At 45.1% G+C, this 143759-nt stretch overlaps 2 protein-coding genes and 1 long non-coding RNA gene across 6 annotated transcripts; all 3 read left to right on the top strand.

Annotated features, from left to right (window-relative positions):
- The first annotated feature begins 2388 nt into the window (after window positions 1–2388).
- Window positions 2389–25764, top strand: HEATR6 (HEAT repeat containing 6). Its single transcript, XM_074974946.1, has 20 exons — window positions 2389–2637; window positions 5204–5311; window positions 5766–5906; window positions 7725–7840; window positions 9392–9506; window positions 9852–9953; window positions 10516–10653; window positions 11850–12145; window positions 12557–12734; window positions 14149–14355; window positions 14946–15045; window positions 15259–15611; window positions 16351–16473; window positions 17107–17193; window positions 18377–18511; window positions 19881–20003; window positions 21446–21570; window positions 22983–23079; window positions 23693–23897; window positions 24667–25764. The coding sequence occupies exons 1-20, from the start codon at window positions 2389–2391 to the stop codon at window positions 25215–25217; spliced, it is 3549 nt and encodes a 1182-aa protein (XP_074831047.1). The 3' UTR covers window positions 25218–25764.
- A 29346-nt stretch (window positions 25765–55110) lies between these two features.
- Window positions 55111–79559, top strand: LOC142000566 (uncharacterized). The gene is made up of 3 exons (XR_012642274.1): window positions 55111–55323; window positions 57455–57560; window positions 79413–79559. It is a non-coding gene; the product is annotated as an uncharacterized LOC142000566 (long non-coding RNA).
- Window positions 79560–82149: 2590 nt separating this feature from the next.
- Window positions 82150–143211, top strand: HNF1B (HNF1 homeobox B). 4 transcript variants are annotated; one of them, XM_074974950.1, is made up of 10 exons: window positions 82150–82158; window positions 82370–82683; window positions 96332–96531; window positions 101765–102029; window positions 103572–103810; window positions 125123–125286; window positions 129850–129982; window positions 130618–130809; window positions 133534–133652; window positions 140357–143209. In XM_074974950.1, exons 2-10 carry the CDS (start codon window positions 82436–82438, stop codon window positions 140375–140377), a joined length of 1581 nt encoding a protein of 526 aa, XP_074831051.1. In that variant the 5' UTR covers window positions 82150–82158; window positions 82370–82435; the 3' UTR covers window positions 140378–143209. The 4 variants fall into 4 exon arrangements, with proteins under 4 accessions (XP_074831051.1, XP_074831049.1, XP_074831048.1 ...); XM_074974948.1 differs by lacking the exon at window positions 82150–82158 and having other exon boundaries at window positions 82327–82683; window positions 130618–130825; window positions 140357–143211; XM_074974947.1 differs by lacking the exon at window positions 82150–82158 and having other exon boundaries at window positions 82327–82683; window positions 140357–143210.
- The last annotated feature ends 548 nt before the right edge of the window (window positions 143212–143759 follow it).

Raw genomic sequence — 143759 nt, 5'->3', positions numbered from 1 at the left:
AGAATCCAGGGCTCCTTAGTCCCAGTCCAATGCTCTAGCCACTGGGATACACTGCCTATGGAGGAAGACTTCATCGTTTTAGATTTATTTTAAGGCAGTTTTTCAAGTCTCCATCTATTTCCTTTCTTCAACCCTTCGTCTGTCTTGTCTATTCAGATTGTAAGCTCTTTGGGGCCCTCTTACTCTGGGTAGAAACCTCCAATGATGGGGATTCCACAACCTCCCTGAGAAGTCTATTCCTTATAGGTAGAAAGTTTTTCGTAATATCTAACCTAAACCTCCCTTGCTGCAGATTAAGCCAATTTCTTCTTGTCCTACTTTTCAATGGACATGAAGATCAGTTGACCACTGCTCTCTTTATAACAGCCCGTAACATATCTGAAGACTGTTATCAGGTCCTCCCTACGTTTTCTTTACTCAAGACTACACATGCCCAGTTTTTTTAACCTTTCCTCATAGGTCAGTTTTCTAAACCTTTTGTCATTTTTTGTTGCTATCCTCTGGACTCTCTCCAATTTGTCCACTTCTTTCCTAAAGTGGGTGCCCAGAACTGGACACAGTACTCCAGCAGGGGCCTTACTAGTGCCAAGGAGAGTGGGACAGTGACCTCCCATGTCTTTCATACAACACTCCTGTAATACACCCCCCAATGATATTAACCTCTTTTGCAGCTGCACCACATTTCTGCCTCATGTTCAATTTATGATCCACTATAACCCCCAGGTCCTTTTCTGCAGTATTACTGCGTAGTGAGTTACTTCCCATTTTGTATTTGTGCATTTAAGTTTTCCTTCCTATATAATAAACAAACGAATAAAATAAGAACAAATATTTTTTGACTGTGTGTTTCAATGAGGAATATAAACTCTTCCGAGCAAAAAACTGTGAGCTGTGTAAGGGAAGGAGTTGTGCATTCATATGTGTGAGGAGCTCCTTGCCGGCTCAGGGCCTGCATTTGTACATGGATGACTTTATTAGAGGTCTGGGATTTTATTCCTTGTTTCAGTCATTGGATTTCCAATCAAATAGAGATCTATCTGCTGTATTAGTTGGGCAGTGTGTTCTCAGCCCAGCCAGATTGGAGGGGAGTGTCCCAAAACTTTTTTCTGCACTAACATTGGGACACAGTACAGAAAAGAAAAGGAGTACTTGTGGCACCTTAGAGACTAACCAATTTATCTGAGCATAAGCTTTCGTGAGCTACAGCTCACTTCATCGGATGCTCATGAAAGCTTATGCTCAAATAAATTGGTTAGTCTCTAAGGTGCCACAAGTACTCCTTTTCTTTTTGCGAATACAGACTAACACGGCTGTTACTCTGAAACTTGTCATAGTACAGAAAAGGTTGAGACCGCCTGAGTTAGGGACCAATCCCCTGCTGTGTGCCCAGAGCGGGGGGTTCTGTTGAACAAAATTATGGGTGCCCCAAATCTTAATAATCACAGATGACAGGCCCCCCAAATTGCAGGCACCCTAAGTGGTAGGTACACATGTAGAGCTGGGGTTGACCTCCATCGGCCATATGTCCAGTGGGGGGAGTGATGGGGGCTGCAGCCCATGGGTAGGGCGACCATACATCCTGTTTGGCTGGCACAATCTCTTTTTTAAGCCCCATCTCAGCCGTCGCGACTCTTTTGATCAGTTGGCAAGAGCAATCGGGACAAATGCCCACTTTTGTCAAAAAAGTGGGGGACGGAAGAACATGTGTGTGTGTAAGCGGCAATGCCAGCCTTGGGCATGGGGGGAAGGCAGGGCTTGGGCGAGTAGCAACAACCGTCCCTGCCTTTAGGAAATGTGGTCATCCTATCTAGTATGTGCGTCGCTGCTCGGCCAAGCCCTGCCTGCCCCCCGCACGGGGAAGGGGGCTTGGGAGAGCAGCTTGGGCCAGTCCTGGGGTGGGAGGAAGAGCTTGGGCCAGCCCTGCAGAGAAAGATGGTCATCCAACCCATGGGGTGCAATTGAGCTAGGGCGTATGATTGGGGCTGGGGAACATGGAGACCCTCGGGGGCATTGGAGCTGCGGGCTGGGCCCCTGGGTGGAATGGAGCTGGGAGATGATGGGGACTGGGCCCCTGGGAGCTGGGGGACCAGAGGAGCTGCGCCCTTAGGTGCAATGGTGATGGGGCCCCTGGGGGGCCAGAGAGCTGGAGGGCGATTAGGTGCACAGGAGCTGGGGGGTGATGGGGGCTGGGCCCCTGGGGCCCAAAGGAGCTGCGCCCTTAGGTGCAATGGTGATGGGGCCCCTGGGGGGCCAGAGAGCCGGGGGGGGGTGATGGGGACTGGGCCCCTGGAGCTCAAGGGAGCTGGGGGCTGATGGGGGCCCACAGTCACCCCGACCCGGAAGTGCTACCCGGTTGCCATAGCGCTGACGCCGGCCCGGCCGGGGAAGATGGCGGCGGTGGCGGCGGGGCCTGCGGAGGAGGCAGCGCGCCCCGAGCCCGAGCCCGAGCCCGAGCCCAGCGGCTCCATCCGGCGCTACCTGGCCCGGCTCGGCGCGCTGCGGCCCCGGCTCGGCCCGGCCCGGGAGGGCGAGGGCGGGAGCGGCCGCCGCACCGAGCTGCACCTGCTGTTCGACCAGCTCATCTCCGAGAACTGCGGCCCGGGGGCGCCGGGGCCCGCGGGGGCGCCGAGCCCGCAGGTAGCGGGGGGCCGAGCCCGCCACGGGTCCCGACCGGGCTGGGGAATGAGGCCGCCCCGGGGGGCGGGGACCCCGAGAACAGGGGGTGCCTGGCTCGCGGGGACGGGGGATCGGCCGGGGGAATGGGGCGGGGTGGGAATAAGCCCGGGGGGGGGGGCAGGATGGGACCCAGGGGCGTGTGGGGTGGCAGCTGTGGGGCAGGGGCCGCAGGGTTGGCAGCCTGAGTGTGGAGGAAAGGAAGCGGGGTGGGCATGGTGAAGCCCTGTCCCCGAATACCCGGCCGCCTCACCAGCTGCCAGGCTGCACCTGAGGCAGGTGCTCCCTTGCCACCGCCATTCCCCCTCCCCCCAGGTTTGCTCCCCACGTGTCGCCACCTGCCCCCAGAGACTGATCATGATTTAAACCGTATCACGGAGGGGGATGAGTGTTGCCCCCGTTGAGCGTAATGGTTCGGTGCAGGCCTGTTCGCAGCCCACCCGTAGGATGGAAACGTTGAGAAGGGCCACGTCGAGGCTAGAAAGTTGTACCTCTTTCCTACTCTAACGGTGTAGGTAGCGGTACAACCCCTAGTCCGGACGCACTTCTGTCAGGATAGTTGTGCTTTATGCCAGTATAGCTATTCCCATGTGGGAAGGGGACTAACTATACTGGCATAAGTCGCCTTTATACCAGTATGGCTATGTCTAGCGCTTTTACTAACTAGCATAACTGTTTAGGTTTTAAAAACATCCCCTAACCAACACAGTTATATCGGTACAACTTTCAAGTGTTAACCAGGTCATTTTGGCAATCCACTGTTGAACTAGTTTCCTTGCTGGTGCAGCCCCATAAGCTTACCGAAACACCAGTCAGGAAATTGTAACGTTAACATTAACCTTAACTCTGCTCCTGTGCTGCAATTCACTTATAGGTCAGGTGCCCTTTGCCCACTTCCTGGTGTTATAACCATGTTAACTCTGCCTGTTTCCCCGCATCTACTCTCTTCATATGGCTAATAGATCTACTAGCTTATCTATAGGTCATGACACTCTGGAGCTGGCCAAAATTTGGAATTTCCGGTTCATGGGAAATTTTATCATGTTGAAGTTTGGTTTCAGACACAACCCAACTTTTTTCAAAATTTCCCAAGAACCAGAAGTTCCAAAATACATTGTTTCTGAAAGGAAGTAAGTTTCCTGGATCCCCAGCAGTCCCTCTGTGAAATTGACATCATTCATATCAGTTTCACAGTCTCCCCCCTCCTCCCGCCCCTTTAGCAAGCTCTGGGACAGCTTGGCCATAACCACTCCCCCAGGACTGGGGATCCCAGGGCTTCCAACCTCCTGGGCAAGTTGGCTCCCTGGGCTGCCTGAATCCCATAGCCTGGGAAGCCAGCTGCCCTGAGAGTTGGGCATCCCCAGGAGCCCAGCTGAGTAGTAGGAATCCTGGAAGTCCTGAGAGCCCCAGCTTGAGTTTAGCCTCTCAAGCTCCCTACTGTAATGTCAGAAGCCTAGACCATGAGGTTCTGTCTACACAGCAGCTGGGAGGGCACTTTCAAGTGTGTGTAGACAGACAGCTAACCCAAGCCATCCTGACCATGCTGCTGTTTTTAGCATGCTAGCTCAAGTCTGTCTATCCTCCCACCTGCCACATAGACATACTCTGAGAGTCACGGCTTTTAGGAGTGCCATGCTTCCCGCTCCTGCAGCAGGGAGCCTGGAAGCCAGGCTGAGTTGTAGTAGTCATGTGCAGTGGGGTAGGGTCAGTGGTAGCAGACATCTCTGGTTTATATGCCGTGGGTACGAGAAGATGATGGACATAATTAAGATGGTTGTTAGCACTTTCTTTGACCATTTCCTGTCTCTGCAGCATTTAGATTCTCAATTACTGCACAACATCTTAGTAATTGTTTTGTAGGGGGAACACATTAACTATGCAAAAATGAAGATAATTTATTGGGGGTACATTGTATATAGCATGCTACTTTGACATTGAAGCAGTGACAATCTTCAGTTACCATTAGTCTTCCTATTTGTTTTTCACAGCAGTTGCCCAGCTTTTCTTTTAATTTTGGGAAGTGCTTAGGATAATCTTCTCCTTTCACCCTAATATTTTACACATTGCTCCTTTTTTCTTTCCTCTGTTCCTTGGTTTCCTACCTCCTCTTTTTTCTTTGGTCTGTATTGTATGTTATGCCTTAGTCTTTAAATATTATTTCTCTCAGTGCTGGTTTCTTAAGTGATATTTTAGCGGCAGATCCAGCACATGGATGCCTGTGTCATATGGACAGTCAGTGGGACAGTCTACTCACTAGGTGCTCTGTTGACTTCAGTTGGGCTCCACACAGAATCATAAGACTGGAAAGGACCTCGAAAAGTCATCTAGTCCAGTCCCCTGCACTCATGAACGGCCTAATATTATCTAGACCATGGATCCAGGTGTTCTGCCCATGCAAATCCATTTGCACAATTGAGACCTTAGCTGATGGGATGGTCTCTACTCTGAAGCCACAATTTTGTATTGGGTCAATGATAAATAATCATTAAGGCTTCTGGCTCTTTTTTCTTTAACAAATTTTTTTTTCCAGGATGTTTGTGCTCTACTTGTTCAAGCCTGTCAACTGGTTCATCTCAATCAGGAACATCTTGTCAACAAAGTTTGTCAGCTCATTCATCATTTACTTAACAGATTCCAGGTATGGAAAATTTGATGGTTCTGTTCCTACCCTTCCAAGCACATGGATGTGGGCCAAAAGGGCTCTCGTCTCCATGAGGCAGAACCAATAAAGAGGATCTAATATGAACGTGCTTGGATTTTCACCTTCCTATTCATCCTACCATTCTTCTGGTCTACAGTCCTAGCTTGGCTATGCGTGGCTAAAGGGTTGCTGATGTAAGAACTACATGTGCTGACCCTCTCACAGGAGACGGAAAAGCTTGTGTATTATGCCTTCAGTCTTGGGGAAAACAAGATCCCACGGCCATTTCCTAAATGTAGGCTGTTTCTGTAGCAGCATGAATTTCTAACAGCCAAATCAGTTGGGTCACTACCCAGCTAGAGGAATGTTACCCTGACTTGAACAATGTGCAATATAATAAGGATGCCTTTCGGAAGCTCTTTTTTAATTCTGTGTTTTTATATGATGACAGGTAGTGGTTGATGAACAGAATCTGGATTTTCTTCTATCCTATTCCATCTCTGCTCTCAAACAGTGCAGCTCTTGGACACACACTGAAATTCTGCAAGCCTTAGCAGCTCTTCTTTACAACAATGGACCAAATTGTCAGAAGGTAGGTTGAAAGCTGTGCTGAATTTATTGCTAAGAGAAAGTGATCTCCAAAGCCTCAGATCCCTAGACTCCCTTCCCGTATCTTTCCTCCAAAAGAAAAGAAAAATGTCATATTCCCAGACACGCATACTCTCAACATTAACTCCATCTTAACATAGTGTCAGTAATTGAAGGGTAAAATGCATTACAGGGATGTTGTAATAATTCTATAATCAAGCATTACAAATCCATGAAATTCAAAGTTAAGGTTACACTGAAGAAAAATCCAAACATATTAAGGTAAGAAATGCACAGTTAAGGCACCAAATAACTTTAACTTTGCCCTATAGTGAGGCTGTACGATAGCCATAGTGTTGTTTTACTGTTTGTTGTTCCAGATTAGATTAAACTGTTTTAATATACTTTACTTTAGATTTTTTTTCCATATTTTTTCCACTTTTAGCATCATTATAGGGCAAAGTAACCCCAGAGCACACGAGCCAATTAATCTGCTTGTACAGCTGCTTTGCATCGCCAGATCAGCACAAAGCAGCTACAGCACACTGGTGAATGTGGACCTTAATTTGCAGTTGACTTATTGGTTTAAAGGGTTGTGTTGATGAGACCAGTGCTGTGTGAAGACTGGCCAGCCCATGGTGTCCCCATCTCAGCCAGATGGAGAGGTGACCTAGACAGAATTGCCCTGCTGTAGCATGTGCCCTGCCTCCCTGTGAGAGCCTATTTCCTGCTATAAGGGCAGATTCCATCACAGGAGTGGGCTTTGGATTATGCGCCACTGCAGGGTGTTAAGCATGTTCCCTTGGGGCTCCGTGCGCTCAGCGGGAACCTGAGGTTCACGCAGCAGAAGGATCAAACCCTCATTGTAGAATGGAGCTGAAATAGCAGTGCCATGAGAGCCTTTCAAGCACAGATGCCAGAGTTAGCATGAAGCTATGGGCTCTTTAAAGAGCAGTGACAGCTGCACCAAGTGGCCTACCACTGTGAACTCCTGACACACATACAGTCTCCCTGACACCACTGACTCATTACAACCAATAGAATTTTTGCTTGCAAATTAGGTGTAGAAGAAAGGTATTAATGGGTTGAGTTATCTGTGATGTCACAATGATACCTCTTAAGAGTTCCTGAGCTGTTGACTTGAACCCGTCTGAAGTCTGTATAACAATAGCAATTAGATACAACAATCGTTAATAACTTGGCTTAATTACAACCTAGTGTCTTCAAATATAGTCTCTGTACAAGGTATTAATTAACTTTAATTATTTGCAAAATGTGAAGTGTCTGAGTTCCATTGTTAAGATCTTCTGGGGCAGAGAAAAGACTGACACAGACAGTACATTTCTTAATACATTTTTAAATTAATTTTACTTTATAAACTAGTTAATGGATTTACTTTTAAATGCTCAGAAAATTCATTCTATACCCAAAGAGCAAGTGCTGTAAATTTGGGAAAGGTGTGCTATATTTTTCATACAAAACAAGGAGGTTGCATTTCTGCTTAAGTACAAAATGGAACTCAGTCTTAACTATAGGGTCATGACCAATGCCTCCACAATAATGAATGACAACTTTGCAAGTGAACATCATGTCTAATCAGAGGATATGTAAATCCTAGTTCTGTTTGAATATCAGTCAAACCTATTCTGTAGTTGGTATATCTATATCTAGCTATAAGAATTACGGAGTAGCTTGATTTATATCATATTGACTGTAGATCTGTTGTTCTGAAGTAAAAAGGGAATTTGCCAATTGATTTGCATTCACCAGACCTGACTGTGTATCTTGTTGGCCCATAGTGACTGTTAATGGTTTATTTTAGTATCTCCCGGATTTGCTGGGGAAGAGTGGACTCTTGGTACAGTTCAGTGATCTTGCTCAGCCTGATGTGGAACTCAGGAGGGCAGCAGTACACAGCATGGCAAATCTATGTCTCAGGTATTAAATCAAGTCTTTTCAGTGATTTTTATGGGTGCTTTAAAAGATGGGCATCTGGAAATGCTGACAGCCAGCCTGTTCAGTCCACCTGCTAAGCACAGTAAAGGCAAGATCAATGCAATGGTTTCAGGGCTATATAAATAGGTCCCATTGCCTTGAACAGTCCCATTGATTAATGGGACTTTGCCTTTTGATGAAAGCCAAAAGGAGAAGATTTTTTTCCATGACAGCTTTGTTTTGTGTTGCATCCTGGAAGTTATAAACATGACTTGTGTGTGAAAGTTAAAACTGCAGTGCTCCTAGCCATTGTCATACTCATTTGGGGAAAACCAGGAATTCTCAGATTTCCAAAACTAAAATTATTTCTTAAGACATTTAATTTAAGGGAGCGGGGGGGAAAGGCAGGTATGTTGTGCTACTACCTGGTCTATGCAGGCAGTAGTCAGTTGGTTGATGTGGTGGTGGTTAATGTTTATGAAACAATTGATTACATCTTGCATTGGGATTATCTGTTGCAGTGGAATGTTTGGTCTATGAATGATTTGTTATAAGATTCCAAGAATTAATAAGTTGATGCCAGAGCAAGATCTCATTACTTCTGAAAACCTTCACTAAACTATTCAAATACAGAGGGAAGCTGTTTCTTGTTTGTCTATGACAATCAGTCTACGCGAGCAGGAGTTTGGAGCTGCTCTAAAGAGCTTTGCAATTATGAAGGAAGGTTTGATGTCCCACAGAATGGGACCCTTAAAAAGGAAGAGTCTACCGAGGTCCTGGATGAGGTCACTTAAATATGAGCAAAGTGCAGCATCTGGCGCTTTTGAATGTGATTTTCTAATTGGATTCTACTGTCAGGAAAATCACTTGCAGTATTTGAGCCTTATTGTGAACATTATCAAACTTGCACACCGGTGACTTGAGGTAATTAAACATATGGGCACCAGCTGCTTAGGGATCCAGCACAAAGAAAGTTGTTTAATGAGTCTAGAGCCACTGCAGTAATGCTCGTGTTATGATAAGATGATATGCAGGTAGCACAGATTGAAGTGGTGTAGTGATTGCCTTCTTTATATTCATTAGTAAAGATGGGTGGCTATTTAAATTAAAAAAAGGTAAACTTGTCACTGCATTAAGGCAGTCTATGTTTTTGTGAAAATGAAGGAAAATGTAAAAGCCTTTCATTAAATCACCTGTGCACCCGTATATGAGGACATTCCCAGAAGAATAGTGACACTGCTCCCATTAGTGTCATTCTGCACCTACTCGCAGCCTGGAATACCAAACACAGGAATCCACTTTAATCAGGCAGGAGAAGCCAGAAGCTAGAGTAAATTTTAGGCGTACTGAAATTTTACTAACCAGTGTTTCCAGATAGTATTTACGGTGCTAGAGTTTCATCCTTCGTAGGTGCCAAAGTGCAGTCCCACTCCATGTCTCTGCTATGCTGGGGAAGGAGAGATCTGAGCTTGTGTAACGTTATCTGTAAGAACAATTTGTATAGCTTTATATTGAGAGCCACAGCTTGACTAGCTGCATCTGCTTTCATTTTAGTGTGCCTGGACAGCCATACTTAGATGAGTCTTACAGAAGTCTGTGCTTTCAAACTTTCCTAAATGTGTTACAGTCTTCAAAAACCTCTGATGTAGATGACATCACTTTTTGCATGGTACGTATGAAGCTAATATGCTGAAATACACTAATTTTAAAGTTATACTACATCTTGCCATGGAACATCTAGACAACTTTTAAAATTTGATTTGAAATAAGTAAATCTATTATAATCAAAGGCTTCCCGTTTGCCAGAGGCTGTACACGTCTTGTGAGTTGGAATATTGCCAGCTAAAACTTGGCTAATATCTCTAACCTCATTTTACTTGAGTAACATGAAAACAGTTCCAAGTATCTCAGTGATGCTAAGCAGTCATGTTGTTTTGCACTATATAAGGTATGAAGTTCATAAGTTGACAGATGCTGTATTTGTGTGTGTTGGCTAATTTGAAGTTATTTTCAGCTGTTACAGAATGCTCTGAAAGGTATCCAGTTGCTCTTAAATGGTGGGAAGATGAAGCTAATGCAGACTGATCAGCTTGGGTCCCTTCTTGCTGTGTTAAAGGTGAATAGTTTCTTGGTTTAAATCCACTTTTAGAGAGAGAGACTGTGTAGTGTGTGCTCCTGTTTCACTTTAAGTGGGAAAAGGTAGAGAAGACAGAAAAAAGAATCAGATGGAGAGCTGATATGTGGGGAAGGAGGATAAGATTGAAAAATGGAATGAAAGACATGGAAGAAGGGGAAAAGTTCTCTCTAGAATATGATAAAGCCTTCAGTTCTCTCACTTGGACTTCCCTCACAAAGAAAGTGGTGGCAACGCCTTGATGGTTAAGAGGCAAGTCTCTCATTAGCTTCAGTGTTGGACCCTTGCTAAAATCCTTCTAGAAATAGTTGAATTTGGTTGCCAAAATTTGTCAGAATTACTATACAGGCATTTTATTGTGCAAGTTGAGTCTCCTCGTGCTGACTTATCTGCCATTGGCAGCTAGGGTGTGAGCGTAGGGAGACAAGACCCAGAGAAGAAAGTCATAAGGTAAACTGAAAACAATTGGTGAGCACCTGAATATACGACAATTCTTTGCACATCCGAATGGACCAGAACGCTGGTGTTCTTGTTACTGTTTTAGAAATGCATGTTCTACGGGCTTCCTGGACTGAACGTGGAAATGCCTGCAGTCTTGTACCCAGCCCCACTTCCTCAGTATGATGGACGATCACCTGTCAAACAGGAGCAGTCGGAATTGAGCACCATTAAACAAACAGGGGTAAACTTAAATTATACCACATGTTGATTTTTGTGTGTGTTTATTTGTTTTGACTGTATATTTCCTATTATGGTGTTAATGGCTGAAAGTTCCTTCACATTCTCGGCATTTGGTGTATTTCACATTGCTTGCCTTAATGGCATTGATTATAAATGTCTGCATTGAATAACACATTGCTCTGTAAAGTCAGATGACTAAAACAGAGGGTTCTGCAGAGATTGATTTGATGGACTCTAGCTGTGTGCATCAGTTATTCATTTGTAGTCAAGAACTTGTGGCCTGAAGATGTGGGACTGATGGTGGCATTTTCCATCACAAGTTACATTACTTCTCTTCTAACACACAATCACTTTTACTTTTTCCTGGGGAAGTCAGGCTCATCTAAAAATGAGTTTTCTCCCTTGTTTGCGTATCTTTGTTTCTCTCTCCCTTTGCTGTTTATTATTTAACCCTGTAAAATGTTTTGGGTTACAGATTACATGAAAGGCGTTAAACAAAATAAAGCTGTAGGATCATTTTGTTGGCTTGTAATCTTCTTTTAAAGTTAATGAGTATCTCCTATAAATCCAAAAGAGCTACAGGAATACATAAATAAAACACCTGAAGAGATATCCTACTGTTAAGTGTCTCAGTGTAAAAATACTTTTTTCTAAAGAAAAATAAAGGAGAATTGTGGAAACTCTTGTAGTTACACTGATAGTTGGAGGTTAGCGTTTATGTATATCTAGAGGTTTGCATCCAAAATGTCCAAGCAAACCAGTCTTGTGACATGTACCTATGGGACATTAAGGTGTTAATATTAAGTTTATTTTGTCTTATTAAAAAATGGAGTATGCAAGCTGAAATCGATTAAGATCTGATTGTGTCAGTGTATGTATAATTCATTTATGTAACACTATTTCATAATAGTAACTAAATACCTGTGACCAAAACTTTTTCTTTGACTAGCTAAAATCAATCTGTCTCCCTAAAATACGCCATCGATGTGCTTATAAAATGTGCAGCTCCATGTTGGTGAACTTAAGTACTGAACACGCTAGAGTTTATTCTACTTTTGGGGATTTTAGAGTCTCTGTTTTTCTCAGAAGTGACCGTGTTGTCATTTGAAGAGATTTGCAGAATAATAAAATCTTTTCTGGGTGCAAAATTCTTACTTTTATCTCAGCCTTTTGTGTTGTTTTTTCCTGTTCACACAGACCCGAAGAAAAAAGTCCAAGGGGAAACAAAAGAAAGGACAGTTGGGGGAAGAAGTGAAAGAAGAATTAGAAAGTGATGTAGGAGATGGAGCAATCCATGCAGTGGATATATTTCAGTTACGTTCAGGCGATGCACAAAACAATCCTTGTCTAAATCCCTGGAATCGCACATTAGATGCTGCATACATGCCTGCTGGAAAGGATCACTTATCATCATGCTGTCCCAGCTGGAAAAGGATCAGCAGCAGTGAGTCGGAGTATTCTGATGCTGAAGGTGGAATACAGAGCAAAATGAGGTTATTGTTGTTCATGTAAATGTAAAACATAGAAGCAAATAATACTGTGGTTCATAACAATAATGCTTTCATGGCATGTTAAATAATGCTTTTTGTAGATCTGGCACCAGTTTTGCCCATGTGCAGCGTTTTACTCACTCTCTCACTCACACAATCCCAGTGCTGGATTCTTAAATGAAACTCTTAGAGAAATCATTTAATGTGATTTGTATAATTTATTAACTAAGAAAGTTGAAAGGTGGTAATTAGTAGTAGTTTGAAAGTAAACTGATGCTTTCTTTTCTTTTTTTTCCTTTTGGCCTTAGCTATTCTACTTGAAGTTCTTATAGCTAGTCAGTAACCTGAATAAATGAGGTCAAATCAATTATTTTTTCAGAACTGCTATTAATTCATCTCTTTGTTTAATTAAAGATCTTATCAAGCCAAAGTTCGTCAAGGGGCTTTAGCCTGTTTCCTTTCCACTATCAAATCAATAGAAAAAAAAGTTCTTTATGGCTACTGGTCAGCATTTGTTCCTGATACACCTGGAATAGGCAGCCCACAGTCTGTGTCCTTGATGACTATTGCATTGAAGGATCCCTCTCCAAAGGTAAGTGAAATTGCTGTCCTAAAAGCCTTGTTTTTCAAGAACTAGTCTTCAGATTTGCCTTCCTTGATCTTTAATATAATAGAGCAGTCTTGCTGGGGTCTTTGTGGCCTGTATCACTGTACCGGACAAAGAGCAGGTGCATTATTAGGATATCAAAAGATCTGTTATGTATGTAGACTCCAAAATTATGAGACCAGGTTATTGGAGTTGAACATATTGTTCTTGGAGAAAATTTTGAAGTGACCAAAGAGTTTCCAAAATGTATGAAAGGGGTTGGTCAAATTAGAAGAGATAAAAGAAAACTTTTCACACTATGTTAAGGATTTGTCTGCACAGGAAAGTTAGTGCGCAGCAAGCTACTGTGTGAATTTAAACCACAGTAGCTACTCTGCACTAATTCCACCTGTGGACACTCTCTTCTTGTGCACTAACAGTGCCCTCGGGAGGTTTAGTGTAGCACACTTCCAAAGCGTATTAAGCTAATGTGCACAAAGGCACTCTTACTGCGCACTCAGTGTGTCCACATGGGGAATTTGTGTGGAGTAGCTAGTGCTCACCGGTTATTGTGGGCGTTTTCTCTATGTAGACAAGCCCTAAGAGGTTCAAAAAGTGGGGGTGGTCCCTTCAAATTGAGAAATGGTGGCGCTTCACACACACAGGATAAATAAATACATGGATTGCTGTGCCAGGGAAGGCAATTGAAGCAGAATGTGAATTTGAGATATCTCAGTTTGTTTCTAGAGGAGGCGTCCAGTAAGGTGAGTGGTGAAAAAGCTGGAAAGTGTTAATTAAACCAACCCCCAAAAAGGATATGTGTTTTGAGCTGGATGGGCACTTTCCCATAGCATTTACAAACTGCTAGTTGATGCATGGTAAAGATCTGCAAGGTCCAGAATTGCGCATTTTAGAATGCCCTGAATTCCAGATGTGGAGGTCTCTTTGCTGACGCCTGAATGGTAAAGGGGAGAACATTTATAAGCTTTTGCTAGGAGAATCCAAGGAAACCTGCGGGACGAGGTGTTGAATCACAATACCCCAATAATGAAAAGAAATGGACACTTGATGATAATTGAGTTTCAAAGCCAGGCCTGTGAATATCTGCTGTTGACCTGCAGTCATAACATTTGTGCAGTTAATAGAGTACATACTCTGCATATTAACATGTTTTTTGGAGGCCAAGGACATTCTGTCTTAAGTGTGTTGCAAAATGCTGTCATGCTTCAGCAGAGCTGGGTTCCATGATGTTAGCATATCCTGCAGCCTGGACACACACACTAACCTTTTTTTTCCCAGCGAGGAGAAAGGTGCTGTGTAACGGGCACACACAGAATGTGAAGCAGCAGGATAAGGAAGGTTTGACATTTTCCCACAGTTTCTTTGATTGAAACAGAACTGAAAACTTGTGTCATTTCAGACTCGGGCCTGCGCTCTTCAAGTTCTCTCCGCCACCTTGGAAGGTTCTAAGCAGTTTCTTTCTGTTGCTGAAGACGCACATGACCATAAAAGAGCTTTCACTCCTTTCTCGGTAACGATTGCTTCCAGCATCAGAGAGTTGCATCGCTGTCTGCTGCTAGCCCTAGTGGCAGAATCCTCCTCACAAACCCTTACTCAAATCATCAAGGTACGTACACTTACTTTGAACGTGCTTACGCTTTGTATGTGTCTCCGATTCAGCCTCAAAGCAATTTTCTAATGACCTTCACAGCAGACCTCATGCTTTCCAGACATGCCTGAGACAGGGTGATTATGCAAAAATCCTGAGAGCTGCCTGGGTCAAAACAGCAGGTTTTTTTTCTTTCTTACAAGGCTTGGCAAATTGAGTCTGCCTGGAAATTCCCATTGTTTCTCTTGAACACAGTTTTCTTGTTTCCAGATTTCTCTTATGGCTTCTGGGCTGAGCAGATGTACAAAATAGTGCTGTAGTTGTAAAGGGTTTTGGTTTTTTAATGGCAAGTTTTATTTGAGTTTTTAATCTAAAATATTCCTTCCCTAGCTCGATTTTTATTATTTGTCATGTTTGATCACAGTAATTGTTCTAGAAGCAAAGCTTTCGGGCCAAATTTTCAAATACTGACCGACTCTCTTCAGTTATTTGCAAATTTAATCAATGTAGCTGCCTAAATGACCTAACTCCACAGTACAAAACGAGAGAGCCACATTTTCAGTTTGGCCTCTGTCACCTCTCATGCGGTTATCTCTTGTGTGTTTTAGTGCCTGGCAAATTTGGTATCGAATGCACCGTACAGCCGCTTAAAACCTGGTCTATTGACAAGAGTTTGGAACCAGATAAAGCCATACATTCGTCATAAAGGTTTGCATTGCACTGGGCTGGATTCTTTTCTTGCTGTATATGTTGATTCTTAACTCAGCACGAATTCTTAATTGCTAGTATTTTTTAATTTTATTTATTTGTTTGGTTATTTGTTTATTTAGAAACATTTCCCATGATTGGTAACTATGTAAATAACTCCACTGCTTAGTGGTGTTTACCTTTTATTTTATTTTCCTTTATTCTCTTTAACAGATGTTAATGTTCGGGTTTCTAGCCTCACGTTGTTAGGTGCTGTAGTATCTGCTCAAGCTCCTTCTCCAGAAGTACAGTTACTTCTGCAACAGCCTAGTTCTTCCGGACTAAGTAGCAGTGGTACGGCAACCCCTCATCGCTTCAGTTCCTCTGAGTGGTGGAGAAGAGCACCACCTTCACAAGGGGAACCCACGGACAATTGGGAGAGTTCATCTTCAGAGCCTTGCTGGCTCATACGTCTTTGTATCTCCACTGTTGTTCTGCCCAGAGAGGATTCCTATTCCGATAGCGATACTAGCTTCACAGCTGGTACTGTCTATGAACCATCTCCTGTTCGACTGGAATCTTTACAGGTAGGAATGGAAAACGACTAGACGAGCCAACTAAATGTATGAAACTAAGAATAAATATCAAATCTCTCCAGTACCAGCCGGTTCTTCTGCCCTTATGATTTGGTAACCTTGTTTGATGATGGGCCGTGTATGCATCTGGTAAGAATTGGGAGTGTTCTCTGTGTTCTCTCTTTCCAATGTTGCATATAAGTTAAATCTTGACTAGAAAGATCTGCTATCAGTGAAATACTAAGAGTAGATGACTTTGGCCTGCGTGAAGCATGGTATAGGAAGGTTGAGACTCATAAACTCACCTCTGTTTTTCTTTATGCAACAATGTAGAAAAGTATAATTTTGTCGCTTCCATCCCAAGGAAATTAAGCAACCTCATTCCCTTGCCAGAGTAATGGATGCTTGTCACAGCTGGCTTCGTTAACCAGGACAGCCAAACTACAGGAGATTCAAGGCTTGTCACTTTTGCAGATTTTCTTTTGCTTAGGTAGTTGTTAGCTACAGGAGAGCTCACTTAAATTAGAGAAATGAATTTACTGCAAGTTCCTGCTTGATAGTGCTTTCAACGTGTTCTGTTAAACAAGACAATAGACTCTACAGAGTCCAAATATCTTTTGTGTTCGCTAGTTTGTGTTGTACTTTCTAGCTCTCATGTTAGAGTTTAGTGTATGGTTACTGCATTGACTAAAATGTTCTCTTTTCATTTTGGTAAATTCCATTCAGTATTTTTTTTTTTCCTATTCTGCAGGTCTTGGCACTTCTTGTGAAGGGCTATTTCTCTGTGGCTCAGAGCTATTTATTAGAGCTTGGAGAGCTGGCTTGCAAATGCATGGAGGAAACAGATCCGTCCATTCAGCTCCACGGTGCCAAAGTAAGAGCTTGGAGAAATGCAGATAGCTTTTTACTATCTAGTAAAGTGTTACTCTAGATAGTGTTGCTCTGTACATATGCTCTAAAAGTATTTGTAGCTAAGCTTGATGTGACAATACCTTTATTATAATTCAAGACAATTGTATGGAAGGAGAGCTCTGAATGTGCTTCTATGTGTCTATTTCATGCAGTACACTACAAACAAGACCTATACCTTCTCCATACTGTAGCTAATTGTACAATACTGTACTCTAGGACATCAAGAAATACAAGTTTGGGCCCCAGTCTTGCATTCTTTTCACCCTCATAATTCCATTGAATGCTATGGAAGCATTCCAGAATTGGACGCTTATTTATTACTCTAACAACAGTTGATTTGGGAGTTTTCATTTTGTTCTGGATACCATAAGACTTTTCTATCCATTTTGGCACAGAAGTTTGGAGACTTTATTTAGGAGAGCTTTTCCACTAACTCTGAGCTAGCAGTCAGAGAGTGTAATATAAAATAATGTAAAGTAACAACAGATTTCATTCATTCTGTAAATGACTGTGGTTTGTGCTAAATATTTCCATAGTCAAATAATACTTGAGTTTGCTTTGATAAGGAGCCAGTTCATTTTCTTTTTCTTGGCAGCTTCTGGAGGAGCTGGGCACAGGAATAGTACAACAGCATAAACCAGATTCAACCATTGCTGTCAATGAGAAAGTACCTGTCAACTTGGTAAGTATATGGACTTTAGAGGTGGGATTCCACCTGATTAAGCCTCAAGTTGTGAAAGCTGCTGCAAAGTGATTGACCCTGAATGTCAATGTTTAACAATCTGATGTAAAGTGGAGGGAGAGTACAAAGTATCTTTAGATGCTGGTATGGTATACACTGAGGTCGGCAAACTATGATAGTGTAAAGATCTACAAATAAGCATGGATTGTAGGATTTTATTGTGATAGGCTGTTTCCTGCTATTCAAATGAACTGACAGGAACTGCTGTTGTTGATACTCATCATTTTAACACTGTGTGTGTGTGTGTGTGTGTGTTCATGTTCTATCCTAGGATAGATACAGCAACCTTTGTCAAAGCTGAATAAATCTCCTGATAAATATCAAGCTAATTTAAGAAAGTGACAGCAAGGTCTGATGGGCATCTCTTGTCTGACTACTTGAGTCAGAAATTTTATACATAAAGGGGCTCTGTCACATTTGGTAGGCCTAAAATTAGACCTACTAGCGTTGTTTAGATTCATGGACAAGTGCTTTTTATGAGACACAAGTATTCACTGTACACTTTCCCTTTGCTCCTGCTTTCTGCTGTAACTTTGGGATCAGGAAGAATATCAAGGAGCTCAGATACCACATATGATAGGGGTGCTATATAAAACCCTAGATAGAGACACACTACAGCCTCAGTGACATTTCATAGGAAAGTGGTCCAAGAGCCCACGTCAGTATTCTGCCTGCTACAAGAACTGAGTAGGTGGCTGATATGCTAGTGCGTGTGATCACGGAGAAATCCATTGCTTGGGGCTGTTTTTGACAAGCTTGCTGAAGCTGAGAAATTGGGATTCTGGCAATAATGTAGGTCTGTTAGAATATTCTTTCTGTGAACTGAAGGCTATTTTTAAAACGATTTTAGGGAATGTTAATAAATAAAACAGAAACGAAACAAGCAGCTCGAGCCAAAACATTATTTGTACAACTAACTATTTTAAGATTTCCAATAGTTGGAGTAGTCAATTTCCTGCTCATTTATACCCACTGATGTGATACGAGGTATGTTTTAAAGATGATCTTAGAAAAGACCATCCATTTCAGAGATCAGAGATGTGGGCAATATTGTCAAGTTCACCTGACATCAGCATCAATTGTTTAATGGTTTCAGTTGGTAAACATAGTTTCTCCACTACAGGTTGTAACTTTTTGGACTATGATGCTAAATGGCCCTTTACCTGGTGCCCTTCAGAATGCTCAGCATCCTACCCTTCAGACAAGTGCCTGTGATGCTCTTTCTTCTATCTTACCGGAAGCTTTTAGCAGTCTGCGGGTAAAATACGATGTCTTTTGGTTGTCTTTTTTTAAGTACTAGAGTCTTCTGGTTTTATCCCACTAACTATATTAATACTGAACCTGTGTTAAATTCACATGAAGGATGGTCACTGCTTTTTTTTTTTACATCCAATCTTCACATTCAAAAACCCTGTGTAAACCATGACAGATTAAGATTAGAAAAGGCATGCTTGGGAATATTCAAAAAGTTTGATTGTAGAGGCATTTTAGGAGATGGCTACTCAAGGAAGCAATAGACTGTTTCAAAGCCTTGAATATTAATGGCCTGGTTGAATAGCCTGGTTGTGTTGCATGGCAAACAAAGGCCTTTAGAATCTCATTCTGTGTGTGAGATGTGGAAGATATTGCTATTTTGCTGATAAAGTTCAGCGAAGCATGCAGACAGCTGAACTGAAGGCAGTGGAGTGATGTTGTTCACACACTTGGTTTTTTTTCATTTGGCTGGCTAGCAAAATGTAGCTGAAACTGTAATGTTTGCTCTCTCTCAATTGCAACTGAAGCTGATGGCATTACTCTCCTTTTACACAATGAAATATGCTTCTGTGCTTTAAAGCCTTGGCAGCATATAGCCACTGTATTGTGCAGCTCCATTCATGTCACTGTGCCCTGCTTGCCTCAGAGAACCCTGCCAGGTCTCATTTACAGAGGAACTGCTAATGCAGCAATATCCCTGGAATTCTGTTGGTCTGGCTTCTACAAGCACAGTGTGTACTTCATCTCTGTACTTTGATCCCACTTCCCTTTCCGCCTTTGGTGTCAGTCATTGCCCACTTTGACCTAGGGCTCCGATGCAGCACAGTTGACTTGGCTGCAGGCTTGTATACTCACAAACCGTACAAATGTGAACTTTAACGTGCTTTATGATCCCTCTTTAATGCTTCACACTGAAGAGTGACTCTCTCTCATGGCATGTTGGCTCCCCTACAGTTACAATCGTTCCTGTTCTATCCAGGTGGGTAGCGAAGCTATTGTCTGCCCCAATCCTTTTTGTTGGTCCTTTTCCCCCAGCACACATGCCCTAGCTGGTTGCCATTGTATCACAAAGATACAGCTTGGTGAAATCGACAATGCCCTGTTTACCAGCCTTGGGGTAATTTATGTTAAAAGTGGGGAGTACTCCTGTCTCCTGGGTGGCATCCAAATGCCAGCCAGCTCTTCCACTTATTTGCTGTATGGGAATACGGGACATTCCATCGCTTCTGCAGACTCCTGGTGTTCATTGTTTAAAACACACATCAGTACTTAGCTTTTTCTTTTTCCCCCAAAGAGGGGGCTCTGCAGTACAATATTGTCACCGCTGTTCTCTTTTAAGGAATGCTTCTCTCTGTTTCCATTGCTAATTGCAGGATGACCAGCAGATACTGTGCATCACGCTCCTGCTGGGGCTGAATCACAGTGAGAATCCACTGGTGAAAGCTGCTGCTGCCCGAGCCCTTGGAGTCTATGTCCTCTTCTCATGTCTTAGGCAGGTTAGCAGTGGGCCATTATTATCTTACTCGGAGCTCTTCACAATGCATTTGTTGAGCAGCAAGCTGTAGCACACGAGGTTTCTTTGTGGGAAGCAGGCCTCCCTCGTAGGCCAATGGTAATACAACACGCTGAGATGTTAGCTCGAAATATTTTTGGAGGTTTGCTGGTACTTCTTCCAACCCTGCCCACGCTGTTCTCTGGGCACTAGGGCCAATGGAACCCGTGCAGTTTTTGCTGTGTGAAATGTGGCAGGAGGTGGAGTGTCTGTTGATGCAGTGCAAGGTCCTCACCTTCCCTCCAGCCCCTTTGTCAGGTGAAAGGGCCAGCTAGGTATGAGGAAGCTCTAAAAGCCCTGGATCTGGCTGGGAGAGGATTGCCTTGGTGCAAGAACTGCAGAAGGCAGCTGTGGGCTGAAGACTCCTACACAAGCCCTCGCTTAGGGGGCATGGTGAGGGTGGGGCTGGAGCAGGAGGGGCATGTCAGGAATAGGGTCAGAGCACGTAGTGCTGCAGAGTTTCCAGGCAGGGTTGTGGCCCATGAGCAGCTGGGGACAGGTTGCCGTAACTTAGACAGGCCTAGAACTGTCTGTTACGGCAGGGGCTGTGGAGCAGCCCAGAATGGGGAGGGTTCAAAGTTAGTTCAGAGCGAGGATAGCCCTTGTCAGGACTGCGAGTTCTGTGCTGAGTTCTGTCTCAGGAGGTGCAGCACAACATCTTAGCCCGAGTCTGTCCCGGTGTACTGTAAAGCTCCCTTCAGCCCAGCATGCAGCGGGGCCCGGGGGAAGTGTGTGCGTATGGCTGGTGGATTTGCAACTGTGCAGGTGGACCAAACTGCCCTTTGGAGCCATGTTAACCCACCTGGTTGCAAGAGAGGATTCCGTTGTGAAGTCTTACATGGGTGACTATTTTGACAAACTTGAATCGTAGCTGAAGTTGAAATTTTAGTCTAAAATATTGTGAAAGAAAAGCTTTAATCATAGACAAGGAAATGGAAATGAAATATAACATGCCACGAAAGAGAACATTAGAGAGACAGCTCAACAGGGAGTTTGGAGAAGCAATTACTTATTCGACAATGGCATTTGATGAGTATGAGATTGTCAGTCCAGGTAATTATGTTTAAATCAAAGTAACTTAAAGTACCAATGAAATTACAATATGCAGTGAAATCATGTAGAAGCAGTCACCCAAGAGAGGAGCAAATTTGGACACTTTAGAGTTAGATTGTTAACTAGAGATCAAACGAAGCTGTACTGGGAACATTAGAGATACTTTAAAGTTGTTACTTAGCACAGAAGGTTGCTTTAATAGAGTTGGTGTTTGTGCAGATTTCACTGTGACGATAAAGACAGTGAAGCATACAGAGCTAAGGAAATCCATCCACTTTTAAAGAAAGAACTTCCATGCATTTTAAAAAAACGACAAAACTTTAAATTTTCTAGGATGTGATGTTTGTTGCCGACACAGCAAATGCTATCCTGAATTCCCTCCAGGACAAGTCTCCAAACGTCCGTGCCAAAGCAGCCTGGTCCTTGGGCAACCTTACAGACACACTGATTGTCAACATGTAGGTAGCAACATTTTGGCTAATAGAACTTTATAAATGGCTTGAGATCTTTATTATTAGTCCCCCCTTTAATATATGAATTGCCATACCTGGGCAGACCAAATGCAGGGGTGGCCAACCTGTGGCTCCGGAGCCACATGTCCCTTTTCAGAAGTTAATCTGCGGCTCCTTGTATAGGCACCGACTCCGGGGCTGGAGCTACAGGCGCCAACTTTCCAATGTGCAGGGGGGTTCTCCCTGCTCAGCCCCTGGCTCTGCCCCCACTCCACCCCATCCTTTGAGCCTGCCATGTCCTTGTTCCCCCCCCCAGCCTCCTGCATGCCAGGAAACAGCTGATTGGGAGGTGTGGGGAGGGAGGGGGAGGCGCTGATCAGTGGGGCTGCCAGTAGGTGGGAGGTGCTGGGAGGGGGAGGAGCTGATGTGGGGGCTGCTGACGTATTACTGTGGCTCTTTGGCAATGTACACTGGTAAATTCTGGCTCCTTCTCAGGCTCAGGTTGGCCACCAGTGTCCAAATAGATCAATATCCTCTATTTGACAGTGTTCATTACCATAAATGTCAGAAAAAGGTGCAAGAACCCTTGTAGAGGACAGTTATAGATTAATGTGCCTGTACCAGAAGCTTCTTCCTAGCCACTCTTATTTAGAGTTTGCCTTATGCCTCAAAGCGTGAGGATTTGTATTCCTACCTTCTGTAGCTTGTGGATGTTTTCATTATCCAGATCTAATCAATTTTTGAATTCCATTAAACTCTTGCATCCGATAAAGTGAGCTGTAGCTTACGAAAGCTTATGCTTAAATAAATTTGGTAGTCTCTAAGGTGCCACAAGTACTCCTTTTCTTTTTATTAAACTCTTAGTTTCATATTTTAGAGCAATTAGTTCCACAGGTTATGTACTGCATAAGAAAGAGATTTCCTTTTATCCTTTTTGTATCTATTACATTTTGATTTCATTGAATATTCCTTTATTCTTGTGTTACATAAAAGGGTAAATAGGATTGTGAATGTATTTATTAATCAAACCAAGTCTTAGTACAGAACGGTGGACCAGCCTACTATTAACTTTTTGTCATATTGAAAATTTACCCTTGATTCCTACGCCATTTTCTGTCTCTCAGATAGCAGTTTATTAACGTTTGCATTTCATTAGTCTTATTGCACTACCAGCAGGCTTTCCTGTAAAATGTAAATCATCATTGCATTAGGTGTAATATCATATGCTTTTACTATGCTCAGTATGTTTGTCTTACATCTCAGCATTTTAGTTAAAATCAAGAGTATTGTCAACTTAGTCAATTATGTATCCTACATAGGGGGACTGTGTCTTATCTTCACAGGAGGCTTGACTCTGATCTGGTCTTTTTCATTTCTAACTGCTCTGATCCTGGATGGTGTGTGCTTTATTTTGTTAGGGAAATGATGGGGCAGAGCTTCCAAGAGGAATTCTCAGATCTCCTACTATTGAAAATGTTACGGTCAGCAACTGAAGCATCCAAGGACAAAGACAAGGTACGCTGGAGTGGGGCAGGGAAAGGAATAAATCCAAGCATAAAGCCAAGAGCAAAATTAAAATCACTCATTACTTGCTTTTGACTTTTTATTACAACATGTTTCATTTGAATAATCCATAAGAATGGCGTAACCGGGGAAGGTAACAGCAGTACTTGCATACAAACAAATCCTGTGTGCCGTACTGCAAAATATGTCAAGACTCCGCCAACTGGAATTACCATAACCCACATCTACCATTAGATTAGTGTAGAATAAAATAATGCTATCTCATCTGGAGATATGGACTGCTGGCACCTAGGTGTTTGCACTGAGTGAAGTGCAAAGTGTCGCTTTTTCTTGTCCGTTGGACACAGCCTAAGTTGGTTGAAGTTCCGGGCATTTTGTAAAGCCTGTCTTATTTTCCCAGGAACTTTTTGAAGAGGCAGTTTGAGGGGTTGTTTTTCTGACAGGGTATGGGAAGGTTTTTAAAAAAAACAAAACCCCCCCCCCTGAAATTACTTTATTTCAGTACCATATGCACTTAATTATTTCTGTATATGCACCAAGAGGCCGTGCCAGATGCATGTGTATAAATTGGAAAAAAAAAAAAAAATTTTGCTTTGTGTTTTAGGTAAAGAGCAATGCAGTTCGGGCCCTAGGAAATCTGCTTCATTTCCTTCAACCATATCACATAGTAAAACCCAGATTCAGTGAAACCATTAAGGAATCTATTCAGGCCCTTATTTCTACTGTCCAGAGTGAGGCCACCATGAAAGTACGGTGGAATGCATGTTATGCGCTGGGAAACGTATTTAAAAACCCTGCCTTGCCACTTGGTAAGTAAAATCTTCCTTTTAAAATTTTTTTCACTGACCTCTTTGGGGAATGCACAACAAGCTGTGCAAAAAAAAAAAAAAATCTTAAGGTTGTGTTTTTACTAAGAATTGATCTGGCATATGCATGTGTTTGGAATTAAAAAAAGAAAGAAAGAAACCCTCAAAGGGCTGAATGTTTCTCTCACATCCAAGGGCAGAATCTGGCCCAGAATGTACATTTGAAATTAAATAGACCTCATTCCTGCAAACACTTACGTACATGCTTAACTTGACTACATTGATTTCAATGCGGCTACTCATGGTAGTAAAGTGTGTGCATGTTTGAAGAATCAGGGCAATAGCAGGTGCTAGATTTGAGGGTTAGTGACTCAGGATAATGTAAAAATATTGGACTGACTAATAAATTTCATCCTTCAGTGAAACCAAAACAAAATAAGTTAAGGCCTCTGCCTTGTAATAAATGGCATCTACTCAATCACTGAGCTTCCAAAAGTTATCATTCAGATTATCTGGAAGAATTGTTATATAAGCTACACAGGTGGAGTCTAAATGTAGCGTCACTTGAGTATATTTTTTTCAGATATAGAGGAAAAGGCTAGAATATTATTTTTTATTTCAATAAATCAATTGATAATTTTCTGTTTATGGCAAAAATCCTGAGTCTTCAAATGAAGACAAGGTTGATCAGTGTAATAAATCTCTATGAACAGCTGCTTTTGTAACATTGATTTTGCATGTTTTATTGACTGCAAACCTGTGCGCTTCCTAGGAGAAGCTCCTTGGACTGCACAAGCCTATAATGCTCTTACATCAGTGGTGAAATCATGCAAGAATTTCAAAGTCCGAATCAAATCTGCCATGGCCCTCTCCATCCCTACCCAAAGGGAGCGCTACGGAACCACTGAACAGGTTTCCCAGATCTGGAGTGCCTTGGTTATTGCTTTGCAGAAGAGTGAAGACACTGAGGACTTTCTGGAGTTCAAATACAGTGCCAGCCTGAGAACGCAGATCTGCCAGGCTCTGATTCATTTGTTAAGCTTGGCAAACAGTACAGACCTGCCATTCATTAGGAAAACTATAGCAGAAAATGGGGATGTGATCAGATCCTATGTCTTGCAATATATGAAATCAGGGGTTGAAGAAGATGAAGCAGGAATACACACAAACTCCCACGGAAGAGACAGATTGTTGAAAAGAGCTATTGAGCATATTTGTGGTATTGAGGAACTGTCAGAAGGCAAAGCTAAAGTAGTAGTAGCTGCTTATCTAGAAGATATCTTGACAAACCACATCAACTCCACTGAATTGACGGAGGCTTAGGAAGAGAAATCCATTGCTTTAATGACCAGTAAATTGTGCCTTCTGATTATATCCAGAGGGAAGTACACCGCTTCCATGTATGCAAGATATCCAGGAGAGAGATTTCCTATTGGCAACATTAAAACATTTATTTCAAACTTATTTGAATCAGGTGAAACTCTTGAGAAAAGTTCTACAATGCTGAGAAAAAAACATTTAATCTCATTTACTTTCCGACTATTTAGTTCGCTGTAAATTGTCTCCATTTGGTTTGGCTGGTAACTGATCTGATACAGAGTTATCACTCTGATAACAAATGTCTTTTTATTCTTTGTATATTTTATAAGAACAGAGCCTTTTATGAGTTTGTTTCCAAAGCCTTTTATCACAGTTGGCTGCTATCTTCAAAAGCTTGCCCACAGAGGACACGGGCAGAATTGGTATTTTCTGCCTTGACTTTTCTGGAAATCAGATTGATCCTAAATATGGAGAGTTGGTATACTCTTCTTAGCATGCCATTTTGTCACATTTATTGCAGTTGTACAATAAACTCAAATATCAGTTGGAATGTTTGAAGAACAGCTTGATGCAAATCAATTCACACACACTACTCTAGCCCCCCTCCTGCACAGGTGGACTGCTTCACCAGTGCAGGGCCATTGACTTCACCGCTCTCCAAAAATAAACTCCTGCCCGAGTCTTGGACTTTTAGTCCCAAGTTTGATAGTGCAGTATAGCAGCCATGATGCTATCCGACCAGCCCAAGAGCTGCAGCTGGTTTCTTGGGGGTAACCATGTTCATAGAGTATGGGCTGAGATTTTGGCATAGAGGATTTGGGAGCCTAACTCCCTTAGGCTGTATTGAAAATCCCAGGCATGGTTTCTGTTCATTTGATCTCTGCATAGATATAGTGCTTAAGCACTATGTGGTTTTGTCTTTCAGATTTTGTTCCCATTCTGCGATTTAGCTGGACACGTCACCTCTTGAGTATAAACTATTATTTTGGTTACTTTTATTATGGAGTATGTTTACAGGTACTGGGCTCCCACCTTGCAATTGATAGCTTGCAGCAGAACTGCTGCCTGGCTTGACTTCCCCATTGAGCGATCTGTGTTTTAGATAGGCACAGCTGTGGGTGATGCTTCCGAGGAGGGAAGGGGTACCCAGGGTTGTGAGGCACCTGGCCCGCTCCTGCCCGTCGCATGAGGAAGTCGTGTCCGTGCCTGCTGTGGATCAGCTCCCTGAAACCATGAGCTTCTGGCAACACAAGCACTGCCTCACAGACCTCGCTCCCTGTACAGGTTAACCGTAGCGTACATCAACCCATGTTCCACTGAGCACTCAGGAACTCTTAGATTCACGGTTCCCAAAGGAATAATACACACCAGCTGGTAAGATTCAACTCAGCATCATCACGTTACTTAACACACCACACATGCAGAGATAGTGAAAACAAGAATACGCTTATTTTCAAAGACCAGATATTCAAGTGATAGACTATTGGAAACAAATGGCTTCATATAAAACAAATTCATAACACGATTTCTGGAGCCTAAACTTAACTAACAAGGCATTCCTATGTCTCTATAAGATTGCTTAACTCATGTCCCTGTCCCCAGTGTTTTCAGCCAGTTTTGCTGAGATCCCTTCTCATAAGATCAGGCCTGCTGGTGGCTTGTCCTCACAGATTGAAGGAATACAAGGATGTGTCTCGGCACCTGAAAATAGGGTGTGTCCCCTCTTCCCCCCCTTGTTTACCTCTTCCTGTTAATTTCCTTCTGAAGTCTGCACCAGCTCTTCATTAGCATTTGACCATAGATTCCTGTTGTATAATATGCAATACACAATGGTCCACCATACAGATAAGTGTCTTCCAGTTCCTGGCTGGAGAAGTTTGTTCGACACAAGATACTTTTGATTGACCTGCTTTTTAACTACAGACTAGAGAACATAGTTTTTAGTTTATATATACACAACTCCTCATATTTTATGTACATTCATCTTCACAATGAATTCAAACTGGAACAGGTGCAGAGAAAGGCTATTAGGATGATCTGAGGCATGGAAAATCTACCTTATGAGAGGATACTCAAAGAGCTTGGCTTGTTTAGCCTAATCAAAAGAAGTCTAAAGGGAGATATTGCTCTCTATAAATACATCAGAGGGGTAAATAGCAGGGAGGGAGAGGAATTATTTAAGTTAAATGCCAATGTGGACACAAGAACAAATAGATATAAACTGGCCACCAACAAGTTTAGGCTTGAAATTAGATGAAATTAAGCATCGGAGGAGTGAAGTTCTGGAATAGCCTTCCGAGGGGAGCAGTGAGGGAAAAAACTCAAGATTGAGCTTGATAAGTTTATGGAGGGGATGGTCTGATGAGACTGCCTATAACAATATGTAGCCAATCTTCAACTGCTAGCAGCAAATATTTCCCATGGCCAGTGATGGGACTCTGAGCTCCTGTATTACACAGGCCATAAAACTTCCCCAAAATAATTCCTCCCTTTCCCACCTCAGAGTACCAAATACCTAACTTCACAGGTCCCAAACAGCTTGGGGGCTACACATTTATCTATGCCTATGTTATGGTACCTTGGGGTAAGCAGGCATGTTAGATATTTCAAGAGCTAAGACCCCTATCCTACCATGAGCTCCAGGTGGCCACAGGAGTCTATGTAGTGGTCGTTGCAGGACTGGGCCTAAATTAACAAAAAGAACAGAGATGCCCTGTCTTAATTTTGTTACAGAAGCTTATTCAGATACAGCTTTTGTACATTTATTTATACGCTCCATCCTTGTTACAGCCTTGAAAACATTTTTCCCTCCTGGAATCTACATCTGCAGTTTTCAAAGCTGCCTAAAGCAATTTGAATGCCCAGTTCCTATTCAAATTAATGGAACTGGATCTCCAGATTCCCTAGGTAGATTTGAAAAACTCATTTTATTACCACCCATCGCTGAACTGTCTCCCTCTGACTCTGCCACAGCAGAAACAAACACAGCAGTGGCTGGTTTACATCCGAGGCTGGCTAAAAAGCATTGATACACTCAGCAACTGTCTGGGGAAGAGTACGTTAAACTGCACTGCTGCAGACCAAAAATTATTGCTGTCAAGCATAACCATCAGCCTTGTTTTCAAGAGTTGCAGCCAGGATCTTTTATGGAAATCACAATCCGATGCTGTACTTCCACCCACCTTAAAGCTCTTACACTGCCCGAGAAGTGTAAAGGGCTTTAGTGTTAATGCAATGGAGCTCATTTGTCAGCCTACTTTCTAGTTTATCCCTGCTCTCTAGGCTGAGAAGGGAGACGCATGAAACTTTATTAATTCTTGCTTTTTCCATAGCTTTCCTTTGAGCGGCAAGCCTCGGAAACTATCCTGCAGTCTCTCGTATCACTTCTAGAAACAAACCTCTTCTCTCTCTTTTCATTTGTTTATAAACTGTGATTAGACAGAAGGGACAGTACTGAGGTACACCCAGGATTTGTGAAGGTTTCAAAGCTGAAAATGCAATGCATCTAATGCGTGGGTTGAAATGTACAGAGTGCCCTGCTCATGGGCAGAAGATGGAGACACAGAACATAACTTGAGATTAGTTCCTCTTTTTTTATTTTTTTTACACCGAGTGTTTAATCAAAGATCGTATTTCAAAGGAGCCATTGGCTTAAACCCCCCCCCCCCAAACAGCTGCACAAACATTTCAACTATTTAATTAGTGATAGGGTTACATGCGGACCCACAGAGGAGCTCAACACCCTGTTTCTGTACAGATAACTTGAGGTGCACATCCCAAGTACTTGCCTGTGGCCAAAGCCACTCAGTCCCCAGTCGAGGTTTCTCATTGTTGGAGGGCTGAGTGTGTGGTAGGGCCTGTACAGAACATAGAATAAGATGTGCTCCCCACTCCAAGGATCTCTCCTTTGACTTGTTCTCCCTACTCCCCCATATTTTAGCAGTGATGCAGGCGGAAAAATAGGCGGAGCCATGGGTTGTTCTGATGGTTCAACAGTGACCAGTGCTTAAATACCCAGTGATAGGCAGAAGAGCCAAAATTGCATGCCAAGTTTCAGACCTGAGGAATACCCACAGTTGACTTAAAAGCCCATTAATAGAGTCCTTGAGAAAAGGAGCTGTTACTTTATTGCTAAGAAGCTACATGGGTTGCAATCTAGAAACGCGTGGCCCTTTTCGGGCTGTCCCCTGTTTGTAAAATAAGGTGACGAGACGGGGCTTCTGTTCCCTTTAAGGTTTGTAAAAGCCAAATCCCAGAGGAACGTTAATGGAAAGCTGCATATTTCTGTTCAGCTCCCTGAAAACTGAACAAGGAGACCCCTCTGGAATGTGCCCACGGGTGTTTATTTTTCTTCCTTGCTGTGTCACCCACAACCTTTGGAAGCATTATTTCTTTACCACTACATTGCACAGAATGGGTTCACAAGCCCACAGAAAATGACAGCCCCTGCCCCACAGAGCTTCAGGCCAGATTTTCAAAGGCAGTTAGGCACCTAAAAATGCAGCTGGGTGCCCAGTCGCGTTTTCAAAAGCACGTAGGGGCTAACTGCATCTTTAGGGGCCTACATACCTATACAGATCTGGCCCTTGTCCTCGAAGGGTAGGTCCACACTTGGAGCGGTCAGCTTGAGTATAGATGCTGCACGCCCACCTAGAATGGACAGAAATGGCAGTGTAGATGGGGAGGTCCTGGTTAGGCAAGTAGGGTAAGGCCGTGTGTGATCTTTAGGGTACGCATCCTACACAGCTCTCTCCATGTCCAAGCTCTAGTGTCCTGCTGCCTCCCCAGGTCTGGAGCCTTTCCCCACTGCAGGGAAAGACTCTTAACAGAGAGGGTGGGCAGCCACCAAACCGCTGCCAGAGTCTTTCCCCCCTTCCTCCCCACCACCAGAGCCTTTCGCTGCCACATGTAGTTACACACCGCAGCGCGGATGCAGATTGCTTTTCACTGCGGTGTGTAGCTACACCTATCCTATGCACGAGACATAACAAGTGGCTGAGCCGAACAAGCGAGCCAGGGTGAAAGATGAGAGTAACAAACATAAAAGAACATTTGCAATCCTTAGCTAATCATCTGTGTCAGTGCAGCAGATGCCACTATGGCAGAAAACTTGGTTGTAGTGTTTTTATGCTCAGCATATCTCGCTTTATCTATTTCCACAATACACACGTTAACCTGTGGTTATGGATCTGCTAATATTGCTCAGCAGGGACGATAGGAATATTTTTATCTTTGAAAGATTACTCAAGGTAGCTTTTCTAAAATACCACCTTCAGTAGAGCTGGTATAAGCCATCTTTCCCCTTATCAGCAATCCTTTTAATGAGGAAACTGACGTATTAGCTATTGATTAAAGCAAATTGGTTTGTTCAACACCTTCCCCAGCAGGGATTTGCCAGATATTTTGCAAAGCACTGAGAATATGTACCTCAAAATTTGATGCTGGCTTATGCCTTTAATATGGGAACAGAGGAGGATGGGTCAGCACAGAGTGGTGGTGTATTAAGTCCAGGGTAGGGCTTTTCTGTTTGGTTTTGAAAGGAATTAAACTTGCATCTCTCTTCCTGATTATACTAGAAAAGCATGTGTGCCACTGAATTTTCCAGCACAGAATGATACATAGTGATGGTCCAGGACAGGAGAACCCTATGGTGCCAGGCAGAAAGAACCCCTTATTATTAAGAAGTATTGTGGGGACACATTATAAAGCAGCAGATACTCTGCTGCTAGCCACATGCCAGTTCTATCTGCTGGTCATTTTACATGGACTTACAGGCTATTCCCAAAACATCAGAGCTTGGCCTGAGCCGAAGAGCTTACTTGCGTAGCTGAACACTGGGAGTGCTTGAAGCTGTGGGCTTGTCCCATCTTTAAAACAAATAATGTACATTTGAAAATATCTTGTATTTTGATGTACAGCCTGAAAAAGTTTAATTGGGGTTGGCCAATTGTTCTAAAGAGGAGATGTCAGGATAGGGCCTGAATTGGAGCAGCAGCAAACCACATGAGAGTGTCTTTGATCCTAAATGAGCTCAAAGCCATTTACCAGCGAGGACGCTGACGCAGCACAGGGTTCCCTCTACACAGAGCTCCTTGCTTATATGCATACAGCACTACTCACCTATGCCCATCTAGAGCGTAGATGTGCTGGGCCTCATGCCAAACTTAAGACAGAAAATACTTTGTTCAATGCATCTTCACTTTGTGCAGAGAGGCCCAAACATGTCAGAAGAAGCAGACAAGTTGAGTCAATTATTGGTGTTCCAAGTTGCCTAGTGGGCTCCTGGAAGCTGTTTGCATCAGCTTTCTTCTTACTGAGTTATTGTGAAGCCACCCAAGGTTCAGCTCCACCACTAACAAAGTCCTGTTGAGACATTCAAGCCATGTTAGCCCCTGGGAAACCCACAAGGATGCTTTTATAGCCGGCTTTTAATCTGGGGGCCAATCTAAAGGCAGCTCAGAGGAGGAGCCAGACCTGTAACCGCCCCCTAGTTGGGGTTAATAATCTCCATCAGTGACTGTGTCTGTAAGGCAATCTAGAGGGCAGAATAACCCTCCCAGAGCCTACACAATCATGCACTTTCCTTCTGCAAAGAGAGAACCTGTAACGTCAACCACCTGTCCCCAGGCTACCAGGTAAAGGAGAGGCTAATCTGTTATCCTCATCATTAGCAATCTCTCTTGTATCTCTTATCAGTGGGATCTAGGGCAAACCTCTCCTCTTGTAAAAAGAGCTATAGCATCTTTAATGGCCACATGGGTGCTCTGTTTTTAAGATTGGCTGTGAAGAAATCCACCACCCCTGTAAACGATATGCCCCACAATGTATCTATCTGGAAAAGAAAGCGAGTGCTATGTTGGCAAGGGCGGGGGAGGAACCAGGGCTGGCCTTACCATAAAATGAACTGAGGCGGCCATCTCAGGTGCCAGACTGTGGGGGGGCACCACTAGTACACAGAGTTTCAAAGGGTGCCAAAATATTGTGGGCCGGCCCTGGGAGGAACCCATGGTGTTGCTTCATAAAACACTCTAGCAACTCCCTTCTGGATGATCTAACCATGGCTACCAGCACTGACTGGCTCTGGAAAGAGCTACAGCTGATTTCCATCAGCCAGAAAGTCAGGGAAGGGGAACAAGGAAAACCAAGAAGCTCCTCTGAGCACGGAGGCATTGGCCTGCAAGGGGCAGGCAGACTACAGTGGTGTAACTGGGTGGCAAATGTAAGCTTTATTGACAAGACTGGTGAATTTTGATGGGCTGCCCATGCCCATCGGCCCTCCCTGGCCTGAGAGCAAGCCCCATGCTGGGCAGCTGGTCGGGCTGTCCTGGCTGCAGACACTCCATTGTTGACGCTAGAGAAGATGTCGTGGTGTTATCCTCCGCCGTCTCTTTGTTTTATAGCGGGTACATTGTCCCTGTGCAAGGAATGTAGGAGCTCCCAGGGAGTTGATGGCAAAGGCCTCTGTAAAGCATCTCCAGGTTCCAGGGCGCGCGCACATATCCCTTGCCCCATGGTCTGGAAAAACAAGAGGCATTTAATGGCCAGCAGAAATGTAGTACCCTCCCCACCCTGAATGAGGTTTTATTGTGCTGCCTCTTTATTGTTCTGTTTACAAGCCAGGCTTTTTATAGCTTTTTCTATGAATTGTTTCAAGGAGAGGGTAATTACCTTATCACATGCAGCATGATTTATAGCCAAAGAAGTGGCAAGGGACATTCAAGCTACACATCGGCTCTTTGAAAGGCAATCTACATGTTTTAGCACAGAGCTTGTTTTCTTCTAAGTTCACTAAGTAGATGGAATATAAAAGGCCTTCGGTGTCAGTACCTTCTTCCATCCAGCTCTGTGATTAGTTACAGGGCTGGGACTCTTCTATCAAACCTACTGTACCTGTCGGTAACTGGATCAGATACAAGGTGGAAATTAGGGCATGTCTATACTGGGAAATTGACCTGAATATTTATTGCAAAATAGCACCGTGTGTGGACGCTCTCATAGCTTATTGCCCAGGAACTATTGTGGTCAGTTTCCCTTTTGTAGACAAGCCCGTATTGACTTTAATATCCAAACCTCGTAACTCATAATGAAATGGAGCATGTGGCTAGATAATTGGATTTTTCTACTTGAAGAATCATTTGAGGGTAGTTCACCCCAAAATACGATATCTGGATGGATACTGCCCATGGGCAAAAGTCACTCCAGTGCAACGGGCCATGTACAAGTCCTTGTGTATCACTTAAGGACGAAATGCTGCCCTTATGTATATCCATGCAACCCTCATTGTCATGAGTGGGCAGAACTTGCAAGTGTTCTTTAAGAGCAGGCTCTTGAGACATACTCACCCCTCGTTAATTGGCGGTGGACGTCTTTATATGCACTTACCTGTGTTGTACTGAGTGAGGGATTCACTGTGGCTGTACTGGAGATGCCAGCATAGCCAATTTTCTCCCGATTCTGTACAGATCCATTTCCACTGTAAATTAATCTCCTTCTACTTAATGGTGCCATTGTGTCTGCTGAATCCCTTGACAATTTTATTATATTTAAAAAATCATGACGTGCCAATGATTTGTGACGTAGCACTGGGGTTCGTAAAGCAATAAAACTGCCCCATACAACTCCACTCCCGGTACTGGAACCAAGAACTGACCAAGTAAGAGCAAGATGCAGAAACCACCTTCAGTGGATGATGATCCTGAGCTCTTAGATCAGGAGTTACTCTCTTTTCCTTCCTGGCCTTCAAAATGGCTCCGCCTGCATTGTTACTTGTGTGTTCCTAGTGGCACTAGTATGCAGAGGTGGGGCATGTACAGCATGAATCTGAGGGTTATTTTTAGAGCTGTGCAAAACTCATTGGGCGAAATGTGTCCTCATAAAAACTCACCTGGTTTCAAGTTTTGTTCCAGTCTTGAAACTCAGCCTAGATTTGTTGAACGTTAATGATCCCTCCAGGAGAACCTGGGCCCAGTTTTGAGCCAATCTGGGGAGATCCAGCTATGGTTTTGCAATGGAAACCATCCAAAATTTGGAAAGGGGTGAACAGAAAGCCCGCTGAAACTAGGTTCTGCCACCTGGGTTTGGCTTTAAGTTTTAGAGAGTGTTTGAACCCAAATTCATGCAGGCTGACTCTCTTCTTGGGGCCTAGTCCATAGACAATTGTTTATTAAAATCAATGGGAGTCTTTCCATTAGCTTCAGTGAGTTTTAGATCAGGCCCTAGTAGAGCATCATCGATTTCACTGGAGTTGCTCCCAATGTACACAAGCGTGAGAGGGACTCAGACCCAGAAAGTGTAGATCTGCAGGGATTGACACCAAAGAAAAGGTCTGCGACAGCCTCTCTGAAGTAAATCAATGGGTAAATATCGCCCCCATTTGAGAGCTGGAAAGGCCACATGTCTTGATTGTACTAAGATGAACTTGAGCCAAAATCCCAGATCTGAACATTCCCAAACTCCAGGGCCAGGCTTTGCAGTGAATGGGACACCAAAGGACTGACTGGGCCTTTTGAAAGTGTCTCCTAATCCAGTGGATTAGTTACCCAGCTGACCTTGTGTCGCCTGCATTCACATATAGTTGTGACTCAGTAAATCTCTCCTTTATAGGACATGCACTCACCTGGCTGAGAAGGAATCCCAAGAGGTTCCAATCCTGACTTGCTACAATCTGCAGCCCTGGATTTGAAGCATTTTTCCTTGGGAGGGAGGCACTTTTTTTCCTTTTTTTTTGTTCCAAGTCAAGCAGTGGAGTGAGTTCAAAGATCAGGTTGCAGCTCAAGTTATAAAGCCGCCTTTATTGCATTACCTAGATAAGTAAATATGCGGTTTCCTGTCTGAAAGGCCGCAGGAGTGCTCTCAAGGCATCTATGCGCTTTCCTAGGAGATTGGGCCAGAACACACTGCACGCATCCATAAGCCAAGCAATGGCAAAAGTAGCTAGTGAAACAATTTAGAAATGGCCCCAAGCCATGTTAATAACACATAAAATGACTGTGATAAACTTCAGTTCACTTTGCACAGAAATCCTCTTTGCAAGACAGTAGCAAACTTTATTTCTGCACTAAGCACTCTAGAGAATGAATAATGAGGATGAGAGGAAAGGGAACAAGGAGAGACAGAGAGAGAGAAAGGTCTTGCATTTATACAGCGTCTGTCATCACAAAGGTTCCCATACCATAGTATAGAGATCATTTTGCCTACCAGTGAAATGCAGCTGCCTCTGGGATGTAAGGTGACAGTTGTTTAACACGACAAAGTAACACTGGAGAGTGGGGGGGGGAAACCTGCATGCAATTGAAATTGCAGGGGCAATTTAGGTAGGTACAGTGCAGCCACTCAAAGTAGAATTGGATTAGGATGTTGAGACTTGACTCACAATCATAACTATTGCAACTACTAAAAACCTGACTGGCTCTGAGACTGTGAAATCACTGCATGGCAAAAATAACAATAAAACGAGAGGGGAATTCTTTGTTCTACACCCTTCTCCCCCTGCTTCCCAATCCTGGCCAAAGAGAAAAAAAATGAAAAATCCAAGAAATTCCATGGGGGCTCCTTTCCCAGATAAGTGCCCAATGAAAGAAGATTCAGCTTTGCATAGCTAGAGCTCTAATTGCCGAACAAACACAGGGTTAATCTTAGGACAACCAAACCCAATTACACAGATGAATTCATTGTGCGAAATGATCACTGAGCATAGGGAATTTTAGTACCAGTGCAGAGTCCAAGCTCTGTAGGGGTCATAGCAAAATCTGCTGAGCTGAACACATGCAAACCTCTCTGTGCTTTCATCCTTGACTATACTTAAAGCATGCTCACTGTGGGCAGCTTCCTGGAGTGACTCTTCATTTCCAAGAAGGCTCAAGGGGCCAGAAATCGTTTGTGGCTATTGGGTTAGAAAGACCACGCGTTTACCCATCATACCCCTCCTTAGTTAGTTAGTATAGCAGGTCTAATATCCGAAAGCAAATCAATAACAACTAATAGACTGTCAGCACTATTGCAGAGGGTGGTAAATTAAATGTAACTGAACAAATGCACAAGTGACTTCTGCAGTCTCTATAGATCTAGGAGCTGCTATCAGCATCCTGCACTGGAATCGAGATTGCAATAGTCTGGAAAGCAGCCTCTAGAAATGGAGACGGGGTGAAATGACAGAGATGGGACAGGGGACGAAACTGGGGGTCATAGAGCCATGAATCTAATGGAAGGAAGGAGCTAAATCAGAGGTGGAGAGAGCTGAACAATGAAATGGATCCTCGGAGCTCAGTACGTGGGCCCTGATTGAGAAAAGGTCTAAAGCATGTGCTCAAGAAGTCCCATTGACTTCAGTGGAAAGTCAAGTTAAGCAAGCGCTTCAGGACCAGGTCAGGGCCATGCGAGGGAGCGGGTATGTATTGTAAATAATGCCTCCATTGTGACAGTGACCATTACAAATAATCCATATTCAGAGTGGATTTGGGCAGCTAGTACCGGCCCCTTTCAGGATTGGATCTCAGACTAGGGAAGGTGTGGGGCGGCACGTCCTATGCCTTGTACAAATACAAATCCAGCAAACTAACTGGATTTGTACACAGCTCAATTCAGCATCCGATTGTCCCATTATATCCTGATTTACCTTGGCTTTCTTGCCTAATAGTATCAGCTGGGACTTTGGAAGCACTTGGCTATACATAGAGTTCTTGCGGAATAGCTCTTCTGTGGTAAATACGCTCTACCTTACTTCAGAATAACTTTCATGTGTAGACGAGCCAAGGCAGTTAGATGCCAGCTCCCATTGAATTTCAGTGGGGTGTGGGCACCAAACTTCCTTTGGCTCTTTTGAGAATGCCAGCCCCAATGTATAATTCAATTGTTACAAGTCTTGCTGTGTAAGTATAAAATTAGTTGATAGAAAAGGCACCAGTACATGGTATCCACGAATATGTAGCCCACCTCTCGGGTTGTGTTGAACCGACAAAACTTGTTGTGCACTACAAATGGCTTCCTTTGTGCATTTCTCCATATCCACTTTTAGGCATAACTTAATAACCACAGCAATGTCAAAAAGACCAACCTGCCTGTAACTTGATTTCCCAGGTTTGGAGATTTTAATTTCTGCTCTAACTGAGCAGGGAATGAAGATGATGACTTATTTTATGAAAGGTAGTTTGTTTCCCTAGTAATGATGGTTGTATGCTCTTGAGATCTTTCATGTCACCGGCTCCAAAACTCATGTAGCTGGTATTCTGCCAGCAGATTTCTAAACCAAACAGCCCTTTTAGAGTGGAGAAGATTTGTGTAGGGCTATAATTCAGGGTTTCCGGCTATCGAAGGGAACATCCACACAGCAGGTAGGTCACCGCATGGATAGATGTACGTGCGCTAGCTCTGTTTGAGCTGTACGGCAAGGGCAGCAGGACTGTACATGGGCAGCTAGCCCAAGCCGCTCCCCATGCCATTGCAGTCCCATTGCTGTTTGTCACAGGTTAGCCCAATCAGAGCTAGAGCGTGTACATCTGCCCACTCTGCGAGTCACACGTCCCGCTGCTCTGTAGACATACCAGCAATATAAGGCCTTTATATTGCTGCCCATCACCGTAGTATCTGAGCAAAAATCAGTAGCAACAGTGAAGTCCCTAGTGGACTTTGTGGAGTCTCTGGCCCTTCAGGGAAAAAGCTCTGCTTGGACGTGGGGGTTTTTGCTTCTGGGTTTTCAGGTTTTATTGACTTCCACGTTTTGGGGAGTGTGATGGGTGTCCACCTGGGCTCAGAAGGGGCTGCTTGACAGGAGAGGCTGCACCTGGGTAAGGTGTGGGCTAGATGGACAGCCCTAACTGAACCTGAAGCCCAGCAGGAAGAGAGGGGACTTGCATACAGCCACCAGGAGGAAGCGCTGCAGCTTGTGGAGTGTGAGCAGGGCTGCGGAGTGAGAGGCTGGGACCAGGGATCGGAGAAATTGCAAGAGGAGGCGTCAAACCGGTGCTGAACTAATCCCCAGATGACCCACAAGGAGATGCCATAGCAGTGAGTCGAGCAAACCCATAATAGGGAGGGTTGGTTGGAGAGGAGTTATGGAGGTGTTAGTGTTGCGAGTTTCATGCTTACAATGGAAAGGCTTTTGGAAGAGGAAGGTTTTGCAACATTTCCTTAAGAGGCTCAGACTCTGGGTAAACCTGATCTCCTCCGGGACTTTGTCCCATGGCTGGATCCCCTGGACTGAGAGTGCTTTATCCCTAGCTCTCACACCTTTTATCCTGGGCTTTGTGACCTGCATGGTCCCAGAGCAGCCCAGCTGTCATGGGGATTCATAGATGGAAATTCAATCTTTAATGTACCTGGGGCTTGATCCATTAACTGCTTTGGAAAATCAAGACCAAAGCCTTAAACTGGCATTCTAATAGCTGTAATGTCCAGTGTGCTCCAAGTAAAGAGAAAAGAGTGGGAAAACTTCTGAAGTGTTGGTCAATGGAACTGCTTGGAGGCAGGCGAGGTGGATGTACTGTGCCAACAAGGCATGGCAAAGCAACAAAACAGGTAGGAAAGAACCTCCCATCTCTCCGTCTGGCTCTTTGCTTTGATCTTTTATTTCATTCTTCCAGCCTTTCTCATGCAATGAAATTGATTCCTGTAGGCCACTCGCTCTGGTGCTGCTCGTGAGTGCTAAAATTGTGCCCACACACACAATCTAGTTGTAACAGCAGCTATTGGAATCAGTGGATATTGACACTCGGCCATGTGACAGAGGTCTTAACCTTTTGTAACCCTGACCTGTGACAGGGGCCAGGAAATAAAGTGCAGGCTCGTCACAGCATTCCTCTGGGTCACACTTTTATTGCACCTGTAGCAGCTGAAAAGACACTGGAAATGCCTCTGCGAGTCCCCCATTATGATTAGTCATGACAGCCGCTGCTACACAGAGATTTAATCTTCTTTCAGCCTGATCTGAATGCCAGCAATGGAGGCTGGAGTCCTAAATGAAAGGTCTGTTCTCTGGAGCCACATCTTACTCTCAGCACTGAGATGGGCTTAGGGTCACAATAACTCTTAAAAGCACTGGAGCATGGCAATCCAGGTTTCAAGGATGTCAAACTTTGCATCTCTTTCCACGTCTGTTTTCTCAGAGCAGAGAGCGGGGCTCCAGGTCTGGGGTTCAGACTGTCAGCATCAGGGCTGGTCAGCCACACACTTGGAGGGCAGCTGTAACAAGGTGTGGCCCTCCCAAGGCTAACTCGAAAAACCTACACAGCCAAAGGTTGCCTTTGCTTCTAACCTGTACAACCCACCTTAATTCCACGAGATTGCGAGGCGTGTGAGTGAGAGCACAACCTGGGCCCAGATCGCTTGTGTGCAGCGACTCCTGGGCAGTTGCCACCTTAGCCAATGACAAGTGCGCTGGAATTGTTCCCAAGATATTGCCTGATACATGTTTTCCTCCAGTGTCAACCCAGTCACATCAGTGGAATCCCTCCTGAGCTTAAGTGAGCAGAGAACCAGACCTGGTGCTGCTGGGGGAAGAAGGCATCCTGGGAAATTCCCAGCATCCTCAACTCCCACCTCTCAGAAGGGCTTAGCACCTCACAGGTTCAGACCCTTAGTTTGTCAGGAAATGAGTCAAGCCGATGGGGCTGATTATTTTTCTGGAGCCAGTTTCTGCAGCATTTGCTCCTGCTGAAGCCAATGGCATTCCACCTGAGTGGGGGTCTCCATAAGGATTTGGTCCAAGATAAGAGGCCTGCGATTGCAACGCCTCACCCAATGCCATCCCGTCTTGAGAGCAGATGGCGATTCAGCTGGACCCCACTGAGTCAGTAGGTGCGACGGTTTCAGCTTCTGAAGTTGTGCCAGCTTCTCCACAGCTTATCGGGTAGCTAGCAGCCTGGGTTAGCTGTGGCTTACGGTACCACATGAAAGCTCCCTTTGCTCATTAAGGAGGGATCTGAAAAATATGATCTAATCCAGCATTCCAATTTAGACAAGATAAAGATCCATCCCGCCTGTCTAACCAATCACTGTGCTGTGATAGGCTCCTCAAGTGAAGTAGATACATTTCTCCCCCCGCCCATCCAAGTCATTCTGTCTTTTGATGGGTTTTCTCCCATAACTTGACATTCAGAAGCCATCGCTAGGTATGGAAGGGTAGAAGATGGAGCTGAACTAACAGCATCGGATGGGAATGGTCCTTCTTAGCAGGTGCTGCCCTAACTTGAGCACACCGGGGACCATCCCTTTTACAGCCGCAATTAAGCAAAATTCTTGAGGGCGTTGTTGAATAGGGATGGGCTTTAGCATGCGGGCCCAGTGTTTGAACTGAATTTAAGACTGCGTTTTGGGGCTCAGACTGGCATTTAGGTACTTGAAGTAGACCGCTGGGCAGTAAAATCCCTATAGGAGTGCCCACATGCACACCTCAGTGCTCTTGGTTAAGTGCCCAAGTCTGAAAACTGGACTTTGTCACCTAGGGCACTGCACCGATTTATGAGACTTTTAAGCCCATCTTTACTTTCCATATTCTACATTTGCTAGGACAGGGTAAGAATTTGATTCACCGCTCAGCACTTTTTTGTGCTGAAAGAACAGAATTATGATGCTATGCGCCATCACTAAGCTCTCTTGTCTGTTGGCTAGTAGTATGTTAATCATCTGACAGTCAGTGATTAACTTATTCAGGCTGCAAAAGCTGCTGACCCAAAGTAGCACTGGGGTCAAACAGTGTGTGCGTGGGGGGCGGGGAGAGAAGGTTCTGAACTTTCAAGGTGTCACCTGGATCTCAGGGGGAGCAGATACCATTTGGGGATCTATAGACCCCACTGCCAACCGGTGACATCACCCTGAGAGCATTAATGGGAATGACGTGGTTTCATAATGCTTAGCATAGGAGAATCCAGGCTCCAAAGTGTTGGGATTGAGATAGGCTGACATCTTTCATTCCATTCCTTTGATACCTCTTTAAAAGACACAGTCAAGTCACTTGAACCCTTAGGGCTTTTTTTGTTTTAAGATTTACAGAATTTGTTAACAAAGTTTTTCTCAAACATTTACAACATTTGAATGAAAACTTTTTTTCCCCCGAGGGGGTGGGAAAGGGAGAAGTGGACAGAGCTCATTTCCAGACATGCCAGTGCTGAGATAGTTCGGAAGAACCTGTAAATAAAGTGACACTGACTAGAGACAGAAAGCAAAACTGACCAATTTAGTTTCATTGTCCCAGCTGACTGAAGTGCAAAACGTAAATAAACTGCATAGCCAGAATAAGGGACATCAGCACAACTCCAGCATATACAGGGAAAGACTCATTCCACTGGCCAACCTGGTCCTTGTAATTGTCAGACTCCTTTTCTGGGTTAGGGGTTGTGAAATGTACTCACTCTGTTCTGGTCTCCTGCCATAGGAATTCAGTAGTTACTTGTATCCCATAAGGGAAGACTAGGGCCCATCTATGAGAAGGTAATCTTACAAACCCCTTCTAACTCCCTAAAGTGTCTTTAGCCATCCATTCTTAGACTCTGTGCCATAAATGGCCATTTCACCCAACTGTTGCATAGTGCCAGCAGACCTCAAAGCACTTTACAAAGGCAGCAAGTATGATTATCCCCATTTTACAGAGGGAGAAACTGAGGCACACAGGGGGAATGTTGCCCAGCAGCTCAGTGGTGGAGCTAGGAAGAGAATGCAAGTCTCCTGAGCTCCAGTCCAGCCGCTTTATGCTGGCCCATACAATCTAATAGGCACTAAAACCTAGGGTGTAGTAAAATGTGTTTTGCCACTGACTTCAATGGGGCCAGGATTTCACCTTTCAAAAAGTCTCCTTCTCTCTGAGTAAGTGCTACCATGGCCCAGGGGGTGAGCCCAAGCTCCACCTCCTGTGTGTGCATGAGACCCAGTAGGTAAAACTGTGGCTCTGAAAATTTGTCTTGATCATCCATAAATGCTTTATCCTGTTTGCTGCACCATATGGGAGCAGCCTGGGGAGAGAGCTTTCTTATTGTGAACTATCACTGTATTCCTATAGACGCAAACACTCAGCTTTACAGGCCCCCCGCATTGCTGGTTGGCTCTGCAAGGGGAATTTAGTAGGTGAATATTCTGGGCCTGAGTCTCCAGTTGCTTAACCCAGTTTTACCCTAGTGTAACTCCATTAACTTCACTGGATTGATTCCTGATTCTCACCAGCTCAAGAGGAGCATCAGGTCCTCTCTCTCTGGCCCCTCAAACATTCTTGTGTTCCCTATTGGGACAGGTCGTTCCCTCCCACCATTCAAAACCAGAAAGCCATCTAATCCCACCAGGGAAGGAGCGGGATGGAAACCCCAAAGACCTATGATCATAAGTACATATAATCCCATACAGCCTCGGTAAATTACCCTAAAGAATTTCAATGGCCCAAACATAAAACCTTTAAACTAACTTGGCTGGCCTAAATGTGATCCCAGAGAAGAAAAGCACATTTGGTTTGATAAGTAAAGTATGCAACCAATTAAATATCATTGAAAGCCAAGCTCCCTGCAAAGCTACAGCCACCACCGCTTCCGTCTTCCCGTGATTTACAACAGCACCTTGCTATTACAGAAAAACAAAAAGATGCTCAATAACCACAGTCCCCTGTGTGTCCAATGGACACAGCAGAGAACTGTCCAACTTCTAAATCAAATTATATGGCTGGCGGTGGAAGACTTCGTGAGCGGGGAGTTGAGGAGCTGTGGAATGTGGTATGTGCACAAAGACTTGTCTTGGGGGTTTGTCTTGACTAGGAACAATAGCTGAGTTTAGGTCAGGTTTAGCTAGTGCCTATTCACTAAGCCCAACCTAAACTCAGCATTTTCCCTAGTCAAGACAAGGACTTAAACTTTTGCCGGTCTGGAAGAAAGAAAATGCCATGACCAAACTGGAATGCCTCCTTGTAATCTCTGATTTAGACTGTGAGCTCTCTGAGCCGGGGGCTCCCTGGTGCCATTGCAGCACAAATAATAAACTGGTGGAATTTTCATCCTAATCCCTTACGAAACCAGCGCATAGTCTAACATAATTGAATAAACCTGATCCCTTGGGAGAGCCCTAAACCTGGAAGAATAGCTCGTGCAGCAGATTAAGACTGAGGTACATTAGCAGAGTAGTGTAGGAGTCTAGCTGCAGACTACCTGGGGTGTGTGGCAGGGGCAGGACGGAGGTGCGCGTGTAGAGCTCTGTGAAGGGACCAGGGTTGGGCACAGCAGGGAGTGCTGCACTTCAGGCCTGAAATGCATTTGTGAAGATGAGTCGGAGAAGTTTGTGGCTCCCCTTTGCACTTCACTAGCCTTGCTGCTGTTTTATTGCATTCACAACAGCTGTCTAGGAGAGTGTGAGTCTTTGTGCCCCCTCTAGTGGCCAATCCACATAGGAGGATAAAAGTCTACTATACCTGCTAGCTAATGGAGTTTCTCCCATAACTCAAATAGTAGAAGCTGTGCCTTTAGCTCAGAATATAATGTCCCAGGTGGAGTTGGTTTTGCCTGTGTTGGTTTTCTCCCATTTGCATGAATGCTAAATTGACCCACAAAGTGAAGACATGCACACACAAATCTCAGGTAACTCAACGTTCCCAGACATTTTTAAGCCTAACTGTAACAAATAATAATTAATAAACATACCTAATGACACAGTTAATAAAAAAATTGCCCTGGGTAAAAAGGGAGATGGGCACAGTTAATTACTTCAAAGAACTTTCTGTAACAGTCCAGATATCATCACCCCTGAGTAACTCAGCCAAGGGAGGGAGGGGAATTTGTGTAGGTGCAGCAGGAAGTGGCCAGATGGAAGACAATGGTTACCCCAGTTGCATTTCTGGGTCCATTTCTTTACAGAACAGTCTCTTCCATTGTTTTGACTGTTACAGGTAGCTCACTGCACCTTGCTGATACTGACTTCACTTGCTATGCTGATCACGTAACCCCGGCAGACTGTGCAACAAGCTCTGAACAGAGCATCCACAGTGCAGGTCAGAGAGGAGCCTTTTTTTTTTTGCCCATGGTCTTTACAGATAATCCTGCGAAACAAAAATGGAAAAGTGAACAAGCCATTGAAAAATGTACTGAATTCAGTTCTCCCCTCTGCCCCCTCCACATAGATCTACAGTACAAGTATCAGCTAGATTCAATTCAGTGCATGAATACATACAAACTAACCTTCAAACAATACATCTTTATAGCATCTGGTAAATCCACTGGCAACATCCAGGTTCATAGCTGACACCCAGAATCTGGGACATCAGAAAACTCTGCAGCTGAACAGAACCAGCCCATGCAGCCCTCACAATGGCATGTGATTACGTTCTGTAATTCATAAACCTTTGCACCAGAATAACTGAAAGGAGATTTCAGAGTAGCAGCCGGGTCAGTCTGTATCTGCAAAAAGAAAAGGAGGACTTGTGGCACCTTAGAGACTAACCAATTTATTTGAGCAGAAGCTTTCGTGAGCTACAGCTCAATTGAGTTCTCACTTAGCCACTAGGTGGCACAACTGCCAAATCATCTGCCTCAAAATGTGGGTTTCTTTATTCCACATGATTGTTCCATTTCCACTAGAGGAACATTTAGCAGCAAATGTAAGAGTGGCAGACAAGACGAGTCTAAATCACTGTGTCTTGTCCAATCTTGTAGCGAAATAGGCCTGGAACTAGGGTAAAAATGTAACCTGCCCACCCAGGGTGTATGTTGTCAAGAACTTGATATTATTGCCTACAAACACCATGGGCTCTGAATGGTGCTTGCAGGTCTAGAATGCCATAAATTAAAACAGTCTCCAACAGTCATGGTCCAAACCAGCTTTAAGGCTGCTGCAGCGTTCGGGAAGCCTTCCTTGTGCAATAGTACAGTTGTTTAAATAAGGATCTGTATGCCAAGGCATGAACATGACGGGCATTTTGGTCAGTATAATAAACTCAACTTCTCTTTTCCCGTCGTACCGGTGGGAAGTTATGGTCACGGATTATATCATCTAATCAGCCTCCCATGGGTCTTGAGAACCTGCTATGATCAAAATGGTAGAAACTCCAGGCCAGATTCTCAGCTGCGGTGAATCAGTGCAGATCCATTGACTTCAGTGGACCTCTGCCTTCTGAGAATCTGATCCTTCGTTTCAAACCATTATTGTTTGGGGGAAGCTTCCCCCGCTTTTTTTTCATGGTCCTGCACAAAACTCCTGACAGTGAGTTGTCCCTGGGAATGCAGACACACCCTTTCTTCTCTAGGCCATGAGTCTGACTCCTGCCCACCCCGGTAGTAACTGCCCATGGGACCTAATTCAAAGCCACTGAAGTCAATAGAAAGACTTAATCAGCTTTGGATCATGCTCTTAGGTACCAAGGTAATGCCATCAGATACCATGAGGGAGCGGATATGGAAATGGAGGCAGCTACCCTCTGATGGCTGTCAGGCGGCCCCAAATGAAAGGAGTTGGCGGCCTCCGTCCAGCTCCCAGCGGACACGTATTTGTAGCACAAAACAAATCAAATACGAATCGCCCCCTTGGCCATCTATCTGGAGAGGCAGAGGATTAATGGGCTGCGAAGAATGAACTCCCCTTTCGTGCTAGAGGGGATCCCTGCAGGTGAGGCCCACTGGCAGGGCAGTGTGTGCGCAGGGGTACCTTGGCACAGCTTCCTCCCTTCCTGTTCCTGCTCTGCTGCTAAAGTGGCCTCCAGGGCTTTCAGTCCCGCACGCTCTGTGAGAACTATCTTGACTGAGCCAACAGCTGTTAGCTTTGTTCAGCGCAAACTCTCTGGCGTAGGGCCCTTCTCTTTGCACTGTCTGTAAAGAAAGCACCTGACACGATAATAATGGAACGTGGGCCATGTCCAGGGAGATCAGTAAAAGGAGCAGCAGGTTCAGCATCCCCCTGCGTAGGCACAATGTCTGGAATGTGACATACTCCTGGTGCTAGCTAGCGCATATTGGGAGAGTGAAATCTCTTGAACTTGACATCTCACGAGCATGACCAAGAGGGAAAAGCACCTTCATATCTCCCCATCTCGCCCTTTGCCCTCATCCCACCAGCATGGAATTGTGCCAGAGCTGAACCAAGCTTGATCGACAAGGAACCCCGGCTTCTCTTCAGGGAAGGTGGGAATGAATAGGAACAAGACCCCACCCATGAACAGACAGCCGAATTCTAACCCCTACACCACAACAGAATGACATGAAGCAAACAGTAATGACTGGTCTATCTGGGGCCTAGAGAAGGATCAAGATTGCATTGTATTGTAAAGATCTGAGAGAGACCAGTGCTGAGAGCTGCAATAGATTTGCTGATGCTTTCCCTGTCTGCTCCCCCACCTCTTTGGTCTAGTGACAGTGTTGAGTTTCTTTTACAAAGTTTGATTAGAAAGAAATCAAAGGAAAAACAATACACTGTGGCATTGAATTCAATTTAACACAGGGGGTTCTCGCAACAATTGTTTTGGTGGCCTCAGAGTGCAGCCATCAAAACCCTTGCTGGTGACCGCGCTGACATTTTTCCCTAAAATACTTTAGGAAAAACAAATAAATATGCACATAGACATGTCCAAATCATTGTAATTTATGTAGGGTTTTTTTCAGACTCAGTAATAAAAATAATGTACAGTGGTTTCAATTCTTTACTGGACCTAATCAGAATAGAAACACAAATAAGGTGCTTTGCATGTTCTTGTCTTTGTTTCTTTTGCTTTTTCGGTTGCTTTTTAAAAAAACTTGCTAGATAGTAAGTCTGCTGCTGTGAAAAGTAATATTTGTATGTTTCTTAATATCACTTTTTACAGCAGACCTACTCAGCCCCGGCAAGCCCTGGGAGAAATTAAGCCCTGCATTGCGGGGGGGTGGGCAGGGAGGCCATGGGACCCAGGGATGATGGCGTGGATGGTGAGTCTGGGACCAGAGCCTGTTACCGTGTGGATGGAGCCCCAAGCCCCGCAGCTGAAGCCTGCCCCCCCCACCACCACCCTCGGGAAAGTGGGGAATTTACCAACTGCCTGCACCTCCAGCGTTTGTCTCCCTGGAGGGGGGCAGGGCCCAACTCCCGCTGGTAGCCCTGGGAGAGAGGCCACTGCTCCCCGCCCCCATCACAGCCCAGGAGGCTGTGGCCGCAAGAAAAGCCCCTGGTGGCCACATGTGGCCACAGTGGTAGCATTTGAGAAACGCTGATTTAACAGCACTGGTAACTATGTAGGCAAGTAGGAGCCCAGTATCTGAGCACCTCAATGTACGATATGTAATTATCGTCACGACTCTCCTGTGAAGTAGGGCAATGCTATTGGCACCCTTTTACACATGGGGAATTGAGGCACAGAGAGACGAAGGGCAATTTTTTTAAAGGCATGTATTGCCCAAGGTCATACAGGATGTTAATGATAAAGAAGGGAATTAAATCCGGGACTTCTATGTCTAAGAGCACTCTAACCATTAGGCCATCCTTTTCTAACAATGGGTAGATTACACCTCAACGAGATAAATCATTTTCATAGTAGTGGACACTTGATTGAGATTTTTAAAAAAATTGGGGTGTAGGTTTAAAAGAGAGAACCAAAGGGAATAAGTCTGAGATTTTTCCCATAAATTATTTGTCCTGGTGTTTCACGGTCAACTCTGCTTATTGATATTCTGAGGATTAGTCTTTCAGCATTAAATAAAAATATGCAAACCCTTCCCAAAAACATGGGATAGATGTTTAATTAAAAGGTGACCAGCAAAACATGAAAAAATAGCCCCGTTCTGCTGATTTGTAATGTGCCAAGAGGACACCAATGATTTTTTTTTAAAGGGATTCTCCCATTTCACCCCTTTGCTTATTTTTCCTGTTAGTTTTCCCTATTTTGCTGGAGGACTCCTTGAAGGAATTGGTAGCCTTCTGACATCACAAGAAGACAACGCATGAGCCATTGTGAGAAGGAAGAATTTTTAAGGCAGGCTGTTTAAATCTCTTTAATTTCCCCTTCTCCTCTCCAAACACCTATTTAACTCAAACTGTGGAGAAGCACCTGGGAGAGAAGCTTTTTTTTTCCACAAGAGATTCAAACAGCTTTGTCCCCATGTCTGAGCAATTCTCTCATCCTTCAGAGATGAGAGCAAACGGAATACAAACCTTGATCTCCCTGATACCCTCTTAAGTCAAACAGGGAGGGGGAAAAATTCTTCATGGTACCTCATAAAGAAGCAAAACAGGTGCAAACTCAATTCTTACCTACTCTTTGCACCTTAAAGAGGTAATGTACAAGCGACAGTGGCTTTAGTCTGGACGCCAGCATATGGTTAGTGAGATCTCAGCTTCTGAATTAGCATGAAACTTGATTTTGAATTTCTCACAAGAAGTTCTTAATAATAAAGAAATAGGGTTGGGGGTGGAAATCACCTTGTTTCTGTCTTAGTACAGGAGCTCCAGTCATGGACCAGGACCCCAGTGTGCTAGTCACTGTACAAACACAGAACAAAAAAGATGGTCCCGGCAAAGCGCTCACAATCTAAGAATAAGACCAGAGACAACAGTTGGATACAGACAGATGTGGGAGTGCCTGTAAAAATTGAGCCAACATTGGCCAGCATGGTAAGCTGTGGTCTTGACATAGCAGCAGCCCTGTAAATACAGTCTTGTAAAATGGCCATGAAAATTAACCACACAGTGGATGATGGAGGCAGGTGGAATTACCGGTATTACATTTACCTATCAAAACAAATGAATTGCTGTGGGTGAGTAGAATTTTGCAGTGTTGAATTAGCAGAGGCAGAGGGAAATACCGGTTAGTCGTAACACTTCCTTTCTCAGTCTTGTCTGTTGAGATTGTAAGCTCTTTGGGGGCAAGGACTGTCTCTTATCAAGTGTCTCTGGCCAGTATACTGGGGCCTGTGCTTGGCTGGATCTCTAAGTGTTAATATAATAGTAATAATAGTCAGAGGCGCAGATGTCCTAAAACATGATCCTCTAACTATAAGCGGAGAACTAACTTGATCAAGTGCAGTTGATGGGGAAACTCAAGCACAAGCCATTTCTATACAGCTGCCAGAGAAAGTGAAGATCCAAACCAAGCTGATGATGATTTGTGTATTGATCGCGGGTCTCAGACTGATGTGGATGTCTATGCAAATTGTGTTCAGCCCTCGGGCACCTTGCATTCTGCCAGCCTAGCCAATCGCCATCACAAAGTTTGTGTCCATTTGTGGTTCCTGAAAGTCTGTCGAGTGATGCCAGAGTTAAAGATCAACTGAGCCTCTCTCAGGGAAACAGCCAAGTGTCAAGTATACCCACAGCTTCTAAGGCTACAAGGGACCATTGTGATCATCTAGCCTGACCTCCTGTATGACACAGACCACAGAACTTCCCCAGAATAATTCGTAGAGCAGATCTTCTAGAAAAAATATCCAATCTTGATTTAAAATTAGCCAGTGATAGTGAATCCATCCCTTGATTAATTGTTCCCATGGTTAATTACTCTCACCGTTTAAAAATGTACACCTTATTTCTAGTCTGACTTTGTCTAGCTTCAACTTCCAGCCACTGGATGGTGTTAGACCTTTCTCTGCTAGATTGAAGAGCCCATTATTAAATATTTGTTCCCCATATAGATATTTATAGCTTGTAATCAAGTCACCCCTTAACCTTCTCTTTTGTAAGCTAAATAGCTTGAGCTCCTGGAGTCTATCACTCTAAGGCATGTTGTCTAATCCTGTAATCATTCTTGTGGCTCTTCTCTGAACCCTCTCCAATTTATTAACATTCTTCTTGAATTGTGGGCACTAGAACTGGATACAGTAGTCCAGCGGTGGTCACATCAGTGCTAAATAAGAGAGGTAAAATAACCTCTCTACTGTTACTCAGGATCTCCCTGTTTCTGCATCCCAGGATCTCAATAGCTCTTTTGGCCACAGCATCACAATGGGAGCTCATGTTCAGCTGATTATCTACTATGACCCCCAAATCTTTTTCAGGATAGAGTTCCCCATCCTGTACATATGGCCTACATTCTTTGTTCCTAGGTGTATATATTTACATTTAGTCCTCTTAAAACACATATCATTTGCTTTTTCCCATTTTACAAACTGACCCAGATTATTCTATATCAGTGATTTGTCCTCTTCATTATTTACCACTCCAGCAGTTTTTGTGTCATCTGCAAACTTTATCAGTTATGATTTTATGTTTTCCTCCAGGTCACTGATAAAAATGTTAGAGGTAGGGCTAAGAACCAATCCCTGTGGCATCCCACTAGAAACACACCTGCTCAATGACGATTCCCTATTTATAATTACATGCTGAGACCTATCATGTAGCCAGTTTTTAATCCATTTAATGTGTACCATGTTAATTTTAATGTCAGTCTAATTTTTAATCAAAATGTTGTGCAGTATCAAGTCAAACGTCTCACAGAAGGCTATTGTCATAAATATAAAGGGAAGGGTAAACACGTTTAAATCCCTCCTGGCCAGAGGAAAAACCCTTTCACCTGTAAAGGGTTAAGAAGCTAAGACAACCTCACTGGCACCTGACCAAAATGACCAATGAGGAGACAAGATACTTTCAAAGCTGGAGGGGGGCGAGGGAACAAAGGTTCTCTCTGTCTGTGTTGTCTTTTGCCGGGACCAGAGCAGGAATGCAGGTCAGAACTCCTGTAAAGGGTTAATAAGCAATCTAGTTAGATATGCGTTAGATTCTGTTTTGTTTAAATGGCTGATAAAATAAGTTGTGCTGAATGGAATGTATATTCCTGTTTTTGTAACTTAAGGTTTTGCCTAGGGGGATTCTCTGTTTTGAATCTGATTACCCTGTAAGGTATTTACCATCCTGATTTTACAGAGGTGATTCTTTTTCTTCAATTAAAATTCTTCTTTTAAGAACCTGATTGCTTTTTCATTGTTCTTAAGATCCAAGGGTTTGGGTCTGTGTTCACCTATGCAAATTGGTGAGGATTTTTATCAAGCCTGCCCCAGGAAAGGGGGTGTAGGGCTTGGGGGGATTTGGGAGGAAAAGACATTTCCAAGTGGGCTCTTTCCCTGTTATATTTGTTAGACGCTTGGTGGTGGCAGCAATAAGGTCCAGGGACAAAAGGTAAAATAGTTTGTACCTTGGGGAAGATTTAACCTAAGCTGGTAAAAATAAGCTTAGGGGGGTTTCCATGCAGGTCCCCACATCTGTACCCTAGAGTTCAGAGTGGGGAAGGAACCTTGACAGCTATTATGTCAACACTTTTACCTTTATTAACCAAACTTGTAATCTCATCAAAAAAGAGATCATTAATTTGACAAGATCTCTTTTTAAGTGTATTAATCAAGTCCCATATCAGCTGCTCCATTATCTTGCCCAGGATTGACAGGCATATAATTACCTGGATCATCCCAGTTACAATTTTTAAATTGGCACAACATTAGCTTTCTTCCATTCTTCTGGAACAGTCTTCCTAGCCTTTTATTGAAAATCAACATTAACAGGCCAGCCAGAACCTCAGCCAGCTCTTTTAAAATTCTCGGATACAAGTTATCTGGACCCACTGATTTAAAAATGTCTAACTTTAGTAGCTTCTGTTAAAGCTCCAGAAATACTAGAAGAATACAGGAACAAGTAATATGGATCAAATCCAAAGCCCACTGTAGTCTCTCCACTGACTTCAATGGAATTTAAACTAGGCCATAAGCAAGGAAAATGAAAGCAAATCAGTATCAAGTGCTCCAATGGCTGGTAACAGATAAAGTACTACCACACAACCACGTCCACACACACACAAAAAAGACAGTTCTTCACCTTTAGTTTCCTTCAAATGTTTGGCTGACATAGATGAGTAAAAGAAGCAAAGAATAATCCCTAAAGGATACATTTTACACTGCAGCAGTCACTTCTGCAGTAGACTGATTAGGCCTGGTCCCTATGAGAGAGTTTTCATCCTGTATGCAATGAGAGAGAGTCATCGTGGTTAATATACTATTGAGCAGCCAACTCACTGCAACTTGGATTCCACTTGAGATGACTCATTAAGCTGTTTTTCTTGCCAATGCCAGTGAGGAGGAGAGATGAGGGCCTTTAAACAGCTACCAAGTGGGGCTGAGTTACGGTAATATCATGGTGAGATGCATGGTAATGAGACAGCTTATTCTCCATTATTAGAAAGCGTATGGCCGTATTGTACAGTAAAAGCCTGAAGTACTATAGTATCACTAGTGTAAACAGCAGGGCTTGGACCTGTTACTTCAGATTACTGTAGAACTTCTTTCAGGAGCGCAATGTTGCTCAGTGTACTAGACTAGGGCTCAGGAGACCCAGGTTCTGTTCCTGGGCCTGCAGTTAATCTGTTGGATGACTTGGGCAAGTCACTTAACCTTTCTGTGCCTCACATCTCTAAAATCACCACGATAATAGGTGCATTCAGATCAATAGCTCCCATCCCCTGCATTAGAGTTAGCCCTTGTTATAAGGGCTCAGAAGTCATCCTGATCCTCAGGACCTGGCCCGGAAAGCACAGCTGTCTGGAATGAAGGCTGGGGGCCATATTCTTCCTTCAACACTATCACCACCATTGGCTCCACTGAGAGGAGAAATGAGGTTCTCAAAAATGAAAACTTTCAATGGAAGCTTTCATGGAAAATGGTTCTGGTCTGGAATCTGCCAAATGAGAAGTACGTGGAAAATCTCAAAACATCTCATGAAAACGTGTTTTGACCTGCTCAGCTCCAGGGCTCCAATATCAAGCCCCTGCTGCCTTCCACCTTATGTCACCACTTACACTCTGCTAGGGTTAGCAAAGGCCATGCTACTGTCTTCTCCTTCACATCCCTCCAGCATAGATCCACTCCTGCTTGGACATCTGCAAGAAACCAGCCAGCCAGTGATGGTTCATTTGAACAAAGGGCCCGATTAGTTGGGTTTACGGATTATGCTTAGTTACAACCCTCAAAGCTTTCAGGTGATGATTTCAAACCCTCCAGCCGTGCAATAGCTACCAATGTAGCTGCAGCTTCTTACAGTCTCACATACACACATTCCCTTCTATTGTTTGTTCTATCCCTTTTATTGAGCCTGGTCTTAAATTAGATTGTCCCTGAAGTGGAGAGATTACCATGTCTGCCTATGAATTAGTTCAGCACCTTAACTGGGGCCTGTGGGTGCTATGGCACCGCAAGTACTAATAAATAATTATGTACTTAGCTCTGGTGCATATGATATATAAGGTGAAAATCCTGGTACAGAGCTATACAAACACTGTGCCAAACTCTGGACTCAGTGGTCAGTTTTTGGTCTCCCTGAAAGAAGTGGCAACATTCCCATTGTATATGGTGGGGCTGGAATTTGGCCCAGGTTCACCAGTGCAATCCTTCAGCCTTCACAGGTGTTCCACTAGGGTAAAAGAGAGAGACATTTGGGCCACGGCTGCTATTTTACAATGGCCTAATATGTGGTGTAGAGCCTGTGTACCAGAGGATATCTTGTCTTATACTTAGATTGTAAACTCTTGGAGGCAGGGACTGTCTGTGTTTGCACAGTGCATAGCGCAATGGGGATCCAGGTCCATGACTGGGACTCCTAGGAGACAAATAATAACAATCCTGTGAAGTCAGGTGATTTTCAATGGCTAGATTGGGCGGAAAGGGCTGAGGTTGGTACAGAACTAGATTTTTAAGGAGAATCAGTCAGTGAGTCTGTAGGATTGTCCCTCCTGTGGACTCACTAATCCAGTGATTCCTCCTGTCTGTTCCGCCCCAAGCCCCCACAACCTCCTGTCATTCTTGCTTTCAACAGCATTCTGAGCCAGCCCATTGATTTATTGGATACCAACAGAACCCCAGCTCGCCTGCATGGAGGAGGCAATTACAAGTGAATGTACTTCTGGGATGAGACAGACTCCCTCATCCTGGCAGCAGTTCAAAGCTTTCTTGAGCTCTTCCAAGTATAACAGCCAAGGCAGGGCCCTGCCAGCCCGTAAATGGCTGGTGAGCTTAGGGTCCAGTGGTGCCATCTTGCTCATGAAAAGGACAGGCAGGAGCTTTGCTGCAAAAGTTTGGTGAACTGAGATAATTCTGAATTTCGCTGGCTCTGCCTCTGACTTGCTCTGTGGCTGTGTGCCGCAGTTTCCCCCATTGATAAACTAGAGGTAATAGTAGTTACTGTGTTATGTCCAGCTCAGGGGTGGCTTCACATATTCTTCTCTGACCACTCGAGGCATCATGCTCAGCTCTCATGGAGGGAAATGTCTGGTCCATAAAGACTTGCCTGGGCAATAAAAGAGCAGCGCTGGTGGGGGGGTTCTGAAGGAAGTAGTCCTCATTGGTCATAAGGATGGTGGCTGTGATGTGAGGCCTTGTATGGGGTGGGAAGGACAAGGCTGAATTCCTGAGGCTCTGACAGGGCCGCAGAGGGCCCTTCCTTCCCCCAAAAGCCATTCTTATAATTAATAATCCAGAATGCTATTCAGGGTCAAAGTGCTGTAAAAACTATTCCCTAGCTAATCCCCACAGCACCCCCAATGAGGTAGGTCACTATCCTCTCTGTTTTACAGACAGGGAAACTGAGGCAGGGAGGAAGTGATTGGGTGAGACCACACCAGTCAGTGGCAGAGCTGGGATTAGGATTTGGGGTTTCTTGACTCCTCACCCAGGAGCATTCTTCTGGGCCAACCCATCTCTATTTAAAGGGGGGAGTGATGAAGATCTAGTAAAGGAGGTTCAGTTTAGCAACATGTGGTTATGAAGCCCCCTTCCACCCCCACCCCCCCACAAGGGTTGCCAGGGACAAGGGTCAGTGAGTGGGTCCGTATGGCTGGCCACAGCCTAAGCACTAAGATGCTATGAGGAATTCAAATAGGGACCTAGAAAATGAATGCTGAAGTCCTGCAGGCTAGGTGTCTAACAGGCATTTCTAAGCACCACCTCTTTTCTCTCCTAAGAACGGCCAGACTGGGTCAGACCGAAGCAAGACGGATCCAATTCAGGATGGTCTATGGTCAAGGTACTGGATTGAGAGTTAGAAGATCTGGTTCAGCTCCTGGCTCTGCCCCAGACTCCCCCTGTGACTTTGAACCTCTCAGTTCCCTAGGTGTGAAATGGGATAAGACTATTTCCCTACTTCCCAAGCGTCTGGAGAGGATAAATGTATTCGTGCTTGTGAGCTGCTTGACACCAAAGCTGAAGAGGGCCGTAAAGGTACCAAGGTACTTTCATGGCTGGCTCACGTCTGTTGACTTCTGTGCCTGCTTGCACCCCTTCTGAATTTGGCCAGTAGCCTTTAACCTAACACTGCTTGCCATTAGAAGGTGAAGAAAGCAATAGTCAGATGATTAGGACAACAGACTGGGGTCAGTTCCTTTTTCTTCTGGGTTAAAGCACAGTAAGAAAGTCCAGTCGTTTAAAAGAAAAGTGGGAAATCCCATTTTGGGGCACATTTTCTGACAATGATTGAGCCCCTCATACAAAGGCTTCTAATAAGTGAAGCCTTGTTAAATGATACCATGACTCCAGTGACATTCTACAGTAGGTTATGTTAACCTCACCATTGTATGAACCCTCCAGTCTGGGGCTTAGAAGTGAGCCATAAAAGTCTGCCTGGGGCTAAAAGCTGATGTAGAAAGTCTCAGGCGAGGAGCAGGTAAACATTTTATTTTTATGTTTGAGAAAGCCATTCCAGGCTGCCGTAACCCCACTGGAATCAAGTTACGCCAGGGATGGCTTGAGCCCAACGTGAGTAATAAAAGCGTCAAGTCAAAAATTAGGGCAGGGTGCTCCAATGGGATGTTAGAGACTGCAACATTGTAGCTCTAGGGTCTATTTGCAGCTCTGCCAGTGGCCAGCTGTGTGACTTTGGGCCACCATTTCCTCTCCTACCCTTTATTGGGTTAGACCATGAGATCTTCTGGGCAGGAACTGTCTCTCACACGTGTTTGTACAGCACCTCGCACCCTGGGGCTCTAAGTTGCCACTGTAATAAAGCTGGATATTTTTAAAAGTGGGTTTTTAAAATTATAAGTAAGGCTGCGATTTGGTCACGGATTCCTTGGCTTCCAAAGACCTCCATGACTTCAGCCAGCGCCGGCTGGGAGCTGCAGGGTCCTCTGCTGCCTGTGGAGGCAGGGAGCTTCAGGGTACCCCTGCTGCCCCAGGGGGCAGGGGGGCCCCAGCAGCTGCCCGCTGCCATGGGCAGCAGGGGAGACCCCCGGAGCACCCAGCTACCCCGGGCAGCATGGGGACCCCCACAGATCTCTGCCTCTGTGGGCAGTGGGGGAAACTCCTGAGCTCCCAGCAGCCGTGGGAGCCAGGAGGACACCCGCAGCTCAGAGCCACCAGCACAGGAGGACCCTGGACCTCTGAGCCCCCACAGGTGGTGGGGGGCCCTGGAGTTCCCAGCCCATCTGCAGTTGCACAGGCTCCTTATTTTGTCATGGATATTTTTAGTAAAAGTCAAGGAGAGGTCACGGGCTTCTGTGAATTTTTCATTATTGCCCATGACCTGTCCGTGACTTTTACTAAAAATATCTGTGACAAAATCTTAGCTTTAATTATAAGGGGCTGACTCAGGGGTCCACCTGCATGGAGCTCATTGCAGGATCAGGGCCTCGGTCACTGTTGGAGACTCATTTTCCCCTCCTCCTTCACCTGTGAAGCGTGCTTCCCACCTGGGTGCCTTTCTCCATCCCATTGCAGTGGGGCTGGATAGATATAATTTGCTAAATTCTTTGGGATGCATCTATCTAAGCTATTGACCAGTTGCTTTACCTGCTTGTACTTGGTATTTTTTTTAAATAATAAAACCAAAGAGGGGGCTTTGGATTTAAAAAAATAAAGCTGTCCCAGCAATAGGCAGGATTCAGGGCCTGATCATAGCCCCTTGCCTATAGTTGCTCAGTGCGGCAAGAAAAGAACACCGAGGCCCTGACCCTGCAAAGATAACGAAGTCCCTGGGACTACTGGTGGGCCATCAAGTTATGCACGTGCGTAAATCTTTGCAGAACTGAGACCTAGATGTTTAGAGGCTGCATCCAGCACAGCAGTGGTGAGAGTTTCTCTCTGGAGGGGGCTGAGGCCAACTCCCAATGGGAAGGAACATTGCTATGTGACATGGCTTCTTTAAATGGGGCTTGCTTAAAAAGAGGAAAAGAAGTCATGGCAGGTGACCCCTGAGCTTCCTAGGAGAGCTCTGAGAAACTCCTGGGGAGGAAAAAGGGGCTGGATGGGGTTCAGCAGTAGGTGGCACAACAGGAAGGGTGCAGCAGGCCTTGCTGAAGTGTTATGGTGAAATGAGTTTCATCTGGATCTCATTCTCACCTGCTGCTCTCGCTTTCTTTTCAGAGCATAGCAATGGGAGCTGAACTCCTCCAGACCTGCCGCCAACTCCTCCAGTGTGAGAGGCAGGCAGGAGGCTCCACAGGCAATCGGACAAAATTCTTCAGCACAGGTAACTGGGAGCCGCTGGGAAAGATAGTGGTCAGTGACCCCAACTTGTTCCCCTTTGCTCCTGTATGGTGTGGTGGCCTAGTGGTCAGACACCTGGCAGTATTCTAACCAGCAATGCTGTCTGCTGGGGAATGCTGTGCTGCCTTGTTTCTTTAGGTGCAAGGTATCTTCATAGAAACAAACACCCTTAAAAAGGGACAAGATAGATCAGTTTTATGTCTGAGTCTCCCAAAAAGGAACCAAGTAGTATTTCATGAGAGCCAGTGGGGTGCCAATGAGCCACAAACGCAGCTGAAAAAAAAAAGTGATTCTGATGGATAGAGGGCTCTCTGAGTTCACAGTGCATTTGCACCTGAGGGCTGCTTGTGCATTTATTGTTTGGGGAAGGATTTTAATTTCTGTCACTAGCTATTTCTTTCCCCCTTCAGTGGCTGTGATGAAATAACATCCTTTGGAGGTTTGAAGAGGTGAAGGGTAGGCCAGACTTTTGAAAGAGTTCGGGGGCAAATTTTCAAGTGTTCAGCGCCCGTGTTTGGGGCTAGCTTTTCCATAGTGCTCTGCACCCAGCAGATCCCAGATGGCCAGATTTTCAGAAGTGTTCAGTATGCTGGTTATTGATCACCCTTGAATCTAGCTGCTTATTTTGGTGCCTAAATGGGAGCTGAGTTCTTTAGAACATTTGGCCCTGTGAGGAAAAGGAGATGGGCAGCCTACAAATGGATTGAGATTTACACTAATGGCCGGTTAGGTTTCTCTCTAGGAGTGGGGCCAGGTGGCAGTTTCTTATGTGTTTGGGGATCTACAGTCTCTGAACAGTCATGTGCCAGACCCTAAGTGATATGGGTTATCTGATTTGCTGGGGGTATTTTGATGGCATGCGGCGTGTCAGATGGGTCTGGTATTCAGTCTAGACATGGGTTTTGGGTTTTTTGGGTTTTTTTTCTGTGTTTTTGTTTTTTAAGTAAAGGAAATTTCCTTGATGGCACAAAGTTGAAACAAAGATGAGTTCTGCTCATTGGCAGAAGTAAATGGCCAATGAATGACTGCCTCTGTGTTTTATGAGCAGAGAATGAGCTCAGAGGCTACACGTAAATGCTAGTCTGTTTCCCAAATCCCCCCTGCAGTTTCAAGTCGATGTGGTAATTTTCACTTCCTCCCCTAGCTATAACTTGTGTCATGCACTGTTGAACACCTAGAGTGTTCCACTCCAGAAGAAGCTGCATTTCTGGGGTGAATGAAGTGCTCCCTGTATGTAGTTTGTATGTCAACTTTACTCTGTAAAACACTTTGGGACCCTTTGGGCTGAAACATGCTATTTATACACCAGTAAACTCATCCACCTTATGGTTCATCTTTGTTTAAAATGACAGACAGGCTTGGGAGACCCTGGTTCAACTCCCTGAGCTACCATAGATTTGTATTGCCTTGGATGTGTGTTTGTGTCTCCATTCTCCCGTTGTGAAGATAAATCCATTCAAGGATGTGAGGTGGTCAGATCTGACAATGAAGTAGGACATGGAGGTACCGTACGTGGGATCAGACACTATTGTGTTTAGTGCTGTGATTTCTCATAAGGTTCAGCAGTGCTGCATCCTCTCCCCATCAGCCACAGAGGCTACTTGTTCCGTTATGAAAGGCATAAAGCAGTGGTTCTGAACCTTACTACATAGGATGGTTTATAGCATTGGAATAAGAAGCCATTATTGTGACATTGATTCCAATAACCAAGGTGGTACACCAAGTACTGAGTTTCTATTATGGTATGCCAGGGCTTAAGGCCTGAGTCGTGAGCTTAATTCCTCAGAGTGAAACACTGATCAAACCTAACCTGCCAGGTTTGGGAATGAGTGGGGATTTTTCAAAACACACTCGATCTTCTCCCACTCTGACCAGCTGCTCCCTTCTCAGAGCCTCAGTATGGACTGTCCAAAGCCCAGAGAGGGAAGTTAGGGCTATTTTGGGTGTAGGGAAGGAATTTCTGCTTTCTACCACAAAGCCTGGCAGTCAGGAGCTTTTGTAGCTTTTAACCTTAACTTTGCCTACGGCCACTTGCTCTTGTTCTCCCCTAGGCCAGCCTGGCCTAGTCCCGGCAGGGTGGAGGAGCTGTTGAGTTGCTGTTTGCTATCTCCTTGGCAGCTGCAGTTAGCTGAGGATGTGGCGTATCACCCCCTTGACCACTGGCTAGTGCGCGGGCTCATTCTGTAGAGCATGGGCAGGGAAGATGGACTAGGTGATCTGGAAGATTTCTTCTCCCCTGTAACTTCCATAATCTTGCAAGGCTCCCTTCTGCCCTGAGAGAGAGTGGGATGGGGGGGACAAAAGCTGGAAACTGAAGTCATTAGAAGCAGGGGATAAGTCTGTGTTTAATAATGGGGATCTTGCTCTTCCCTTCCAAACCTTCATAGGACTGTGGAGACAATGTGCTCATTCCTGCTAGTCTCTGAGTGAAGGGCTGTCTTAGGCTTTGTCTACAGTAGCCCTTTGTTGGCAAAACTTTTGTTGGTCGGGTGTGTGAAAACCAACAAAGAAAAAACCCCACACCCTGGACAGATACAAGTTTCACTGACAAAAGCGCCGGTGTGGACAGTGTTATGTCAGTGGGAGACGCTCTTCCCCCTGACATAGCTACCACCGCTCATTGGGGCGGTTTAATTATGCCAGCAGGAGAGCTCTCTCTCGCCGGCATAGGGCAGCTACACAGGAGACCTTACAGCGACTCCGCTGCAGCTGAGTAGTGTAGACGTGGCCTTGACTTTCGAAGAGCTTTTTGTTCATCACTGAGCTCACACAGGGAGAGTAAAGGCCACGGGAGGATCAAAATCTAAGCTCTTGCCTGAAGTGTAGGCCCAGGATTAAATTGCTCAGCAGTTGCTTCCTGATGTGACTCCTAAATCTGTCAGAGCAATGGAGAACTCTGTTTCGAATCCTCACACCACCACCCCATGTTCCTGCCCCATAGGGGCTGAGTGTGATGGCTCTGAGCTGCTCCCATCTCCAAGGAACCTAACGAATGGGTAAATGATCCCCATAAAAACTGACCCTCTCCAGTAAAGCTTGTGTGCTCCCTGGGGTCCCCCCGCCTTGTTGCTTCTGACTTGGCTGCAAGTTGAGTCAGGGAGAGGAGCAGCTCCTTCTCCCATTGGCGAGCTGCAACTCATGGAAGGAGGCGTCAGAAACAAAGGCAGCTTTCAGCGAGCGCTGCGCGGCCTGGGGTGGCGTCCGGGTAGCCTGTGACTCTCTGCTCAGAAATGTGTGAAACTTACCTTTTGCTGGGCTTCTTCCTCAAGCGGAACTGTTCTCAGAGAAACATTCCATTTCACAAGCCCTAATGGCTTTCCTCTGTGCGGCTGCATTAATGAGCCCCAGGCCCGGCCTAATCAGAGGGAAGCCATGCAGGTAATTGCCTGAATTTTTAATTCAGGATTATGATAGGGGAATCAAACTCACACTGCAGTTGCTGAGGCTGACTGCTGTTCCAGGCCATTGACTTTTGCAATTTTCTTTGGTTTTGCCCCCCCACCCCCCACCCCGCTCGTCCATCCCTCCCTCTCATTCTCTGTGTCTCTCTATAAATGGCCTGGTGGAAACCCTGTCCGTTTCAAGGCCTCAGGCCTCAGCCAAAGACTAAGGGACCTTCCTTCCCCCAACCCCCACCTCCTCCACACCCCAGCTGGTGACACAGTGCCTGGTGCACCTGGCTGGGTTCTGGGAGAGTGCCTCTGCCAGCCCTCTCCGCTGATCGAGTTCTCCCTGCAAAACGACTTGACGACGGCAGGAAATTTGTCCAAGAAAGTGGATCCTCCTTCCAATTTCTTTCTGGTTTCAGAGGTGCTCCCCGGGAGGGTGACTGCTGCCTCCATGGGAAAGGGAAGGGGCCAAATGACAGGGCTTTAGAGACCTCGTCTCTTGGAAGGGTCACTAGCTGGATGAATGCAGTGACCTATAGCTTGTGGGAAAGGCAGTGACAGGCAACCCAGAGCAGGTCCATGTTCAGCAGCCGTTAAAGCAGCGGCTGAGGCTTTATGGAGGCAAAGTCCAGCTTGGTTATATCATCTGCTAAACAGAGCTCTGCTGAGCCACCTCAAGGAGTGGGTGGACGGGCACAGGGCCGGCCTTCTGCTGCCTGTCAACTAGAGCTCCAGGATTCTCCTTCTGCTCAGCTTCATCCTGCTGCTCCCTTCCAGCCTGAACAATTCCCCTCCCTCTTCTAGTTGGACCCGCTGCGACCTTTGTTGATGTCAATGGGAGCCTTTCCTCTGACTGCAAGGGAAGCTGGATCAGGCCCTGGGTGTTCCTGCCCTTTAGCTATAAGTAAACAGACACCCTAAGCAAGCACACAGGACATGTCTCTACTGCAGCCAGGGGTGAAGATGGTAACTGGTGCAGACAAACCTACGTTCTACCTAGCTCATTTAAAAATAGAAGAGAGGATGCCACAGCTCAGGCTGCATCGTACATACCTGGCAGAGGGGGCTATCAGGTGGGTTCATGCAGCCCCAGCTAAAGCCTGCACCACAGTGTCCTCACCTCTGTTTTTAGTTAGCTAGCTGGAGTATGGCTAGCACGGGTGCGTCTACATGACCTGCTGTTCGCACCCCTGGCTGCAGTGAAGATGGGGCAGGGTCTGTCTCTTCATCCTATGCGTCTACAGTGCTTGACATAATGGGGTCCTGATCCCCGGTTACCACAATGCGACTAATAATGTCCCCATCCAGTTGTCATTTGGGCAAGCAACATGTATTTGAAGCCTTTAGTCTTAGGTCACTTCTCCCATCCAGTCCTGGAATCGTTTGGTACCTGTTCCGTGAATTCCTGCCTGCTTGCCAGCATCTTTCTGATATTAAATGTTTGTAAAGTGCTTCTCGCTATCGTATGGGGTGGAACTGAAAACGGTAATTCCACTGGGGAGGGAAACAGGTTTCTCTGCCCTCAACTCTCTCAGGAGACGTCGAGGCTGCAGCTGGAAGGTGTAATTCCCCGTTCGGGTGGATATACAATTGCTAGCTCTGCTCAGGTTAGTGCCTAAAATTAGCAATGTGGTGTTGGCCACACAGGCAGCAGCTCAGGCTAGCTACCTGAGTACTTTCCCACCTGACCCCCTGGCTATGGACGCGAGTGGCTAGCCCAGGATGTTGCCATGGCCACATTGCTACCACTAGGCCTTAGCTTGAGCCGACTTAGCACACCTACATCTAGCCAAGGTGGGAGTTACACCTCCCAGCTGCTGTGTGGAGATACCCAAGTACTGAGATGCCTAGGATTGTACATGATCTTCTAGGTGCAGCTCTATGATGGTGTTACAAGTAACTGCAGCTTGTAGCTTACACCCCTGCTAAGAGAGATGTGGGTGGAGGTTGTTCTTAGCCCCCTCGAAAGAAACCCACCCAGGCTCTGCTATAGGACCCAAACCACGTGTGTTTGGAAGCTGTCTTTGATCTCCACCTGACACTGTACAGCAGGAACGTGTGTGCGAAAAAGCCACTCGGAAAGCCCCTTCACCACGCCAGTGGGACAAGGTGTGCTCTGTGTTTTAAAAAGCTCTTCCAGGAATAACCTCATCTGCATTTAATTGCATCTCGCCTACAGTGTTTTTCTTTTGTTGAGGGTGAATGTTGCTAGAACACTGTCGTCTGCCCACGCCCATTAGTCACTTCCTGCACCCAAAATAAAGACTGGCTCAGCAGGGCCAGTCCAGAACAGAGTGAGTGTCTTAGAACGCAGGGGTGGGAGAGAAGGGTACCTGGAGGTAGGAGAGGCATTTCACGGCGCGGTGGAGGGGGTAGGTGTTGTGCCCCAGGATAATGAGATCTCCTTAAGTAAAAGCAATGAGACTCCATACTGTGGTACATACCCATCCACTTTGAGACTGGCTGCATTGCAGTGGGTTCCTACCAAAAGTCTTGTCTTGGCCAAGCATGCATTAAGCTTAGTATAAAATGTGGCATGGATTACTGGAGGCAGTGTCTTCTCTGGACTAGCCAGAGGTCTAATGGGAAACTGGAAGGGGGAATCTCTCTAGGATTTCATATTTGCTAGTTCAGTCTACATTATTTTATTATTTGTATTGTGGTAGCGCCTAGAAACCCCGAACATGGACTAGGGCCACATTGTGGTAGGTGCTGTACAAACCCAGCACAAAGCCCCTGCCCCAAAGAGCCTACAATCTGAAGGCAGCACTCACAAGCTCTCCATTACAATGTCTGGAACCACTTACAGAGGCAGGAGTTCTTGGAGGGCGTGAGAAGTAGGGTACCTTTGTGATATTGAGCACATTGTAAAGCCATCTGCAGTGGCACAATATGATGTTACTTTTTGTATTGTTTGCAAGAAAACAGAAACACCTGAAAATACTTGCACCAAAGCATCTTTCCTTGCATTTCTCCTTAAAAATTAACAGAAAGTCATCAGACAAATGAGTGCTCAATAGAGCAGAATGGCCTGGACAAAGTACATGTCCTGTGCAAGTAACTGGGCACTTCAGAAAGAGACTTAGGAAAGTCTACTGAAGATGCATCCTAATCTCTCCTTGTGTCCTAGTATCTCAGGGTTTTGGTAGAGTAGCTCTGTTCTGTCAGCAGCAGGGTCTCTTCTGAATGATCCTTTCAACCAAATGGAAACTAAGCCCTAAAAAATACAAAAGTAATTGAAGCACAAACATTCTGGGTTTGGTTCCCTAAAACTGCTCCTGGCAATGTCTTCTGAATAAACGTACAGCCATTCCAGAAGCACATGGTGAACGTGAGAGAATGCTATGTGTAGTTTTTGTAAGCAACCTTCATGCCATGCAGAGGTCTCCTAGTTTCCTTTCAAACTCAAAGTTTGGACTAAGTTTGCCAATAGGATCGTTAAGATTTAAGTCTTGGTCCATTCTCAAGTGATCCTGGGCTTATTTTGTGTTGGACTCATTGAAATTCATGGTTTTGTGAAATTCATGGTTTTGTGAACTCTGTGGGATTTTCGGGTCCTTCAAACCAAAAATTCAACTGGAGTTGGGAGGTACAATTGCACATGGATTGAAACCTTCAGAGTTTTATATGAGTTCTTTGCACACAAATTCCTATCCCATAGGTCACTAAAACTTCCCTCAGTACTAACAGCTTGCTTGCTTAAAGGTGACATGCTCTGGCTCATGATTCCTTGTTTGGGGTTTTGGTGGGCACTGTGTTCTTTTTTTGCTGTGATTCTTTTGGAGATAGCATTGCGGTGACACTTAAACCCAATGACCACCTGCAAGTGCAGGTTAATTTCTCAAATGTTGATTTCATTTGCATTCATTTCAAGGAACTTCCATCACCCTCACTGTTTTGATATTTATTGTGATCTAACTGAACCTGTTTTCACCTTGTAAGTGAAGCAGGAGGATAAGAAAAACCCAGGCTGGAATTTTCAAAGGAACCATGAGTATAATAATTTTGGAATGGGATTTTCAAAGTCACCTAAGGGATTTAGGTGGCACATCCTGATTCAATGGAAGTTGGGCATCTAACATCCTCGAGCTCTTTTGACAATCCCAGGCTTAATAAAAAAATGACGGTATCCTTTACAGTATATACACCAATGGCCTAACATCTTTACAAATATAATCCGGTAACGAAAACTCCCTCTAATTCCCTGCTATATTGACAGCTATTCTTAAAGTAGAAGCCTCCTATTACAGAGGTCAGAGTAGGTATATAGATTGGAAAGGTCAGCACAGGCCTTAGATTTTTCTCCTCCTGAACTGTTGGTGTTTTCTCTGCACAAAGAATAACCGCATGGCCCAGGTGGTACCCCAGTCTGGGTGAAGAGCTTTTCTCTCTGTGCAGAGGCATTCACCTAGCAAAGTGAGGAACTTTGAGACTGGAGAAATCCAGATTCTAAAGCAACAGAGCCTGATATGACAAATTGTTGAAGAAAGGTTCGTTTGTGCCTATTCCATAGGTGGAATTGTCTGAGAACACTTCGTCTTGTCCCTTGTATTACACCCTATGATGATTTTGAGCTAACTCTAAGTTTTGAAGCAATGCATGTAACGATCTCATGATATTGTAGCTGCTCAGACTGGATCAGTCTGCAGAAAATAATTCTGGTCAGTTTGTATGACAGAGTCAGTCCTGAGAATACCAACTTTCATAGAAATTAGAAATGGTGGAGACTGAAATCACCTTATCATGGCAATGTAAGGATTTCCAGATTGGATCAGACTCAAGATCCGTCAAACGCAGCATCCTAACTCGGACAATGGCTGTCACCAGAAGCTTCAGAGGATGGTATAAGACCCCTGCAGTAGCAGATGTGAAATAATAGTTCTCATCCTGCTCTCTAATAGAGTTTGGCTTAAACCTAGAAGCACAAGGTTTAATATCCCTTCCAAATTTTTTGTCGTCATAATTATGACAACTCAGGATATTCTTGTTAACTAGATAAATATCCAGTCTCCTTTGAATCTAAATTCTTGGCTTCAACTTCCTGTGGCAATGAGTTCCACAGTTTAATCACACATGTGAAAAAGTATTTCCTTCTAAAATGTCCACTCCGCTGGCCACCATAGGCATGTCCTCTAATTTCTAATAACTTGTACTTCCTGAAGTTTTAGTTTAAACCTGCTTATCTCAATGATGACTTTCCTGTTGGGACCAGTTCCAAATGCCTGACTTAGGCAACACTCTGACTTTTATGTGAATGTGGAGTTTAATTTGTTGACCCCAATCCCTGTCAACATGAAATGTAGCCAGATTTGTCTATAGAATCACATGTTGTTCCCAAACAATACATGTATTTTAAAAAAATCTCTTTTCCCAGGTAATAGAAGAAAACAATTTGCAGCATGTCACCAACCAAACCCATGTCATGTTTTAAATTATACCAAGTGTACCCAATCCTCCTCCTCTTTCCCTGATTATATGATGGTGTAACTCCACTAAGTGTATAAGCTATTTGTATTCTAACAGTGCTTAGAGGCCCCAGTCGTGAATCAGTACTCTGTTGTGCTAAGCACCGCGCACACACAAAGATGTAAATCGGGCCTTATATGATTAAAACATGCTGCATTATGACAAACACCCGGTACAGGAGTATTAAAGTCTTTGCAAAGGACAAGGAGTTGAAGCTGGATTATGAAGGTGTTTCTTTGCTTTGCTTTTGAGAAAGGAAAACTTCAAAGGGGCTATTTATCACTCGACACAGAGTCTCTGGCTATTTGCAAAGTGTGGGAGAAAAGCATTAATTATCTGAGTGACAGTCTAATTCTGCTGCTGTGTCCCCTTTCCACAAGTCCTTCCCGCCCCCTAAAATGTGTGCAGAAACAAACTTTCACTGGCAACCCTGCTTTCTATAGGATCTTTAGGGCCAAACTGTCAGACAAACCTGAAGTGGCCTCCATATACAATCTCTTTGCTCCTGTAACTAACTACTCCGGCTAGGTCGATTGAGTGAACTGGGCAGTTAGGTAACCGTGCTCCCAGCTGCTTGTGTGTTTCTCCATTTCACTGGCTTGCAAGTGCAAAGGGCAGTATGGAAATTTGGCCCATAATGGCCCAGCCTTCTATCACTTCTAACGCTATTATTTACTGTCTAAGGCAAGACTGTAAAGCTTTGAGTGGGAAGGATCTCTTCCATCAAACAGCCCACTAGCTCTGTCCACCTGCCTTCTGAGCATTTGCTCCCTGTAATGCTGCTTTCCTCCACATGCTCACTGAATGTAACTATGGGGCGGTGGGTAATAGATGTATGATACACTTCTGTGTTTGGAAACTTCACTGGATTTTTAGTATTCTGAGGAGGAAATTACGATTTTCAGTGTGTCCTTCATCTTAAAGGAAAGACTCAAAGATCTTGCCAAGACAAGGGCTGGATCAACCTTTAGCTTTGACAGGTTTCAGAGTAGCAGCCGTGTTAGTCTGTATTCGCAAAAAGAAAAGGAGTACTTGTGGCACCTTAGAGACTAACCAATTTATTTGAGCATAAGCTTTCGTGAGCTACAGCTCACTTCATCGGATGCATTCAAATATGCTCAAATAAATTGGTTAGTCTCTAAGGTGCCACAAGTACCCCTTTTCTTTAGCTTTGGGTAAATCTTAGTAATCACCACTGCTAGTATCTGCCATCACAAGTAGGATTGCAAATAGGCTCTTTCCAGCTCTGGTCTCTAGTGAGCCCAACTTCCATGTAGAAGGATGCATGGGAGCAGCAATGGGCCCTCGCTCCTTAAAGTCCATAGCAGAACTCCCGTTGGCCTTTATGGGAGTAGGATTGGGGGCCTGATAGGCACTGCTGTAGAACTGGTGCTGTATGTAGCTCTTCCTTCCGATGGAGTACCTACCTCATGATGTTCCTTCAGAGAATTTTTGAACGATCTACAGTCTGACTGAAACGTATTAAACCCAGTGTCCACGTCCACTACAGATTAGCCACTTCTGACACTATTCAGTATGATAGGCTCTTGGCTCAGGCTTCTAAGAAGGGAGTCTCTTGGGGGGGGGGGGGGTGGAAATGGGCTTGTTCGCTGTCATGGCAGATCTGAACCAGTCTGTAATGGAGATTAGTGACCACCTTGGTTATGGTAGAATATAGAATCTCAATACTTACTGAAGACCCACAAGCTAAGGCCCTTATTCAGCGAAGCACTAAATCACATTCTGAAACATCTTGCTGATTTGGGCCTAAATGCTGGGCTATGCTTGTGAAGCAGGGTATAGGAGATGTGAGTACCACTAGCCTACCGTTTGAAAATGAAACTACTTTTGATAGTATTCTAAAGCCAGGAGGGACTATAACGATCATCTAGTCTGACCTCCTGCATAACACAGGCCATATAATTCTATCCCTTGTTTCTTGCATCAGGGCCACATCATGTGGTTGAGTGAGAACTTAATTGGGATGGGGGTAGGGGTAAGACTTAGTTATTCTTAGAAATTCTGCTTGAGATTTGGACCTAGCAAACTTTTAACAGTTAGGACAATTTTTTTTTCTTTGTTTAAAAGTTCTCTGCCACATCTTGCTTTACTGGTGCAGTGTGTGGGAGGCTAATATAGCATCAGAATCTTTTGATCTCTTGAGGATTTGTGTTCTACACCCGTGACTTACAAGGCACACTTTGAAAATGTTACACTGCGTATTAGAAGGGCTCAGATGGAAGTCCTCCCACTGCCATCAACATGAAGCCAGTCGGTTGCCTAACATTAACCAACAAAGGAGATCTGATTCTACGGCACAACATTAAAGAAACACTGTCCGGCACATTCATCCCAAAACTCAGATTTAAAAACAAACAAAACAAAACAAATTTTTTTTTTAAAAGTCATTAGGTATTTTTTAAACTCTTTTTTGTTTCTCTCTGCCATCAAAACACGGCAGAATTATGCTGTGCCGTTTGCGACAACTCAAAGCTGAAACTGACCATTTTAGTTTCACAGTCATCAAACTGTTTACTTTTTGCAAGCCAAACTGCATCAATGGTGAAAAGTAAATTTGGGCTTGTCCCTGTAGGTATATTTATACTGATATAGAAATGGCAGTAAATTATATTGCTATAGTTATACTGGTATAATTCCCCATGGGTCCGCTCTTATTGGAAAGAACAGTGGCTTTTTTTTTTTTAGCTTGTGTCACTTGCAAAGCAAAGTAAACCGCAAAAGACCACTGGTAGTCCTAGTAAGAGTGTCCACCCAGGGCCTTATATCAATATAACTATCGTGAGGTAGTAACGGCAATAAATTTCTCTTTGTAGACAGGCCCAGACATACAAAAAAATTCTAACCTGGTATTTGTAACCCTGGCAAGGATTTCTTAAAAATAACTTTAAGCTGGCAGCTTAATCTCTTTCACTGCAGTAAATTATGTCCAAGCACACAACAGAACTTTTAGCGCACGGCAGCAGAGTCCACAAGATGAGAGTGCACAATGGGCTCATCGTGTACAATGGGCTCGTTGTGCACGGTAGATGCACACCAGCTGGCTGTGCACGATGTCACCGTGTGGCCAAGCCCTCAGTAGAACATTTGTCTGAAAGGGCTGTCCTTAATCAGTTTGCTGGAAGGGGAAGAACACAGCATGGGCCATAGCGTTATTTGTGGTGGTCCAGTTTTTAACCAAGTCGTGCATCATGCAAAGATTTGAATTTAGTGAGTCCTATTCAGTTCTCATCTGCATCTATGGAAGTTCATTGATGTTAATGGAATTGCACTGCTGTAACAAAGGAGACTGGGCTACATTTCTTTTCAAAGGGGGTCTCCAGGAAGACTCCTTTGGTGAGCTGATAACTTTGTGCGTGAACTGGGTGTGCACACGCTCTTCCATGCTTGTTTGCCCTTGGAAATGATCAATGTGCAAAGCAAAAAAGGCATCGGTGCTGGATCTGTGTGGGCAGATGGGTTTTTGTGTGTAAACTGTGCACAAAAGTCCATGCATAAAAATAATGTGTGTGCACCTTGTTGCATCCACACACAGGCCACACTTTGAAACCTACCCCGGTGTGTGTATATGTAGGTATGTATACATTGCCCTCTCCTAGCGAGGATTGTTATTCCTAATGCAGGATTTCCCCTTCCTCTCATCATGTGCCAGAAAGAGCAGGATGCTGAAAGGGGAGAGTGCCCTCGACTTCCATTAACTTCAGGGATGGTTGAGGGAGTCGAGTACCTTTTCAGAATTAAAATTTTCACCCCCAAGCAAGGGCAGTGTGTCCATTTACCCCCCTCCCCCTAAAAGCAAAATTCCAACAGCTGCTGCTGCTCCTTGATCCATAAAAGTGCTATTTGTTTCATAGTCCCCCTAGGTTGTCACCACCTCTAACACCTCTACATTTGCCACACTTGTGACTGTAAATATTAGGATTAGAACTTCCCTAATGCATATGTACACCACTCCCTCCACTACCTGTTGACTGAGCCTAGAGCAAAATGGTCAGCGATCCCTTTCATGTTTGATCCTTTCTCAAACCACAGCTTCCCTTTGCCTGAGCGCTGGGATCAAACACGGGTCATATTTAATAAAGGTGGAGATGGGAGAGGGCTTCAAAACATGACGGCACTCCATGCAGCTGAGGTGGGGAAGGAGAGAATGCAAAGATCTGCACGGGGTGGGCGGGACGACTCACTGGGCTTTAATGGCCTTGTTTGTGGAGAAATCTCTCGCCCACTGGCCGAATGGTCAGAATGTGACACGTTGGCATGCGCTGAGGTGTTTAATGAAATTTCAAAAATAGACCCTTGTAAAAAATTCACAAGCATCTCCACTCAAAACATTCCCCCCCCCCCCCGGAGCTGGGTGACTGGAACGGGGTTGGTGTGGGCTCCTAAGGGCTCTGTTGTTGAGTCCAAGGTAAGGTTTACCCTGGCAGAAATGGCATCCCCAACCTCGTGGGGGAGCAGCTTTGAGCCAGCTGCTGCCTGACCCTGTGTTTCGAAAGCCAGGAAGTTCATTCCAGCCTCCGAAATGACTCATCATGACCTAACCAGTGCCGCAGGAAAGGAATGAAATCCCAGTGTGCTCTGGGAGGGTAAGTACAGAACCACACCTCAGTGGGTCCCAGCGTCCTCTATCTCCACAATGCCTCCTTCTGTGTGCTCAGTGAGTGTGGTCATCCTCACCAACCCGAAACAGTGCCAGACTTACTCAAGTGATACTTATCTTAAGTGCAAGGTTCCCCGTGCTACCCCCTTGCCAATCTGCTTTCAGTTGTGATCTGGAGGGACCACATCTAAACTGATTGCAGTAGAACCCCTATCTTATTAACTGGGGGTTTTCAGTTAGAAATCGGTTGTGGCTGGGAGGCTCTCACTATTCAACAGCAGCACCTTAAGGGAAGGACCAACATTTATAGCACCTCCTTGTTCTTGTCTAGGGCTGCTCAAGGTGCTGCTGCACCCCCTGGCTTGAAGTGGTTTCCATCAAATACAGAATTTACAGTTTGGCTCAATGACTCTCAGCACCCCCACTACAGTGTTCCAGCACCCCTGGTCTAGGGCCACAGTAACCATGATCCAATAGATTTATTTCACTGGTTCCAGCTTTGGTTTCCTCCCAAGGGGTAATCACAGGGTATACGACAAGAATGTAGCCTCATTGTACCCAATGTGCAAACACTGTAGTTCAGGGCTCGCTCTCTGCTTCTCGGTTGGCGAATATTGTGCCCCTGTGTGGTTAAACTCTGCCCATGCTAGTCTAGTAAACGCACCGCTTAATCATACCATGAGAATTATCACAGGCACACTGAAGCCAACAAAACTTCTCTGGATACCAGTCCTAGCCAATATTCCTCCACCTAACATCTGGCGTCTGGATGCAGCCAACAAACTGATCGTTAAGGTATAGTAAATGCCACACTTGCCAGCATTGAGGGATCTATGGGATGCACCCTGCCAATGACTGCATAGCAGAAATCTTATCTGGACAGGGCTGCACCTTCTCCATCCAGCTGATGATATCTGCAGTTCAGACAGAACAGGAGAGAGCCACAACCAGGAACGCCTACATCATCACCAAGCTGTATGATGGGGTCCCATTCCACCTCTGAAGCCAGCTTAACAGGTCCACCTGTGGCGTTGCTTGCTGTGCCAAGACCGACCATGCCTGGGGCATCCAGGACAGCCCACTGTGCACCTGTAGTGTTGTGGAGGGTGTGCCACGCATGCTGGATGGTTGCGGTTTCCACGTTGGGCTCCCCGGAGGTCATCTCAAGCTGAACGCTGCTGACTCAGAAAGCATTGACTGGCTCAAGACCATTTAGCTGTTTGGGGGGTTGTTTTTTATAACCTTGCTTTGCTTATCTTGCCCACATGGAAATCAATATAAGGGATTGAGGGGTTCATAAAACTGAAAAGTTCATAAAATTGATCCCCTCCAAGTGGTCCAGAAGTTGCAGTGTGATGTACTGCATTGCTTTTCCCTTGTCCTTCAAACCACCGCAAACTGACTTCTGCTGCATAGAAGGCATTGGAATGGGAAGGGAAGTCTAGTCCTCATTGACATCACTTCTTTTATGTGATTTTTCTTTTTCTCCCCACCCCCATCAGGGAAAAATGGTTTGCATAACTGGTCATTTGTAAGATTGGTGTTCATACAGTCAAGGTTCTCCTGTATGGCCCCAAAACTCAGAAGTTACCAAGAAGAGCATGAGCATTGGGCTGCTTCTACTGTGTGGGAGGGAATTGCTTCTCTGCTTAAGTAAATGCTGTGGTCAGATTCCCTAAGGCTTCTTCCACTGGTAATGGAGATTCAGCATATGACCATCAAAGTTAATGAGCTATGAGATGGGGTGGCCGCTAGCAGTGATAAGCCCGGGTAAGACAGGAGTGATTAGAACGCACCTCTTAAAAGGAAATGGTATAGGTTCAGGGTGGGGAAGGGGGGCTCCATGAAAGAGGTAATGAGCATGGATTCCTTGTTGCTCTGATATCAACATTTGCGATGCCCTGGACAGAGGTTCTGAGAGGCCCAAGCCTGAAGGGTGCAGAATGCCCTGTGCACCTATGGAGGGCACTCAACAAAACTCTTCATAAGGGGGAGGGGTCCCCTTTGAAAGACCTTTTTCTCCTGGGGGTTTCTTTGTGTTCATGGTCATCTCTTACCAGGGGGCTGATGAGCCCCAGTTATATTGTCTCCTCCACGAAGTCACTATCCTGCCTGGCTGGCAGGGTTGGATGGGGATCTCCATGCAGCTCTTTGATGGGCCTGCCAGAAGTGGTGAGGCCTGCCCAACTGGGACCTAAGGGCTTGTCTGCATGGGGAAATTTCTGAGTATTGTTATGGTGGAATAATTTATTCTGGAATAAAAGTGATTTTATTCTGGAATAGAGTGTCCCCAAGGCCTTTACGTCACCAGTATCCATGGAGTGGTAGGACTATCATTATTCCACTATAGCTATACGGGGAAATTTCCCGGTGCAGACAAGCCTGCTGTTTGTGCTCAAGCCATTGGAAGTAGCCAAGCACAATGGCATGAACTCTGACAAGCCGACTGCAACGCATGTTTGAAATTTAAATTGGGATTTAGGAGTGCCAGCGAGAGGTGCCGGCCCTGAAGACCGAAATTCTCTAGCCACAGGACAGGCATAGCCTGGCAGCAGCAGGGCAAGCTGCCTGCTGTCCTGGAGGGATGGCCTCTAGGAGGTGTCTTCCAGCCATTCATTCCAGTTTCTGTACTGAGCCTATCTACGAGGGGCCCAACTAGTGTGTATCATGTTGTGTATTGTGGGGCACATAGGCACTTGTGAACTTGAATTCCTAGTGGACTTAATATAAGTTGCTAAATAGCCATGGGAAGAGGACAGCTTTCAGTTACTGGAGCTGGATTTGAACCAGTGCCTTAGAAATGAAGACCTCTGTATTCCATTTCCAGTAACAGTATCCTCATTTAAAGTCCCTAGTGCAAAAGATGGCTGGTGTTTCACAAGTACTGTCTCTAACTTCCCTTCCTGCAGCCCTGCTAAAATAGCCACGCTCCTCTTGCCTCCTTCGGGAGAGAATTCCTGAGGCTGGCACTTCTGGGAAACTGCATTCCTCAGCCCTCTGAAGAGCCCATCAGCTTTTCCAAAACATAATGACCATGATCTTCTGCCGAAAAGAATTAATGAGGTGTGTAGGACAACGATGGGAAAAGGCCAATTGCAATATCACTCCTGACACCACGGCTAAGCGAGGGGCAGAGAGGGGGGAAAATAGCATTAGGGTATGAGACATGGACCAGAAAACAATATCCATTTAATTAGTTGGATGGCTCAAAATGTGTGGAAACAGGCCAAGGTCCAGGTTACTGACTGTGACAGAACATTATTGTAATGCAATGCCATGAAACCTGTCCAAAGGCCAAGTCGAAGCTCACCAGTTCTTTCTTTCAGATGGCTGCCTCTTTAAAACAATGCTCCTCTCTAGGCATTTTATAATACTTACTGAGTCCAAGCAGCATCAGACCTGCGTTCTGTTCCCCAATACAAATGGAACACTTACAAGAAAGCTCTCATTTTTGCTTTGTCCAGGTTTACAGAATCCTTCCAATAAGACACCAATGGGATAAGTCCAGCCATGCAAAAAATGTCCTGGACAACTTACCAACTCATACAGCAGACTTATTTGCCCACCTTTTACCATGATGACTATTATTTCATAGTGCCTAGAAATGTACTAGGTGCAGCACAGAAGATGTGTAATCAGACACTGTCCCAGCCCCAAGGAAGTTTACAATTTAGACCTTAAGTGTGAGGACACATCAGAGTAGAGAGGATGGGGGGAGGGATAGAGCTGCATGATTGCATCGTTACTTAGGTTAATTGACTGGATATGTGCATATCTTGCTGGATCTATTCAGTGTTTAAACCTAGCTCTTACATTGTCTTTGAACAGTAGAGCTCAAAGTACTTGACCAAGGAGGCCAGTATTATTATCTCCATTTTACAGGAATGGAAGTTGAGGTACAGAGCGGTAATGTGACTTGCCCCAGGTCACCCAGCAGGCCACTGGCAGAGCTGGGGGTGTGGGGAACAAGTCTGCTCAGTCCCAGGCCAGTGCCTTATCCACTAGACCCACTGCCTCCAAGTAGAAACAATAAAGATCTAAGAGAGAAAATGTTTCTAACTCCACTGTGTTAGATACCCCGGCAGAAATGAGTTTTCAGAAGGCATTTCAAGGCCTGATCCAGCAGGGTGATGAGCACCTCTCAGGATCAGGCTCGAAGGGTCTTATCCAAAACCCAATGAACTCAGTGGGAGTCTTTCCATCAACTGCAATGGCTTTGGTGATGGTGGTTGGTCTGGAGTAGGGATGGTATTCCATGGTACTGGGAAAACTTGAGGCTTGGTTTACTTGCCCGCCAAAAACACATCAGTAAACAAGACCCCTCCCTGGGTGAGTAGTATAGTTGGTAAGGTTGGCTTAGTCCAGATGTTTTAATGTGTATATACTGTAACGTGTTTGATGGCTGCAGAGTAATACTCCCCATTGGCACAATCCATAGCTGTGGTCAAAGGCATGTTTGTGGATTCAGGGAGGATGAGTAACGAGCATGGCCAATGGGTTGTTGACTATGTGGATCCACAGGCCAATACTCCCATGTGATCGTAGGAGCCCTACAAGCATAGATGATGCTACAGCCTGGCTTTGCAGAGATCACGATCCTCTCTTGTGTGTCCTCATTTTTATTTGAACTCATGAGCTGTCCTTTCAATAATCAGGAGGCTCACCCGCACTGCCTAACCTCTTGCCTATTCTGAATGGAAGAGCTCTTCTTTCCACAGCTGTTTTTTCGAGTGGACTGGTTGTGGGAAGATGGCAGCATGATAGTCAAAGCTGTGGGTCAGTCGCTGAAGAAGCATTAATTCTGGGCTGTTTTGTGGCAAACGTACATCCTTGATACTGCCGTTGCTCTTACCTAAAAGAGTCATGAGCATCAGTGAAGCATTTCACAAAGCGATGAGCAAATCGAAGAGAAATCATCCAGAATGCAAGCCTCCAAGCTGTGCATCTTTTGCACATTATTAAACACATGCCTCCCTAAAGATCTTGTGTATGGCAGGGGATGTACTAAGACAGCTACAGCTCAGTTCACTCTAAAGAACAGCAGTGAAGAGATCTCTTCCATTCAGTAGATGACATGCCACCGTGAACGTTCACTGGGGCATGAAAACACTTCTACATTTTCTCATTCGATAGGATAAACATTTATTTCTATTGCAAATTTTGGGGGGCAAGGTCATGTGTTTGTACAGCACCTTGCACAATGGGGACCTGGTCCATGAGGGGGCTTCTAGGCTCTATGGCAATATATATAATGATAATTAAAATCTAACAGGCAAAATTGTCCTCTTGCAGCTTCACTGCAGATCTCTGATCCACGTGATTCCTTCTGCCATTGTCTGCGCACGTGCCCTAAAAACTTGCTTTCCGAGTTCATGCTAGGAATGTTCGTGGGAAGTGAACATGAATGTGGCCAAAGCCCATTCTCTAAGGTTCAGCGGAATATCAATGGGAAATTTTTCTGCATTTACCCAGGTCTGCGTTAACTGCTTTTTCATGCCCCCTTAAAGGCCACAGTGGAGCATTTAATAGCCATAGCAAATAGCGTAGGCTGCAATGTTGCAGGTGCTATTCCTGTTCTGCACAAATGAGAAACAGTTGAATGCAACCCTCACCCCAGATGAAATACCCTTTTCATGAGGGTTTGGCACATTCATGTTGCCACTTCTTCTGGCTTTCCAGAGGTGTCATACTTGGTGCAGGCCTAAGATAATTGAGGGTGTTTTTGTTTTTTCTTTTAGATACTCTTATCACTTAGCCTTTCTTTACAGCACAGCAGATGCTTCTCAGACAATGCGCTTTCCTCTAACACTCTGATCATACGCTTTTCTACTAATACACATTCTTAAGTCCCTTGATTTGCTCCTAAATTCTCTCCCCTCCTCTATTGGTCTCTCTGCCTGCAAAGAGCAGTGGGGATTTACAAGTGAAATGTTCATGAGCAGGTCTGTCAAATGAATAAGGGAGGGAGAGACCTCTATAGAGACTGGGCCCATAAGAAGTAAATTTTAAGTTACATGGTCCTTTCACTCCTGAAGCCCATTTCTGTATGTAGGACATGATCCTGCAGCCCTACTCTCATGAGCATATGGGTTGGTCTGCACACAGAAATGAAATTGACTTAATTAAATCAATTTCCAAATCAATGTAGTTAAATAGATTAATAGATAAGGCCACTGTTGCAATGGGAGTTCATGTTCAGCTGATTGCCTGCCTGCCATGTCTCCCAAGTCTGAGTTAACTGCTCCCAGGATAGAGTCCCCTGTCTTGTAAGTGTGGCCTATGTTCTTTGTTCATAGATGTGATTTTTTTTTTTAAAGAAATTTTTGGTAGCCATATTAACATGTATATTGCTTGTTTGCACCCAGCTTACCAAATGATCCAGATGGCTGTTTCAGTGACCTGGCCTCTTCTTTATTTACTACTCCCCGACTTTGTGTCATCTGGAAACTTTATCACTAATGATGTTTTGTTTTCTTCCAGGTCCTTGATTAAAAAATGTTAAACAGTATAGGGCCAAGAACCAATCCTGATGAGACCCCACTGAAAAAGCACCCGCCCCGTGATGATTCCCTATTTACAATTACATTTTCGAGACCTATCAGTTAGCTATTTAATGTGTAATTTTTGTATTCTAGTTTTTTAATCAGAATATTCTGTGGTACCAAATCCAATATTTTGCAGAAGGCTGTGTGTTACATCCACACTATTACCTTTGTCAACCAAACTAGTAATCTGTTTTTTTTTTTAAGTTGATTTGACAAGTCAAAGAGGAATCTAGATGCTCTTGAAAATCCCCATGAGGTTCCTATCTGCATCTTTAAGCGCCTAAATACCTTTTAAAAATCTGACCTCTGGTCTTGTGTTTATTGGGAGAATTCTGAACCCCCACTCCTCTGAAAATCAGACCTCTCTTTTAAGGTGTCTCAAGGCAGTGGGGGCAGGGAATCAAAATTGAGGAACCTAAAAATCTTTTCATGTTCTGATTGAAAACCTTGGTCAGAGCTTCATGCCGCAACATTTGCCCTGCTGTGCTGTAGACCATGGCCTCTCTTCAGTCTGATTGGGGTGTGTGCATCCCTCTATTGATTTGTGTGCGTGTGTGTTGTTTAAAATGACCTTGATTTTTCTGTTTTTGTTTGCTTTGATTTTTTGGGGGGGAGCAAGGTGGGGTGGGGGTTGGCTTTTTTGGAGGGGGGTTGTTTTGTTTTTTGTCTTGTTTGTGGGTGAAAGAGTGTGCCGGTACATAGCACTGGAGCCTCTCCTGAGTAATTGATCTGTTACCAAAGCTGAAGCGTTTCCCCTCACCCAAGCGATTTAGGGCCAGAATTTTCAGAAAGGCTTAGTACTCACATCCGGGGCCAGATTTTCCAAAGTGCTCAACCCCTCAGCGCCTCCTGTTGCGACATTTAACAGCCCAGGTTTTGCCCCCATTGTGCTAAGCACTAGTGAAAATCTACTCTCTTATTCTGGTGTCTGAATGGGAGCTGAGTTCTTATGAAAATCTGGCCTCAATTGTGACTGAGCCCTTCTGAAAATTCTGGCCTTAAAGGGCCAGTGCTTTAGTATTCTGTAGCTAGACGCATTCCTCCCATCTCCATAGTACACAGGGTCCTTGCGTTGGGTGTCACTTGGTATCCACATCCACTTTCTGTCCTCTAGGTTTTGAAGCATAAAATCTGATGGTGGAGCCGGCTTTGAGACTTGGCTTGTAAAACCTGGGTCTATTTCCAATGTCCTAGTGCTACTTAGTTAGGGAATAGCCTGGATTTTGTATTTTCTAACCCTGCTCCTGGTTTCTACACGGAGAGGGAAAAGGAAGGGAAATAGATCTCGCCACCTCACCATGGACGAGATGATTTCATTTGAAATTGACATATCTCTACCCCAATCCCCCAAGTACTTCTGTAACAGGGTCCCAGGGTTAGGATCGTGTGGGGTGGAATTTCCTGAGGAGCACAAACTCCAGAGAACAGCTCACCAGGCCAGCAGAAGGGAGGGATGGTATTGTGGATGGATCTTTTACAGTCTAATTACAATCCCACCAAGGAGTTGAGATTTTCTTGGACTTGGACTTCTCTGGCCCCGGTGCAGAAGTGGGAAGAGAACATTAGCATTAAGAAATGGGGGAGGGATTGCCAGTGAAACGAAACCAATCCCCATTTGGAAAAAGCACGGGGAAAGCCAGGCTAAAAGGCACTGGATGCAAAGAGCAGCAGAAGTTGCAGCAGAAATTGGTTTTACTGGGGAAGGGCAGATGCTCAGATAATGCCCGAGGAGCTGCAGCCACTGAGTAAGGGATGTAGTTTTAAGGCGAGTGCTTTGGGTTTTTTTGTTTTGCTTCATGTTTTTTTGTTTTTTCCAGTGAAGTGGTTTGCCTCTGCAGTGCTGGGATCCCACAGTCCAAAGCACACCCTGCTTCCTGTTTTTGAGTAGCTACCCACTGGAAAACAAGGAAGAATAAAGAGTCAAACAATTGGCGCTCCGTTTCAAAATTTGTTTATTGAGATCCTATTTCACCAGGGCAAATAGCGCGGGGTTGTTTATCATTTTAAGACTCCTTTGGTTGGCGTAAGCTCTGAGGCATTCGGCCCATTGGCTCGCTCCGGTATAGTATACGTAGATCATGCCACAAAACTCAAAATAATACAGGGCGACCGACCATTTGAAAACCAGCGCCCAGTCTAATCGATAGCTAAGGGAAAGGGATCGGTGTGTAATTATGCAGCTTAGAATCCGAGCCTTTCAATTCATCAGCAAACTAGGTAGGGAGCAGACCAGGCTTCAGGAGGGCCCCAAAGATGGTGAAATAGAGACGGGAACACGTTGCCATGTTAGGTATAAACGGATCTCGGGCAGGTGGGAAAAGGGCAGGCGTGTTTTATTCATGAAATGTCGCCAGGATCGCCTCTGCCCAGCTGCGTATTTCATAACTGTGCAATCCCAGAAGAAATCCAGGGAACGTGCAACTTGGGCCAGGAGGCCCCGCTAGACCCCACTGGGGGAGACTAGATCTCCTGGGGGGGGTTATTTTAACAAACCTTTTGAACTTGCTTGTTGCTCAGCTAAGTACTCCCCTGCTTCAGGAGATCACAGCCCGGTGATCTGTGTGAACGCTCCTGTTTCCACTTAGAACACGCGGCGAGGACCAGATGGATTCGTTGGGTTCCTACTAAAGTACCGTAAGCCCAGTGTTTTCTCCCAAACCCTCTGCCACTGGAAAGAAAAGATTTAACCCCCCCCCCCCCAGCCTTTCTCCTCCCTGCTGAACGAACGCGACGAGCTGCGCCCAGTGCCGTTGTATTTGGGCGGAAGGAGGACGGTAAACTGGACTGTAAACACAAACCAAATTGTCTTTGTGGATTTAAAACTTCAGTGGATTCTCTAGCTTTTTTCCCTCCCCACCCAGGCTCGAACATTTTTTTTAAGAGCTCGTTTGCTTCCGGGAGTCCAGAATAAACCGAATTCCCAGTTTGAGTCACTTTTCCATTCCCTCCTTCGATTGTTTCCTATTTCATATGATTTAATCCTTTCCAGAGATCGCTTTAAAAAATAACCCGAACCGAGTACATTTTACAAATCCCTGGAGGGACCGAGGGGAAAAAAAGGGAAATGAAAATCTCTTTACCTGGGACGGGAAACTAAACTGAGTTTTCCACCCCTGCCACGAACTGTCGTGAAACAAGAAATCTTAATTCGTTTCAAGATCAATACGTTTAAAATCATAGCTCGAAGCGTTGATTTTTGTTTTTAAAATAGCAGTTGGTTAATGCCGGGGGGAAAAAAGCATTTTCTTTACCAACATTTCTGAGTGCAAAATATTTCCTGCGTTGAAATGCAAAAAAAAAAAAAAACAAAAAAAACAAAAAACAAAAACAAACAAACAAACAAAAAAACCCACGTATTAAAATAAATACAGGGTTTTTTTTTTTTAAAAAATGTCTAAGTTAATTCGAGCTTTTTTAAAAAAACAAGCACACAATTTAAACACTAGTTTGCGTTCATTGTTTTATTTTCATACCATCAACCATGCTTTTAAAATGTCGGTCTGTTTCAAAATTCTTTTGCAGATGCAAACCCCCAAAGGAATGCTCCCCAGATATTTTACCAAATGCCCCTTTTTTATATACAAACCGATTTCTTTGTTTTAGACACACGCAACCTCAGACAAACATCCGATGGCTAGACAGACAGACGGCTACCCCTGGACTCATCCTGTGTTTTTTCTCCCCTCTCGGCTACAGCAACGATACTCGTAATAATCCCAGTGACAAAAATCTGCGCAGGTGAAGACCTAATATACACGAATATAAACCACTCCCTTTGTTTTTTTCTCTTCCTCTGGGTTTTTAAAGTTCTTGTTTCTAACTCCTACATTTGATTCCTCTTCCAATACCCCCATGAAAGGACGTGAGAAGGGAAAGTCCTGCTCTGCAGAACGAGACAGTGGGTTTGGTCTGCTTGCGCTTTTTCTTTTTAATGCAAACGCTTCGATGTTGTTTCTGTTAACAAGCTCCGACCCTCCCTCAGACACCAAATCCACATGAAAATACCAATGAAACCGAAAAGCCAAACGCAATCTTCCCCCTTGATTTTAATGGGTATATTTTGCAGACTCCCTTTCATCTGGGTTTCTTTCACAATCTGACCTGCCACCCCGCACCACGCCACCACTCTCCCATCTCACCTTTCCTGGGGCAGGTAAAGAGCTCAGTTGAGCGGCTGGGGCTTTGGGTTGTTTTAAAGAGCTTTGAGTTGTTTTGCTCGAATTTACCTAATTCCTCCTCCTGGCCTCCCAAGCCGCAGCGCTGCTGCAGAAGCCTGGAGCTGGTGCACTTGAGGCTGGCTGCCTCCTTGCCCAACAAGTCCAAAGTTCAGCTAAAGTTTGGCTGATAAAAACAGAACCAATCAAAAGGTTTCGGCCACCCCTATAAACACAACGAACTCCGTCAAACCCAGGCCCAGAGCAGCAGCTCTTCTTTTCTCTTCCCCCCCCCCGCCCCAAACCCTTTACCCACTAGCCCCCTTTCCATTTGCATCCTGCAGGAATGACTCTCCCTTCCCACTGATTTGCATATCTTATATTGCCTAATGGAGGAGATCATGGCAAGGTAGAGGTCTGCAGAGCCCTCTCAAAGGAGATTCACCAGTGCACGGAGGAGGAGCAGGTGTCTGGGGCTCACGGGGGGAATCCAAGACTTTGGGGTGTTTTTTAACCTACCTTCCCTCCCCCCACCCCACCCCTACCCTACCCCCCCCTCCCCTTCTCTCTCTCTCTCCCCTCCTGGTAAAATGGTGTCCAAGCTCAGCTCTCTGCAGCAGGAACTTCTGAGCGCTCTTCTCAGCTCCGGAGCCACCAAGGAGGCGTTGATCCAAGCCCTGGACGACATGGTGCCCACCACCAGCTTCGGGGTGAAGCTGGAAAACCTGCCCCTGTCCCCAGGCAGCGGGACGGAGGCGGACAGCAAGCCCGTCTTCCACACCCTCACCAACGGCCACAGCAAGGGCAAGCTGTCCGGGGACGAGGGCTCCGAGGACGGGGACGACTTCGACACCCCGCAGATCCTCCGGGAGTTGCAGGCGCTCAACACGGAGGAGGCCGTGGAGCAAAGAGCGGAGGTGGATCGGATGATCAGGTACAAACGGGGCTCCCTCTTCTCCCCCCCCCCATATGCCTGCTGCCAAAGGCCCAGGTGGGATGTAGTCCCCTTGCTTTTCTGCCCCCTCCCCGGACTCTTAAACCCAGGTCACTCCAGCCCCTGGGAACCTGCCCTTCATGGTTCCCCCTCACGCAGGTAACTAGAGAATCGATTTCTAACCGCGTGTAAATGCAGCAGGAGACCCCGCGCCTGCCAGGTCACTTTCTGCCCTCCCCGCCCCGCGCTCCTGGCGTGCTGAGCCCCGGGCTCGGGCCCAGAGAGGGCACGTGTAAATCAGTAAATCGGAGTGGGGCTTTTTTTGTTTCTGTTTTTTTTTTTAATGCTGAATTCCATGAAATTCTGCTCCTTTGAACTCCACTTTGTCCGAGCGGCTGTCTGCGCCCATCCGCGGTTGCTGGGCGCCTCAAACTAAACTTTAAAAAGGAAGGAAAATCGACCCGAGGAAGTGGCGATTGGCTTGGTTGTGTTTTAAAAACTGGATTTGAAAGAGTCTCTTAAAAACCCGCTCCCGCTCCTATTTCACACCTCGCTTTGAAACCACACTCGAGCAGCCCCATACCGTGTAGCTAACCAGTAAGGTGCGGATCCTGGGATTCTTTTCCTTCCCAGTGGATTCGCGGTGGGGTTGGGAAATTTGAGGATGGAATTAAATAGAAAATAAAAACGGACTCTGCGCAGATCCGCGCACTTCCGAGCGAGCCCCGCTGGGACGTTGGCTAACGAGGAATAAAACTTTGGAGTAACTTTTCGCGTTGAGAGCCGATTCCTTGCCTGGAGCCGGGGGATGTTGATCAAACGCTGCGACGCTTCCCCGAGCTCTGTTGCCCTGACAAGGTAGTTAGTTAGTTAGTTACTAATTATCCACGTCGTTCATTGTTTCTTTTTCTTTAGCAAAATATCAACTAACCCCAACCCGGCCCTTTACTAACCCCAGGGACTCGAACACACCAGGAAAGTCTCTAGCTGAAGGCTGCCGTGTCTTAGCGTAGAAGCGAGCAGAGAAAATACTTTTCAGGCCGCTGGTAACTTTTTTACTCTTTTTATTCTGATGCCTAATTAATTTAGCATAATTTAGCCCTTGCTAAAAACCAGCGGAAACAGCCAGACCGACCCGTGTAAGGAACGAATCCGGGTGGCAGGGCGCATTGGCGGCTCGCAGTGGGTTTTAGGGGCTGGTGTGGTTTCGAAGCGTTGCCAGTTTGGGCACTTGCTAACTGGAGCAGGGGATTTCTGTGCAAAGCGGGGCTGCTCTCGGAGGGAAGCAGCGAGCGAACCGGGGCCCTTCTCTCTCCGCGGGGCGGGGAGAGTTGGACCCAGCGGCGGCTGCCCACTTCTGGGCCGCGCTGGCGCTTGTTGCACTGAGAGCTGGCGAGGGGGGTTAAAGCCGCTTTGGGAGGGCCCGTCCCGGGCGTTACCTGCACCCTAGCGCCCGGAGCAACCCGAGAGCCGCCCGCGGGCTGCCCCCTTCCCTCCGCGCGCTCCGGGGCAACCCCAACCGGCCGCACGTGGAGCTGGGGGGGGTTATTAATTTATGTCTATAAATCATCAACCAAAAGATACACACGGGGCTGCGCTGGGGCTGCGGGGAGAGGCGGGTTATTCATTGGCGAAGCTGTAAACCTGGGGGGGGGGGGCAGACAAAAACCCCAGGCGCGGGTGTTTTGGGTTTTTGTTTTTGTTTTGTTTTGTTTTTGGCCTTCTCTTATATAAATAAACACGCCCCGGAGCTGCCGGGCGGCTCCTCCAGCGCCGGGCTCGCCTCAAAGGGTGCCCAGGAAAGGAGCGAGCCCGGCCGGGGAGGGCCCGGTCCCTGAGCCCAGCTCCGGCCGCTGCCAGGCGAAGGAAGGGGTGAGAGGGGAAGGGCCGGGTCGGGACTCGCTGGGGGGAGGGATCGAGCTGATTTAACCCCCCCCCCCAGCCCTGCAAGCGGTGCCGCTGCCCCAGCCTGGCCGCTGTGCGGGCACCGCGTGTCCCTGGCGAGCCTGGGGCCAGCGGGGCGCCCAGGGGCAGAGAGTGGGGCGCTGCCCTCTGACTATGGGGGCGGGGAGGATATCAAGGCCATGGGGGACCTGGGGCGGGGGTCCTGCCTGCGGGTGGGGGCGGAACCCCCCCCGCACAGCCAGGTATCCTCAGCAGAAGCCCGCTGGGACTGAGGCCGTCGGGGACCGGGGAGCGCTGCGGTCCCAGAGCGGGACATGCACTCCCGTAAGGCAGCGAAAGCCCCTGCCCCTCCGCCTAAGGGGGGGAGAGGCAGAGGGGAAATGCACGGAGCCTCCCTCCTATTTGTGTCTAAATCGGGTATTTCTAATGCACCCCGCTGTAGTCCCCAAAACCTACAGATTGCACGTCTAGTTACCTTGATTTAAATAATACAGAGCCTCCAGGAGCCCTAACCCTGAATAACCATACAGCATAACTCCAGCAGCATGCAGTCAATCTATCAGACAGGGATTCACCGACAAAGCTCCTTTGCACCCCTCCGGAAACACCCTCAGCTCTCTCCACACCCTCTATCTATAATGGACTATAATGCTCTGTGTAGGTGTATCTGCCCCCCCCCTGTTGTTTTGTGGTCCTTTGTGGGGCCCCAGTCTGGGCCCCTATTGTGCTCGGCACAGGGCTTGTATGTCATCTGCAGACACTTTACAATCTGTACATCTGAGACAATGGGGGGGGGGGGAGAAGAAGGCCGATTAGTTTAATAGTCCCTTAAAAATGACTCCGCTCAGACACTGGTGAAGATGCATTGATCAGAACAGAACATTTCCCTGTAGTGTTCAGGGTGTTTTCCAGGAGATTTGCACTCCCTGTCTTCATTTGCCTTGGTGTGCTCTCCTGCCCTTTGGTCCCTGGGATTCTCTCAGCACTCTGGCTGGAGAGGCCAGGTGTGTGACAGTCCACCCCACACTCCTCTCAGCTGTTCATTACACCTGTCTCTTATGGTGTGCCCTCTTCTGAAGTAGGTGAAGGTCTGAATTCTGCCCCCTTTCCCCAGTGACACCTGTGTAACTCCCCTAAAGCTGGTAGGTTTGCTTGGACAATAACTCTGGGCAGAATTTTGCCCTTTCAGTTCAAAGCTTGCCTCCAGCGCAAACAAGATCCACTCACTGTGCAGCAGCAGCCAAAAAGCGAACAGAATGTTGGGAATCGTTAAGAGAGGGATAGAGAATAAGACAGAAAATACCATATTGCCTCTATGTAAATCCATGGTAGGCCCACATCTTGACTACTGCATGCAGATGTGGTCGCCCCATTTCAAAAAAGAGATATTGGAATTGGAAAAGGTTTCAGAAAAGGGCAACAAAAATGATTAGGGGTATGGAACGGCGGCCATATGAGGTGAGATTAATAAAACTGGGACTTTTCAGCTTGGAAAAGAGATGACTAAGGGAGGAGATATGATTGAGGTCTATAAAATCATGACTGGTGTGCAGAAAGTATATAAGGAAGTGTTATTTATTCCTTCTCAGAACACAAGAACTAGAGGCTACCAAATGAAATTAATAGGCAGCAGGTTTAAAACAAACAAAATGAAGTATTTTTTCACATAATGCACAGTCAACCTGTGGAACTCCTTGCTAGAGGATGTTGTGAAGGCCAAGACTATAACAGGGTTCAAAAAAGAACTACATAAATTCATGGAGGATAGGTCAATCAATGGCTATTAGCCAGGATGGGCAGGGATGGTGTCCCTAGCCTCTGTTTGCCAGAAGCTGGGAATGGGTGACAGGGGATGGATCACTTGATTACCTGTTCTGTTCATTCCCTCTGGAGCACTTGGCATTGGTCACTGTCAGAAGACAGGATACTGGGCTAGACGGACTTTGGTCTGACCCAGTATGGCTGTTCTTAAGATCAGGCACACTTCCCTGAGGAAGTTCTTTTGCAAAGAACTCCCAGTTTGCTTTAAGCGGAGCCTTTGTGGTCTTGGTCATGTAGGTACCAGTGACATAGGGAAAGATAGGAGAGAGGTCCTGGAGGCCAAACTTACGATTTGGTAACAGATTAAAATCCAGGACCTCCATGGTGGTATTCTCTGAAATGCTCCCAGTTCCGCATGCAGGGCCAGTTAGACGGGCAGAATTGCAGGGTCTTGATGTGCGGATGAGATTATGGCGTTGGGAGGAGGGATTTAAGTTTATTAGGAACTGGGGAACCTGTTGGGAAAGGAGGAGCCTATACAGGACCTAGATTGCTAGCATGTAAAATTCAAAAGGTTGTAGAGGAGTTTCTAAACTAAGGGCTGGGGGAAAGCCAACAGGTTGGAGGAGCACATGGTTAGGACAAACGCATCCCTTAGTTGGGGACTTATTAAAGGGGAGATTTTATAACCCGGTAAAGAGGAGAGGATAGAAGTTGATAAAGTACAGGTGGGAATTGAAGGGAAACAGTCAAACAAAAAAGAGCCCCAATCAATTACATCACATAAAGGCAGATAACTAAATATTGACACAGTTTGTAAGTGTTTGTATATAAATGCAAGAAGTCTAAATGGGGATATTGATATAATTAGCATCACAGAAACTTGGTAGAATGACGATAACCAATGGGACATGGTAATACCAGGGTACACATTATATTGGAATGACTGAGTAGGTTGCTTTGGGGTGGGAGTGGCACTATATGTGAAAGAAAGCCTAGAATCAAATATAGTAAAAATCTTCAAATGAATCACATGGTACCACAGAATCTCTCTGGCTAGAAACGTTTGAATAATAGGAGGAGGAAGCGGTAGAAGTACACTGCCAACCACCTGACCCTCATGGTGACTGTGAAACGCTCAGGGAGATTAGAGGGGCTATAAAAACAAAACCTCCAATATTAATGGGGGATTTCAACTCTCCCAGTAGTGACTAGGAACATGTCACATCAGGATGGGATGCAGAGATTAAGTTTCTAGACACCATTAATGACTGCTTCTTGAAGCACCTAGACCTGGAACCCAAAAGGGGAGAGGCAATTTTTGATTTAGTCCTACGTGGTTCACAGGTTCTGCTCCAAGAAGTGAATACAGCTGAACCGCTCTGTAACAGCGACCATAATGTAATTGAATTTAACATCCATGTAGGGGGGGAAATACCAAAGCAACCCATTCCAATGGCCTTTAACTTCAAAAAGGGGAACTACACACAAATGAGGAGGCTAGTTAAATGGAACTTAAAAGGAACAGTCACAAGAGTAAAATGCCTGAAAGCAGCATGGAAACTTTTTAAAAACACCATAATGGAGGCTGAAACAACATACATACCTCTAACAATAATTAATAATAAATATTTAAGTACCTCATGAGCAGGAAGCCTGCCAAACAATCAGTGGGACCACGGGATGATTGCAGTGCTACAGGAGCACTCAAAGGAAGAACTGTCTGTTGAAGAGAAGCTAAATGAATTCTTTGATTTGTTCTTCACTGCAGAGAATGTGAGGGAGATTCCCACACCTGAGCCATTATGACAAATCTGAGGAACAGTCCCAGTTTTGAGGTGTCAATAGAGGAGATTTTGGAACAAATTTTTAAATTGAACAGTAGTAAGTCACTGGGACCAAGTGGTATTGACCCAAGAGTGCTGAAGGAATTCTGATATGAAATTGCAGACCTACTAACAGTGTTCTGTAACCTGTCAATTAAATCAGCCTCTGTACCAGATGGCTGGTGGATAACTAATGTAATGCCAATTTTTAAGATCCTGGCAATTACAGGCTGGCAAGCCTAACTTCAGTACTAAGCAAATTGGTTCAACCATAGTAAAGAAGAGAATTATCAGACATTTAGATGAACAGGATATGTTAGGGAAGAGTCACATGGTTTTTTGTAAAGGGAAACCATGCCTCCCCAATCTATTAGAATTCTTTGAGGATGTCAACAAATATGTGGACAAGGGTGTTTCAGTGGATACAGCGTACTTGGACTTCCAGAAAGCCTTTGGCAAAGTTCCTCAGCAAATGCTTTGAAGCAAAGTAAAGAGGGATGGATCAGTAACTGGTTAAAAGACAGAAAACAAAGGGTAGGAGTAAATGGTTAGTTTTCACAGCGGATAGAGATAAATAGCAGGTATCTGTACTGGGACCAGTGCTGTTCAACATATTCATAAATGATCTGGAGAAAAAATTAAACAGTTAGGTGCCAAATTTTTTGAAGATATGAAATTACTGAAGATAAGTCCAAAGCAAACTGCAAAGAGTTATGAAGGGATCTCACAAAACTGGGTGATTGAATTTCATCTGCCAGTTTGTTGCCCAATGTTGATAAATGCAAAGTAATGCACACTGGAAAACCATAATCCTAACTATACATACAAAATGACGGGGTCTAAATTAGCTGTTACCACTCAAGAAAGAGATCTTGGAGTCACTGTGGAGAGTTCTCTGAAAACATCTGCTCGATGTGCAGCAGCAGTCAAAAAGCGAACAGAACGTTAGGAACCATCAGGAAAGAGATAAATAAGACAGTAAATGTAATGCCACTATATAAATCCATGGTACCCCACACCTTGAATACTGAGTGCACGTCTGGTTCCCCCAACTCAAAAAAGATAGATTAGAAATTGGGAAAAGTACAGAGAAGGGCAACAAAAACGATTCTGGGTGTGGAACAGCTTCCATGCGAGGCGACATTAAAAAGACTGGGGCCGTTCAGCTTGGAAAAGAGATGACGGGGGGGACGGACATGAGAGAGGTCTATAAAATCATGAGCAGTGTGGAGAAAACGAATACAGAAGAGTGTTGTTCACCCCTTCACATAGCACAAGAACCAGGAGTCACCCACTGCAATGAATAGGCAGCAGGTTTAAAGCGAGCAAAAGGAAGTACTTCACATAGTGTACCACCTGTGAAACTCATTCCCAGGGGATGTTGTGAAGGCCAAAAGTATAACTGGGTTCAAAACTGAACTAGCTGAGTTCATGGAGGACAGATCTATCAATAACTGTTCGCCAAGATGGTCAGGGATGCAGCCCCATGCTCTGTGTGTCCCTAAGCCTCTGGCTGCCAGAAGCTGGGACTGGAAGACAGGAGATGGATCACTCGATAGATTGTCCTGTTCTTTTCATTCCCTTTGAAGCATCTGGCACCAGCCACTGCTGGAAGGACACTGGGCTACATGGGTCTGACCCAGTATGGCTGCTCATACGTACTTGGAGAGGGAGCTGGGGTATAAGAATAAGTAACCATTTCAGTTATGCTGAACTAAATCCATCCCTGCTGTGATTCCATTGACTTCGACTGGGTTTTGCCTAAGGCGTTGTAATAGTCACCCCGCCACCTTTGGTCAGAGAATAATAGTTTCTGGCACAATCCCCGCTGTGCCTTCTTCTGTGTGGCCCCTTCTGGATAGTGCAGCCACATCTACCAGGCTCCTATTCTATCCAAATGTAAATCCTCTTAAAGACCCACTTCTTCCATGCTGCTTACAGTGACTTTGGCTTACCCATATCTAAATTGCCTTTTGCTGTTTGACTTCCCTTGTCTTCGGCCTACTTGTCCATTTGTGATTGTGAGCTCTGTGGAGCAGAGATTGTCCTTGAGAGTTGGGATGGTGCACAGCACATGGCTGGGGCTATCCTCAGTAAATAATAATAATTAATAATTAATGATGACTGTTGAATGACTCCGGCTAAGAGGGACATGTGACTGCTACATGCAAACAATAGGAATTCGCTCTATGCACTCTGCTGCTGAGGTGCGCAAAAATCCACCTATAACTGGAAGGTGAGGTGAGAAATGGCTGGCAAAATATCTGCTGGTGTAGAGGCAGCCTTTCGATGTAGTATAAATAAGTCTGTTTAAAATAAAAGGGTAAGGGTTGACTGAACATCACACACCTTAGGAGCTTTTAAGCCTTTGCGTGTGTACCAAGAGATACAGATTAGATAGACGGTCTATGCAGAGAGCCTGGTTTATAATCCAAGAGTATAAATTCTTGGCATATTTCTCTGAGGATGTTGTCAAGAGATTTATTTACCTCTTTTCAAGGCTGGAGTGGGGGGACGGGGGTGAGAGAGGGAGGGAATCCTTGGAAAGAAGCTTCATGTGACCTCAACAATGCAACTTAGCTATGAACAGGCAACCTCCACTCAGAAGACTAGGCATTGTTTTAGAAAATCCCTGGTTTGGGTCATGCATTCACAGACAAATTATTGTTAGTTAGGGATGAACTTCCAGTGACGTCAATAGGAGGAGTTGGATGGACAAGGAACGCAGGATCAGGCCCATTATCTGCTTTGAGAAAACCATGGAATGCTACGCACGTGGAGGGAGTTAAGGTCCAGATTCGTGGTGGGGGGTCAAGATGTTCCGTTCACACCAGCTGAAGATCGGGCTCCGAAAATCTAGCTTAATTTAGTATGAAGTTAACCAGTTTCTCTTAGAAATGCTGAGTTACTCTATTTTAGTAACTTTATTGTTCAGTAATTTTATAAAGTCATTCATCTGAGATAAGCCAATGACAGCCAAAGAAAATCCGTACACAGATTGGAAGCAGTGTGGTCTGTCTAGTGGGTAGAGCACTGGATTGGGACTCAGGAGATCTGGGTTCCTATTCCTGGCTCTGGCCTTTTGTGTGACCATGGGCAAATCACTTCCCCGCCCTGTGTTTGTTTCCCCTTTTGTAAGATGGGAATAGTGATACTGCCCTCCTTTTATAAAGCAGTTTGAGATGGATGGATGAAAAGTGTAATATAAGAGTGTATATATGAGTCACCTCCTGCTCTCTTCGTCATCTTCCCAGGTAACAGGAAAGCAATGAAACCTTCTTGCCTCTTACAGTAGCCGTGGCTTTTATAGATAATTCTCTGTATAATCTTGAATGCTCTTCGCCTTTGGTAAATAGAACCCAGCTCTTAAAATGATGAGCTCTTTAAGAATCTTTAAATAAATATGTGCGATAAAATGATTCCTCTAGAGGAACACAGAAGCAAGGGAGGGCAAGTCTTGTGAGCCAGACGTTCAATTTCCAGCAACGACCAACCACATCAAGAATAGAGGCTGTGACCAGAGTAGTTTACAGTTTTTCTGGATCTCTGTGTACCTGTAATCCCCGTGCAGAGTGGGAAAGACCTGGCTAGATTAATGTGGATTTGCAACCAAGACAGACTGCTGCTGGATCACCTTGATCATACAGGGAGAGAGGTGACCCATAACAAAGGTATAAATTGGGGAGAGCCAGCACTATCTGAACTTTGATAATAGGAACCCTTCGGGACTCAGTCTTCCCATAGCTAGGGGTAGTTGTGATGACAGCACAGAGCCAGGCAGAACTGCACAATAATCTGTAGGGAATAATTGACTGAATAGATTTCTTTCTCTTCGTAAGAAATTCCCCCCTTCCCCCGATGTATTCACCATTCCAAATTCTTCACTGAACACTTTCCACAAATGATCCTTGGTTGGTAGGGTGTTTTTTGTTTGTTTGCTTGCTCGTTTGTTTGTTTTGCAAGCATTTCATTTAGGGTGTTCAACATTTGAGATATTTTGGCTAGTGCTGACTGGAGGCAGGTCGTGTAGCATTGTTTCTGTTCACTGGCTGGATTAGTGTAACCCTTAAAATCCGGTCTGTGGAGGTGGTAAAGTTCCAAACTCACTTTCTGAAAAAAGTCTCTAATACTGGCTTAAAGCTTACTGCTTAGGTGAATATTTCCGCCAGTCTACTCGCTTGCTACACTATAAATGGAACGTGATGTAGACACAGCTGGGGCAAGTCAGTTATTATCGTCTTTAATTCAAGTGTCTATTCCTGTAAGAGATTTGGGGGGAATGTGTCATCTCTGTTGATGAAGTATAAGAAATGTGAGGATGTCATCCAAATTAGGGATGATAAGCGCAGGACAAATACCTCTGTAGGAGGAGGATGGGAGGCAGTCCTGGTCCTGATTGTCTTGCCCACTGATTTCATTGGCTCCACTTGCAGATAATACAAATCAGATTTGACTCTACAATTTTTATGTTGGGGGAATGGGGCAGCTCGGTTTTCTGTACCGTGAATGAAGATTTCCCCAGATGGTCTGGACCTGGAACTCTGTCACAACCCTAATGTAACGGTGTTTGCTACAGTTAAGTGTTTGCAGGATTGACCCTGTAAGCACATGAGTAACTCAACTTATGGGAATAGTTCAATTGAACGGTGCTTCCCTGCTCAGGTTTTTATAGGTTTGAGGACATGGCATGAAATATAGAGCAGCAGTTTTCAACCGGGAGACTGGGGCTCCCTGGGGGGGCCGTGAGCAGGTTTCAGGGGGTCTGCCAAGCAGAGGTGGCATTAGACTTAATGGAACCCAGGGCAGAAAGTTCAAGCCCCGCCATGTAAGCCTGGGGCCCTGAGCCCCACTACCTGGGGCTGAAGCTGAAGCCTGAGCAACTTAGTTTTGCGGGGCTCCCTATGGCATGGGGCCCCAGGCAATTGCCATGCTTGCTACCCCCTGATGCTGGCTCTGGCTTTTAATCTACTGGATATGCAGAAAAACAGTTGTTGTGGCATCAGGGGGTCATGAAGTTTTTATAGCATGTTGGTGGGGGAGAGGGGGACTCAGAAAGAAAAAGGACCCCCGATGTAGAGCAAAGTCAGTAAGTTCTGAAAACTCACAATTACGGTAATTACAGTTGCCGGTCAATGAGACGCCACTCTCAAGCCACCTTATATATGTTCTGGGTCTTTCTGTATTTCTATACATGAGTCTTTCGATATTTCACTGATGTGTGGATTGTCTCCGTCCAATTCTGTTTAAATGGACTTTGAACGTCATTTACAATCATATAATTTAATCTTGACGCTGTTTATAACAAACCCTTAGAAACCAATTTTTTCCTCCATCATATGTGCGCACACGTTTGGTATTGGGGAGGGCTGTCCTTACACGCTAGGTTATGGCAGCGTACCTCTTGGGGACGGGGCCCACCTTTTTGCTCTCTGTTTGGACAGCGCCTAGACAGGGACTCCTAAGCACTGGTGCAATAATAACAATGTGCAAGTATGTATCATACATACCATGATGTCATATGAATGAATGAATATGTAGGGAAAAAGTCACTGACATACTCCTTTTGAAAAAGTCACCAAAATAATTTGAGGGACTTCATTAATGGCTGGAGCAAAATTAAGGGGTAGGGTGTCAAATTTTGAGTCTACTATACTGTGTTGGATCCTGCATTCCATAATCAATACACCCCAAACTCCTATTATTATTATTATTTGATTTAATTATTTATTATTTTGTTATTTTTATTACAATAGCATCTAGGAACCCCAGTCATGAGCCAAGACCCCATTGTGCTAGGTGCTGTACAAACATAGAACAACCACTGGGAATTTTCAGTACTTTGAGAAAGCAGGATTGGGCGTTATTGTTAAATAAAATAGTTATTGTTTTAGAGGGGAAATGAGGGAAAAGTGCACTATTATAACAAAATTTTTCTGAACTCACTTTCACATTGTTTACCAGTAGCTTTGTTTTTAAGCTGCTTTCAGGACAAAAGGTAAGAAATCTATGGGATTTTTTTTTCCTTGACAAGTTGAAGGATCCAAAATAACAAATAAATTTAAAAATGCAGTTGGATGGTTATTCCAAGTAAAATATTAGAATATCTCATTATTTTAGTGCACAACTGTGACCAAGTTCATGATCAAAAATGGTTTTTCAGCATAAACCACTTCCTTTTAATTCACCATCCTTGTCTATAAAAATCCAATCATCTTAAATAATTGAAATGTATTTTTGCATATTAACCTGTCTTTACAATAACTGCCCTTAGCAGATTTAACAGTATTTACCATGTAATGTATTTATTTAGAATGATATGCACTCCAAAAAAGAATGATTGGCCAGACACTGGAGGTGCCCTGGAAATAATTTAAAAATACATTAAAATCAGGTCCTGATCCTGCAAATACCGATACACATGCAGCCTTGCAAAGCCCAAGCATTAAAATCATGAGACGTGGCTCAAAAATAATCAGATTTTAAAAAATAATACATTTGTCTTCTGGTTTTTAAATTAACAGTGTATTGGGCTCATGTTTTCGGGCTTTCTGCTGCTACCATGAGGGCTGAAAATATAACTTTTGTAGATGAAAGCTGAGATTCTCACATAATCACTTACTCCAGGAGCTGAGAATTTAAGGGAAGAAAACAAGAAATATTTGTGATAAAATCCGTAACAGCTGGCAACACTGCTTACACACTGAGTACCCCGGTTGACTGCAAGGGAACTATTGAGAGTGTATAAGGTTACGCATGTGCCCGAATCCATTGGAGAATTTGGGGTCTTCATATTCAACCATAATTACAGTGCAGCACTACAATCCAATATAACCTTCCACGGAGGGAACTCAGAAGCTTAAATCACCTTCTCCCTCCTACAGTTCTCCAGGCTTATAATTTCTGTCATCCTGGTTTTAAAAGCCTGGGGGGAAACATGAGCTTTGCAACATGCCCTGAAGGTCCTCAGAATTGGGCTTTTCAGACCCAAGTCCAAATGTCCGCTCTGACTTGAAGCAAACTTTCACAAGCTCTGCCCTGTCTTGGCCTGCTAGAGCCCAGAGTTGTGAAGCATCTGCTGAGCTATCTCTTTACTCAGGTTTTGGAGAAGGCAGCAGGATCATAGGAGGGCTTAGGAGTAAGGTGTGAGTCTCGCTAGTAATGAAGGGCGAAAATATTTACCATTATAAAGCTATTGTTGGATGTAATTTGTAACGCACCTTAAAGCTGCAAAGGTCTGGGTCTCAACAAAGGCAGTGTTCTGTGCTGTCACACTCCCAATGATCTTCAGTTCTTTTGGGGATCACTCATTAATGCCGCGTGAAAAGGCATAGAACAGAGGCTAGGTAAAAAGAAAAATGTCCAATTTTCACAAAATTAGAAGTCTTCGCTATCTGCTATGTTTATGGAGGGAACTCCCATTATGGAGCCTGGAGCTCCCCGTTGTTCATACATATCAAGGGGAGGGATTATTATTACCATTACTACTACTCAGACTTAATGCTTCTGTTGGACCTTTTGGTCAAGGATGATGGATCTCAAAATGCTTCATTAAGCCTTGCAACACCCCTATGAAGCAAGCAAGTTTTATTTCTATTTTACCAATGAGTAAACTGAGCCACAGACCGAGATTAGGTGGCTGGACAGAGGTGTGAAGCTGGGAATGGAACCTAGAGCTCCTGACTCTGTCCCTTGCTTTAACCACTGGGCAACATTATCAAATTTACTTTTCACCCAGCTGAGGTTATTCCTACTGGAAGCGGGATGTGACCGGAAGGCGTAAATTTGTGGATCAAATACTAGCGGGTCACAGTGAGATTAAGGGACTGATCCTGCCCCCTTTGGAGTGAAGGGTCTTCCAGGGCAGCAGGGTGGGATCTGTCCTTGTGCAGGGCTCATGGATAGAGTGATTTTTAAGGAGGCCGACCCATCATCAGTGAAACTGCCCAACTTGGGCAATTGCAAGGAAATCCTGTTGTGGGGTTTGGGATGCCCACCTGTAATGGATTCTGGCTTCCCTTGTGCATTCAGAAGGCCTAATGCTGCCATCCTACTGGTAATAGATTCTTAGCCATCTGCCTGAGGTTTTTGTCATTGGAATAAGCTCACCCTGGGCACCCCCCCTCCCAGACCAAACTCACTGTTTGTTTCCCCTGTAGTGAGGACCCCTGGCGGGCGGCGAAAATGATCAAAGGTTACATGCAGCAACACAACATCCCCCAGAGGGAGGTGGTGGACGTCACAGGCTTGAATCAGTCTCACCTCTCCCAGCACCTCAACAAGGGGACACCCATGAAAACGCAGAAGCGGGCAGCCCTCTACACCTGGTACGTCCGGAAGCAGAGGGAGATTCTCAGACGTAAGTAGTCTGCTCTCGACGGCCTTGTTCCTTCCGGCCTGGGCGCCGCGGCTCGTTACCGTGCAGATCTGCTCTGAAAAGTTACCGTATAGCGGGGCTTCGTGTTTCTGTTGATACCTCGGTCCAGTCAAGCGCACGTTTGGCTTTAAACCCCTGATTTAACAGGGCCACATGGTTCAAGTCAAGCATGTGCATAGTGATTTGCTGCATAGGCATGGATTTACATGCTTAAAGTTAACCAAGTGATGAAAACGCTTTGCTGAATCGGGGCTTGAGTCTCTCGGTGGTTTCTGTATCAGATGTTCTCAGTCCATCAATGAAATGAAGCAGGTAGAAAATGAATTATCCCCCCCTTTTTTTCATACTCAAATCATAGCTTATTGTCTTACTGAGACATTTCATGCCTTGAAGCATGCATAACGTCCTGATTTAGCTGTCCATGTGATCACCACAGCTCCTTGGTAGTGCCATTGCTCAAAGGATTATACTGCATTTTTGGTGCTTTGTTTGAAATTTTACTGCATAAAATTAAAAAAAAAAAAAAGAGATGCGTCTTAAGTACATGTTTTTTGAAAAAGCCCATAAGAAATACAGTGAAGCCTACTGAGCAGCAACATTCAACTTCCATGTAGCCCCCATTAAAATCACTTTGAATTGCCCCATGTATGTGTTACAATTAGAACCAGACAAATAATTCATAAGGAACACCTGATTTAGATGACTTTTGCCTCTCTGTCTGCAGCTTCTCACATTTATTCATTATTCACAAATATGTGGGAAATATTTTCTTCAAATAATCCTTGGTCTGTGGCTTGTTTCTGAACAGTTTGTTGGGAGGATTCTAAACTCAAGCTGATTTGATTGGACACATAAGTCATCTGATATTATTTCTGTTCCCGGATTGCAAGGGTGTGACTCTTAGAATCAAATTTCTGCGGGGGAATACTTATGCTCTTTGGCCCCAGCTGAGCCTAACTCAAATACCGTGAAGGGTCCCAGCCGCTTCAGTGGGGTTAGTCATGTGCTTCATTAGGCACATGCATAAGTATCTTTCTGAATTAGGGCCTCGGAATATTTTTATAACGCTTGCTTAAAACTTGCTGTTGCCCTGGATGTTCCAATCAGTGAACTTATTTGCGGCAGTATTTGTGGGAAATGAACCCTTAAAAAGGGGGATGTGAACACAGCAGAAAAAAATCTGTTTTTTCAGAGATGTGACTACTTGAGGAAATCTTTTTGGGGCAATATTTTCCAGTACTCTAGCTTATTTTCTCTAGCAATATTTTCCAGTACTCCAGTACTTATCATGTTTGCCAGGCTGTTAGGAATCTTCCCCTGGATTCTTAAAGTGGCAATGACAAATGCCTTGGACAAAAATTGTAGTTTTAGTATATTGATAGAAATATATTTGTCAATTTAAAAAAAATCATTGAAATCAGCTGGGTTTTTTTGCCTGAATATAAACATCCCTCTGCAGTGTTTTACAAACAAGTGGTTGGTTACAGCCTTGTGCTAATGCATGAGAATCAGAAAGTTTAATATCTTGGATAATGGAACAAAGAGCAATAATGAGTGTAGGTTTATATGGTGAGACTCACCCTCATGCAGAAATGCAATTGAGCACACCTTAAGCTTAGGGTTTGTGGGACTTTAAATGGTGCTGAAACTGATGAATTTCACCCACAAAGACTAGGCCTTGCCAGAGAAACTGGTTACTTCGTGATAGAATTAGTCAGCAGGTGATGGGAGCTCAGTGAACATGACATATTTGGATCTTAGTAAAGCATTTGCTACAGCATCTGTGAGAGGCCGGGAATAAAAAATAGAAGAGGGATCGACTGATGAAGTCTGATCCTGATCCCACTGGTGGGATTTGTCATTGAATTCAGTGCAAATGGGAACAGATCCTAGAAGTAAATACGCATAACTTTTAAGTGATCAGTAAGTTGGGGCACATGAATTTGCACATGTTTGAAGGAGGGAGATGATTTTGGGGGTAGCTTGGGGTGATGGGCTGAAATTAAGAAAGAGAACTTTCCTGCGTGGACAGAGCAAGGGACTGGGTGACCTCGTTCTTGACTATTCTGATGTCCCTGTCCAAACGAAATGAAGTACAAACTAAATGAAGCAAGCAGCCAGCCCAAGTGGTGGAAAGTTAATTAGAATTTTAAAATTCTTTGCTTTAATGATCTAAGGCCAAGTTTGTAGCTGTATATGGAAGGACAGTAGTGTTTCCTCCATCATTCCTTTTAAAGGAGTGTGGCCCCTTTTAAAACAAAAATCCCTACAATTCCTGGGTGCTGCATTTCCATGTTTCCTGCAGTGATTCTTAGGCAATGAAGAATGCAGAAAGGTTTCAGGTTCTTCCTGTGGCCTTCTTTAACAATCCAAATCTACAAGGGCCCAATCTCGCTTGTGCCATCGAGTTGAATGGCCCCACAGACCTCTACTTTACTCATGTAATTAGTCCTTACTTCTGCAGTTCATCTCATTGAATCCAACTGGGGCTATCCACGTGAGTCAAGGTTTGCCGGGGTTGAGCCCTAAACTGTGTCTTAACAAGTAGTTCAGCACTTGTCCTCCCAACGGGATGGAGTATCGGTCTATTTCAGGAAGATACGGAGCCCAGAAAGTCTTTCAAACTGAATGTCATTGCTTTGAAAATCCACCTAGAGGGAAAAAATACCAACCCCCTGCTCCAACCTTGGCCTCTGTTTTCTGCTTCTCTTGTTGTTGTCCCAAGGGAAAAGCTATTATAAAAAGAGGGAGAATTTCCCTGCAAAACCGAGAATAATAAAACCGGCCATCAATCTCCCTTTACTGCTGCGCTGACAGGCCCCAGCTCTGTGGCAGGCAGGCATGGAAGGTCACCCGTTCTCCTCATGCCTCTGCTGAGCTGCATTGCCCAAGGTGTTCGGTTTTGGAAATGGCGATCCCGCTGCATACATGGGTTGATTTAAGCTTCCTTATTGCTGTAGGAGTGTGTGTGTGTTTCCCATTAATTTGAAATGGAGCTGTATCAAAGGAGGGGAGTTCTTTAGGAACAAAGAGAGGCAGAATTCGGGGGGGATCTTTGAAGTCTGACTGCCTAACTCATAATGTATTAGTCTAAGTTTACAGAATCCCCCACCCCCGAACAAGTACATGGCAGGCACAGAAAGCCAGGCCATGAATATGTATGGCCTGCATATGACTTCTCATTAAGGGAGCTGCCACACAGCTCAGTGAGCCTCATACATATCCATAATAATTTTAGAACATGCATCTGCGGCTGTGTCTTGGCATAGGCATGGGAAGGCATTTCGCAGATTAGCTGCAGTCGCAAGATGGAGAGGTGAAGCTCAGAGAAAAGCCACATATTCGGGAAAGCTGGACCTGTGCCCTACGGAACCTTCTCTGAACTGCCAAAAATTCTGAACTTCCCACCCGCAGTCGTTGGTCATTGTCTTGGGACTCTGCACTTCCAGGTCCCAGCTTGGTGCAGAGGGGAGAGAACCTGGTCTCATAAGATTTCCAGCCTGGCTTTGCAAACCTAAGAGATTTGCACAGAGAATCTTCCAAATCCTTGGATGCGTTCTCTGAACTTTGAATGGAACAACTGACCCTTTCAGATTAGCCCATGGCTACTTGATTATTACTGCATACTTGTAGCATCTTGAAGCCCTGACGTGGGGCTGGTCTACACAATGTTAGGTCGGCCTAACTACATTGCTCAGAGCAGTGAAAAATGTCACACGCTGTGCAATGTAATTAAACTGAGCTATGCTTCAGTGTAGACTCTGCTAGGTAGACTGAAGAATTCTTCCATCCACCTAGCTACTGCTTCTCGGAGGGGTGGATTTACTACAACAATGGAAGAACCCCTACACCTAGTAAGAGACAGTCCCTGCCCTGGAGAGCTCACCCTCAAGACAGACAAATGGTGGGCGCTGGGGGAACTGAGGCACAGAGAAACTGAGTGACTTATCCAAGATTGCCCTTGGCACCTTTCTCTTGAGTTGATATCTGCTCCATTTTGAGAGGTTGGCTATTTATTTATTTATTTTTTGTGCAACTGAGCCCCTCTGAAACATTACTGAACAGATTCACAGCACCCTGCTGAGAGAAGAAACTGAGGCACAGATAAGGGGAGTGACTAGGACCCCAATTGCCAGCCTTCCTTGAATGTGTCCTAACCACAAGCCATTCCCTATCTCCCCCTTCCCACCAGGGTAATAATCTGTAAGGTGCACTGATGGCTCTATATAAAACATTGAAATTAGGGGTTACGTTTAGTGCTCAGCTACATTCGTGTCAATCCAGAGCAAACCCACTGAAGCCGGTAGCTATTCTGGATTGGCACTGGTGCTGCTGAGTGCAGGATGGGGTGTGGAGACTGGAACTCTGGGGAAGCCCGTTTGAAGGGTAACGTAAACCAGTCTAAAAAGCATCAAAGATGCAAACAGCTCACCCAAGAGAGGGTCCATTAAAAGGTGTCAGGGGTTGCCCTAAAGGGCCAGCGTTGGTCTTAGTACACGGTTTTGTGCAAGGGCTGTTCACAAGTCTGTATTTCATGTTTTTCATTGCTAGGGAGTGGGTGGGTTTGGGAAAGGCAGGGAGAAGTGGGTTCCCTCTCTGATCCTGCTGGTATCCAGATTGCTGCCTGCAAGTAAATTGCCTATTGTTTCAAACTGCAGTCCTGCTAAGGCTCTTTAGCAGAAGAGATCAATGGCGCAGACTGAAGTGATTAGCCAGCCCCAGTCTCACACATCCAAGGATAACTTTATTGACCTTTCAGTTGATGGCAGTGGGGTATGTTTGGCTGGTGTGTACTGTACTGGGTCTCAAAATTGTTCATGTGACTTTGCTAACAAACAAAGCAAAGAAATTGGCGTCAATGCAGCAATCACTGGGTGATAGTCTCTGGCCCGTTTTATGCAGGAGGCCGGACTAGATGGTTCCTCCTGATCTTAAAATCTACTGTTATTTTTATTTATTATTTATTTGTATTGTGGTGGTGGCCAAGAGCCCCATCCACTGACCAGGGCCCCCTGGTGGTAGGTGCTGTACAAACAAAAAGATAGTCCCTGCCTGAAAGAGCTTAAAATTTCAGTATAAAACAGACAGCAAGTGGATACAGGGAGGCAGATGGGGGAGCACAAGGAAACAATGTGACGATATGAATATGAATGCAGGTTATTTTCTGAGTGGCAGTGGCTACAGGCCAGATCAAATCTGCTCCTTTCTCTTTCAGAATTCAACCAGACAGTCCAGGGTTCTGGAAATATGACAGACAAAAGCAGTCAGGATCAGCTGCTGTTTCTCTTTCCAGAGTTCAATCAGCAGAACCAGGGCACGGGCCAGCTCGAGGACACCTGCTCTGAAACCCCCAGCAAGAAGATGCGACGGAATCGATTCAAATGGGGGCCTGCCTCGCAGCAAATCTTGTACCAAGCCTACGACCGGCAAAAGAACCCTAGCAAGGAGGAAAGGGAAGCCTTAGTGGAGGAATGTAACAGGTAAAATGGCACTGAGTTGGCTCAAGAGAATATTACTCTCCCCCCAGCTCCATTGTCTCTCAATTAGCTGGAAAGCCTTTGTTTAAAAAAACAACCAAGCCAAGGAAGCCCCAAATCCCTATGGTCCTAGGCTTCTAGTTGGTGCTGTTGGAGAGAGGGAATCTGCTATACTTAATAGGAGCCTGGCTCCACGGATAAATGACAATGGGATCCTGGAAAATATGTTCCATCCCTTCCCTTCTGCACGATTCTTCAGTGAAGACGCCTGTCAGCATAGTTAATTCACCTCCACGAGAGGCGGTAGCTGTATGGACGGGAAAAGCCTTCCCAGCAACGTAGCGTTGTCTACACCAGGGGTTTGGTCGGTATAACTGAGTCAGTCGGGGTGGGAGGGGGTTTCACCCCCCGTGAGTGACGTCGTTATACCGAGGTACATTTCTAGTGCAGACCTGGCCTGAGCATAAATTCTTTCCTTCCCCAAAAGAAGATGCGATGGGCCTGAGTTCAAGGTTTGGCTCAGACATTCCCCAAGGCTTCTGTGCATGCGCGTGTATTTCTGTTGATTGAAGCTCTGATCCAGAAGAGCAGCCAAACATGTACATAACATTAACATGAGCAATGCCACTGCAATCAAGGGGACTATTCAAGTGTTTGCCATTGAACTAGGCGCTTACGGCCTCTGCTGGATCAGGACCCTGTACAGGCCACAGAGTTTGGATCTGAATCCCAGCTCTTTCCAAGTTCAGTGGTATCCATACACAGGGTTTGGGTTTGTGCCCATCCCGAATGCCAAGTTTAGCCTTGTTGAGGGAGGGATGGAAAAATCAGAACCATGCCCCCCACCAGCCCAACCCTTTGCCCATTTTTACACCCAGCACAAAATCAAACCACTCCTTGGGGTTCTCAAATGCTGAGAATTACTTTTATTTAATTAACTTTTTTATATGCTGCTTTGGACTAATGGATCTTGGCCAGGATTGGAACTGCAGCTGCAAGGTGCAAGCAAGGGCAAGGAGAGGAAGGGTCAACCAGTCCCTTAGACTGGGATTTGGGTTACAGGGGTTCAATTCCCTGTTCTTCCCCCACCCAGAATTCCTGGGTGACCTCAGACAGGTCACGTCATCTCTCTGTGCCTCAGTTCCCCATCTGTAAAATAGGGCAGTGCCGTAATCCCATTTCACCAGGGTTTAGTGAGGATAAATACCAAGAGGTGATGGACCAGATAAGTACCCTCCACGGACGGGTGATCTTATAAACACCTACATAAAATGCCTTGCGAAAAAGTGTGATCTAGCTGGTGTGCTGCTGTTTCACCATGTGGCCTTGGGCAAGTCACCCTTCCCCATTCTGCCTTGGTTTCCCCACCTGTAAAATAGGGGTTTTGCTTCATCACCTACTGTGCAGAGATGTCACGGGGATGCACTCGCTATTGTCCGTATAGTGCTTTGAACCAGTAAAGGGCCATGGAAATGCGATGTATCATTACGGACTTCATAGCAGCAAGTGACCCATTCCAAAGTGTTCTCTTCATTCCCCACCTAGGGCGGAATGTCTCCAGCGAGGAGTGTCCCCCTCCAAAGCGCACGGGCTGGGATCCAACTTGGTGACGGAGGTTCGCGTCTACAACTGGTTCGCGAACCGACGGAAAGAGGAGGCTTTCCGCCAGAAGCTGGCCATGGATGCCTACAGCACGAGCCAGCCACACAGCATGAACCTCCTGCTGTCCCACAACTCGCCCCACCACACCCAGCCCAGCTCTTCGCCCCCCAGCAAAATGGCAGGTAAGTGAGAACCTAACTGTTTGCAAAGGGGAGTAGGAATCGGTTTTTCAAACTGCTTCTTAGCGTATGTGGGGAGGGAAGTGTGATCTTGTGGGAAGCAGGAATCTGGAGATCTAGCTCTTTTGTCTCTGTGAGCTGGAGTGATTTTAGTCTGTTTCCCTTGTCTGTAAAATAGGGCTAGATTCCCTAAGTGACAGGGTGGTGGTTATGTGGCTTGATGCAATATTGTCTGTGAAGAGGAAGGATGAGCTTGTTGTGAAGGCACCAGACTGGGTCTCGGGAGGCATGGCTTCCATTCTTGGTTCTGTGACAGATTCTCTTTGTGACCTTGGGCAAGTCCCTTTGCCCCTCTGTGCATTAATTCCCTGTTTATACAATGCAGGGGTGTGGTACTTTGCTTTTCCAAACCTGGACCTGGGGTAGAGTTTAAGGCTTTAATCTGTCTGGTCTATTTAAACTCCTTGAGACAGGGACTGTCTCTCTTAATATGTGTATTTAAAACACCTGATACAATGGGACTCTGATCTTAGCTGGCCCCTCTGGGTGCTACCGTAATACAAATGTGAAGGTGTTGTAGAAGAGCAGTAGATGATGATTACTGATGTTATGTATTGATTGCAAGTTGGATTTCAACAAGGTGGAGCCTCTTTTGATTTTTGCTGGTTTTATGACATTGATTTGATTCCTTACACTAGCCAGAACTAGAAAAGAAGTGTGTGGCTTTCACTGCTTTGGGCATTCACTGGGTGTGCAAGTAAGTTTACTGGGGGAAGAAAGGATGTGGCAGGAAAAGCAACTAAGAAGGATTTGACTGTAAGCTCTTTGGGGCAGGGCCCATCTTTTTGTTCTGTGTTTGTACAGCACCTAGCACCATGATGCTCCTAAGGTGCTACCACAATGCAAATAAATAGTAGTAATAATAAGAAGGGTGAAAGATAAAGTAGCCATGTAGTTCCACTTTCAAAACACAGCCCTGTCCTCCACACTGGGGAGTGTGTAAGCAGATGCAACATTTATGGCGGGGTAGAACGTAGTCCCCAGGCAATAGCAAATTGGTGTAAGTCACTCATTTTGCACACCCACTGAACACGAACTGGAGCAAGTTTACATGCTTTCTACCCCTTCGGCCCAATATGTAACTTGCATCCCATTTATTTCATGCCTGAATGTGACCCTAAGAATCATTCCTCTGACCTGTGATGTGAAATCAGTGGGGTTGCATGAGCGTAGTTGGGAGCAGAATTTGTCTCCCTGTTACGTGAAGTGTCCCCTGTAATTCTCCTTCAAACTGCTGCTAAGTCACTCTTTCTGAAATGAGCACTGTCCAAACTTCCGCTGCAGAACCCCATGCCATGCGAAACTCCCCTGCTTTCGGGCTTTACTTACAAATCCAAGACTTGACTCACTGAAAGTATTGCTAAGATTCACAAACCCACGTTGAGTGGAGCCTCCAGGTCTCCACTGAGCTGAGGAGCGAGTTACAATAGTGCATTGGAACTAGGTGAAACTTGGCCAATTTGACTTGAACTTTTTGCACTGAGATTTTGCATTTGCTTCAGGCCTATGCAGGAGGGTTGAGTTAATCCATGAGAGTCTAAACCCCCTGTCACTGCACATGTCTACAAACCCCCACGAGAGAACACTCAAGGATGGGATCTGAGTGGGGTTTGAAACAGTGGATTGATCAGATACTCAGAAAACAACAGGATAAGCCACTCAATGTCCATTCAGCCACCTCAGCATAACAGATCACGAGATGGGGTTGCAATGCGCAGAGGCCCTGCTCTTTTCCCCCTGCATCCTGCCCTCCCCCAAACCCTGCAGTCATCTCCCAACCCCACCCAGTGAAGAGCCGTTGACTCCTTTCCCACGGCCAGCAGAGGGGTTGGCTGTGGTTTTTTGACACCCAGGCCACCGTGATTGCAGATCGAGGCTCTAGAAGACCTCCTCTGCCTCACTAGCATATCACTCCACCTCGGGGTATCGACGCTTCACCCCCAAAAGGGTGCCTGTCTCTGTCCTTGTCAGGAGGAGACGATGGTCTCGTGGTGAAGATCCCTGGGCTGGGAGTCTGGGAAACCTGGGTTCTTTCCCTTCGTCTCCCTTTGTGACCTTGGGCAAGTCACTTCACTACTCTGTGCCCTGTTTTTCCTCAGCTGGCGTTCACAAACGCTTCTCCTCGCACGTGTCCTCGTGAGTTGACTGGCTGGAAGGCCCAGGGAGCACATAGGAGGAAATGCAGAATATATATGGTGATGCAGATACTGTGGGTACAAACCGTGGTGTGTGTGGCTGCTGTGCTGTCAACCAGCCGCACCCCAGACGGAGGCGCATGGGAAGAGATTTTTAAGTCCAGATCTGCTCTCTTGGCAGGCTTGCCAACTTGCTGGCGCAGTTTGGCCCTTTGACAGCGGGGCAGAGCACTGTGCTGGGCTGTGTTGGAATAATGCAGGGGACTGCCTGTGGTGGCAGCTAGTTGGCATAGGCCCACCCCACTGCCTTTCAGAATAGCCCATCCTATGAAAGCTGCACCTAGAATTTAATGTGTGGTGCGCTTTGTTTTGCTCGAGAGGGCAGGGTGTTACCAGGTGCATGGCTGTTCAGCTCTTCCCTATAGGGTAGCCTCTGCTGATCTTGCACAATCCGCTGGCAAGCTGAAGACTTGGGTGAGGAGCTGTGGAAGGAAGGGATGGTTTGGCCTCCACTCTGGTGTCTGGGTGACAACTTACTTGCCAGGCACAGAATTGTCTTCCTCCTCCCCGCCCCAGCCAGAAAAAACAACAGTGTTTTATGGTCTTTTGGTCTGAGCCAGGCTGGCTTGAGGAACTGGGAACTGAGAACTGATTCTACCATGAAAGATCAGTGTAGATGTCTGCATGTGCCCTTTTCCTCTGTCCCACACATCTCAGTTAAACTCACTGAGGAGACAGAACTTCTCTCTGTCCAGGTGATTTGTCTGGGATAAAGGTCTCTCTCCATTCTTTTCCCTTTCACAGTTGGATTCGTTTCCATGTTCTTGTTCTTTAATTCATCTGAGATTTGCAACAACGGGGAAGGACCGAAAGCAAATGGACAGAAAATTCTAAATAGATTTAAACCAGAGACAGCATCACTGTGGAGCAGGAGACGGGAAGGAGAGAGGGGAATCAGAAAAGAACTAGGCTAGAAGAGAGTGGAGGCTAATCAGAGAAGTCCCTGACTTGAATGAGTGGTGTGGGGCAAGAGGCATTGTTGGGAAAACAATCCCCATTGTCCTTGTACCTGTAATCTACACACCAAAGTCAGCAAGCTCAAGAGGCAAACAAAAGAGGGCAGCTTTCTGACAAGCGCTAGGGTCGCGTGGGGGTCAGTGAGGGGTCAGCGGCTCTCACTGTTGGGTCTTTCTGATGGTTCACTGAACAATACAGCATCCTCCTCTTTTGCTATAAAGAGACAATCAGAGCAATCCCTCCTACCTAAAATCCATGGGGCAGGGGATAAGAGCTGTCAGTGTCTTGGAAATCCCTCCTTAGGTACTGAGTGCTGTGTTATTTATTGTATAGCATCATAGATATACCTGTTGCTTTACAAAGACTAACAAAGACAATTCCTGCCAGGAAAGCTGCCAGTTTAAGGGAAGACAAGAGGAGGATGAGGGCAAAGAAGTGCTTACTTTGTGCCAGGGCTTGCCAGGGCTTGAGCCCCGGCACCTCTAGGCTTGGCAGTGCATAGCCCTGGCACCTCTGGGCTTGCCACATCAGTTATGAATGTAAAAATATCACTTGAGCCCCAGCATTGAATTGCTTGAGCCCTGGCACCTCTTTCAGTACAAATTAAGCACTGGGGCAAAGAGAAAAGAACAATGCTTTCTGTCCAGGTTACTTGTTATACCCATTAGTGAGACATGGTCCCTGACCTTACGGAGCTTACAGTCTAACTCGGATAACTTCACTTTTGAATAAGAACTGTCTCTCTAGCTAGGGAATGAACAGATGGGGCATGTTTTCCCACACACCCACCCCCATCCACTGGAGCCCCATTGCTGACCTGCAGACAAAGCTAATTAACTCCTGGAGACAGGGGAAGGTAAGATTTGGCACATGCTTGTAGTAGTGATAAGGGTGGCAGTCTTGGACGGTCTCACCCTTCCATGCTACTCAGAGCAGCATCATGTGGGATTTTCTGCTTTTCCTGAGCCCAGCCACAACCCCTCCAGATGAGTGGTTGCTCAGCTGGAGAGACTTCCATGGGCTTGGTGGGGAAAGAGGAGAAGCTGGATTCATGGGCTCCCTCCATCCACTGTATGGGTTTTCTTTATTTTCTTTCCAGAACACACAGCCTTGTTTTCTATTCCTGTTGTCTGCATCACTGTTTGCAGGGACCCTAGGCCTGTTCTCTGCATCACTGTTTGCAGGGACCCTAGGCCTCGTGCTTGCATGAATTGATGCTGGTTAACTATGTGGAATGTCCACTTTCTGTGCTGAGCCGCCTGTGATGTGTTCCCAGGAGTCCACGGACATGGAAGTGGGTTACCCGTGGAACTTTAACCAATGCTACCAATTAACGTGTTGTTATCAGGTCAGTCGCTTCAGTCAGACAGCAGGTGATCACTTTGGGCATCAGTATTAACATGAGTGAGCGATTGGTTTTAATGCCACATTTGCGCATCTCTGCTGGGATGCTGCAATTGATCATCTGGACTTGAGAGAGTCAGCAAGGAACAAAAAGTCAGAGAGGGCTGGGGGAAGACAGAAGGCAAATATCACAGAGGGGCTAAGGTGGGATGTTTGGACTAGGAAACATTATTATGTACAGGCTCAGAATCACAGGGCCTGTTTGGGCCCCTCCCTGTTAAATGCTCAATAACGCAGCTCCCTGATGTATCTCTTTGGTACGTATCACTTAACGATCTGCCCTCATTCAGAGCAGGCACCTAGGGTAATGAACAAGCGGATATTTTTTTCTGTGCAGTCCATCCAAGATCTCAGTGTGGTTTTCAGACATCGGAGAATTTAGTCCCATGATCCCCCTTGGAAACATGTCTTTTTCTTGCCTGCATTACGGTGAGAGGTAAATAATTATTTTACGGTATATATTTCTCACTTTGCATTTACCATTGCACCCCCACCTGGAGCTCTGGCTGCATTACAAGCATCAAATAGTAACACACATGAATTAGGACATTGAGATCCTCCCAAAGACTCTGCAACCACACAAGCCATACTGCAACCAAGGCCACTCTTATTTACACCAGTGTAAATCCAGGGTTACTCCACCGAAGCAAAAGGAGTCCATTTGGATTTCTGCTGGTTTAGCACAGCGTGGCCTGTGGGATATATTTCAGAACATTCAGAAGTAAGGCACTTCTGAATGGGTGCTGAAGGTATTATGGTAATGTGATTATAAAAGCAGGCTTATGTGGGGGGAGTCTATTTGCCATCAGTAAGGAAAGCTTTAGGATTGCTACTCATCCAGCGGCCATGCATCCATTCCACATACAGCAAGTACATGATGACCAAAATGTGACCCTAACCCTGGAATGTCCCCCACAATAGGGGTGGCAGGGAAGAAGTTTGCCTTTCTGTCATAGGCTGATTGCTTACAAGGTGCCCTACAAGCACATTGTCAGCAAAATCAGCTGTTTTCAGTGTTCTCCTCCTGGCTTTACAATAATACACCAGCATGCAGCCCTGCGTTGTCATGGCATTGTCCCCCTGATGCATGCTTAATTGACAATTAAGCTGGGGCTTTGAACAAGCTTTGTTGCCTTTGATGTGTCCTCATCCTTCCACTGCGTATTGGGTCGCTCCATGACATCCTTTGTCTTCTTCTATTAGGGGGACTGCAATTGCTGTAACCATGTTCATTTATCTTGAGGCTGGAAGGCCGTTAAGCTTAGGCCTTTATTTTCCTAGCACTAGACTCAGCCAGCAGGAGCTGTCCCGGGATATAGGCCCCAGTGACAGCCTATTCTGAGGCTTCTTTTGAGCAGGCCAGGAGTGATGGCTGCCTCCCTGATCTAGTTACTCAATTGGAGAAAGGCCCCTTTGGAAAGGTCAGGAGGGGTTGGCTGTGGGAACTGATTGAATTTGCTGGAGACTGGTGCTCATATTGATTGGATTCCTCAAAGGAGGAGGAAATTGGCACAGGATATGAGTAAGGCTGGCCTTGGATCTCGGGCGCATGTGTGACTGGCAGCTTTCTGGCTATGCTGAAGGGCACTGCTGTCTGCAAAGGGCAAGCTGGTTTCTTCAGAGAGCAGGATTCTTGCCATATTTTCATACCTACTCCCAAGAACAGAGCAGCCTAGAAGAGCAGAGAGATCCAGTATATGATCTCGGGATGGGGATGGTGGGGTGCCTGGCATAGGGAGTAGGATTTTAACACTGGTTTTGGAGAGTGAGGAGGGGGTTGGAGTGGGGAAAGGGCCTTTGGTAATAAGGAGAATATTTTCCTCTATAGAGGGATCTTTGGGGTGTGAGAAGAGGGTCTATCAAAGCATCCAGATCCATGCTTCTGAGGCTTTCCCCTTGACTAGCGCTGGTAACTGATTGGGTGGGGGGCTTTTAAGGAGGGCACAGCACTGTCCAGACATGCTGGTGCTAGAGGCAGACCTGTGTGGATCTAGATTAGGGTTAGGGTTTGAGGCTGAATTGAGGTCAGAGTTCCAGCTTGGATACAACAGTATAAAACCCTCCTGAGTTGCTTTCATGTGATTTTTTTTTATTTATTAATTTTTTTTAATTTTTTTTTTGGCTCCGAATGGCAGAAATCTCTCAACTCCCTAATTTTAGGAGATTCTGCCGTCTTGGAACACTTCAGAATTGGATCCTGATGAGGGGTCCCTTTCCACTGTTGATCCAACATTGTCTGCATAATCCCAGGGTCAGGTTCAGATCCAGGGGCTCCAGTCAAACAGGACCTTTCCCCTCCCGCCCCCTCCAGAAATGTGCAGGGTACTCAGATTCAGGGCTCCAGTTCAGATCTCATTGCTAACTCCTACCCATAGGTTGTAAGGAGCCCTCGGATTGCTGGTTAGTGACTTCTTCCCCAAGCATTTTTAATCAGGGCGGAGTAATGCCTGCAAGAAAGCAGCAAGATGCAGTTGTCTGGCAGTTTCACCGACCTCAACTCTGGTTGTCCATGCTGGGATTTGAACTGTCCTTGCACCATGTGTGCGGCTGTCTGGAGCACTAAATGCCTTAACAGCTTAATGGCATGCCTGACTGCAGCAGCACCCACTTCCTATCCCCCCCTCCTCCCGCCTCCCTCTCCAAATGACTTCTATGGACTGGAAATAATGGGATTTGAATGTATGGGAAGTGAATGCATCCGATGAAGTGAGCTGTAGCTCACGAAAGCTTATGCTCAAATAAATTTGTTAGTCTCTAAGGTGACACAAGTACTCCTTTTCTTTTTGTGGATACAGACTAACATGGCTGCTACTCTGAAACCTATCATAAGGGGCTTTTTCTAATTCCTGAACTTGTCCCTTCCTATAGCGCATTTATCAGTGTTCTCCATTGTCTGTTTGATTTGAAGGTCAGGCTGTTTTATCTTGTGCCCTTCTCACAGACGCTGGGTTTATACCATTTTTATCTTCAGGAGTCCTGAAAACAATCAGAATATTGACGAGATTAACCAGCATAAAGCTCAAAGCATTCTGCTGTCAATTTCCACATGATAACCTAGTCAGACTCTAGGGTTTGCATACAAAGAAGCCAGGCAAGAGTTGGTTTTGTAGGTGTGTCTACTCACAAATGAGGCAACTGTGTGTCACTGGGTCCCATTCAGGCTGGCACCTGGAAGCAGCCAGAATAGGCACATACAGTATGTCCCAAATACAGCCTGGGGCCGGTGCAGAGCTAGTTCATACAGTCAGGAACAGAGAATAGTCTGCGTGGGTGCAGTGCATGGAAGCCAACGTAGGGTCATGGAGCGAACGCTCATAAACATTAGCCCCCCAGCATCTGTGCTACAGCCTGAAATACCACCTGAAACAGGAGCAAATATTGGTTCTTCGGGAGAACAGAGCCTCTGTTATCCAGCTCAATGTTAACTCTACAGTTGATCTCTTATCCCACTTGCAGTGAGAGTCATCAGATCACACAGAGCCAGTGATTAAACCAGAGTGTAAGGAGAGAGAGGCCCTGAAAATATCATGCTGTGCCTTGGACACAACTACTATCATAAGGGGAACTTGTGGCACCTTAGAGACTAACAGATTTATTTGAGCATAAGCTTTCGTGAGCTACAGCTGACAAGTTCCTGTTAACAGTGGGTCTGCTCCAAAGCTTCCTGACATCCATAGGAGTCTTTTTCATTGGCTGGCTTAGGATCAGGTTCTGTAAGAATGGCACTGCAATCTTACTGAAACCTCCTCTCCTGGACCCAGGGTCAGGACTGAGTGAACAAGTAAAGGGTGAGCAATAACCTATTCCTTGTCAGCTCTTCCTGCTTGAATCTCGTACACATAACTAATGTGGGCATGGTTTGGTGCCTGGTGAGCCAGTCATCTAGGCCAGGGAGGTGTATTTGCAGTTCAAGTCAGCCAGCTTAAGCAAGCTACAGAGAAAACCATCCGTCTCCAAACAGCAGGGAGTATTGTCAAGGCCAGATCATTAGGTGGTGTAACTAGACATATGCCATTAAAATCCAGTGCGGCTACGCTAGCTCAGGAGCTAGGTCCCTGTATCTTCTAATGTGTCAAACTGAGCTGCATCGCGATAAAAATATATTTGTAGCACACCCTTGAATTCCTTTTGATACAAGTGGGGATCACAGTATCTGGACACAAAACACGGTTCGTACTTGTTCTCTAAAGGCCTATCAGTACAAAGTTGGTTCTGATCACTTCAGTTTATATGAGTATCTTACAGGGTTGTTCTTTTTAGCCTAGGGTTACTTCCATTGGTTCCGATTCTAGATTTTAATGCTAGAGGTATACAACTGGCATTGCCCAGCAATTGCAATATTTTACTGTTCTGTTCATTGTCCTGTTAGGTCAGTACAGTGTGCTGTTAGAGCCTTTCTGGTTTTATTGGGGGTAATTAGAACTTTATGACACCAGCAGAATGGGAGGGTCTTGTCCCCATAAACAGGTTTATAATGGATATAAACTATGCACCCTATAACTTAGCGAAATTAACACTTTCAAGACAATTTGAGTGGCAGCCCAAAAAGCAAATAATGTTTCACTCAATTCACTTTTGAGCTGGAAATCTGAAGGGGAGGAAGGCTTTTTCCCCTTTTGCCCTCTAGCCCAAAGTGCAACTGAAAGCAGGGCCACTGGATAAGATACAACCATTTGAAAAGCAAACCAATCCTTTTCATTTAGCTGGTCCTGTTTCGGTAGCTACTTCACTATTTGAAATGTTTGTAAACTGTTTTGTCCGTGATGATCAAGGTAGCTCCACCACAGAAACAACACAGATCATATTAGTTTGTCCATTGAGGGCCGATCAAAATAGGATGTTAGGTTTGGGGTCCAGATACCGCTTGTAGTTCATGGGGTGTTTTTGTTATGAAGCCGGTGAAGCTTCAAACAAATGTGCCTTCTAGTGGTGTCAGCATTTGCATTGTCAACCTTTGTTTTCAGGGCGTTATAAGCAGTCCATAAAAAATTCACCCACAACTGAAACTGGCCATATATTAATTCCCCAGCCCAGGAGATTAAAAAGAAATCAAGTATGCTAAATTTTCAAGCAAATAATATCCATCTGGTTCCTAAATTGTAAGAGAACCAGCATTCCTGCTCCCCAAAACAATTAGTGGTTGCACTTACTCTTTTTGTGCTCTTTCCTCCAACTCCAAAATCCTATTTTGGGTGGGATACATTTTTCTGATCCCTATTCAGTAATTTTTTTCTCACCCTACATAACAGTGGGCTGCATATTAAAAAATCTTTCAAACAATCTCTGGCTATTACCAGTCACAAGCCCCACAGAAATTCATTCTGCACCACTACCAATAAATCCCCTCCCAGATACACACACACAGCAGAAACCCGGCTCAAATAAACAAATCTAGCACTGTATCCCAAAAGCCATATACCTCAGGGTCAGATGGGACCACAAGAGGGAGTGAGTGCTGGGCTTGAGGGAGCCCTTCACAGACTAACCTGCAAGAGGATTCTGGTACCATGCAACTACTGTGACGGGGTATGGGGGGGGTGTTGGAGGGAGACCGATCGCAGACTTTTTAAAGTGAGATGATAATGATCAAAATTAATCCAGCAGCTGGGTGGGGGCTTTGATCAAGTGGTTCTATATTAGATAAGGGTTCCTATAGTGAAACCAAGGAAGAGCAATTAACCAGTATCTGAAAAACACGGTCTGACTGATTTAAGGAGGTACTCTCATAAAGCCTGTACCTATTCACTCTCTGCACTATTCGGACCAGAAGCCCAGCTCTCACTGATATTTATTCAGGCGTCCTCTCCCCTATTGCTGCACTGTTTCTTGCAAGATCAGTACCTTAATGCGTGATCCAACTCCCATGCAAGCGGACGTACGTCAGTGGGGACTGAATGAGGCTCTTGGTGCAGATCTAACGTACGTGGCAGTGCTTGTGGCTGTGTCAGTACGCATGAGGGCTGGAGCCTCCATTCTATTTAAAATAGCGGCCTGTGTACCTGAGAGGTCACGCAGAAGGCGACTATGTGGCATGTACTCTGCGTGGCACACTGGAGGGCTGCCTTCAGGCCTGGTGTACGTGAAATGTAACAAAGGGACTCAGGCCAGGAGAGCAGAGGTGGGCTGCCTTTCTCTGCTCCTGGGCTTTCTTTAAAGGGAGTTGAGGTGGGCCACAGAGAGTGGGATTCCTGTGATGCCTGAGGAATTTACCTCTGTGGGTGTTATCCTGTTGCTATTTCAAGGCCCTAGCTCCAGGAAGGAGAGACAGGCTGGGGCTTCCTTGCTTCTGAGACACAAGCAGAATTTTACAGCTTGTAGGGCTAAATCCTGGCCTTGAGCAAGTGAGCCGTATGCGAGGGACCTTACTGCCGCCTTAAGGGTGTTGTAGGGTTCTTATTGCTGCAGGCCTCCCTGTAGGGGACTGGCTTGGCTGGCAAGTCCACACAGGTGCTGATCCAGAAGCTCTGCCCTTCAGCCCCTCTGATTGCCAGGATGGGAAGAAAGTCCACAGTGCACAGCTCCACGTTGCACATAAGATACAGACTCCCTCCTGCTAGCTCCATTGCATATCAGAACCACCCCAGTTCTGCTGCCTACAAGGTCTCCAATGCCTGCAAGAGGTTGGGAAGGGAAGCAAGATTTACCCCTTGTGCTGGAGGCAGATACTTTTATGTCTTCTTCACCTGGGACAGGAAAGCACAGGATCAACCAGAGAGTAATAATCATCTGATCATCGCTGACAGTAATCTGTGTGATTATAGCTCTCTTCCTCTTATCAGTAAGAATAACTGCTCTCCTCTTGGGACCTGAAACGCACTGCTGGAGCCATGTGGAATATTCACAAGCCAAGTGAAACTTACCATCTCAAGCTAAGTGAATCTCAAGCCAAATGAAACTCACCATCTTCCATTGCAAACCCAGGTTCCACCCCTAAACTCCCCAAGGCCCATGAAGCTCCAGGGTTCTAAGTGACATGAGCGCTGAGTAAAATGAATCACCTAAGCAAAACGGAGACAGGAAAATTCCCCACCTCAGGGTTCAACTCAGTCCTATGACCGTGGGTGTGGACTCCAGCATCCCCCAAATCCTTGCCCCCACCTATGTCTCGTAAACAGCATCTGATGGCCGCCTTTACTTAAATCTTCAGCAGTGGAAAGCTTCTTGCCTATGCTGGGCTCCTCCTCGTAGGTCATTTAATTGGCTGTTTATCCTGAGTCAAACCTAGTGCTGGAGGAATCTGCCTCTTAAGCCACGGCCTTAGTCTAACAAAACCCTGTGGTTAAAGGCCATCAGGAGCTGAAGTTTTCATGGTTGGGCTGGAGCTGATGCTGGGCTAGTTGCCCTCGAAAACATGGAAAAGCCAATAAAACATTTCCCAGGCTCTACAAGTTGGTGGCCAAACAATAGCCAGGTCCAATAAACAGACTTTTATATTAGGGTGATAGCGCTACAAAAAGCACAAGCCCATTGACAGTGCTTCTTATGCAGGTTCCTATCAGCGCAGGCTGCAGTGGGGTGGTGGGCAGGGAAGACGGGGGAGAAATAAAATCTCTTTACACTGGAGCTACGTCAAGCTGTGGAACTACAAGGGGGGGAGAGGGAACAATGGATCCAACTTTACAAAAGACATCCGACCTTTCCGTAAACCATGAACTCTGACTACATTAGGAAGATCTCTGAGGGCCTTCTCTGTCCCAAGCCTTTGCAAGAGGAAAGCATTATATTCTGGGGCAGAAAACAGCTGCTGTGTTTGCAAGATAGCTTATGATTTTTCTAGCTGATGGCAAAGATCACAGGATTTCCAAAAGATCACTGGCAATCAGCACCATACCAAACACAAGGACAGGTTAGAGAAATATACGCCAGGGATGGTCTTGGCCAGGGTTCTCAAACTGGGTGTTGTGATCCCTCAGGGGGTCACAAGATTATTACCTGGGGGGTTGTGAGCTGTCAGCCACCACCCCCAAGCCCCACTTCACCTCCATCATTTATAATAGTGTTAAATATAAAAAAAGGTGTTTTTAATTTATAAAGGGGGTCGCACTCAGAGGCTTGCTATGTAAAAGGGGTCACTAGTACAAAAGTTTGAGAACCACTGGTCTAGGCATACTTAATCCTACCTGAGCATGAGGGATAGATTAGATGACCTATTAAGGTCCCTTCCAGCCCTATGTTTCTAGGATTCTAATGGATCATGTGTCCTTTGAACACCTGCAATGGGCTCAGTATAGGACAGTGGGCAGTCCCTGTTTCAAACCGTTTACAGGCTAGAAGAATTTTTCAAAAAGGGGATTAGCGATTGTGGATGTCTCCATTTTTGGGTGCCCAATCTGAGACACTTAAAGGCCTTGATTTTTCAGGACGTGCTGAGCACCCACGCTCTGAAAATCAGGCCCCTTTAAGGGATCTCAGACTCCATAGCCACTCAGAAAACATTTAATCCGGATGCACTGGGCAACCCTTGGGTGGGGATGACTGAGCATAGATTTGTGTTTCCTGTTTGTACAAACTATGTTACAAACTCGCTTCTTGTGGGGCATTGTGAAAACCCGTCAATAAGCATGTGAGGAGAAAAGAGTGAGCGGGTGAATGGGTGTGGGAGGCACCTTATGAGCATGGAGGCTGCCTGGGCAAAGCCTAAAATATGGCATCTTCTACTAGGCTTCTTATACGAACATAGCTAAGAACGGTGTGTTCTGCTCTAAAACTACTGAGTGCTCTTGGGTGCTAAAAGCCAATCAAGATATTTAGGGGACACTGTTAATAATAATAATAATAATAATTAATAAGTTAATAATCATCCCAGCATTTTTCAGTGTTTTACAGACATTACATATTTAATCCACCTACATAAGTGAAAGTATCTGCCTGGCATTGGTGCTGTATAACTGATAGTAATGACCCCCATTGAGTGGAAGGGGAAATTCAAGGCAGAATAATTGAGTGGCTTAATGTCAGAGCCAAGAGAAGAACAGAGTTAGTCCCCTGCTTAGACCACCTGGCTGCACAATACGCTTTATTTCAGTGGTGTAGGACCCACCTAAAGCTAAGGGTATGATTGTCCTTATCACATACGCATACAAGCTCTCAGCAAGCTAGTTTGAGTATAAATAGTGTAGCCATTCTGGGTAGTGGCAGCGGAGGCATGGCTGAGCTGTCCCAAGTACATACCCACCAGTTTCAGGTGGATTTTTACATGCTCAGGCAGGCTTCTGCTCCCCAGCCAGTGCTCCTGCAGCTATCCTGATGTTTATACTCATGCTCGCTCTCAGCGAGCTACCACAAGTATGTGTATATGTACGAGCAAGGGAATCACATCCTAACTCGCTGTGTAAACATGACCCTAGTGCAATGTTAGCAATTATTCGCTTCCTCACCATGTAGATACTTCCCACACAGCTAAAGCTGCTGTTTCTCTGAAATTGACCAAGCTGTACAATCTCTTTCTCCCTTGAACCTATCTAAAAAATTCCACTTAGCACGAATGTCAAGACTGCCATCTTTCTTACCACCCGTGGATGCAGTGTTGCCAGCTCTCATTATTTTATCATGTCTTGCAATATTTGGTGTTTTTTCTTAAAGCCCCAGCACCTGGAGTCATGTGATTATGTGAAAATCTCAGTTTTTTTGTTTTTTACTTAAAACAAAACTTCTTACTCTCACAGGGGCAGAAGAAAACTTGAAAATATAAATTCTAAAGGCTCAAAAACCAGAAGGCAAATAAAAAGAACCCCAAATGCATCATTTTAAAAGAATATAATGTTTAAGCCAATCACATTATTGGCCGGGGGGAGCAGGAAGGGGCTAACTCATGATTTTTGAGACCCAGGGTTGGAAATATTGTGATTTTTGTGTTTGTAACAGAATCAGTCCTTGTGGAAAAACCCTACTATATTTAATAGAGATTGAAACAACTGTCTAGGATTTAACAGAGTATAATATCCCTAGTGCAGAATTTTATAGTATTGCTTAAACCTCTAGAAAGACACTCATTCTCTATAAAATACTACCGGTTTTTAGAGTAATTTCTATAGAATCCTATTACATTTCTATAAAACATTATTGGTTTGTTCCGTAATAAGTTAGATAGGGCTTTTCCATAAGGAACCAAATCGTATTTTTGCTTCCTACTAAAGAAAACAGGAGCTGTCTATCATTTATAGATTTTTTTTTTAAAAAATATCACTTTCCCCCCCTTCTTGGTTTTATCTCCCCTCCCATTGTTTAAATAATTTGTCAGATTTTCTGACCCAACAGCAGTTGGAACACACTTTGCATGAGGTTAGGAATACAGGACAAGAATGTGTGTGACAGTGATTTAGTTGAGTAATGTTTACCCTGTTCGTGGCTGGGACAGTCACTCAGACTGGCAAATGTCTACCTGCCAAAGAACATTCTTCCATTATCAGGGATGGGAGAGTTGCTGGGGAAAAACCAGGAGCCAAAGTCATCACAGGAGGATTCCTAACTGTTCAACATGTTTAACCAGCTGAAAATCTAAAGAAAAAGATTGAGAGAGGCCTTTTCATGTTCATTCTGGACTCGTTTGTTGGGCAGTGTGTGAAGAATCATACAGATTCTCTCCTGAGGGGGTTGCATTTCGGTGGTGGATGGGTGCACGTGTCAGTTCGGTGCTTCCTCAGTGGGTGGTGATGGAACTAGGTGACCTCTAGAGTTGACTTCCAACTCTACGTTTCTATGCTAATTTTTAAAGGAGGAAAAATGTCATGTCAGATCATTCTAATCCACCATCATTCATTTTTCTTTCACCACCATTGATTGATAGGGTTTTAAGGCCAGAAGGAACCATTAATGATCATTTAGTTCTTAAACTTTTACCCACTGATTTCTGCATCAAGCCCACCAACTTGTGGTTGAACTAACCCACATTATGACCCTTGGGCCTTTCTCCCCTTGGCTGAAATAATGACCAACGTGAAACTTCGCCCAAACTTTTTCAAATTTCTTGTGACATTTGTATAAGTTCCTTTGTCCTCCCCAACCACCCCATTATCTTTCATTTTTGCTACCTCTGTACTGCTCGTTTCTGTCCAGAAGCAGGCGTATCAGAAGGCTCTCAAAGAAATCCACTAGGTTTCCAGGCTAGGTTTGTAGCCCCAGGCAGCTCAACTAGTGCAGAGCTGCACATAAGCCACCTGATGCATCTCCAAGTTGAACGTTTTAGTTGCCTTCCACGTGGACTGTAGGGAATCTTATTTTTCTCATTTATACGGGGCTGCCACTAAGTTGCCCTAAACGCTTAGGACAGTTGTGATTTCCTTGGGTCCTTCTCACATGAAGAGCCTGATATTTTCACAGCTCCTTGTCACTTCAGTATCTGTGAAATTCAGGATTTGCGATGTTGTGTAGCCATCATACGATGCTGGGACATGTCATGGCAAAGCTGCAATCCGCTCTCCTACAATTCGTCCATAGCTCCCAATCACAGCCCTTGTGGTGCAGAAGGTCATTAAGAAAGGAAGGTAGGTAGGTAGGTAGGTTAGTGGGGGGACAGGATGGTAATGAGGCTTGCAGTAGAGCTGTACAAATAACTGATGTTTGTTTGTTTGTTTGTTTTTTGGTTGGCTGGCCATTCTGAAAAATTGAGGGCAAAATATTTAATGTTAACCAAACATGAATTTTTGTTGTTGTTGAAATTTTCAGTGAAACAAAACACTTAAAAAAAAAAAGAAAAGTTACAGAGCAAATGATACATTTTGTTCGACCAAAAAACAAAATGTTTCGTTTGTTTTTTTGAGCTTTTTAAAGCATTTTTAAAATGAAATTGAAGTGCATTACCAAACAAAAAGTCTTTTCAAATTGCAAAATCAAAATGGTTCATCTTGAAAATGTCGAAATAAAATGTTTCAATGTCTTGGGATTTGGGCGGGGGGAAGTTATTATCAACGGAGACGATTTCGGTGAATTTGACATGAATTTGCAAAATATTGCAGCTGCCCTGAATCTGGATTTTATTTTATTTTATTTTATTGGTGGGGGGGAAAAATGTTTGGCTGAAAAATTTCACCTAGCTTTAACTTGGAGCCTTTCAAAGATGTTTGTAAAACCCTGTTGGATTCTCAGCAATGACAGACGCTACATTGTCAATATTCGTCACATCTCAAAGCTTTGCGGTGGCCTGTGTGAGTGAGTTGGTGGTCTCACTCCAGTTTCTTACTGGACAGGACTCTGCATCTCCGCTGGGGCTAACTAGCATTCTTACTGGGGTCTCAGCATAGAGGTTAAGGATGGAATGGGCCGTGGATACTGAACCCCTTTCAGACCCTTTCAAGGTGGTGTCCCTCTCCGTCAGGGCTGAGGCACAAAGGCGAGACTATTGCATCTCTGCTGCCCATGCTGTATCTGTTCTGTGAATAGACAGAGGCAATCAAGCTCCAGGGCTGCCAGTCCTGTACCTATCATAACCAGTCAGTTCAATCTCCCCAGAGAGTGTATTAAACCTGCTTGTTATATGTAGCGCTTGACTGTTTATAATAAATGGCTTTTATGCTGCATTTGCCAAGGTGGCCTCGTAAAAGCAGCTTTTGTTTCCAGTGGGTTTCCTCAGTTAATTATTTGTGATCAGCTGTAGATGCCTTCCAGTGACACACTACAGGTCCTATGGTTATCAATGCAGGGGATTTTTTAGCCAAATTAAATATATTTATACTGAAGCATTGTGCTAATTCCAGACTGGATCGTTGGTGCATGTAGACTTTGATGGGCTGAGATGTCCTCTTCCCTTTGGAGCTGTCATTCTTTTATTTCCCTGACACGATCTGTTACTCATAAGTGTCTCAAGACTGAGTCAGGAGGGGAAATATGATTCATAAAGGCCTGAAAGGGAAGTCAGAACCAGACTGCACTTGGCTGCTAGGAAAACTTTTTGATAGCTGAGAGAATCAGGAGCTGAAGTCCGGAGGAGGGGGAATAGTCATCTCATGGGACACAGATTCACTCACTTCACAGTCCAAATCAGTACATGACAGGAGTGTGCAGCTGTATCTATAGCTATAACTGTGGGTATGTCTATGCTGCAGTCATGGGACCTGACTTGTACCTGAGCTACTTTTAACATTGCTAGCTTGGGTACTGGAGCAGTGAAGCCATAACCGCACAGGCTTAAGCATGGCCCGTCCAGAACCCTGGGGAATTACTCGCTGGCTAGCCCATGCTGAAGCATGCGTTGCTGTGGCTTTGCTGCTCAGGGACCCAGGCTAGCTAGCTCAGGGATGTCAACTCAAGCTGCAGTCATGATCGCAGCGTAGACTCTTGGTTTTTACTGGTTTTCACCCAAATTTTAGACCATTTAAGTACATGAAAATACTGATTATGGTAAGAAAATCCAGCACGTAACATTAGGTAATGTGGTCATAATAAGTTAGTCAAAGCGTAATGCAAGGCCGTCTGCTAAAGTAAAGCAATGTGGTGGGAGATACATACACATGCGTGCATGGTACATATGTGTACATACTGTTAATATATGTAAACTATACATTCAACTGCTTTGACTTTCAATACTCTTATTTTTCTCTTATTTGATGCTTTTTTCTGTCCTCCTGTTCCCCAGTATTAACCCTGATATTTACCAGGAAAACTGAAGTTAATTTTTGGCCCTGATTGTCCCCCATTTTTTAAATGTTGTCATAAACACTGACAAATTCCTGAGTACGTTACCTTGTTTGCAGTTGTAGCCTAGTTGAGGGGAGGGGGTCCTTTCCTGTTACAGTGGGGAGAGTGTCCATGTCATTGGAAACATCATCACAAGTAATTCTCTTTGGCATGTTGGGTTGTCTCAGCAGAGAGGCCCAGATACCAGGGTGAAGGGGACGCTGCAATTGGCTCCCCAGGGGGTGGACTCTTGCACCCACGCAGACCCCATTGAAGCCAGTGGTGCTCTTGGATGTTGCTGGGGTACATCTGCACAGATCTCACCTCAGGATCAGGGTCCAAGATAGCAAGGCCAAGAACTGAATTGACATGAAATGCCCTCTTGCCCTGAGAGATGGCCCAGCCACAAGGAGAGGGGCGGTCACAGGTGGAACAAGGTGGTGAATCTTGCTCGGCCAGTCTCCATTGTGCAGTTAAATAGAGGCCTTGAGTCACCAGGGCGCCAGTCTGGCATCTTGCACCAGGACTAAAATTAAAAACATTTCTAGTGACATAAGTACTGGGTTCAGGGGAATCTGGGAAGTGAGTGCTGGTGTTCTTCCTGTGTGAGTCCCCACGCCTGCTGTCAAGTCTGCAGTTAAATAACAGCAGCTGGGACTAGATCAGAGGTGACATCGTTTTTCCATGTGCTTTCCTGCAAGTCCTTGACTAGCTTTGGCCTTCTCCGCTGAGGTTGTCTTTACAACCCATTTTGGGACAGAACTTTGACTGACAGTAAAATAAACGTGGGGCCTTTGACTCCTGGATGCATGCCAGCCTGTCAGCACGCATTGTGTACTTTCTCTCTTGTTGGCTTTCTAGCTTTTACTGTTTCGGGGGGAGGTTGTAAACATCTGTGGAAAGGTGGCTCTTGCACAAAAGCTCTCCATCAAGGGTTTTACAGCCCTGAAACGCCTCTCAGCCCAGCAACGAATACATGTTGCATAAAGTGCAATTAGACAGGCTTAAACAGTGCTGTGCATATTCTGAGCACTCTCGTTCTGCCTGTCACTGGTCCAGTGCAATAGATGGCGTGACTGCAGAGTAGTGGGTAACCTGTCTAAAAGAACAGGTGGTGTAAAAGCAAATCCAAATGCAACAAGGGCAACATATTTTAAACCAATGTGGTTTACAGTTGCCTTCTGCATTTTGGTTGCTGGCTTTCTTGCATGCAAAATGCTGCATTTGCACATAGGAATCGCACTTGCATGCACAAATTGTGGGTGGCAAGACATCCAACTGTCTGATTTACACAAGTAAATAATCATGAAAACCAAATTGCAGGTGCAATTATTGAGACCTGGCTGAGGGCACCTTGGAAACTTTGCCCTAACCTGAATTCTGGAAGACAGGGGAGAAACATTCCCCAATTCTGGCTAGCAAAGCACCTAGCACTGGATTCCGTGCATCACCGATTTGCTTGGACTCTTTAACATGGTCATGAAATAACTCTTTGCTAGAAGGAAGAGCATTATGGATAACTGCATGTGAATAAGCAGCCCAAACACTCCTGCCTTTACTTCAGAATTCCTACATCCGTGCCATCAAAACGAGAGATTTAAAAGCAAATGCAAATCAAAACCACTCTGAGACCCAGATTCTAAGTGATACAGAAGACACAACTGAGCAGAGCTAAGGCGCAAAAGATTTCAAGCCCCTTGCCCACTGTCTTGTTCTCACTGCTTTTGTTGTCAGTGATTAGAGAGATGAAGCAAACCCAAAACTTACCCCCAACTTTCCACCTGCCCAAACATTGTGGGTTCATATACAATTTTTCCCATCTCTTGTGGTGCATGGATAGGAGTTCTACTGTTCTCAATCAGCGTAGAAGATTAAAAACAGGCCCAAAGCAAATCCCTGGCTCTGAAGAGCTCTATCTCATGAGTTTTTGGAGTGTTAGGAATCGAGATCCCGCTTGAGCCAATCTCGTGTGTTCCTTGTAAGAAAACAACACCAGTAATGAGGCCTGGTGTTTTTGCAAGCACACATGTAAGACTAGTAACAAAGGCACAGAGCAACAAGATCATGAACTATCGTGGCTGCCTTGGTAACGGATGTACAGATGTCTCTGACTACGCGGTATCAGAAGAGTTTTATCCCTGGTGTCTTTTATTATTATTGTTATTATTTAATTTAAATAAAAGCCATGAAAAATGTCCTTTTTTCTCCCCAGAAATGTCACCATCTCATGCTGACTTGTTGTTTGCTGCCGTTTTAACCTGTCGTATATAATGAAAATGCTTTATGACTAGGGTTGCCAACCCTCCCGGATTGGCTGGGAGTCTCCCAGAATCGGAATCAATCTCCCGGTGGCTACTGAAACCAATCTGGGAGATTTTAATAGGTTGCTAAAAGTTTGGTCAGCAGTGCAGAGAGGCTAAGGCAGGCTCCCTACCTGCCCTGGCTCCGCATGGTTCCCAGAAGCGACCAGCATATCCCTCTGGCTCCTAGATGCAGGGATGTCCATGGGGGCTCTGCACGCTGCTCCCACCCCAAGTGCCGACTCTGCAGCTCCCATTGGCTGGGAACCGTGGCCAATGAGAGCTGCAGGGGCGGTGTGTGCAGGCAGGGGCAGCACGCAGAGCCACCTGGCTGTCCCTGGGCCTAGGTGCTGACATGCTGGTCATTTCCGGGAGTCACCCGGGGTAAGCACCACCTGCTTGGAGACTGCACTCCTCACCCCCTCCTGCACCCCAACCCCCTCCCTCAGCTCCCTCCTGCACTCAAACTCCCTCCCAGAGCCTGTACCCCACAGCCCTTGTGCATCCCAACCCGCTGCCCCAGGCTCAGCCTGGAGCCCCCCTCCCACACCCCAAACCCCTCAGCTCCAGCCCAGCCCAGTGAAAGTGAGTGAGAGTGGGGGAGAGAGAGTGATGGAGGGAAGGGGGATGAAATGAGTGGAGGGGGGCCCCCGAGAAGGGGCAGGGCCTCCAAGAAGGGGCGGGGCAAGGGTTTTTCGGTTTGTGCAATTAAACAGTTGGCAACCCTATTTATGACTGTCTGGCTGATGGGGGTTGTTAATACACTGCACTTGGCCTTGTTTTTGCAGGAGTCCGATACAGCCAGCAGGGGAACAATGAGGTCACTTCCTCTTCGACAATCAGTCACCATGGCAACAACGCCATGGTGACCACCAGCCAGTCCGTCCTACAGCAGGTTTCTCCAGCAGGGTTGGACCCGGGCCACAATTTACTCTCACCTGATGGTAAAATGGTGAGTACACCTGGCCTATTGTAGCTCCAAAGCTGATAAGATAAGAGGGCCCAGCAGGCAAAACAAACAAGATTTTTTTTTTCTTTTTTAAAGTTTCACACAAGGCCCACGTTAAACAATGAAGCATTGTAGGGCTGGGGGGCGGGGTAAAAAAAATCCCAGCTGCCATGAGTCAAAGGCAGCGCTCGGACCAGAGCTGTCCCCGCCAGGTAGTGGTGAACGTTCTGAACCCAGCCAATAAACCTGACACAGGCCCGTTCTCATTTTATTGATTGAATGCCTTGTAAAGTAGCACAGAGGGTGGATCACTGTTTGTTTTTTGCTGACGCTGACATTTGTGTTGATAAAATGCTCATTCATTTATTTTTTTTTCCCTTAAGCCCTCCAAAGTTCTAAGTTTCACCAGGAAAGCAGTTTCTTTACAAGCAAGCCCCTTCCCCTCTCTGACCCCAACACACACACACACACACACACACAGACGCATCCCGGGTAACACCTACACTCGTAACCTGCTGCTCGATGTGTGTTACTGGTCCTCCTCTGCACCTGGTTCACAGAGGATGAGAGTCTGTTACCGCTCAAGCTGAGCGGAATAGTTTTGGCCAAAGCTTTTTCTTTTTCATTTTTTTCTTCATTTTTTCCGGGGGGGGCAAAAAATACAGATTTGGTGACACCAAAACATTTTGCCAATTCATGTCGATTTCATGTCTAATTGTCTGAAAATCTTTAAAAAATTGAAATGTTTTTCCTTTTTTCAATTTGAAAGGGCCTTTTTTATATAAGAATCATCTCTCTTTTTTTAAGACATTCAAAAACAGTTCGGAACGGTGGATAGCTAAACAAAATGTTTCAGTTGACCCAAAATGAAAATGTTTTTCAACTTCAATTTCCCAAAAAATTTCAAAAAAACCTCTGGCTTTGGTCTGACCCAGTTTATTTTTTAACATTTTGAAAATGCCAAGCTCTATTTACAGACCCAGTAAACAAGGCTCTGTAGTTCAAGCTGTAGCAGCTTATGCATTTAACTCTGAAGGTCCCCATTCAGCTCCCCAGTGTGTTAATTAGATGGTGACCTGCAGTGTTGTCTTGGTCCCATGGTATTCGAGAGACAAGATGGGTGAGGTAATCTCTCTGAATGAACTAGCTTCTGTTGGTGAGAGAGACAAGATGGTGGCCCACACACAGGCGTTTGAAATATAAATGAGTCCTGGTCATAATATAGATTAGGACAATGGGAACTGGCTTCAAGTACTTCCCTAATGAGAGCCTTGAAAAAAGATATGGGGCAATGGTAATAAATATCAGTGGGCCCAAACTACAGAATTTGAATCCGGATTCCTAACAACTTCCTACAGTGAAGCCTTTGAATCCGAACGTTAGGTTAGACTCTCACTGCAAAGAGAGATCTGGATTTTTCAAAGGACCCCCTATGTTCAGATTTCACATGCCCCAAAAGTTTGGGAGATGCATTTCTAAGCAGATCACGAATAATAATAAAAAATAATCCAGAAGACTAGATGACACATCAGGCATTAAAAATCAATGGATAAAATGACTGATGAGGCATTGTGAGCCTTTACTTTTAAAACTCAGGAGAGTATTCTGAAGTAGTAGCCCAAACACCTTATTTATTTTATTGTATTGCAGTAGCAGCTAGGAACCCCAGTCACAGAGAGGAACTATGTGGTGATAGGCGCTGTGCAAACAGAATAAAGACCGTCCCTGCCCCCAGAGAGTTTACAGTCTCCGTATAAGACAAAAAACCACAGGCGCCGACTTTTTCCGGCGCTGGTGGGTGCTCGCCCACCCCCCCACCCCACCCCGGCCCTGCCCCGTCCCCATTCCAACTCCTTCCCCAAAGTCCCCACCCCAACTCCGCCCCCTCCATGCCCCTATTGGACCCCTCCCCAAATCCCAGCCCCGCCTCCTCCCCGAGCATGCCGTGTTCACCCTCCTCTCCCCCCGCCCTCCCAACACTGGCTGCCGCGAAATGGCTGTTTTGTGGCGCAAGTGCTGGGAGCCAGGGGGAGAAGCAGGACACAGCGGTGTGCTCAGGGGAGAAGGCGGAGGCAGAGCAGAGGCAGAGGTGAGCAGGGGTGGGGCAGGGAGCACCAATTTTTCCCCATGGAGCTGGAGCACCCACAGAGTCAGCGCCTATGCAAGAGACCGCAGGTGCATAGACAGACAGACAGATGGAGGAAGCACAATTAGATGAGATTGGTCAGCATGATGATAGCCAGTGGTCTCTGCACTCTAGCTGCCTAACTGTTTAACAAGGTTTCTGTAGCCCATCACAGCCAAGGAGAGCTTTCTGGAAGGATTTGGAGGAGGACAATGAGGTCGTTTTGCAGATCTTTACAGGCAGCTCCTCCCAAGTGTGAGGGGCAGCATGGGAAAAAGCACGCCGGTGCTTGTTTGAAATTGAACAAGTTACAGTTGAAATTGAACCAATTTTAACCATCACAGAAACATGCACAGCAGTAAAAGCTTTTACCCAGCTTGACGCCGTGCTCAACCAGCCCCTTTGAGTGTAGGATGTACAGCACCATCAACAACATTTATGGTCCTCCATTCATATGGAGCTGTTATTTAGTTTATGTCTGATCTCCTCCACAGAGCTAGCTAGTGCTTGCAAGTTATTTAACACAAATATGCTGTGGTCTGTCGTTTCCAGTGTGTAAACATGTTTCTCTAATATCTCATATCAAATTAACAGCAGCCAAGGAAGTCATTGCAGCTTAAAATAATGTTGTTGTTTGAGGCACATGCTATTGAACCTATAAGGAGTTTGGGCTTGTCATTGTTTTATGACAGTGGAAGGTTGTTTTAATGATGTGGTTTGAATACTTTCTTGATCACGTGATCTCTAGCGGTTTCTTTTGGTTCAAGTTTTTGGTCCTAATCTCAAGTTTGAAATTAGCCCAAACTGCAAGAGACTTCCATGGTTTTGTGACTGATTGTTTGACTTACACACCTGCTGTGGTGTAAGCTGGCCTTGAGGAACTTTTTGAAGAGGGAAAATATCGGATAAGAAAATCTGACTCATTCTCATGTTCTGAAATCCACTGATATATTTGTTTCAATTAAAGGTAGGCCCATCTCAAGCTCACATGTGCAAGATACATTTGTAAACTGAGGCCAAAAATTTCACACCGGGGACCCCGAAGTGTCTCCTAAATCCATACTGAGGTATCTAAATAAAAGTGGACTGATTTTTCAAAGGGATGAGCACCTGCGACTCCCATCAGCATCAGTGGAATTTGTGGATGTTCAGCACTTCTGATAATCAGACTGGTTTTGTTTAGGTATCTGAATCCTTGCTTGCATCAGGGACCCCAATTTCAGCCACTGGTGAAAACCCTCACCATTGTAGACAAGGAAAGCCACAATATGCACTGGGAAAGCTTATTGTGATGTCAAGCAGTTGGCCTTGTCTGCACCAAGGTTTGCAATAGTGCAGTTATAGTGATGGCTGTAAGTGGGACATATCTCCCCTCCAGACCAGGCCTAAACAACCTCATTTCAGGCACCCATGTATAAGCAGTTGGGTTGCTGTCCGAAACATCAAGACCTCGATTCAGCAAGACGTTCACATAAGCATGTGTCGTAACTTTGAGCACATGAGCAGTCCCCTTGAAGTCCATGAGACAAGTCACACACTTAAAGTTGGGCATTTACTTAAGTCCCTTGCTGAATTGGATCCTAAACCTAACCAGAGTCACTTAACTAGCATTCCTCCACCATATAGCCTGTTTCAGTATTGCCAGCTGCAGCAGTTCAAAAATCATGAGTCTGCCTAAAATGATGAAACTGGCTTAAAAATTCATGAAATTTTTAAAAATAATACATGTGGGGTCTGTTCTTTGCCTTCTGTATTTTTAACCTTTATTATTCAAATTTTTCACCTTTCCTTTGTAACCAGAGGGCTAGAAAGTTATTGTTTTTTTTGTGCTTTATTTTATTTTTTTTTAATGAAACCTCTGACTCTCCCATAATCACATGACTCCAGGATCTGAGGCTTTAAGAATAAAACACTAAATACCAAGAAAATTGCAATGAACTCTCAAGAATTGGCGACATTGCTGTTTACTCGGAAAAGGCCTGGGCAAAAAGATGAGTTTTTGCAGTGTGACTTGAGGATCCAAAATTTAGGATCTGGTAGACTGATGGGAGCAGTGGAAGCAGGTTTCCTGAAATGCCTCTCTCTGTTGCTGTTGTGGTTTATTTAACTATTTGTGCTGCAGTAGCACCTAGGAGCCCCAGTCATGGATCAGGACCTCATCGTGCTAGGCACTGTACAAACATAGAACAAAAAGAGAGTTCCTGTCCCAGAGAGCTTCCAACTGATGTAAACTGTGGAGTCCCCCCAACTGACTGGGTCACTTTCCATGAGATGATTTTGCTTGTCTTTTCTGTGAAACGGCCTCATCATGCATGAAGGGAGTCATTTCTGTATGGCTGGCCCTAGCCAAAGTCACTTTTGTTTGTCTAGGAGCTGTTTGGTAACCCAGCTCCTGTCCATTGCACCTCTGACGTCTGTTGTCCCTTTTGATTTCTTGACAGATCTCTGTTTCGGGAGGTGGGCTGCCCCCTGTAAGTACCCTGACCAATATCCACAGCTTGCCCCATCACAACCCACAACAGTCCCAGAACCTCATCATGACACCGCTCTCTGGCGTCATGGCAATCGCGCAAAGTAAGTGCCTCACCACTCTCTAGTTTCAGTACACTCCTGTTGATGGGGCTTTTATCCCCTTGGCTGGTATGTTTAGAAGCAGTATGTGAGTAGCTTCCATTCTGCAGCTCTGAATTCCCCCTCCTCTGTAGTTCCAGTTGGGTATAGTAATGTTCTTCGCTCCCAGCACTAGTGCACTTTGTGGTCTTGCCACATGCTATGGTGTTTCGCCACCAAGTTCAGAGGGGAAGGGAAGCAGTGGCTCTGTGTCATGAGTGAAATCCTGGCCCTGTTGAAGTCAATGGGAGTTTTGCCATTAAATTCAGTGGGTCCAGGATTTCACCCAGTGTGTTCAAGACCTGATCTGACCAGCTGCTCTAGGCATAAACTATGAGGAACTCCATTGAAAGCTGTGAAAACAGATGTATTTGAGAGGGGGATAAAACCCTTTCATTTTCTTTTACTAGGGTTTACTGCGCACCCTGCTGTACAGCAGAGAGAAGCAGACAGTATACAGCACAACCCTTGTGGGTATCTCCAATGTATGAAGATAACATTCATCTCGATTTTTATTCCACTGCAACAGCTGTCTCTGTTTCTGATTCCACCTGCACTGAAATCTTGACATGTTGTTTCGTTCTCTTCTGTTCTCATAGGTCTAAATACTTCCCAGGCGCAGAGCGTCCCTGTTATCAACAGTGTTGCCGGAAGTCTGGCAGCTTTACAACCCGTCCAGTTTTCCCAGCAGCTACACAGTCCTCATCAACAGCCACTCATGCAGCAGTCGCCCAGCCATATGACACAGCAGCCTTTTATGGCCACAGTGACGCAGCTGCAGAATTCACACAGTAAGGATCTTGTCAGGTATTTGTTGAGGCCTGAAGGGAAGGATTTAGCTGCATTATAATTGCCAATTGTCATAAATACATTTTGAATTAACTTTGCTTTCTCCCCTCCCTGCCTTCTCCACCCCTCCAGTTCGTTGGTTCGAACTCATGACCTGGGTCGTCTTCTCCTGCAGGTGTTAGGACATTCCCTTTCCAAAGTAGATTGATTCAGGGGGGAATCTCAGACTCTCCAGCCCTAAAACAGTCAGATAAAAAGGCTGCACTATGGAAGAATTTTTAATCCCAGAGAGCATCAGGGGAATGAAAACACCAGAACTTCACCTTTCAGGACTATGTGAGAACCCAAAGAGGAAATTACTCAGTTTTCATCAGAGGGAACCAACACAGGGCAATTAATGCTGCCCACTCCCCATTGTTACACCCCTCCCATCTCACCCTTCCATAGTACATGTATTTGCTCCTCTTTTAGAATACAGAGTGCACCTTCCCTCTGCATAAACTTATTCCTCATCCCCAGTCTGCAAATCCAGGAGCCAAATTCTGCTCTCGATCACAGGCATAAATTCAGAATAATGTCAGCGGAGTTATTCTGGATTTACACCAGAGCAGAATTTGGTTGAGAATCTTCTGTTTGTGTCCCCATAGCGCCTGTGCTTGCCTGTAGTGTGCTATCCAAGGAAATTTTGAGTTCTTCTCTAACTGCAATTGATAGGACCACCCTTTTAAGGTACACTCAACATGATTATTGGAGTTAGGGGGCCAGGCAGGTGTTGAAAAATAAATAGGTTTAGCTCTGTGGACATTTGGGCAGGCGACAGATGATAACTTTTTCCATATGGCTGTATTTATTGGCATGGGCTTTCAAAGAGAGTCAGTAAAAATCCATAAGATTTAGGTGCCTAACTCCCTTAGTCTCCTTGACAATCCCAACCATTTCCTTTTACTTCTTATGGTCTTTGCACTTCGGGAAGGAAGTTAGAACATAGGTATGTGGGGGAGGATGAACTACCTGTATGTTCTTCAAATGATGCCTTTGTTTTTATGTCTGTTGATGTTTTTTTAGTTGAGTTTTTCTCATATTATAGTTCTATGAACAACAATTTTCAGATTGTGTCCAATACATTTACACTCTCATGATCATTTAAAAAAAACAACAACTTTATGACCTAGATTAGAGTAAGAAATCTTTTGTGTCCAGGGTTTCCTTCCCCAAATTATTGGGGAATCATGTTCTGCAAGATGCTTAAATGTACAATGCAGTTGAGATGCCTAATTGCATAATATAAGTGAATTGCAATTTTACTATTCTTCAAGACCCCAGTCTAATTGTAAACTAGGTATGCTCCCGTTATGTTTATTGCATTTTCAGGTGTAGTTTACCTGTAGCATGTTTTCAGGCTTAAGAACAAATCTTTTAAAACATCCTTGCCTAGGCGATAAGAAGTCAGTAAGCAGGCTGGCCTGGTCCTTGTGACTAACAAGGTGTTTTGCCAAATGGAATACATGGCCTTTATTCCTGGCTTTTAGTTTTTCCAGGCAGCCAGGGGCCTCATTTAACTAAAGAATAAGCCTTTGGCCAACTGAGGAGTAGCAGAGACTGTGAGGGGAAGACTCTTCCAATTCTTCTTGGCCAGCCGGTTGGTGAATATAACATAGGTCCTCGAACTGAGGTTTGACAGCAGCAGCAGATGGAGTATCTTGCGAAACACTAAAGCTGGTCAGAAAAGGAGGTGGGGTGTATGTATGTTTTCCACAGAAAATTTGGATTTTCTGCAAAATATTTTGTCCAAAAACTAAAATAGTTAGATTGTGAAATACCACTGTGGTGCCTCATGGGAGTTGTAGTTCAGGAACCTCATGCATCCATTCCTCTCTCCACTAGGGTCCCTGGTTAGACTACATCTCCCAAGATGCATCATTGTCTCATCTTGACGAGAGGAGGTAGTACCTCATGGCAGTTATATGGTAGTAGTGCACCATGGGAGATGAAGTTTGTCTGGGGAGACCAGCCATAGAGAAGAATTAAAGCATGAGGAACCTGAACTACAATTCCCATGAGGCACTGCAGCAGCATTTCATAACTGAAATATTTCAGTTTTGGGGAATTCCATTATTTGATAAAAAATCCAAAATTTCTTCAGAAAGCAGACATTTTTTTGCAAAAAAACCAATTTTCTATCGAACGGTTTTTGACAAGCCCTTCAAAACAACCAACCAGAGTTAAGAATTATTTTTACCTTTTTCCTGTCTGAGGAGAACAGGATGGGAAGTTGCTTCACACTTTTCAGCTGGACAAAGAGCTTGCTTCTTAATGATCATGAGGCATTCCAATTCCCGGTCAGCCTGGTAAACAAAACTCCCACTGACTTCATCTAGGATATTTTCCTGCACTGCCTCCAGTGCTCTTGTCCAGCACTCCTGCTCATTGTCTGGCTTGTACATTTGGTTCTCCAGCAGAATGGTCTCCCAGAAAGTGGTTTGAGGGTCTACAGCTGTTGGATCAAACCAGGCCATTTTAATCTTTAATCTCTCCACATGCTGCTGCAGAGAAATCAGGTGGATTCTCCAGACCTCTAAGGAGGATGCAGAGCACTCCTCCTCATTTGTTTTTACAAAAAAAAACCCCCACAAATGTGTTGTAAACCTTTTGGCTTGACTGCTTTGCATCTGCATGAAGACTGTAGACATTTATGTGATTGCTGTCTGTCCTCTTCATTTTCACAGTGTATGCACACAAGCAGGAGCCTCCCCAGTATTCCCACACTTCCCGGTTTCCATCAGCCATGGTGGTCACAGATACCAGCAGCATCAGTACATTAACCAATATGTCTTCCAATAAACAGGTAATGGCGCATACTGGGAAAGTGGGATAGGATTCTCTCAGTGTGAACGGTTCAGGGTGTACTTCCCTGGTACGCCTGCTACTGCTAATGGGAGTTTAAGCCAATACATTTGGTGGTGAATAGACCCCAGTGTCTGCTTCTCAGTTCCACTGTTCTAAGAGTGATATTCAGGGACCACATCAGAATTCACAAAAGCTGATCCAAAGGCCTGTGTGTTGCTGTTTGTGGATAGTGTTGGATATTCAGCCCTAAATACCAGGATGACCGGCGCATAATATAAACCACAGCAGCTGAATGTTTTGCGTGGAAATTAATGGGTGGTCTCAGGATTGTTCATAGTGCACAAGTGTCCATGTTGGTAACTGGCATTCTTAATGGCAGACTCAAAGGAGAGGGCCCAGCGTGAATGGGCTGTGGAGAGTGAGCTATTCACCTACCTCTATATGTGATCCCAGAGCAGAGTTAAGGCATGTTGGCAGATCTGTTTAGGGGAAAGCTTGTCCTCGCATGGCTTGGGCTGTGCCTATTCAGTGTATATATGGAGGACTTTACTCCAGTCTCCAGAGCTCTCAGCCCAACACCTGTCACCCATTGTGAATCCAGTTCATTTTCTTCTTAAAACCTGGCCCCAAAAATGACTAGCATGAAGATGTAACACCAAGCTGTGTTGATTTATTATGACTCGTTTTAAAAAGCATAAGGTAGGTGTCAAGGTTCCTTCCCCACTCTGAACTCTAGGGTACAGATGTGGGGATCTGCATGAAAGACCCCCTAAGCTTATTCTTACCAGCTTAGGTTAAAAACTTCCTCAAGGTACAAACTTTGCCTTGTCCTTGAATCCTATGCTGCCACCACCAAGCGTGTTAAACAAAGAACAGGGAAAGAGCCCACTTGGAGACGTCTTCCCCCCAAAATATCCCCTCAAGCCCTACACCCCCTTTCCTGGGGAAGGCTTGATAAAAATCCTCACCAATTTGCATAGGTGAACACAGACCCAAACCCTTGGATCTTAAGAACAATGAAAAAGCAATCAGGATCTTAAAAGAAGAATTTTAATTAAAGAAAAAGTAAAAGAATCACCTCTGTAAAATCAGGATGGTAAATACCTTACAGGGTAATCAGATTCAAAACATAGAGAATCCCTCTAGGCAAAACCTTAAGTTACAAAAAGACCCAAAAACAGGAATATACATTCCATTCAGCACAGCTATTTTACCAGCCATTAAACAAAAGGAAATCTAATGCATTTCTAGTTAGGTTGCTTACTAACTTTTTACAGGAGTTCTGAAGAGCATTCCTGATCTGTTCCCAGCAAAAGCATCACACGGACGGACAGACCCTTTGTTCCCGCCCCCCAGCTTTGAAAGTATCTTGTCTCCTCATTGGTCATTTTGGTCAGGTACCAGCAAGGTTATCCTAGCTTCTTAACCCTTTACAGGTGAAAGGGTTTTGCCTCTGGCCAGGACGGATTTTATAGCACTGTGGACAGAAAGGTGGTTACCCTTCCCTTTATATTTATGACAGTAGGTGAGGATAATACCTTTTTATTGGACCAACTTCTGGTGGTGAAAGAGCTACACAGAGTTCTTCAGGTCTGGGAAAGATACTCAGAGTGTCACAGCTAAATATAAGATGGATCAGGTTGTTTAGCATAAGTAGTTAACACACAGATTCTAAGACCATGTAAGATGAAGTGGCCCATTAACACCCCTGTAGTCATAGGATAAAGAGGGAGATTAGTGGGTTACAGATTGTTGTAATAAATCATAAATCCTGTGTCTTTATGAAGACCATGATTTTTAGTGTCTAGCAAAGTTATGAATTCAAGCTCCCAGGCTTGTCTTTTGAAGGTGGTATGCAGAGCCTTTGATAAGTGCAGCAAAGTCAATGGACAAGTTCATCTCTGGCATAACTCCATCAAAGTTAATTTAACTTCCTTGAATCAAAATGATTTTTTGCTGTTTTGTTGTCATTCAAGGCTTACTGAAAATGACAATGAATGATTATATTGAGAGACCGGCTCTAAACTGTAAGTGAGACAAGGTAGTGTAACTGTCAGAGTCACTGGAGTTACACTAAATGTACATGAGTGGAAATGAGATCAGAATCTGGGGCCAGATCCTCAGCTTGTGTGTATCAGCATTGAAATTATTGGGCCAAATCCCCAGCTGGTAAAAACTGTCACAGCTCCATTGAAGTCAATAGAGCTATGCTGATTTATACCAGCTGTGAATCTGGTCCCTAGTCCCCAAACCTTTATTGGAATCACACCAGATTTACTTCAGTGAAGTTGAATCAGGCCCTACCTTTTTAGTGTCCAGATCAGACAATAGCCCCTTTCAAAAAAAAAAAAAAAAAAAAAAAGTGCTCTGGGGACTGTGGGAAATATGTGGCCCTTATTGATTACTAGATAAATAGGAGACAACCTTGAACTTGTATTCAGATAAACTTCTTTTTGCTAAGCTCTGACGGTGGGAAGAAAAAAATCTTTGCAACAAATGCACAGCAAATAATGTTTGGAATTGCTGCCCAGGTTCATCTTCACTGATGCCCTTAAAGTTTCCCTGCAAGGATGGCAGAGGGAAGGCTCTGCCACTATTAAAAATGAGAAGAAACAGGGTTGTGTAAGACCGAGTACAATGACCCAGACGCACAGCTGGTGTAAATTGACCCAGTGGGCCAGATCCCCAGTGGGTGTGATGTGGCGGCATTCCTTTGAAGTCAAGGGAGATACACTTATGCCAGCTGACGATCCGGCCCCGGGTGTGGGACCCGCCACAGAACCTTTCTCTCACAAAATGGAAGGTGAAAGTGTAATTCCAAATCCCGCTGCCCCTGCGACTCCTGTCAGGTTTCCCACTCTTTGTAGTGTGCAGGGAAAACATTTATCTGTGCCCACAAATCTCAATCAGTCGGGCAATCAGGCGCATCAGCACTCCTAGGGAATACCATTTCCTTTGAAAAGCTTTATCAATCCATCTGGTGTGCGCTCAGCCCTAACTTCTCTCTTGATTAATTATCCTGGCTTACCCCTAGTTGACTTTGATGCTTGCCTGTTGAAACAAGCCCTCTGAATACAGGAAATGTTCTTTTAATCAAAATAGCGCACGATGCTACCCGCTAGGCCTGTCATGGAGCCTAATGACGGCTTATGCCCTTCGTTGGAGAGAATGATCAGCTACCTTGAAGCATGGCTGGCCAAGATAATCAAGCCACTCTTTTCCCCTCCTTCCCCCCCACTATTTTACTTGAATTTTTTTAATGTACTCTTGTTTTATCCCATGCAAACAAGCGCTGAGCATAATAAGCAAATACCATGTTACTCAACCATAGCACCTGATCATGCAAATTGTACTGAGCATAGAATGAAATTTCTCCATGGGCACAGGCCTGGCACCAGGCAAATGAACCACTTAAGACCCATTTTAAGTCCACAAGAGTAGGGCTAGAGTGGGAGTTGAGTGATGCAAGGGTCTGTGCATTGGAATAAATTTCACCCTCAGCAGTCCCAAAGCTCATTAGTAAGTGTCCGGGCCCAAGTATGCATAGATGGGCCTGCTTTTCTGTAATCCATTCTGCAAGCACCGTTTGACCTTTAGGGGCAAAGGCAAGAAATAATTTTCATCTTAAATATCATTGAATTTTTTTTTTCATTGCAACCTACTGCTTTTAGCAAGAGGTGAGCAGAATTCTGAAGAGAAGACATTAAGGGACTATTTAAAACCCAGGGAAGTCAGTGGGAGCCTTTCCCTAGATGGGGGCTTTGGATCAGCCCCTAGGACATCAGCTGATCATTTAACTGATTTATGCTCTATTTTGAGACGCCAAAAAAAGAGTCAGAAGGCTTTGTTTAATAAAAAGGTTTTTGTTTCCTGATCTCATACGTGTCATTTCACAGGGATCCTTTGACCCCCATCCTCAAACTGGTTGCTAACTAGAGTTTTGCTCTGAGTGTTCAGAAGGACATGAGTGCTGATGTTGAAAGCATAATGCTAGTGGTTCCAATGGCAAAGTTCTGTGCCAAGCCATGTGCAGGTAGACACACTCACCTTAAATGCACAAGGCCCAGGGCTAAAATAGCTTTGTATCCAGCCACAGCTGAATGCATAAGACAGCATGGCCACTTACTCATTGCACATATACAGCGATGGGCATTAAAATCAGACCCTTCATCTCCAAGACGTACATCTCCTTGGGTTGAGGCCTGTTGCTAGAACAGTCAGTAGGAGGAACCTTATGCACTTGAGCAGATTGACCATCCCAGCTAATAGTGGAGAGGGCCACATACAAGCGGTGGCTTAAATAGGTCAAAGTAGGAGGAGGGCCCTACCATTTTCTTGGAAGCTACTGTTGTGGTGGTGGTGTGTGGTGAAGAAGGGCATTATAATATCTTATGAGGATGGGCTGCTGCAGGAGGAAGAGCATGGGTGCAAAAGAAGAAATGTATCTGGAAGGAGTTCAGTGTGTGTGTGGAGGAGGGCGAGAAGAGGGTGTGCCTCAGATGGTCTCCACTCCCATTCCTAAATAGGTAAATGCCACTGTTTAGACCTGGTCAGGATGGGAAATCTGTATTGATTGACAGACCAATAAAAATGGGGGGCCAGGGTGCTCCTTCCTCAGGAAAGTCTGAAATGCCCAATGCAAATTCCTGTATGTATAAGATTTTGAGACATTTCGAAGGAGAGATTTCATGCGAAGCCTATCCGTGATTCATCTTCCCTCTCCTAGCCTTTCACAGGATCCTTCCAGCAGAGCAAAAGTGGATGGGGCTTATCTATGTAGCTTGGTAGTAGGCTTTGCTCTCTGACCTATACTGTGGCTCTCCCGCTCCTGCCCTATGGGCCAGTCGCAGTGCTCTATCCCCATCCTGCTGGGAAGCAGGAAGAGGAGCATAGCCAGTGTCTCTGGCTCAACAGTGAAGAATGCTGCCTTAAGTGGTTAAGCCGCCCCTTTGGGCTGGGCTCACCAGCACCACACTGCTGATCACCACACTGCTGATCTCTTATCAGATGGTTGTTTAGACTTGGAAGGGGTAAATAACTCCCAGTTCCTTTGACAACACTTAAGGCTGAGCCACCATTTTATTGCATTAGCAAACATCAGATAGTTGTGAGGCCCATCCCTAATGACATGTCATAGAGGCCTCCTGGTGGCTCCTTATCTCCCAGTTATGATGTTTGTTGTTGTTCACTGAATCTACAAGGTCACCCCAGGCTTTCTCATTCTCCACCTAAAATCTGAAAATTGAAGAACCGAGTAGGCGAGATGGGAGAGGGTGGAGAGTGAAGGATCATGGAACCTACAGGTGGGAAATAATTGACCAATGAGGGACAACAAGGGCTCATCTCTGTCCCTCCTGCCCTTGTTCAAGTGGTTCTCAAAGTATGCTCTCACCTCTCTCCCTCCTTTGGAGCCTCTGTTGAAATGCCGCATGCACCTTGTCAGGAGTGGGGCTGGGGAGGTGAGGCAGGAAGAGAGAGGATGAACCGAGCAGACGAGAAAAGAAATGCAGAGGGGCATGTTGTACACTGTGTCTTCTCTCTAGTCAGTGCTGGTGAGACTGGAGTCCTCCGTGTAGCCATCACACAGCAGAAGCAGCTGCAAGGCAAGCACCTCCTATGCTCCCCAGTAGTCAATATGCCTCAACTCTCATCTGGAGGGGCCACCTCTAGGTGCAAGAAGTGAGTCCCACTACCCATTTTCTGCTGAGAGTGCTAGCAAGGCAGCACCAGTTGCGTGGATGATGTGAAGTGGACACCTGCCTAGTAGGCACGGAGGCCCAGCAAGCTAGGAGCCTAAATACTTGTGTGGATCTGGGATTGAGATCCTCAACTCATTTTACATAGGTCACAAAAAAGCCATCAGAGGGTCATAACTCCTGGCCTGTATGTAACATGAGCTGCCCCCCCCCAGCAACTTTTAACTCGTATGACTGCATTTACTCAGCAGATCTCCATACGCTTGGCTGATCTTGGCAGCACTGAAAAGGCGAATGAACAGATCTTGGAACAATTTCTCCCATAGGCTGGGCACACACAGGCCCTTTTTTTGCAACATCTGGCGTGAAAACTATATTCCCACTGTGTTCCCCATTGCAACTCTTGAGACCTTGGGCATGATCCAACACCCATTGACTTCAGTGGGAGTTGGATTAGGCCCCGATGAGTGTCCTTAACTACCAAGTCAGCTGACAGGATTGGACCCAGTGTACTGGTTGCATAAAAATCTTCTAAGAGCTATCGGCCCAATCTGCAACCTTGGAGTATTTCCCTTTGAATTCATTGGGGCTAATGGGAATTAGTATAAACAGGACTGATCTCGATGATCTAGAGCCTTTAGGGGACTAACTCTCATTCATTCCAAGGGGAGTTAGGTCCCTGAATACTTTTGAGGATCTTAGCACAATAAACAGACCTACTGGGATGTGTAGAATACTAGCAGAAATCCGTGGCGCTGAGGCTGCTTGGCACATTGGAGCCCTGGTTCAGGACAGAATATTCTGCTCCTGTAATATTATGGAAGGAAAGGCAGCATACGAATTACTGTCTGTATCACTCTGAACGTTTTATGAACACCTGAATGGTCCTGGAAGCTCAATCCCGAGTGCCATAAAATCATCCAGGTCCCATGACTCCACCTCTGCACATTGCAACATTTTTTTCTGTACGCTCTCTAACTCATGCATCCTGCTTGTTCCCTCCCAGTGTCCCCTGCAAGCCTGGTGATGTTCCACACCTCACTTATTCTGCACCTAGCAACAGGAACTTATTTTCCACAACATCACGCCGGTAACCAACGAAGTCCGAGGGGTGTTGCCATAGCGAAGCTCAGCCAGCTTGTCTAGTGCCATAGCGAGAAGCCCATTAACCTGAAAAAGACTGGCACTTCAAGACTAATTGCCACCCTTCTGTGACTTGACAGGACCGAAGTGCCTACGCCCAGAGACTGTGCTTTTCCATTTCCTTCATGCAGTATTTCCAAGAGATGTCTTGAGGATTTTAAGTATTTGCCTTTGAGAGGGCATTGGCTCTCATGAGAAAATAAGAACAAAATGTACTGATGACTGACAGAAGAGGAAGACGAAGATCAAAACTATTTAAGTTATATTCCTTCACCAAATGGACTGATGAGACTTGGAGCAGTTACGTGGAGTTTGGAAGAAGGAATCGCATGTGCTGTTGAACTGAGCCAATTAAACTGTAAATATAGATAAACTTCTCTCCGATCCTTCCATCTCCACCTATACATAGAGAGTTATATTAAAGAAGTAAATTTTGTCCAATGGATGTAAACTACTGTAATTAAGTGCAATTTCCCCACCTGTATATATTGCCAACATTTTTCTTATTTCTCTTTTTGTAAAGGTCAGAACTGAAGGTTTTTCTTTATTTTTCTTTCTTTAAATGAACAAAATCGTGAGGAAACACCTGGGCCTAGTAAATTGTGAGGACAGACATAAGCTCATCCTTTGTACAGCTGTTACTAAAGGCTGACAAATCGTGGTTTGGTCAATAGTCCAGGCAAATATGAACCCAAATTTAGTGAAGGACCAGGAATGAAATACATAACCCAGCCTCTGGCTACCCAGCAACCATGAAATGCACCATCTATCTGGTGGCTACTGCCAATATGCAGAGCTCAAAAATTTCTGATATTCCCTGACATGTAGGCATTTTGAGTGAGAATGTTTAGGGGCAAGGGAAGAGGGAATTAAAACATGTGGGCTGCTTTGGGAGTTTTCAGCTTACAGGTGTTGGCAGTTTTCAAATGAGCCTGTAGCATTTGCTGCTATGTACCTGAATGGGCTGGTAACAACACTTTTTAGTGAGAACTTTCTACGCCTCTGAAGGGGTTTGGAGAAATCCTGATCTTCTTTGGAGCTGGGGGGAAGAGTGAGAAGTGAAATTCCAATATCACCTCCGGAAGTGGGAAGGGGTTTGTTGCCTAATATCACCTGGTCTCCTGCCCAATAAAATCTATTAATATAAGCCAATTATCTTACATTCAAGCCTTGTTAACTTTCCCTTTACAATTAACAAGCCAAGGCCATAGTTCTGATGCCACTTCCTAACCTGTTGCTGGCTTTCCCTCCTCTGCAATTGGATACAATATCTCTAGTGCCAGGAGTGGGAGTGTTTCATGCTGACAGCCAGATACCCGTTGCCACAAAGAGCCTCATTGTCATACCATGACTCAGACTGAGTAGTGTCTTCCTCAACAAGTAATGCCTTTGAATTCAGTAGGACTACGCATAGTGTGAGGTGCTACTTAGTCCAATATGGATAAAGGTATCACAATCTGGCCCTAAACCAGAAATGTACATGCTGGAAAATGACCATAAAGGGGCTGTGATGGCTTTGAGTGCATATCTCCATTGCCACCCATTGATGCACTGGCACAGCTGCTGTATTGGGCTGTTCTTTACTTGTTGGCTGTAGAGGTATTTGAGAAAGTTATTTCCTGGAAGAGGGGAGAATTATTAAGCTAAAGGCCCATTTGGGAGGGGTCTGTAGCTAACAAATTTTTTATCTCTTCCCATTCCAAATTCATTTCAACAGAAGACTGGAGTCTAATCCTGCTTCCTTTGAAATCCATAACAAAACTTTCCTTAACATCGGAGGGACCAGAATTAAGGCCTTTGGCAAGGAGACCAAGTGATCAACGAGTAGCCAGCAGGGGAGCGCACAAATAACAAATTCCTCTGGGTCCTCCTCACTCCAAGTTTGGAGATACTGGAACTTTTCTCCATCCTGCTAACCGCTCTAGAATGTAAATCAGACAGCTAGCATCTCCCCAGCTTGTAGCTACTTTAGGAAAAAAGGGATACTGGACCAGACCCTCAGCTGATTGTAAATCAGCATACTTCTATTGAAGTCAATGGAGTGACACTGATTTACACTAGCTAAGGATCTGGTGTAAAATTTTCAAAAGTGCCTAAATCCCATTTTCAAAGGGACTTAGGGACCTGCATCTTGTTTACTTGCAATGAGACGTAGGTTCCTAAATGCCTAAGTCACTTGAAAATTGGACAGGCTCCTAAACCATTTAGACACTTCTGAAAAGTTTTTTACCAGGTGCCTTAATTCCAAACTCCATGAGCAATTAAAAAGGGTAAACCTCATTAGAGTCTTCCTGTGAACAGAATGATCAATACTAAATATAAAAGAAGCAGATTCTCTTTTTGGGGCAGGGACCATCTTTTACTTTTGTGTTTGTACAATGCCTAGCACAATGGGGTCCCAATCCTCATTGGGATTAGTAAGAATTACTGGATGACAAGTAATAAATCATTATGAACTGGAAAGCCATCTTTGGAATGAAATTTATTTTGATGTATACTATAATTAAATACCATTTCTTCTGGCTCACTGTCGGTGTGTGATGTATATCTGAGGCACAGGTAATATTGCATTAATATCCTCATCCCTTCATTGACAAAAACAAGATGAATTTAAATGTTTGCAAAGTAATTCTAGGGTAGACCTGTCATAAGCACAAGGTGAGTGCTTGTAACTGCCATACTGCAGATGTTGATTCAACAGGCTGTTTGGAAAGCAGAATGAGTTTTCTCATCAAAGAATAAAGCTAAATGTTTCCCTCGCTCTTGAAACATTGATCTTGATTTCCATTTGGCCAGATTTAATAAATCAAATATTTCATATTACTATCACGGATTTAATCTGAAAAAGAAATGGGCTCCAGAAATAACATTTTATTCTGGATTGCCAACAGCCCAAAGTTTGGGGGTGTTTATATTTGGGATTTGGATTCACTCCATTATAAAGACGGGGGCCATTTACAAAGTCCAGTTCAGAATTCAAAATTAGAGCACCTTTGTCTGAAATTTTGGGGCTATATCTCTAGTGGATTGAACCTGGAGCTGGAAGTCAGGGAACTAAAGTTCTAATACCAGCTATGGCACTAACTGTGTTGACATTATTCTGCCAAGGCTTGAACCTCAACCATCAACCGACTGTGACACGTAACTATAATCATTAAGTAAGTCACTTAGGATGTAACATTCAAAAGGGTAGACAAAGAGCTCCCATCAGGATAATCTCTCTGTGACTCATTTACCCCATCTATAAAATGGGGGTAAAGGACGCT

Source organism: Natator depressus, chromosome 17, assembly GCF_965152275.1.
Source record: "Natator depressus isolate rNatDep1 chromosome 17, rNatDep2.hap1, whole genome shotgun sequence".
Classification (NCBI taxonomy): Eukaryota; Metazoa; Chordata; order Testudines; family Cheloniidae; genus Natator; species Natator depressus.
This window is presented reverse-complemented; position numbering and strand designations above follow the sequence as displayed.

Coding starts and splice junctions, on each gene's coding strand:
- HEATR6 (XM_074974946.1), top strand. CDS start 2,389: ATGGCGGCGGTGGCGGCGGGGCCTGCGGAGGAGGCAGCGCGCCCCGAG. Junction 2,638..5,203: donor CGGGGGCGCCGAGCCCGCAG/GTAGCGGGGGGC, acceptor TTTTTTTTCCAG/GATGTTTGTGCTCTACTTGT. Junction 17,194..18,376: donor AGAAAGTACCTGTCAACTTG/GTAAGTATATGG, acceptor TCTCCACTACAG/GTTGTAACTTTTTGGACTAT.
- HNF1B (XM_074974947.1), top strand. CDS start 82,340: ATGGTGTCCAAGCTCAGCTCTCTGCAGCAGGAACTTCTGAGCGCTCTT. Junction 129,983..130,617: donor CGTCATGGCAATCGCGCAAA/GTAAGTGCCTCA, acceptor CTGTTCTCATAG/GTCTAAATACTTCCCAGGCG. Junction 130,810..133,533: donor GCAGCTGCAGAATTCACACA/GTAAGGATCTTG, acceptor TCATTTTCACAG/TGTATGCACACAAGCAGGAG.